This window comes from Triturus cristatus, chromosome 9 (assembly GCF_964204655.1).
Source record: "Triturus cristatus chromosome 9, aTriCri1.1, whole genome shotgun sequence".
NCBI classification, from domain to species: domain Eukaryota; kingdom Metazoa; phylum Chordata; class Amphibia; order Caudata; family Salamandridae; genus Triturus; species Triturus cristatus.
Window position 1 is genome coordinate 472,043,049 of NC_140592.1, and position 144,179 is coordinate 472,187,227.

Genomic DNA, 144,179 nt, shown 5'->3' on the forward strand with positions numbered 1-144,179 from the left:
AAGTGTTTCTCCTCCACGGGAAGTGAATAAAATACCATTTGGAGGCATTTATAGTTCAATCAAAAACGCCTGTTTTTTTGGTGAAAGAGATAACCACCCCCCCTTACGACATGCTTCAGAAATGAAAAAAATGGTCCATTTTCAAATGTTGCGTCTTTGAACGACAATTCACATTTGAGCGTGGAAAATCACGTTTAAAGATAAAATGAGATGTTTAAAGTGATTTTCATGCTTCCAGGGGCCTTAAACACGAGATTTGAGGAATGGGTAAAAGTGAATGAAAATGGCCAATTTACTCACTCTGCGGCCTTAAAAAGTGTTTCTCCTCCACGGGAAGTGAATAAAATACCATTTGGAGGCATTTATAGTTCAATCAAAAACGCCTGTTTTTTGGTGAAAGAGATAACCACCCCCCTTACAACATGCTTCAGAAACGAAAAAAATGGTCCATTTTCAAATGTTGCGTCTTTGAACGACAATTCACATTTGTACGTGGATAATCACTTTTAGAGATAAAATTAGATGTTTAAAGTGATTTTCAAGCTTCCAGGGGCCGTAAACACAAGATTTGAGGAATGGGTAAATGTGAATGAAAATGGCCAATTTATGCACTCTGAGGCCTTAAAAAGTTTTTCTCCACCCCAGCAAGTGAATTAAATAACATTTGTAGGCCTTTATTGTTCAATCAAAAACGTCCGAGTTTTTGATGAAAGAGATAACCACCAGAAACTAAAAAAATGGTCCGTTTTCAAATGTTGCCTCTTTGAACTACAATTCACATTTGTACGTGGAAAATCACTTTTAAAGATAAAATGAGATGTTTAAAGTGATTTTCATGCTTCCAGGGGCCTTAAACACAAGATTTGAGGAATGGGTAAAAGTGAATGAAAATGGCCAATTTACTCATTCTGAGGCCTTAAAAAGTGTTTCTCCTCCACGGGAAGTGAATTAAGTAATATTTGTAGGCCTTTATTGTTCAAGCGAAAACGCCCGATTTTTGACGAAAGAGATAACCACCCCTCCTTACGACATGCTTCAGAAACTAAAAAAATGGTCCGTTTTCAAATGTTGCCTCTTTGAACTACAATTCACATTTGTACGTGGAAAATCACTTTTAAAGATAAAATGAGATGTTTAAAGTGATTTTCATGCTTCCAGGGGCCTTAAACACAAGATTTGAGGAATGGGTAAAAGTGAATGAAAATGGCCAATTTACTCACTCTGCGGCCTTAAAAAGTGTTTCTCCTCCACGGGAAGTGAATAAAATACCATTTGGAGGCATTTATAGTTCAATCAAAAACGCCTGTTTTTTTGGTGAAAGAGATAACCACCCCCCCCCTTACGACATGCTTCAGAAATGAAAAAAATGGTCCATTTTCAAATGTTGCGTCTTTGAACGACAATTCACATTTGTACGTGGAAAATCACGTTTAAAGATAAAATGAGATGTTTAAAGTGATTTTCATGCTTCCAGGGGCCTTAAACACGAGATTTGAGGAATGGGTAAAAGTGAATGAAAATGGCCAATTTACTCACTCTGCGGCCTTAAAAAGTGTTTCTCCTCCACGGGAAGTGAATAAAATACCATTTGGAGGCATTTATAGTTCAATCAAAAACGCCTGTTTTTTGGTGAAAGAGATAACCACCCCTCCTTACGATATGCTTCAGAAACGAAAAAAATTGTCCATTTTCAAATGTTGCGTCTTTGAACGACAATTCACATTTGTACGTGGATAATCACTTTTAGAGATAAAATTAGATGTTTAAAGTGATTTTCAAGCTTCCAGGGGCCCTAAACACAAGATTTGAGAAATGGGTAAAAGTGAATGAAAATGGCCAATTTCCTCACTCTGAGGCCTTAAAAAGTGTTTCTCCTCCACTGGAAGTGAATAAAATAACATTTGGAGGCCTTTATTGTTCAATCAAAAACACCAGTTTTTTGGTGAAAGAGATAACCACCCCCCCTTACGACATGCTTCAGAAACTAAAAAAATGGTCCATTTTCAAATGCTGCCTCTTTGAACTACAATTCACATTTGTACGTGGAAAATCACTTTTAAAGATAAAATGAGATGTTTAAAGTGATTTTCATGCTTCCAGGGGCCTTAAACACAAGATTTGAGGAATGGGTAAAAGTGAATGAAAATGGCCAATTTACTCATTCTGAGGCCTTAAAAAGTGTGTCTCCTCCACGGGAAGTGAATTAAGTAATATTTGTAGGCCTTTATTGTTCAAGCGAAAACTCCTGATTTTTGGCGAAAGAGATAACCACCCCCCCTTACGACATGCTTCAGAAACTAAAAAAATGGTCCGTTTTCAAATGTTGCCTCTTTGAACTACAATTCACAATTGAACGTGGAAAATCACTTTTAAAGATAAAATTAGATGTTTAAAGTGATTTTCATGCTTCCAGGGGCCTTAAACACGAGATTTGAGGAATGGGTAAAAGTGACAGAAAATGGCCAATTTACTCACTCTGCGGCCTTAAAAAGTGTTTCTCCTCCACAGGAAGTGAATAAAATACCATTTGGAGGCATTTATAGTTCAATCAAAAACGCCTGTTTTTTAGTGAAAGAGATAACCACCCCCCCTTACGACATGCTTCAGAAATAAAAAAAATGTCCATTTTCAAATGTTGCGTCTTTGAACGACAATTCACATTTGTACGTGGAAAATCACGTTTAAAGATAAAATGAGATGTTTAAAGTGATTTTCATGCTTCCAGGGGCCTTAAACACGAGATTTGAGGAATGGGTAAAGGTGAATGAAAATGGCCAATTTACTCACTCTGCGGCCTTAAAAAGTGTTTCTCCTCCACGGGAAGTGAATTAAATAACATTTGTAGGCCTTTATTGTTAAAGCAAAAACGCCCGATTTTTGACGAAAGAGATAACCACCCCCCCCTTACGACATGCTTCAGAAACTAAAAAAATGGTCCGTTTTCAAATGTTGCCTCTTTGAACTACAATTCACATTTGTACGTGGAAAATCACTTTTAAAGATAAAATGAGATGTTTAAAGTGATTTTCATGCTTCCAGGGGCCTTAAACACGAGATTTGAGGAATGGGTAAAAGTGAATGAAAATGGCCAATTTACTCACTCTGCGGCCTTAAAAAGTGTTTCTCCTCCACGGGAAGTGAATAAAATACCATTTGGAGGCATTTATAGTTCAATCAAAAACGCCTGTTTTTTGGTGAAAGAGATAACCACCCCCCCTTACGACATGCTTCAGAAACGAAAAAAATGGTCCATTTTCAAATGTTGCGTCTTTGAACGACAATTCACATTTGTACGTGGATAATCACTTTTAGAGATAAAATTAGATGTTTAAAGTGATTTTCAAGCTTCCAGGGGCCCTAAACACAAGATTTGAGGAATGGGTAAAAGTGAATGAAAATGGCCAAGTTACTCACTCTGAGGCCTTAAAATGTGTTTCTCCTCCACGGGAAGTGAATAAAATAACATTTGGAGGCCTTTATTGTTCAATCAAAAACGCCAGTTTTTTGGTGAAAGAGTTAACCACCCCCCCTTACGACATGCTTCAGAAACGAAAAAAATGGTTCATTTTCAAATGTTGCGTCTTTGAACTACAATTCAGATTTGTACGTGGATAATCACTTTTAGAGATCAAATTAGATGTTTAAAGTGATTTTCAAGCTTCCAGGGGCCGTAAACACAAGATTTGAGGTATGGGTAGATGTGAATGAAAATGGCCAATTTATGCACTCTGAGGCCTTAAAAAGTTTTTCTCCACCCCAGCAAGTGAATTAAATAACATTTGTAGGCCTTATTGTTCAATCAAAAACGCCCGAGTTTTTGATGAAAGAGATAACCACCCCCCCTTACGACATGCTTCAGAAACTAAAAAAATGGTCCGTTTTCAAAAGTTGCCTCTTTGAACTACAATTCACATTTGTACGTGGAAAATCACTTTTAAAGATAAAATGAGATGTTTAAAGTGATTTTCATGATTCCAGGGGCCTTAAACACAAGATTTGAGGAATGGGTAAAAGTGAATGAAAATGGCCAATTTACTCATTCTGAGGCCTTAAAAAGTGTTTCTCCTCCACGGGAAGTGAATTAAGTAATATTTGTAGGCCTTTATTGTTCAAGCGAAAACGCCCGATTTTTGACGAAAGAGATAACCACCCCCCCTTACGACATGCTTCAGAAATTAAAAAAATGGTCCGTTTTCAAATGTTGCCTCTTTGAACTACAATTCACATTTGTACGTGGAAAATCACTTTTAAAGATAAAATGAGATGTTTAAAGTGATTTTCATGCTTCCAGGGGCCTTAAACACGAGATTTGAGGAATGGATAAAAGTGAATGAAAATGGCCAATTTACTCACTCTGCGGCCTTAAAAAGTGTGAATAAAATACCATTTGGAGGCATTTATAGTTCAATCAAAAACGCCTGTTTTTTTGGTGAAAGAGATAACCACCCCCCCCTTACGACATGCTTCAGAAATGAAAAAAATGGTCCATTTTCAAATGTTGCGTCTTTGAACGACAATTCACATTTGAGCGTGGAAAATCACGTTTAAAGATAAAATGAGATGTTTAAAGTGATTTTCATGCTTCCAGGGGCCTTAAACACGAGATTTGAGGAATGGGTAAAAGTGAATGAAAATGGCCAATTTACTCACTCTGCGGCCTTAAAAAGTGTTTCTCCTCCACGGGAAGTGAATAAAATACCATTTGGAGGCATTTATAGTTCAATCAAAAACGCCTGTTTTTTGGTGAAAGAGATAACCACCCCCCCTTACGACATGCTTCAGAAACGAAAAAAATGGTCCATTTTCAAATGTTGCGTCTTTGAACGACAATTCACATTTGTACGTGGATAATCACTTTTAGAGATAAAATTAGATGTTTAAAGTGATTTTCAAGCTTCCAGGGGCCGTAAACACAAGATTTGAGGAATGGGTAAATGTGAATGAAAATGGCCAATTTATGCACTCTGAGGCCTTAAAAAGTTTTTCTCCACCCCAGCAAGTGAATTAAATAACATTTGTAGGCCTTTATTGTTCAATCAAAAACGTCCGAGTTTTTGATGAAAGAGATAACCACCCCCCCTTACGACATGCTTCAGAAACTAAAAAAATGGTCCGTTTTCAAATGTTGCCTCTTTGAACTACAATTCACATTTGTACGTGGAAAATCACTTTTAAAGATAAAATGAGATGTTTAAAGTGATTTTCATGCTTCCAGGGGCCTTAAACACAAGATTTGAGGAATGGGTAAAAGTGAATGAAAATGGCCAATTTACTCATTCTGGGGCCTTAAAAAGTGTTTCTCCTCCACGGGAAGTGAATTAAGTAATATTTGTAGGCCTTTATTGTTCAAGCGAAAACGCCCGATTTTTGACGAAAGAGATAACCACCCCCCCTTACGACATGCTTCAGAAACTAAAAAAATGGTCCGTTTTCAAATGTTGCCTCTTTGAACTACAATTCACATTTGTACGTGGAAAATCACTTTTAAAGATAAAATGAGATGTTTAAAGTGATTTTCATGCTTCCAGGGGCCTTAAACACGAGATTTGAGGAATGGGTAAAAGTGAATGAAAATGGCCAATTTACTCACTCTGCGGCCTTAAAAAGTGTTTCTCCTCCACGGGAAGTGAATAAAATACCATTTGGAGGCATTTATAGTTCAATCAAAAACGCCTGTTTTTTTGGTGAAAGAGATAACCACCCCCCCCCTTACGACATGCTTCAGAAATGAAAAAAATGGTCCATTTTCAAATTTTGCGTCTTTGAACGACAATTCACATTTGAGCGTGGAAAATCACGTTTAAAGATAAAATGAGATGTTTAAAGTGATTTTCATGCTTCCAGGGGCCTTAAACACGAGATTTGAGCAATGGGTAAAAGTGAATGAAAATGGCCAATTTACTCACTCTGCGGCCTTAAAAAGTGTTTCTCCTCCACGGGAAGTGAATAAAATACCATTTGGAGGCATTTATAGTTCAATCAAAAACGCCTGTTTTTTGGTGAAAGAGATAACCACCCCCCTTACAACATGCTTCAGAAACGAAAAAAATGGTCCATTTTCAAATGTTGCGTCTTTGAACGACAATTCACATTTGTACGTGGATCATCACTTTTAGAGATAAAATTAGATGTTTAAAGTGATTTTCAAGCTTCCAGGGGCCGTAAACACAAGATTTGAGGAATGGGTAAATGTGAATGAAAATGGCCAATTTATGCACTCTGAGGCCTTAAAAAGTTTTTCTCCACCCCAGCAAGTGAATTAAATAACATTTGTAGGCCTTTATTGTTCAATCAAAAACGTCCGAGTTTTTGATGAAAGAGATAACCACCCCCCCTTACGACATGCTTCAGAAACTAAAAAAATGGTCCGTTTTCAAATGTTGCCTCTTTGAACTACAATTCACATTTGTACGTGGAAAATCACTTTTAAAGATAAAATGAGATGTTTAAAGTGATTTTCATGCTTCCAGGGGCCTTAAACACAAGATTTGAGGAATGGGTAAAAGTGAATGAAAATGGCCAATTTACTCATTCTGAGGCCTTAAAAAGTGTTTCTCCTCCACGGGAAGTGAATTAAGTAATATTTGTAGGCCTTTATTGTTCAAGCGAAAACGCCCGATTTTTGACGAAAGAGATAACCACCCCTCCTTACGACATGCTTCAGAAACTAAAAAAATGGTCCGTTTTCAAATGTTGCCTCTTTGAACTACAATTCACATTTGTAAGTGGAAAATCACTTTTAAAGATAAAATGAGATGTTTAAAGTGATTTTCATGCTTCCAGGGGCCTTAAACACAAGATTTGAGGAATGGGTAAAAGTGAATGAAAATGGCCAATTTACTCACTCTGCGGCCTTAAAAAGTGTTTCTCCTCCACGGGAAGTGAATAAAATACCATTTGGAGGCATTTATAGTTCAATCAAAAACGCCTGTTTTTTTGGTGAAAGAGATAACCACCCCTCCTTACGACATGCTTCAGAAACGAAAAAAATTGTCCATTTTCAAATGTTGCGTCTTTGAACGACAATTCACATTTGTACGTGGATAATCACTTTTAGAGATAAAATTAGATGTTTAAAGTGATTTTCAAGCTTCCAGGGGCCCTAAACACAAGATTTGAGAAATGGGTAAAAGTGAATGAAAATGGCCAATTTCCTCACTCTGAGGCCTTAAAAAGTGTTTCTCCTCCACGGGAAGTGAATAAAATAACATTTGGAGGCCTTTATTGTTCAATCAAAAACACCAGTTTTTTGGTGAAAGAGATAACCACCCCCCCTTACGACATGCTTCAGAAACTAAAAAAATGGTCCGTTTTCAAATGCTGCCTCTTTGAACTACAATTCACATTTGTACGTGGAAAATCACTTTTAAAGATAAAATGAGATGTTTAAAGTGATTTTCATGCTTCCAGGGGCCTTAAACACAAGATTTGAGGAATGGGTAAAAGTGAATGAAAATGGCCAATTTACGCATTCTGAGGCCTTAAAAAGTGTGTCTCCTCCACGGGAAGTGAATTAAGTAATATTTGTAGGCCTTTATTGTTCAAGCGAAAACTCCTGATTTTTGGCGAAAGAGATAACCACCCCCCCTTACGACATGCTTCAGAAACTAAAAAAATGGTCCGTTTTCAAATGTTGCCTCTTTGAACTACAATTCACAATTGTACGTGGAAAATCACTTTTAAAGATAAAATTAGATGTTTAAAGTGATTTTCATGCTTCCAGGGGCCTTAAACACGAGATTTGAGGAATGGGTAAAAGTGACAGAAAATGGCCAATTTACTCACTCTGCGGCCTTAAAAAGTGTTTCTCCTCCACAGGAAGTGGATAAAATACCATTTGGAGGCATTTATAGTTCAATCAAAAACGCCTGTTTTTTAGTGAAAGAGATAACCACCCCCCCTTACGACATGCTTCAGAAATGAAAAAAATGTCCATTTTCAAATGTTGCGTCTTTGAACGACAATTCACATTTGTACGTGGAAAATCACGTTTAAAGATAAAATGAGATGTTTAAAGTGATTTTCATGCTTCCAGGGGCCTTAAACACGAGATTTGAGGAATGGGTAAAGGTGAATGAAAATGGCCAATTTACTCACTCTGCGGCCTTAAAAAGTGTTTCTCCTCCACGGGAAGTGAATTAAATAACATTTGTAGGCCTTTATTGTTAAAGCAAAAACGCCCGATTTTTGACGAAAGAGATAACCACCCCCCCTTACGACATGCTTCAGAAACTAAAAAAATGGTCCGTTTTCAAATGTTGCCTCTTTGAACTACAATTCACATTTGTACGTGGAAAATCACTTTTAAAGATAAAATGAGATGTTTAAAGTGATTTTCATGCTTCCAGGGGCCTTAAACACGAGATTTGAGGAATGGGTAAAAGTGAATGAAAATGGCCAATTTACTCACTCTGCGGCCTTAAAAAGTGTTTCTCCTCCACGGGAAGTGAATAAAATACCATTTGGAGGCATTTATAGTTCAATCAAAAACGCCTGTTTTTTGGTGAAAGAGATAACCACCCCCCCTTACGACATGCTTCAGAAACGAAAAAAATGGTTCATTTTCAAATGTTGCGTCTTTGAACTACAATTCAGATTTGTACGTGGATAATCACTTTTAGAGATCAAATTAGATGTTTAAAGTGATTTTCAAGCTTCCAGGGGCCGTAAACACAAGATTTGAGGTATGGGTAGATGTGAAAGAAAATGGCCAATTTATGCACTCTGAGGCCTTAAAAAGTTTTTCTCCACCCCAGCAAGTGAATTAAATAACATTTGTAGGCCTTATTGTTCAATCAAAAACGCCCGAGTTTTTGATGAAAGAGATAACCACCCCCCCTTACGACATGCTTCAGAAACTAAAAAAATGGTCCGTTTTCAAAAGTTGCCTCTTTGAACTACAATTCACATTTGTACGTGGAAAATCACTTTTAAAGATAAAATGAGATGTTTAAATTGATTTTCATGATTCCAGGGGCCTTAAACACAAGATTTGAGGAATGGGTAAAAGTGAATGAAAATGGCCAATTTACTCATTCTGAGGCCTTAAAAAGTGTTTCTCCTCCACGGGAAGTGAATTAAGTAATATTTGTAGGCCTTTATTGTTCAAGCGAAAACGCCCGATTTTTGACGAAAGAGATAACCACCCCCCCTTACGACATGCTTCAGAAATTAAAAAAATGGTCCGTTTTCAAATGTTGCCTCTTTGAACTACAATTCACATTTGTACGTGGAAAATCACTTTTAAAGATAAAATGAGATGTTTAAAGTGATTTTCATGCTTCCAGGGGCCTTAAACACGAGATTTGAGGAATGGGTAAAAGTGAATGAAAATGGCCAATTTACTCACTCTGCGGCCTTAAAAAGTGTTTCTCCTCCACGGGAAGTGAATAAAATACCATTTGGAGGCATTTATAGTTCAAACAAAAACGCCTGTTTTTTTGGTGAAAGAGATAACCACCCCCCCCTTACGACATGCTTCAGAAATGAAAAAAATGGTCCATTTTCAAATGTTGCGTCTTTGAACGACAATTCACATTTGAGCGTGGAAAATCACGTTTAAAGATAAAATGAGATGTTTAAAGTGATTTTCATGCTTCCAGGGGCCTTAAACACGAGATTTGAGGAATGGGTAAAAGTGAATGAAAATGGCCAATTTACTCACTCTGCGGCCTTAAAAAGTGTTTCTCCTCCACGGGAAGTGAATAAAATACCATTTGGAGGCATTTATAGTTCAAACAAAAACGCCTGTTTTTTTGGTGAAAGAGATAACCACCCCCCCCTTACGACATGCTTCAGAAATGAAAAAAATGGTCCATTTTCAAATGTTGCGTCTTTGAACGACAATTCACATTTGAGCGTGGAAAATCACGTTTAAAGATAAAATGAGATGTTTAAAGTGATTTTCATGCTTCCAGGGGCCTTAAACACGAGATTTGAGGAATGGGTAAAGGTGAATGAAAATGGCCAATTTACTCACTCTGCGGCCTTAAAAAGTGTTTCTCCTCCACGGGAAGGGAATTAAATAACATTTGTAGGCCTTTATTGTTAAAGCAAAAACGCCCGATTTTTGACGAAAGAGATAACCACCCCCCCTTACGACATGCTTCAGAAACTAAAAAAATGGTCCGTTTTCAAATGTTGCCTCTTTGAACTACAATTCACATTTGTACGTGGAAAATCACTTTTAAAGATAAAATGAGATGTTTAAAGTGATTTTCATGCTTCCAGGGGCCTTAAACACGAGATTTGAGGAATGGGTAAAAGTGAATGAAAATGGCCAATTTACTCACTCTGCGGCCTTAAAAAGTGTTTCTCCTCCACGGGAAGTGAATAAAATACCATTTGGAGGCATTTATAGTTCAATCAAAAACGCCTGTTTTTTGGTGAAAGAGATAACCACCCCCCCTTACGACATGCTTCAGAAACGAAAAAAATGGTTCATTTTCAAATGTTGCGTCTTTGAACTACAATTCAGATTTGTACGTGGATAATCACTTTTAGAGATCAAATTAGATGTTTAAAGTGATTTTCAAGCTTCCAGGGGCCGTAAACACAAGATTTGAGGTATGGGTAGATGTGAAAGAAAATGGCCAATTTATGCACTCTGAGGCCTTAAAAAGTTTTTCTCCACCCCAGCAAGTGAATTAAATAACATTTGTAGGCCTTATTGTTCAATCGAAAACGCCCGAGTTTTTGATGAAAGAGATAACCACCCCCCCTTACGACATGCTTCAGAAACTAAAAAAATGGTCCGTTTTCAAAAGTTGCCTCTTTGAACTACAATTCACATTTGTACGTGGAAAATCACTTTTAAAGATAAAATGAGATGTTTAAATTGATTTTCATGATTCCAGGGGCCTTAAACACAAGATTTGAGGAATGGGTAAAAGTGAATGAAAATGGCCAATTTACTCATTCTGAGGCCTTAAAAAGTGTTTCTCCTCCACGGGAAGTGAATTAAGTAATATTTGTAGGCCTTTATTGTTCAAGCGAAAACGCCCGATTTTTGACGAAAGAGATAACCACCCCCCCTTACGACATGCTTCAGAAATTAAAAAAATGGTCCGTTTTCAAATGTTGCCTCTTTGAACTACAATTCACATTTGTACGTGGAAAATCACTTTTAAAGATAAAATGAGATGTTTAAAGTGATTTTCATGCTTCCAGGGGCCTTAAACACGAGATTTGAGGAATGGGTAAAAGTGAATGAAAATGGCCAATTTACTCACTCTGCGGCCTTAAAAAGTGTTTCTCCTCCACGGGAAGTGAATAAAATACCATTTGGAGGCATTTATAGTTCAAACAAAAACGCCTGTTTTTTTGGTGAAAGAGATAACCACCCCCCCCTTACGACATGCTTCAGAAATGAAAAAAATGGTCCATTTTCAAATGTTGCGTCTTTGAACGACAATTCACATTTGAGCGTGGAAAATCACGTTTAAAGATAAAATGAGATGTTTAAAGTGATTTTCATGCTTCCAGGGGCCTTAAACACGAGATTTGAGGAATGGGTAAAAGTGAATGAAAATGGCCAATTTACTCACTCTGCGGCCTTAAAAAGTGTTTCTCCTCCACGGGAAGTGAATAAAATACCATTTGGAGGCATTTATAGTTCAATCAAAAACGCCTGTTTTTTGGTGAAAGAGATAACCACCCCCCTTACAACATGCTTCAGAAACGAAAAAAATGGTCCATTTTCAAATGTTGCGTCTTTGAACGACAATTCACATTTGTACGTGGATAATCACTTTTAGAGATAAAATTAGATGTTTAAAGTGATTTTCAAGCTTCCAGGGGCCGTAAACACAAGATTTGAGGAATGGGTAAATGTGAATGAAAATGGCCAATTTATGCACTCTGAGGCCTTAAAAAGTTTTTCTCCACCCCAGCAAGTGAATTAAATAACATTTGTAGGCCTTTATTGTTCAATCAAAAACGTCCGAGTTTTTGATGAAAGAGATAACCACCCCCCCTTACGACATGCTTCAGAAACTAAAAAAATGGTCCGTTTTCAAATGTTGCCTCTTTGAACTACAATTCACATTTGTACGTGGAAAATCACTTTTAAAGATAAAATGAGATGTTTAAAGTGATTTTCATGCTTCCAGGGGCCTTAAACACAAGATTTGAGGAATGGGTAAAAGTGAATGAAAATGGCCAATTTACTCATTCTGAGGCCTTAAAAAGTGTTTCTTCTCCACGGGAAGTGAATTAAGTAATATTTGTAGGCCTTTATTGTTCAAGCGAAAACGCCCGATTTTTGACGAAAGAGATAACCACCCCTCCTTACGACATGCTTCAGAAACTAAAAAAATGGTCCGTTTTCAAATGTTGCCTCTTTGAACTACAATTCACATTTGTACGTGGAAAATCACTTTTAAAGATAAAATGAGATGTTTAAAGTGATTTTCATGCTTCCAGGGGCCTTAAACACGAGATTTGAGGAATGGGTAAAAGTGAATGAAAATGGCCAATTTACTCACTCTGCGGCCTTAAAAAGTGTTTCTCCTCCACGGGAAGTGAATAAAATACCATTTGGAGGCATTTATAGTTCAATCAAAAACGCCTGTTTTTTTGGTGAAAGAGATAACCACCCCCCCTTACGACATGCTTCAGAAATGAAAAAAATGGTCCATTTTCAAATGTTGCGTCTTTGAACGACAATTCACATTTGTACGTGGAAAATCACGTTTAAAGATAAAATTAGATGTTTAAAGTGATTTTCATGCTTCCAGGGGCCTTAAACACGAGATTTGAGGAATGGGTAAAAGTGAATGAAAATGGCCAATTTACTCACTCTGCGGCCTTAAAAAGTGTTTCTCCTCCACGGGAAGTGAATAAAATACCATTTGGAGGCATTTATAGTTCAATCAAAAACGCCTGTTTTTTGGTGAAAGAGATAACCACCCCCCCTTACGACATGCTTCAGAAACGAAAAAAATGGTCCATTTTCAAATGTTGCGTCTTTGAACGACAATTCACATTTGTACGTGGATAATCACTTTTAGAGATAAAATTAGATGTTTAAAGTGATTTTCAAGCTTCCAGGGGCCCTAAACACAAGATTTGAGAAATGGGTAAAAGTGAATGAAAATGGCCAATTTACTCACTCTGAGGCCTTAAAAAGTGTTTCTCCTCCACGGGAAGTGAATAAAATAACATTTGTAGGCCTTTATTGTTCAAGCGAAAACTCCTGATTTTTGGCGAAAGAGATAACCACCCCCCCTTACGACATGCTTCAGAAACTAAAAAAATGGTCCGTTTTCAAATGTTGCCTCTTTGAACTACAATTCACAATTGTACGTGGAAAATCACTTTTAAAGATAAAATTAGATGTTTAAAGTGATTTTCATGCTTCCAGGGGCCTTAAACACGAGATTTGAGGAATGGGTAAAAGTGAATGAAAATGGCCAATTTACTCACTCTGCGGCCTTAAAAAGTGTTTCTCCTCCACAGGAAGTGAATAAAATACCATTTGGAGGCATTTATAGTTCAATCAAAAACGCCTGTTTTTTAGTGAAAGAGATAACCACCCCCCCCTTACAACATGCTTCAGAAATGAAAAAAATGTCCATTTTCAAATGTTGCGTCTTTGAACGACAATTCACATTTGTACGTGGAAAATCACGTTTAAAGATAAAATGAGATGTTTAAAGTGATTTTCATGCTTCCAGGGGCCTTAAACACGAGATTTGAGGAATGGGTAAAGGTGAATGAAAATGGCCAATTTACTCACTCTGCGGCCTTAAAAAGTGTTTCTCCTCCACGGGAAGTGAATTAAATAACATTTGTAGGCCTTTATTGTTAAAGCTAAAACGCCCGATTTTTGAAGAAAGAGATAACCACCCCCCCTTACGACATGCTTCAGAAACTAAAAAAATGGTCAGTTTTCAAATGTTGCCTCTTTGAACTACAATTCACATTTGTACGTGGAAAATCACTTTTAAAGATAAAATGAGATGTTTAAAGTGATTTTCATGCTTCCAGGGGCCTTAAACACGAGATTTGAGGAATGGGTAAAAGTGAATGAAAATGGCCAATTTACTCACTCTGCGGCCTTAAAAAGTGTTTCTCCTCCACGGGAAGTGAATAAAATACCATTTGGAGGCATTTATAGTTCAATCAAAAACGCCTGTTTTTTGGTGAAAGAGATAACCACCCCCCCTTACGACATGCTTCAGAAACGAAAAAAATGGTCCATTTTCAAATGTTGCGTCTTTGAACGACAATTCACATTTGTACGTGGATAATCACTTTTAGAGATAAAATTAGATGTTTAAAGTGATTTTCAAGCTTCCAGGGGCCCTAAACACAAGATTTGAGGAATGGTTAAAAGTGAATGAAAATGGCCAAGTTACTCACTCTGCGGCCTTAAAAAGTGTTTCTCCTCCACGGGAAGTGAATAAAATACCATTTGGAGGCATTTATAGTTCAATCAAAAACGCCTGTTTTTTGGTGAAAGAGTTAACCACCCCCCCTTACGACATGCTTCAGAAACGAAAAAAATGGTTCATTTTCAAATGTTGCGTCTTTGAACTACAATTCAGATTTGTACGTGGATAATCACTTTTAGAGATCAAATTAGATGTTTAAAGTGATTTTCAAGCTTCCAGGGGCCGTAAACACAAGATTTGAGGTATGGGTAGATGTGAATGAAAATGGCCAATTTATGCACTCTGAGGCCTTAAAAAGTTTTTCTCCACCCCAGCAAGTGAATTAAATAACATTTGTAGGCCTTATTGTTCAATCAAAAATGCCCGAGTTTTTGATGAAAGAGATAACCACCCCCCCTTACGACATGCTTCAGAAACTAAAAAAATGGTCCGTTTTCAAATGTTGCCTCTTTGAACTACAATTCACATTTGTACGTGGAAAATCACTTTTAAAGATAAAATGAGATGTTTAAAGTGATTTTCATGCTTCCAGGGGCCTTAAACACGAGATTTGAGGAATGGGTAAAAGTGAATGAAAATGGCCAATTTACTCACTCTGCGGCCTTAAAAAGTGTTTCTCCTCCACGGGAAGTGAATAAAATACCATTTGGAGGCATTTATAGTTCAATCAAAAACGCCAGTTTTTTGGTGAAAGAGATAACCACCCCCCCTTACGACATGCTTCAGAAACGAAAAAAATGGTCCATTTTCAAATGTTGCGTCTTTGAACGACAATTCACATTTGTACGTGGATAATCACTTTTAGAGATAAAATTAGATGTTTAAAGTGATTTTCAAGCTTCCAGGGGCCCTAAACACAAGATTTGAGGAATGGTTAAAAGTGAATGAAAATGGCCAAGTTACTCACTCTGCGGCCTTAAAAAGTGTTTCTCCTCCACGGGAAGTGAATAAAATACCATTTGGAGGCATTTATAGTTCAATCAAAAACGCCTGTTTTTTGGTGAAAGAGTTAACCACCCCCCCTTACGACATGCTTCAGAAACGAAAAAAATGGTTCATTTTCAAATGTTGCGTCTTTGAACTACAATTCAGATTTGTACGTGGATAATCACTTTTAGAGATCAAATTAGATGTTTAAAGTGATTTTCAAGCTTCCAGGGGCCGTAAACACAAGATTTGAGGTATGGGTAGATGTGAATGAAAATGGCCAATTTATGCACTCTGAGGCCTTAAAAAGTTTTTCTCCACCCCAGCAAGTGAATTAAATAACATTTGTAGGCCTTATTGTTCAATCAAAAATGCCCGAGTTTTTGATGAAAGAGATAACCACCCCCCCTTACGACATGCTTCAGAAACTAAAAAAATGGTCCGTTTTCAAATGTTGCCTCTTTGAACTACAATTCACATTTGTACGTGGAAAATCACTTTTAAGGATAAAATGAGATGTTTAAAGTGATTTTCATGCTTCCAGGGGCCTTAAACACGAGATTTGAGGAATGGGTAAAAGTGAATGAAAATGGCCAATTTACTCACTCTGCGGCCTTAAAAAGTGTTTCTCCTCCACGGGAAGTGAATAAAATACCATTTGGAGGCATTTATAGTTCAATCAAAAACGCCTGTTTTTTTGGTGAAAGAGATAACCACCCCCCCCCTTACGACATGCTTCAGAAATGAAAAAAATGGTCCATTTTCAAATGTTGCGTCTTTGAACGACAATTCACATTTGAGCGTGGAAAATCACGTTTAAAGATAAAATGAGATGTTTAAAGTGATTTTCATGCTTCCAGGGGCCTTAAACACGAGATTTGAGGAATGGGTAAAAGTGAATGAAAATGGCCAATTTACTCACTCTGCGGCCTTAAAAAGTGTTTCTCCTCCACGGGAAGTGAATAAAATACCATTTGGAGGCATTTATAGTTCAATCAAAAACGCCTGTTTTTTGGTGAAAGAGATAACCACCCCCCTTACAACATGCTTCAGAAACGAAAAAAATGGTCCATTTTCAAATGTTGCGTCTTTGAACGACAATTCACATTTGTACGTGGATAATCACTTTTAGAGATAAAATTAGATGTTTAAAGTGATTTTCAAGCTTCCAGGGGCCGTAAACACAAGATTTGAGGAATGGGTAAATGTGAATGAAAATGGCCAATTTATGCACTCTGAGGCCTTAAAAAGTTTTTCTCCACCCCAGCAAGTGAATTAAATAACATTTGTAGGCCTTTATTGTTCAAGCGAAAACGCCCGATTTTTGACGAAAGAGATAACCACCCCTCCTTACGACATGCTTCAGAAACTAAAAAAATGGTCCGTTTTCAAATGTTGCCTCTTTGAACTACAATTCACATTTGTACGTGGAAAATCACTTTTAAAGATAAAATGAGATGTTTAAAGTGATTTTCATGCTTCCAGGGGCCTTAAACACAAGATTTGAGGAATGGGTAAAAGTGAATGAAAATGGCCAATTTACTCATTCTGAGGCCTTAAAAAGTGTTTCTCCTCCACGGGAAGTGAATTAAGTAATATTTGTAGGCCTTTATTGTTCAAGCGAAAACGCCCGATTTTTGACGAAAGAGATAACCACCCCTCCTTACGACATGCTTCAGAAACTAAAAAAATGGTCCGTTTTCAAATGTTGCCTCTTTGAACTACAATTCACATTTGTACGTGGAAAATCACTTTTAAAGATAAAATGAGATGTTTAAAGTGATTTTCATGCTTCCAGGGGCCTTAAACACGAGATTTGAGGAATGGGTAAAAGTGAATGAAAATGGCCAATTTACTCACTCTGCGGCCTTAAAAAGTGTTTCTCCTCCACGGGAAGTGAATAAAATACCATTTGGAGGCATTTATAGTTCAATCAAAAACGCCTGTTTTTTTGGTGAAAGAGATAACCACCCCCCCCCTTACGACATGCTTCAGAAATGAAAAAAATGGTCCATTTTCAAATGTTGCGTCTTTGAACGACAATTCACATTTGTACGTGGAAAATCACGTTTAAAGATAAAATGAGATGTTTAAAGTGATTTTCATGCTTCCAGGGGCCTTAAACACGAGATTTGAGGAATGGGTAAAAGTGAATGAAAATGGCCAATTTACTCACTCTGCGGCCTTAAAAAGTGTTTCTCCTCCACGGGAAGTGAATAAAATACCATTTGGAGGCATTTATAGTTCAATCAAAAACGCCTGTTTTTTGGTGAAAGAGATAACCACCCCCCCTTACGACATGCTTCAGAAACGAAAAAAATGGCCCATTTTCAAATGTTGCGTCTTTGAACGACAATTCACATTTGTACGTGGATAATCACTTTTAGAGATAAAATTAGATGTTTAAAGTGATTTTCAAGCTTCCAGGGGCCCTAAACACAAGATTTGAGAAATGGGTAAAAGTGAATGAAAATGGCCAATTTACTCACTCTGAGGCCTTAAAAAGTGTTTCTCCTCCACGGGAAGTGAATAAAATAACATTTGTAGGCCTTTATTGTTCAAGCGAAAACTCCTGATTTTTGGCGAAAGAGATAACCACCCCCCCTTACGACATGCTTCAGAAACTAAAAAAATGGTCCGTTTTCAAATGTTGCCTCTTTGAACTACAATTCACAATTGTACGTGGAAAATCACTTTTAAAGATAAAATTAGATGTTTAAAGTGATTTTCATGCTTCCAGGGGCCTTAAACACGAGATTTGAGGAATGGGTAAAAGTGAATGAAAATGGCCAATTTACTCACTCTGCGGCCTTAAAAAGTGTTTCTCCTCCACAGGAAGTGAATAAAATACCATTTGGAGGCATTTATAGTTCAATCAAAAACGCCTGTTTTTTAGTGAAAGAGATAACCACCCCCCCCTTACGACATGCTTCAGAAATGAAAAAAATGTCCATTTTCAAATGTTGCGTCTTTGAACGACAATTCACATTTGTACGTGGAAAATCACGTTTAAAGATAAAATGAGATGTTTAAAGTGATTTTCATGCTTCCAGGGGCCTTAAACACGAGATTTGAGGAATGGGTAAAGGTGAATGAAAATGGCCAATTTACTCACTCTGCGGCCTTAAAAAGTGTTTCTCCTCCACGGGAAGTGAATTAAATAACATTTGTAGGCCTTTATTGTTAAAGCAAAAACGCCCGATTTTTGACGAAAGAGATAACCACCCCCCCTTACGACATGCTTCAGAAACTAAAAAAATGGTCCGTTTTCAAATGTTGCCTCTTTGAACTACAATTCACATTTGTACGTGGAAAATCACTTTTAAAGATAAAATGAGATGTTTAAAGTGATTTTCATGCTTCCAGGGGCCTTAAACACGAGATTTGAGGAATGGGTAAAAGTGAATGAAAATGGCCAATTTACTCACTCTGCGGCCTTAAAAAGTGTTTCTCCTCCACGGGAAGTGAATAAAATACCATTTGGAGGCATTTATAGTTCAATCAAAAACGCCTGTTTTTTGGTGAAAGAGATAACCACCCCCCCTTACGACATGCTTCAGAAACGAAAAAAATGGTCCATTTTCAAATGTTGCGTCTTTGAACGACAATTCACATTTGTACGTGGATAATCACTTTTAGAGATAAAATTAGATGTTTAAAGTGATTTTCAAGCTTCCAGGGGCCCTAAACACAAGATTTGAGGAATGGTTAAAAGTGAATGAAAATGGCCAAGTTACTCACTCTGCGGCCTTAAAAAGTGTTTCTCCTCCACGGGAAGTGAATAAAATACCATTTGGAGGCATTTATAGTTCAATCAAAAACGCCTGTTTTTTGGTGAAAGAGTTAACCACCCCCCCTTACGACATGCTTCAGAAACGAAAAAAATGGTTCATTTTCAAATGTTGCGTCTTTGAACTACAATTCAGATTTGTACGTGGATAATCACTTTTAGAGATCAAATTAGATGTTTAAAGTGATTTTCAAGCTTCCAGGGGCCGTAAACACAAGATTTGAGGTATGGGTAGATGTGAATGAAAATGGCCAATTTATGCACTCTGAGGCCTTAAAAAGTTTTTCTCCACCCCAGCAAGTGAATTAAATAACATTTGTAGGCCTTATTGTTCAATCAAAAATGCCCGAGTTTTTGATGAAAGAGATAACCACCCCCCCTTACGACATGCTTCAGAAACTAAAAAAATGGTCCGTTTTCAAAAGTTGCCTCTTTGAACTACAATTCACATTTGTACGTGGAAAATCACTTTTAAAGATAAAATGAGATGTTTAAAGTGATTTTCATGATTCCAGGGGCCTTAAACACAAGATTTGAGGAATGGGTAAAAGTGAATGAAAATGGCCAATTTACTCATTCTGAGGCCTTAAAAAGTGTTTCTCCTCCACGGGAAGTGAATTAAGTAATATTTGTAGGCCTTTATTGTTCAAGCGAAAACGCCCGATTTTTGACGAAAGAGATAACCACCCCCCCTTACGACATGCTTCAGAAACTAAAAAAATGGTCCGTTTTCAAATGTTGCCTCTTTGAACTACAATTCACATTTGTACGTGGAAAATCACTTTTAAAGATAAAATGAGATGTTTAAAGTGATTTTCATGCTTCCAGGGGCCTTAAACACGAGATTTGAGGAATGGGTAAAAGTGAATGAAAATGGCCAATTTACTCACTCTGCGGCCTTAAAAAGTGTTTCTCCTCCACGGGAAGTGAATAAAATACCATTTGGAGGCATTTATAGTTCAATCAAAAACGCCTGTTTTTTTGGTGAAAGAGATAACCACCCCCCCCTTACGACATGCTTCAGAAATGAAAAAAATGGTCCATTTTCAAATGTTGCGTCTTTGAACGACAATTCACATTTGAGCGTGGAAAATCACGTTTAAAGATAAAATGAGATGTTTAAAGTGATTTTCATGCTTCCAGGGGCCTTAAACACGAGATTTGAGGAATGGGTAAAAGTGAATGAAAATGGCCAATTTACTCACTCTGCGGCCTTAAAAAGTGTTTCTCCTCCACGGGAAGTGAATAAAATACCATTTGGAGGCATTTATAGTTCAATCAAAAACGCCTGTTTTTTGGTGAAAGAGATTACCACCCCCCTTACAACATGCTTCAGAAACGAAAAAAATGGTCCATTTTCAAATGTTGCGTCTTTGAATGACAATTCACATTTGTACGTGGATAATCACTTTTAGAGATAAAATTAGATGTTTAAAGTGATTTTCAAGCTTCCAGGGGCCGTAAACACAAGATTTGAGGAATGGGTAAATGTGAATGAAAATGGCCATTTTATGCACTCTGAGGCCTTAAAAAGTTTTTCTCCACCCCAGCAAGTGAATTAAATAACATTTGTAGGCCTTTATTGTTAAAGCAAAAACGCCCGATTTTTGACGAAAGAGATAACCACCCCCCCTTACGACATGCTTCAGAAACTAAAAAAATGGTCCGTTTTCAAATGTTGCCTCTTTGAACTACAATTCACATTTGTACGTGGAAAATCACTTTTAAAGATAAAATGAGATGTTTAAAGTGATTTTCATGCTTCCAAGGGCCTTAAACACGAGATTTGAGGAATGGGTAAAAGTGAATGAAAATGGCCAATTTACTCACTCTGCGGCCTTAAAAAGTGTTTCTCCTCCACGGGAAGTGAATAAAATACCATTTGGAGGCATTTATAGTTCAATCAAAAACGCCTGTTTTTTGGTGAAAGAGATAACCACCCCCCCTTACGACATGCTTCAGAAACGAAAAAAATGGTCCATTTTCAAATGTTGCGTCTTTGAACGACAATTCACATTTGTACGTGGATAATCACTTTTAGAGATAAAATTAGATGTTTAAAGTGATTTTCAAGCTTCCAGGGGCCCTAAACACAAGATTTGAGAAATGGGTAAAAGTGAATGAAAATGGCCAATTTACTCACTCTGAGGCCTTAAAAAGTGTTTCTCCTCCACGGGAAGTGAATAAAATAACATTTGGAGGCCTTTATTGTTCAATCAAAAACACCAGTTTTTTGGTGAAAGAGATAACCACCCCCCCTTACGACATGCTTCAGAAACGAAAAAAATGGTTCATTTTCAAATGTTGCGTCTTTGAACTACAATTCACATTTGTACGTGGATAATCACTTTTAGAGATAAAATTAGATGTTTAAAGTGATTTTCAAGCTTCCAGGGGCCCTAAACACAAGATTTGAGAAATGGGTAAAAGTGAATGAAAATGGCCAATTTACTGACTCTGAGGCCTTAAAAAGTGTTTCTCCTCCACGGGAAGTGAATAAAATAACATTTGTAGGCCTTTATTGTTCAAGCGAAAACTCCTGATTTTTGGCGAAAGAGATAACCACCCCCCCTTACGACATGCTTCAGAAACTAAAAAAATGGTCCGTTTTCAAATGTTGCCTCTTTGAACTACAATTCACAATTGTACGTGGAAAATCACGTTTAAAGATAAAATGAGATGTTTAAAGTGATTTTCATGCTTCCAGGGGCCTTAAACACGAGATTTGAGGAATGGGTAAAAGTGAATGAAAATGGCCAATTTACTCACTCTGCGGCCTTAAAAAGTGTTTCTCCTCCACGGGAAGTGAATAAAATACCATTTGGAGGCATTTATAGTTCAATCAAAAACGCCTGTTTTTTAGTGAAAGAGATAACCACCCCCCCCTTACGACATGCTTCAGAAATGAAAAAAATGTCCATTTTCAAATGTTGCGTCTTTGAACGACAATTCACATTTGTACGTGGAAAATCACGTTTAAAGATAAAATGAGATGTTTAAAGTGATTTTCATGCTTCCAGGGGCCTTAAACACGAGATTTGAGGAATGGGTAAAGGTGAATGAAAATGGCCAAATTACTCACTCTGCTGCCTTAAAAAGTGTTTCTCCTCCACGGGAAGTGAATTAAATAACATTTGTAGGCCTTTATTGTTAAAGCAAAAACGCCCGATTTTTGACGAAAGAGATAACCACCCCCCCTTACGACATGCTTCAGAAACTAAAAAAATGGTCCGTTTTCAAATGTTGCCTCTTTGAACTACAATTCACATTTGTACGTGGAAAATCACTTTTAAAGATAAAATGAGATGTTTAAAGTGATTTTCATGCTTCCAGGGGCCTTAAACATGAGATTTGAGGAATGGGTAAAAGTGAATGAAAATGGCCAATTTACTCACTCTGCGGCCTTAAAAAGTGTTTCTCCTCCACGGGAAGTGAATAAAATACCATTTGGAGGCATTTATAGTTCAATCAAAAACGCCTGTTTTTTGGTGAAAGAGATAACCACCCCCCCTTACGACATGCTTCAGAAACGAAAAAAATGGTCCATTTTCAAATGTTGCGTCTTTGAACGACAATTCACATTTGTACGTGGATAATCACTTTTAGAGATGAAATTAGATGTTTAAAGTGATTTTCAAGCTTCCAGGGGCCCTAAACACAAGATTTGAGGAATGGTTAAAAGTGAATGAAAATGGCCAAGTTACTCACTCTGCGGCCTTAAAAAGTGTTTCTCCTCCACGGGAAGTGAATTAAGTAATATTTGTAGGCCTTTATTGTTCAAGCGAAAACTCCTGATTTTTGGCGAAAGAGATAACCACCCCCCCTTACGACATGCTTCAGAAACGAAAAAAATGGTTCATTTTCAAATGTTGCGTCTTTGAACTACAATTCAGATTTGTACGTGGATAATCACTTTTAGAGATCAAATTAGATGTTTAAAGTGATTTTCAAGCTTCCAGGGGCCGTAAACACAAGATTTGAGGTATGGGTAGATGTGAATGAAAATGGCCAATTTATGCACTCTGAGGCCTTAAAAAGTTTTTCTCCACCCCAGCAAGTGAATTAAATAACATTTGTAGGCCTTATTGTTCAATCAAAAATGCCCGAGTTTTTGATGAAAGAGATAACCACCCCCCCTTAGGACATGCTTCAGAAACTAAAAAAATGGTCCGTTTTCAAAAGTTGCCTCTTTGAACTACAATTCACATTTGTACGTGGAAAATCACTTTGAAAGATAAAATGAGATGTTTAAAGTGATTTTCATGATTCCAGGGGCCTTAAACACAAGATTTGAGGAATGGGTAAAAGTGAATGAAAATGGCCAATTTACTCATTCTGAGGCCTTAAAAAGTGTTTCTCCTCCACGGGAAGTGAATTAAGTAATATTTGTAGGCCTTTATTGTTCAAGCGAAAACGCCCGATTTTTGACGAAAGAGATAACCACCCCCCCTTACGACATGCTTCAGAAACTAAAAAAATGGTCCGTTTTCAAATGTTGCCTCTTTGAACTACAATTCACATTTGTACGTGGAAAATCACTTTTAAAGATAAAATGAGATGTTTAAAGTGATTTTCATGCTTCCAGGGGCCTTAAACACGAGGTTTGAGGAATGGGTAAAAGTGAATGAAAATGGCCAATTTACTCACTCTGCGGCCTTAAAAAGTGTTTCTCCTCCACGGGAAGTGAATAAAATACCATTTGGAGGCATTTGTAGTTCAATCAAAAACGCCTGTTTTTTTGGTGAAAGAGATAACCACCCCCCCCTTACGACATGCTTCAGAAATGAAAAAAATGGTCCATTTTCAAATGTTGCGTCTTTGAACGACAATTCACATTTGAGCGTGGAAAATCACGTTTAAAGATAAAATGAGATGTTTAAAGTGATTTTCATGCTTCCAGGGGCCTTAAACACGAGATTTGAGGAATGGGTAAAAGTGAATGAAAATGGCCAATTTACTCACTCTGCGGCCTTAAAAAGTGTTTCTCCTCCACGGGAAGTGAATAAAATACCATTTGGAGGCATTTATAGTTCAATCAAAAACGCCTGTTTTTTGGTGAAAGAGATAACCACCCCCCTTACAACATGCTTCAGAAACGAAAAAAATGGTCCATTTTCAAATGTTGCGTCTTTGAACGACAATTCACATTTGTACGTGGATAATCACTTTTAGAGATAAAATTAGATGTTTAAAGTGATTTTCAAGCTTCCAGGGGCCCTAAACACAAGATTTGAGAAATGGGTAAAAGTGAATGAAAATGGCCAATTTACTCACTCTGAGGCCTTAAAAAGTGTTTCTCCTCCACGGGAAGTGAATAAAATAACATTTGGAGGCCTTTATTGTTCAATCAAAAACACCAGTTTTTTGGTGAAAGAGATAACCACCCCCCCTTACGACATGCTTCAGAAACGAAAAAAATGGTTCATTTTCAAATGTTGCGTCTTTGAACTACAATTCACATTTGTACGTGGATAATCACTTTTAGAGATAAAATTAGATGTTTAACCCCTTCAGTGCCCGCCCCTTTCCCCGCCCAGTGCCGGCCGTTGCATTAGCGGGCGGGGTCTATGACGAGCTGGACTCGTCATGGGCACAGCGCCACCGCGGCCCATGACGAGTCCAGCTCGTCATGGGCACTGAAGGGGTTAAAGTGATTTTCAAGCTTCCAGGGGCCGTAAACACAAGATTTGAGGAATGGGTAAAAGTGAATGAAAATGGCCAATTTACTCATTCTGAGGCCTTAAAAAGTGTTTCTGCTCCACGGGAAGTGACTTAAGTAATATTTGTAGGCCTTTATTGTTCAAGCGAAAACGCCCGATTTTTGACGAAAGAGATAACCACCCCTCCTTACGACATGCTTCAGAAACTAAAAAAATGGTCCGTTTTCAAATGTTGCCTCTTTGAACTACAATTCACATTTGTACGTGGAAAATCACTTTTAAAGATAAAATGAGATGTTTAAAGTGATTTTCATGCTTCCAGGGGCCTTAAACACGAGATTTGAGGAATGGGTAAAAGTGAATGAAAATGGCCAATTTACTCACTCTGCGGCCTTAAAAAGTGTTTCTCCTCCACGGGAAGTGAATAAAATACCATTTGGAGGCATTTATAGTTCAATCAAAAACGCCTGTTTTTTTGGTGAAAGAGATAACCACCCCCCCCTTACGACATGCTTCAGAAATGAAAAAAATGGTCCATTTTCAAATGTTGCGTCTTTGAACGACAATTCACATTTGTACGTGGAAAATCACGTTTAAAGATAAAATGAGATGTTTAAAGTGATTTTCATGCTTCCAGGGGCCTTAAACACGAGATTTGAGGAATGGGTAAAAGTGAATGAAAATGGCCAATTTACTCACTCTGCGGCTTTAACCCCTTCAATGCCCATGACGAGCTGGACTCGTCATGGGCCGCGGTGGCGCTGTGCCCATGACGAGTCCAGCTCGTCATAGACCCCGCCCGCTAATGCAACGGCCGGCACTGGGCGGGGTAAGGGGCGGGCACTGAAGGGGTTAAAAAGTGTTTCTCCTCCACGGGAAGTGAATAAAATACCATTTGGAGGCATTTATAGTTCAATCAAAAACGCCTGTTTTTTTGGTGAAAGAGATAACCACCCCCCCTTACGACATGCTTCAGAAACGAAAAAAATGGTCCATTTTCAAATGTTGCGTCTTTGAACGACAATTCACATTTGTACGTGGATAATCACTTTTAGAGATAAAATTAGATGTTTAAAGTGATTTTCAAGCTTCCAGGGGCCCTAAACACAAGATTTGAGAAATGGGTAAAAGTGAATGAAAATGGCCAATTTACTCACTCTGAGGCCTTAAAAAGTGTTTCTCCTCCACGGGAAGTGAATAAAATAACATTTGTAGGCCTTTATTGTTCAAGCGAAAACTCCTGATTTTTGGCGAAAGAGATAACCACCCCCCCCTTACGACATGCTTCAGAAACTAAAAAAATGGTCCGTTTTCAAATGTTGCCTCTTTGAACTACAATTCACAATTGTACGTGGAAAATCACTTTTAAAGATAAAATTAGATGTTTAAAGTGATTTTCATGCTTCCAGGGGCCTTAAACACGAGATTTGAGGAATGGGTAAAAGTGAATGAAAATGGCCAATTTACTCACTCTGTGGCCTTAAAAAGTGTTTCTCCTCCACAGGAAGTGAATAAAATACCATTTGGAGGCATTTATAGTTCAATCAAAAACGCCTGTTTTTTAGTGAAAGAGATAACCACCCCCCCCTTACGACATGCTTCAGAAATGAAAAAAATGTCCATTTTCAAATGTTGCGTCTTTGAACGACAATTCACATTTGTACGTGGAAAATCACGTTTAAAGATAAAATGAGATGTTTAAAGTGATTTTCATGCTTCCAGGGGCCTTAAACACGAGATTTGAGGAATGGGTAAAGGTGAATGAAAATGGCCAATTTACTCACTCTGCGGCCTTAAAAAGTGTTTCTCCTCCACGGGAAGTGAATTAAATAACATTTGTAGGCCTTTATTGTTAAAGCAAAAACGCCCGATTTTTGACGAAAGAGATAACCACCCCCCCTTACGACATGCTTCAGAAACTAAAAAAATGGTCCGTTTTCAAATGTTGCCTCTTTGAACTACAATTCACATTTGTACGTGGAAAATCACTTTTAAAGATAAAATGAGATGTTTAAAGTGATTTTCATGCTTCCAGGGGCCTTAAACACGAGATTTGAGGAATGGGTAAAAGTGAATGAAAATGGCCAATTTACTCACTCTGCGGCCTTAAAAAGTGTTTCTCCTCCACGGGAAGTGAATAAAATACCATTTGGAGGCATTTATAGTTCAATCAAAAACGCCTGTTTTTTGGTGAAAGAGTTAACCACCCCCCCTTACGACATGCTTCAGAAACGAAAAAAATGGTTCATTTTCAAATGTTGCGTCTTTGAACTACAATTCAGATTTGTACGTGGATAATCACTTTTAGAGATCAAATTAGATGTTTAAAGTGATTTTCAAGCTTCCAGGGGCCGTAAACACAAGATTTGAGGTATGGGTAGATGTGAATGAAAATGGCCAATTTATGCACTCTGAGGCCTTAAAAAGTTTTTCTCCACCCCAGCAAGTGAATTAAATAACATTTGTAGGCCTTATTGTTCAATCAAAAATGCCCGAGTTTTTGATGAAAGAGATAACCACCCCCCCTTACGACATGCTTCAGAAACTAAAAAAATGGTCCGTTTTCAAAAGTTGCCTCTTTGAACTACAATTCACATTTGTACGTGGAAAATCACTTTTAAAGATAAAATGAGATGTTTAAAGTGATTTTCATGATTCCAGGGGCCTTAAACACAAGATTTGAGGAATGGGTAAAAGTGAATGAAAATGGGCAATTTACTCATTCTGAGGCCTTAAAAAGTGTTTCTCCTCCACGGGAAGTGAATTAAGTAATATTTGTAGGCCTTTATTGTTCAAGCGAAAACGCCCGATTTTTGACGAAAGAGATAACCACCCCCCCTTACGACATGCTTCAGAAACTAAAAAAATAGTCCGTTTTCAAATGTTGCCTCTTTGAACTACAATTCACATTTGTACGTGGAAAATCACTTTTAAAGATAAAATGAGATGTTTAAAGTGATTTTCATGCTTCCAGGGGCCTTAAACACGAGATTTGAGGAATGGGTAAAAGTGAATGAAAATGGCCAATTTACTCACTCTGCGGCCTTAAAAAGTGTTTCTCCTCCACGGGAAGTGAATAAAATACCATTTGGAGGCATTTATAGTTCAATCAAAAACACCTGTTTTTTTGGTGAAAGAGATAACCACCCCCCCCCTTACGACATGCTTCAGAAATGAAAAAAATGGTCCATTTCCAAATGTTGCGTCTTTGAACGACAATTCACATTTGAGCGTGGAAAATCACGTTTAAAGATAAAATGAGATGTTTAAAGTGATTTTCATGCTTCCAGGGGCCTTAAACACGAGATTTGAGGAATGGGTAAAAGTGAATGAAAATGGCCAATTTACTCACTCTGCGGCCTTAAAAAGTGTTTCTCCTCCACGGGAAGTGAATAAAATACCATTTGGAGGCATTTATAGTTCAATCAAAAACGCCTGTTTTTTGGTGAAAGAGATAACCACCCCCCTTACAACATGCTTCAGAAACGAAAAAAATGGTCCATTTTCAAATGTTGCGTCTTTGAACGACAATTCACATTTGAGCGTGGAAAATCACGTTTAAAGATAAAATGAGATGTTTAAAGTGATTTTCATGCTTCCAGGGGCCTTAAACACGAGATTTGAGGAATGGGTAAAAGTGAATGAAAATGGCCAATTTACTCACTCTGCGGCCTTAAAAAGTGTTTCTCCTCCACAGGAAGTGAATAAAATACCATTTGGAGGCATTTATAGTTCAATCAAAAACGCCTGTTTTTTAGTGAAAGAGATAACCACCCCCCCCTTACGACATGCTTCAGAAACGAAAAAAATGGTTCATTTTCAAATGTTGCGTCTTTGAACTACAATTCACATTTGTACGTGGATAATCACTTTTAGGAGATAAAATTAGATGTTTAACCCCTTCAGTGCCCGCCCCTTTCCCCGCCCAGTGCCGGCCGTTGCATTAGCGGGCGGGGTCTATGACGAGCTGGACTCGTCATGGGCACAGCGCCACCGCGGCCCATGACGAGTCCAGCTCGTCATGGGCACTGAAGGGGTTAAAGTGATTTTCAAGCTTCCAGGGGCCGTAAACACAAGATTTGAGGAATGGGTAAATGTGAATGAAAATGGCCAATTTATGCACTCTGAGGCCTTAAAAAGTGTTTCTCCTCCACGGGAAGTGAATTAAGTAATATTTGTAGGCCTTTATTGTTCAAGCGAAAACGCCCGATTTTTGACGAAAGAGATAACCACCCCCCCTTACGACATGCTTCAGAAACTAAAAAAATGGTCCGTTTTCAAATGTTGCCTCTTTGAACTACAATTCACATTTGTACGTGGAAAATCACTTTTAAAGATAAAATGAGATGTTTAAAGTGATTTTCATGCTTCCAGGGGCCTTAAACACGAGATTTGAGGAATGGGTAAAAGTGAATGAAAATGGCCAATTTACTCACTCTGCGGCCTTAAAAAGTGTTTCTCCTCCACAGGAAGTGAATAAAATACCATTTGGAGGCATTTATAGTTCAATCAAAAACGCCTGTTTTTTAGTGAAAGAGATAACCACCCCCCCTTACGACATGCTTCAGAAATGAAAAAAATGTCCATTTTCAAATGTTGCGTCTTTGAACGACAATTCACATTTGTACGTGGAAAATCACGTTTAAAGATAAAATGAGATGTTTAAAGTGATTTTCATGCTTCCAGGGGCCTTAAACACGAGATTTGAGGAATGGGTAAAGGTGAATGAAAATGGCCAATTTACTCACTCTGCGGCCTTAAACAGTGTTTCTCCTCCACGGGAAGTGAATTAAATAACATTTGTAGGCCTTTATTGTTAAAGCAAAAACGCCCGATTTTTGACGAAAGAGATAACCACCCCCCCTTACGACATGCTTCAGAAACGAAAAAAATGGTCCGTTTTCAAATGTTGCCTCTTTGAACTACAATTCACATTTGTACGTGGAAAATCACTTTTAAAGATAAAATGAGATGTTTAAATTGATTTTCATGCTTCCAGGGGCCTTAAACACGAGATTTGAGGAATGGGTAAAAGTGAATGAAAATGGCCAATTTACTCACTCTGCGGCCTTAAAAAGTGTTTCTCCTCCACGGGAAGTGAATAAAATACCATTTGGAGGCCTTTATTGTTCAATCAAAAACGCCAGTTTTTTGGTGAAAGAGTTAACCACCCCCCCTTACGACATGCTTCAGAAACGAAAAAAATGGTTCATTTTCAAATGTTGCGTCTTTGAACTACAATTCAGATTTGTACGTGGATAATCACTTTTAGAGATCAAATTAGATGTTTAAAGTGATTTTCAAGCTTCCAGGGGCCGTAAACACAAGATTTGAGGAATGGGTAAATGTGAATGAAAATGGCCAATTTATGCACTCTGAGGCCTTAAAAAGTTTTTCTCCACCCCAGCAAGTGAATTAAATAACATTTGTAGGCCTTATTGTTCAATCAAAAACGCCCGAGTTTTTGATGAAAGAGATAACCACCCCCCCTTACGACATGCTTCAGAAACTAAAAAAATGGTCCGTTTTCAAAAGTTGCCTCTTTGAACTACAATTCACATTTGTACGTGGAAAATCACTTTTAAAGATAAAATGAGATGTTTAAAGTGATTTTCATGCTTCCAGGGGCCTTAAACACAAGATTTGAGGAATGGGTAAAAGTGAATGAAAATGGCCAATTTACTCATTCTGAGGCCTTAAAAAGTGTTTCTCCTCCACGGGAAGTGAATAAAATAACATTTGGAGGCCTTTATTGTTCAATCAAAAACACCAGTTTTTTGGTGAAAGAGATAACCACCCCCCCTTACGACATGCTTCAGAAACTAAAAAAATGGTCCATTTTCAAATGTTGCCTCTTTGAACTATAATTCACATTTGTACGTGGAAAATCACTTTTAAAGATAAAATGAGATGTTTAAAGTGATTTTCATGCTTCCAGGGGCCTTAAACACAAGATTTGAGGAATGGGTAAAAGTGAATGAAAATGGCCAATTTACTCATTCTGAGGCCTTAAAAAGTGTTTCTCCTCCACGGGAAGTGAATTAAGTAATATTTGTAGGCCTTTATTGTTCAAGCGAAAACTCCTGATTTTTGGTGAAAGAGATAACCACCCCCCCTTACGACATGCTTCAGAAACTAAAAAAATGGTCCGTTTTCAAATGTTGCCTCTTTGACCTACAATTCACATTTGTACGTGGAAAATCACTTTTAAAGATAAAATGAGATGTTTAAAGTGATTTTCATGCTTCCAGGGGCCTTAAACACGAGATTTGAGGAATGGGTAAAAGTGAATGAAAATGGCCAATTTACTCACTCTGCGGCCTTAAAAAGTGTTTCTCCTCCACGGGAAGTGAATAAAATACCATTTGGAGGCATTTATAGTTCAATCAAAAATGCCTGTTTTTTTGGTGAAAGAGATAACCACCCCCCCCTTACGACATGCTTCAGAAATGAAAAAAATGGTCCATTTTCAAATGTTGGGTCTTTGAATGACAATTCACATTTGTACGTGGAAAATCACGTTTAAAGATAAAATGAGATGTTTAAAGTCATTTTCATGCTTCCAGGGGCCTTAAACACGAGATTTGAGGAATGGGTAAAAGTGAATGAAAATGGCCAATTTACTCACTCTGCGGCCTTAAAAAGTGTTTCTCCTCCACGGGAAGTGAATAAAATACCATTTGGAGGCATTTATAGTTCAATCAAAAACGCCTGTTTTTTGGTGAAAGAGATAACCACCAAAAAGAGATTACGACATGCTTCAGAAACGAAAAAAATGGTCCATTTTCAAATGTTGCGTCTTTGAACGACAATTCACATTTGTACGTGGATAATCACTTTTAGAGATAAAATTAGATGTTTAAAGTGATTTTCAAGCTTCCAGGGGCCCTAAACACAAGATTTGAGAAATGGGTAAAAGTGAATGAAAATGGCCAATTTACTCACTCTGAGGCCTTAAAAAGTGTTTCTCCTCCACGGGAAGTGAATAAAATAACATTTGGAGGCCTTTAGTGTTCAATCAAAAACACCAGTTTTTTGGTGAAAGAGATAACCACCCCCCCTCACGACATGCTTCAGAAACTAAAAAAATGGTCAGTTTTCAAATGCTGCCTCTTTGAACTACAATTCACATTTGTACGTGGAAAATCACTTTTAAAGATAAAATGAGATGTTTAAAGTGATTTTCATGCTTCCAGGGGCCTTAAACACAAGATTTGAGGAATGGGTAAAAGTGAATGAAAATGGCCAATTTACTCATTCTGAGGCCTTAAAAAGTGTTTCTCCTCCACGGGAAGTGAATTAAGTAATATTTGTAGGCCTTTATTGTTCAAGCGAAAACTCCTGATTTTTGGCGAAAGAGATAACCACCCCCCCTTACGACATGCTTCAGAAACTAAAAAAATGGTCCGTTTTCAAATGTTGCCTCTTTGAACTACAATTCACAATTGTACGTGAAAAATCACTTTTAAAGATAAAATGAGATGTTTAAAGTGATTTTCATGCTTCCAGGGGCCTTAAACACGAGATTTGAGGAATGGGTAAAAGTGAATGAAAATGGCCAATTTACTCACTCTGCGGCCTTAAAAAGTGTTTCTCCTCCACAGGAAGTGAATAAAATACCATTTGGAGGCATTTATAGTTCAATCAAAAACGCCTGTTTTTTAGTGAAAGAGATAACCACCCCCCCTTACGACATGCTTCAGAAATGAAAAAAATGTCCATTTTCAAATGTTGCGTCTTTGAACGACAATTCACATTTGTACGTGGAAAATCACGTTTAAAGATAAAATGAGATGTTTAAAGTGAATTTCATGCTTCCAGGGGCCTTAAACACGAGATTTGAGGAATGGGTAAAAGTGAATGAAAATGGCCAATTTACTCACTCTGCGGCCTTAAAAAGTGTTTCTCCTCCACGGGAAGTGAATAAAATACCATTTGGAGGCCTTTATTGTTCAATCAAAAACGCCAGTTTTTTGGTGAAAGAGTTAACCACCCCCCCTTACGACATGCTTCAGAAACGAAAAAAATGGTTCATTTTCAAATGTTGCGTCTTTGAACTACAATTCAGATTTGTACGTGGATAATCACTTTTAGAGATCAAATTAGATGTTTAAAGTGATTTTCAAGCTTCCAGGGGCCGTAAACACAAGATTTGAGGAATGGGTAAATGTGAATGAAAATGGCCAATTTATGCACTCTGAGGCCTTAAAAAGTTTTTCTCCACCCCAGCAAGTGAATTACATAACATTTGTAGGCCTTATTGTTCAATCAAAAACGCCCGAGTTTTTGATGAAAGAGATAACCACCCCCCCTTACGACATGCTTCAGAAACTAAAAATATGATCCGTTTTCAAAAGTTGCCTCTTTGAACTACAATTCACATTTGTACGTGGAAAATCACTTTTAAAGATAAAATGAGATGTTTAAAGTGATTTTCATGCTTCCAGGGGCCTTAAACACAAGATTTGAGGAATGGGTAAAAGTGAATGAAAATGGCCAATTTACTCATTCTGAGGCCTTAAAAAGTGTTTCTCCTCCACGGGAAGTGAATTAAGTAATATTTGTAGGCCTTTATTGTTCAAGCGAAAACTCCTGATTTTTGGCGAAAGAGATAACCACCCCCCTTACGACATCTTCAGAAACTAAAAAAATGGTCCGTTTTCAAATGTTGCCTCTTTGAACTACAATTCACAATTGTACGTGGAAAATCACTTTTAAAGATAAAATGAGATGTTTAAAGTGATTTTCATGCTTCCAGGGGCCTTAAACACGAGATTTGAGGAATGGGTAAAAGTGAATGAAAATGGCCAATTTACTCACTCTGCGGCCTTAAAAAGTGTTTCTCCTCCACAGGAAGTGAATAAAATACCATTTGGAGGCATTTATAGTTCAATCAAAAACGCCTGTTTTTTAGTGAAAGAGATAACCACCCCCCCTTACGACATGCTTCAGAAATGAAAAAAATGGTCCATTTTCAAATGTTGCGTCTTTGAACGACAATTCACATTTGTACATGGAAAATCACGTTTAAAGATAAAATGAGATGTTTAAAGTGATTTTCATGCTTCCAGGGGCCTTAAACACGAGATTTGAGGAATGGGTAAAAGTGAATGAAAATGGCCAATTTACTCACTCTGCGGCCTTAAAAAGTGTTTCTCCTCCACGGGAAGTGAATAAAATACCATTTGGAGGCATTTATAGTTCAATCAAAAACGCCTGTTTTTTGGTGAAAGAGATAACCACCCCCCCTTACAACATGCTTCAGAAACGAAAAAAATGGTCCATTTTCAAATGTTGCGTCTTTGAACGACAATTCACATTTGTACGTGGATAATCACTTTTAGAGATAAAATTAGATGTTTAAAGTGATTTTCAAGCTTCCAGGGGCCGTAAACACAAGATTTGAGGAATGGGTAAATGTGAATGAAAATGGACAATTTATGCACTCTGAGGCCTTAAAAAGTTTTTCTCCACCCCAGCAAGTGAATTAAATAACATTTGTAGGCCTTTATTGTTCAATCAAAAACGTCCGAGTTTTTGATGAAAGAGATAACCACCCCCCCTTACGACATGCTTCCGAAACTAAAAAAATGGTCCGTTTTCAAATGTTGCCTCTTTGAACTACAATTCACATTTGTACGTGGAAAATCACTTTTAAAGATAAAATGAGATGTTTAAAGTGATTTTCATGCTTCCAGGGGCCTTAAACACAAGATTTGAGGAATGGGTAAAAGTGAATGAAAATGGCCAATTTACTCATTCTGAGGCCTTAAAAAGTGTTTCTCCTCCACGGGAAGTGAATTAGGTAATATTTGTAGGCCTTTATTGTTCAAGCGAAAACTCCTGATTTTTGGCGAAAGAGATAACCACCCCCCCTTACGACATGCTTCAGAAACTAAAAAAATGGTCCGTTTTCAAATGTTGCCTCTTTGAACTACAATTCACATTTGTACGTGGAAAATCACTTTTAAAGATAAAATGAGATGTTTAAAGTGATTTTCATGCTTCCAGGGGCCTTAAACACGAGATTTGAGGAATGGGTAAAAGTGAATGAAAATGGCCAATTTACTCACTCTGCGGCCTTAAAAAGTGTTTCTCCTCCACAGGAAGTGAATAAAATACCATTTGGAGGCATTTATAGTTCAATCAAAAACGCCTGTTTTTTAGTGAAAGAGATAACCACCCCCCCTTACGACATGCTTCAGAAATGAAAAAAATGGTCCATTTTCAAATGTTGCGTCTTTGAACGACAATTCACATTTGTACGTGGAAAATCACGTTTAAAGATAAAATGAGATGTTTAAAGTGATTTTCATGCTTCCAGGGGCCTTAAACACAAGATTTGAGGAATGGGTAAAAGTGAATGAAAATGGCCAATTTACTCACTCTGCGGCCTTAAAAAGTGTTTCTCCTCCACGGGAAGTGAATTAAATAACATTTGTAGGCCTTTATTGTTAAAGCAAAAACGCCCGATTTTTGACGAAAGAGATAACCACCCCCCCTTACGACATGCTTCAGAAACTAAAAAAATGGTCCGTTTTCAAATGTTGCCTCTTTGAACTACAATTCACATTTGTACGTGGAAAATCACTTTTAAAGATAAAATTAGATGTTTAAAGTGATTTTCATGCTTCCAGGGGCCTTAAACACGAGATTTGAGGAATGGGTAAAAGTGAATGAAAATGGCCAATTTACTCACTCTGCGGCCTTAAAAAGTGTTTCTCCTCCACGGGAAGTGAATTAAGTAATATTTGTAGGCCTTTATTGTTCAAGCGAAAACGCCCGATTTTTGACGAAAGAGATAACCACCACCCCTTACGACATGCTTCAGAAACTAAAAAAATGGTCCGTTTTCAAATGTTGCCTCTTTGAACTACAATTCACATTTGTACGTGGAAAATCACTTTTAAAGATAAAATGAGATGTTTAAAGTGATTTTCATGCTTCCAGGGGCCTTAAACACGAGATTTGAGGAATGGGTAAAAGTGAATGAAAATGGCCAATTTACTCACTCTGCGGCCTTAAAAAGTGTTTCTCCTCCACGGGAAGTGAATAAAATACCATTTGGAGGCATTTATAGTTCAATCAAAAACGCCTGTTTTTTGGTGAAAGAGATAACCACCCCCCCTTACAACATGCTTCAGAAACGAAAAAAATGGTCCATTTTCAAATGTTGCGTCTTTGAACGACAATTCACATTTGTACGTGGATAATCACTTTTAGAGATAAAATTAGATGTTTAAAGTGATTTTCAAGCTTCCAGGGGCCGTAAACACAAGATTTGAGGAATGGGTAAATGTGAATGAAAATGGACAATTTATGCACTCTGAGGCCTTAAAAAGTTTTTCTCCACCCCAGCAAGTGAATTAAATAACATTTGTAGGCCTTTATTGTTCAATCAAAAACGTCCGAGTTTTTGATGAAAGAGATAACCACCCCCCCTTTCGACATGCTTCAGAAACTAAAAAAATGGTCCGTTTTCAAATGTTGCCTCTTTGAACTACAATTCACATTTGTACGTGGAAAATCACTTTTAAAGATAAAATGAGATGTTTAAAGTGATTTTCATGCTTCCAGGGGCCTTAAACACAAGATTTGAGGAATGGGTAAAAGTGAATGAAAATGGCCAATTTACTCATTCTGAGGCCTTAAAAAGTGTTTCTCCTCCACGGGAAGTGAATTAAGTAATATTTGTAGGCCTTTATTGTTCAAGCGAAAACTCCTGATTTTTGACGAAAGAGATAACCACCCCTCCTTACGACATGCTTCAGAAACTGAAAAAATGGTCCGTTTTCAAATGTTGCCTCTTTGAACTACAATTCACATTTGTACGTGGAAAATCACTTTTAAAGATAAAATGAGATGTTTGAAGAGATTTTCATGCTTCCAGGGGCCTTAAACACGAGATTTGAGGAATGGGTAAAAGTGAATGAAAATGGCCAATTTACTCACTCTGCGGCCTTAAAAAGTGTTTCTCCTCCACGGGAAGTGAATAAAATACCATTTGGAGGCATTTATAGTTCAATCAAAAACGCCTGTTTTTTTGGTGAAAGAGATAACCACCCCCCCCCTTACGACATGCTTCAGAAACGAAAAAAATGGTCCATTTTCAAATGTTGCGTCTTTGAACGACAATTCACATTTGTACGTGGATAATCACTTTTAGAGATAAAATTAGATGTTTAAAGTGATTTTCAAGCTTCCAGGGGCCCTAAACACAAGATTTGAGAAATGGGTAAAAGTGAATGAAAATGGCCAATTTACTCACTCTGAGGCCTTAAAAAGTGTTTCTCCTCCACGGGAAGTGAATAAAATAACATTTGGAGGCCTTTATTGTTCAATCAAAAACACCAGTTTTTTGGTGAAAGAGATAACCACCCCCCCTTATGACATGCTTCAGAAACGAAAAAAATGGTTCATTTTCAAATGTTGCGTCTTTGAACTACAATTCACATTTGTACGTGGATAATCACTTTTAGAGATAAAATTAGATGTTTAACCCCTTCAGTGCCCGCCCCTTTCCCCGCCCAGTGCCGGCCGTTGCATTAGCGGGCGGGGTCTATGACGAGCTGGACTCGTCATGGGCACAGCGCCACCACGGCCCATGACGAGTCCAGCTCGTCATGGGCACTGAAGGGGTTAAAGTGATTTTCAAGCTTCCAGTGGCCGTAAACACAAGATTTGAGGAATGGGTAAATGTGAATGAAAATGGCCAATTTATGCACTCTGAGGCCTTAAAAAGTTTTTCTCCACCCCAGCAAGTGAATTAAATAACATTTGTAGGCCTTTATTGTTCAATCAAAAACGCCCGAGTTTTTGATGAAAGAGATAACCACCCCCCCTTACGACATGCTTCAGAAACTAAAAAAATGGTCCGTTTTCAAAAGTTGCCTCTTTGAACTACAATTCACATTTGTACGTGGAAAATCACTTTTAAATATAAAATGAGATGTTTAAAGTGATTTTCATGCTTCCAGGGGCCTTAAACACAAGATTTGAGGAATGTGTAAAAGTGAATGAAAATGGCCAATTTACTCACTCTGAGGCCTTAAAAAGTGTTTCTCCTCCACGGGAAGTGAATAAAATAACATTTGGAGGCCTTTATTGTTCAATCAAAAACACCAGTTTTTTGGTGAAAGAGATAACCACCCCCCCTTACGTCATGCTTCAGAAACTAAAAAAATGGTCCGTTTTCAAATGTTGCCTCTTTGAACTACAATTCACAATTGTACGTGGAAAATCACTTTTAAAGATAAAATGAGATGTTTAAAGTGATTTTCATGCTTCCAGGGGCCTTAAACACGAGATTTGAGGAATGGGTAAAAGTGAATGAAAATGGCCAATTTACTCATTCTGAGGCCTTAAAAAGTGTTTCTCCTCCACGGGAAGTGAATTAAGTAATATTTGTAGGCCTTTATTGTTCAAGCGAAAACGCCCGATTTTTGACGAAAGAGATAACCACCCCCCCCTTACGACATGCTTCAGAAACTAAAAAAATGGTCCGTTTTCAAATGTTGCCTCTTTGAACTACAATTCACATTTGTACGTGGAAAATCACTTTTAAAGATAAAATGAGATGTTTAAAGTGATTTTCATGCTTCCAGGGGCCTTAAACACGAGATTTGAGGAATGGGTAAAAGTGAATGAAAATGGCCAATTTACTCACTCTGCGGCCTTAAAAAGTGTTTCTCCTCCACGGGAAGTGAATAAAATACCATTTGGAGGCATTTATAGTTCAATCAAAAACGCCTGTTTTTTGGTGAAAGAGATAACCACCCCCCCTTACGACATGCTTCAGAAACGAAAAAAATGGTCCATTTTCAAATGTTGCGATTTTGAACGACAATTCACATTTGTACGTGGATAATCACTTTTAGAGATAAAATTAGATGTTTAAAGTGATTTTCAAGCTTCCAGGGGCCCTAAACACAAGATTTGAGAAATGGGTAAAATTGAAAGAAAATGGCCAATTTACTCACTCGGAGGCCTTAAAATGTGTTTCTCCTCAACGGGAAGTGAATAAAATAACATTTGGAGGCCTTTATTGTTCAATCAAAAACGCCAGTTTTTTGGTGAAAGAGTTAACCACCCCCCCTTAGGACATGCTTCAGAAACGAAAAAAATGGTTCATTTTTAAATGTTGCGTCTTTGAACTACAATTCAGATTTGTACGTGGATAATCACTTTTAAAGATAAAATGAGATGTTTAAAGTGATTTTCATGCTTCCAGGGGCCTTAAACACAAGATTTGAGGAATGGGTAAAAGTGAATGAAAATGGCCAATTTACTCATCATGAGGCCTTAAAAAGTGTTTCTCCTCCACGGGAAGTGAATTAAGTAATATTTGTAGGCCTTTATTGTTCAAGCGAAAACGCCCGATTTTTGACGAAAGAGATAACCCCCCCTTACGACATGCTTCAGAAACTAAAAAAATGGTCCGTTTTCAAATGTTGCCTCTTTGAACTACAATTCACATTTGTACGTGGAAAATCACTTTTAAAGATAAAATGAGATGTTTAAAGTGATTTTCATGCTTCCAGGGGCCTTAACTCCTTCAGCGCTGCGCGGATTCCCGCGCAGTGCTGAAGGATCTGAGCGCGGACGGGGCCATGACGGAACGGTTCCGTCATAAGCACAGCCCAACCGACGTGCATGACGGAACCGTTCCGTCACAAGCGTCGAAGGGGTTAAACATGAGATTGGAGGAATGGGTAAAAGTGAATGAAAATGGCCAATTTACTCACTCTGCGGCCTTAAAAAGTGTTTCTCCTCCACGGGAAGTGAATAAAATACCATTTGGAGGCATTTATAGTTCAATCAAAAATGCCTGTTTTTTTGGTGAAAGAGATAACCACCCCCCCCTTACGACATGCTTCAGAAATGAAAAAAATGGTCCATTTTCAAATGTTGCGTCTTTGAACGACAATTCACATTTGTACGTGGAAAATCACGTTTAAAGATAAAATGAGATGTTTAAAGTGATTTTCATGCTTCCAGGGGCCTTAAACACGAGATTTGACGAATGGGTAAAAGTGAATGAAAATGGCCAATTTACTCACTCTGCGGCCTTAAAAAGTGTTTCTCCTCCACGGGAAGTGAATAAAATACCATTTGGAGGCATTTATAGTTCAATCAAAAACGCCTGTTTTTTGGTGAAAGAGATAACCACCCCTCCTTACGACATGCTTCAGAAACGAAAAAAATGGTCCATTTTCAAATGTTGCGTCTTTGAACGACAATTCACATTTGTACGTGGATAATCACTTTTAGAGATAAAATTAGATGTTTAAAGTGATTTTCAAGCTTCCAGGGGCCCTAAACACAAGATTTGAGAAATGGGTAAAAGTGAATGAAAATGGCCAATTTACTCACTCTGAGGCCTTAAAAAGTGTTTCTCCTCCACGGGAAGTGAATAAAATAACATTTGGAGGCCTTTATTGTTCAATCAAAAACACCAGTTTTTTGGTGAAAGAGATAACCACCCCCCCTTACGACATGCTTCAGAAACTAAAAAAATGGTCCGTTTTCAAATGCTGCCTCTTTGAACTACAATTCACATTTGTACGTGGAAAATCACTTTTAAAGATAAAATGAGATGTTTAAAGTGATTTTCATGCTTCCAGGGGCCTTAAACACAAGATTTGAGGAATGGGTAAAAGTGAATGAAAATGGCCAATTTACTCATTCTGAGGCCTTAAAAAGTGTTTCTCCTCCACGGGAAGTGAATTAAGTAATATTTGTAGGCCTTTATTGTTCAAGCGAAAACTCCTGATTTTTGGCGAAAGAGATAACCACCCCCCCTTACGACATGCTTCAGAAACTAAAAAAATGGTCCGTTTTCAAATGTTGCGTCTTTGACCGACAATTCACATTTGTACGTGGAAAATCACGTTTAAAGATAAAATGAGATGTTTAAAGTGATTTTCATGCTTCCAGGGGCCTTAAACACGAGATTTGAGGAATGGGTAAAAGTGAATGAAAATGGCCAATTTACTCACTCTGCGGCCTTAAAAAGTGTTTCTCCTCCACGGGAAGTGAATTAAATAACATTTGTAGGCCTTTATTGTTAAAGCAAAAACGCCCGATTTTTGACGAAAGAGACAACCACCCCCCCTTACGACATGCTTCAGAAACTAAAAAAATGGTCCGTTTTCAAATGTTGCCTCTTTGAACTACAATTCACATTTGTACGTGGAAAATCACTTTTAAAGATAAAATGAGATGTTTAAAGTGATTTTCATGCTTCCAGGGGCCTTAAACACGAGATTTGAGGAATGTGTAAAAGTGAATGAAAATGGCCAATTTACTCACTCTGAGGCCTTAAAATGTGTTTCTCCTCCACGGGAAGTGAATAAAATAACATTTGGAGGCCTTTATTGTTCAATCAAAAACGCCAGTTTTTTGGTGAAAGAGTTAACCACCCCCCCTTAGGACATGCTTCAGAAACGAAAAAAATGGTTCATTTTCAAATGTTGCGTCTTTGAACTACAATTCAGATTTGTACGTGGATAATCACTTTTAGAGATAAAATTAGATGTTTAAAGTGATTTTCAAGCTTCCAGGGGCCGTAAACACAAGATTTGAGGAATGGGTAAATGTGAATGAAAATGGCCAATTTATGCACTCTGAGGCCTTAAAAAGTTTTTCTCCACCCCAGCAAGTGAATTAAATAACATTTGTAGGCCTTTATTATTCAATCAAAAACGCCCGAGTTTTTGATGAAAGAGATAACCAGCCCCCCTTACGACATGCTTCAGAAACTAAAAAAATGGTCAGTTTTCAAAAGTTGCCTCTTTGAACTACAATTCACATTTGTACGTGGAAAATCACTTTTAAAGATAAAATGAGATGTTTAAAGTGATTTTCATGCTTCCAGGGGCCTTAAACACAAGATTTGAGGAATGGGTAAAAGTGAATGAAAATGGCCAATTTACTCATTCTGAGGCCTTAAAAAGTGTTTCTCCTCCACGGGAAGTGAATTAAGTAATATTTGTAGGCCTTTATTGTTCAAGCGAAAACGCCCGATTTTTGACGAAAGAGATAACCCCCCCTTACGACATGCTTCAGAAACTAAAAAAATGGTCCGTTTTCAAATATTGCCTCTTTGAACTACAATTCACATTTGTACGTGGAAAATCACTTTTAAAGATAAAATGAGATGTTTAAAGTGATTTTCATGCTTCCAGGGGCCTTAACCCCTTCAGCGCTGCGCGGATTCCCGCACAGTGCTGAAGGATCTGAGCGCGGGCGGGGCCATGACGGAACGGTTCCGTCATAAGCACAGCCCAACCGACGTGCATGACGGAACCGTTCCGTCACAAGCGTCGAAGGGGTTAAACACGAGATTGGAGGAATGGGTAAAAGTGAATGAAAATGGCCAATTTACTCACTCTGCGGCCCTAAAAAGTGTTTCTCCTCCACGGGAAGTGAATAAAATACCATTTGGAGGCATTTATAGTTCAATCAAAAACGCCTGTTTTTTGGTGAAAGAGTTAACCACCCCCCCTTACGACATGCTTCAGAAACGAAAAAAATGGTTCATTTTTAAATGTTGCGTCTTTGAACTACAATTCAGATTTGTACGTGGATAATCACTTTTAGAGATAAAATTAGATGTTTAAAGTGATTTTCAAGCTTCCAGGGGCCGTAAACACAAGATTTGAGGAATGGGTAAATGTGAATAAAAATGGCCAATTTATGCACTTTGAGGCATTAAAAAGTTTTTCTCCACCCCAGCAAGTGAATTAAATAACAGTTGTAGGCCTTTATTGTTCAATCAAAAACGCCCGAGTTTTTGATGAAAGAGATAACCACCCCCCTTACGACATGCTTCAGAAACTAAAAAAATGGTCCGTTTTCAAAAGTTGCCTCTTTGAACTACAATTCACATTTGTACGTGGAAAATCACTTTTAAAGATAAAATGAGATGTTTAAAGTGATTTTCATGCTTCCAGGGTCCTTAAACACAAGATTTGAGGAATGGGTAAAAGTGAATGAAAATGGCCAATTTACTCACTCTGCGGCCTTAAAAAGTGTTTCTCCTCCACGGGAAGTGAATAAAATACCATTTGGAGGCATTTATAGTTCAATCAAAAACGCCTGTTTTTTGGTGAAAGAGATAACCACCCCCCCTTACGACATGCTTCAGAAACGAAAAAAATGGTCCATTTTCAAATGTTGCGTCTTTGAACGACAATTCACATTTGTACGTGGATAATCACTTTTAGAGATAAAATTAGATGTTTAAAGTGATTTTCAAGCTTCCAGGGGCCCTAAACACAAGATTTGAGAAATGGGTAAAAGTGAATGAAAATGGCCAATTTACTCACTCTGAGGCCTTAAAAAGTGTTTCTCCTCCACGGGAAGTGAATAAAATAACATTTGGAGGCCTTTATTGTTCAATCAAAAACACCAGTTTTTTGGTGAAAGAGATAACCACCCCCCCTTACGACATGCTTCAGAAACGAAAAAAATGGTTCATTTTCAAATGTTGTGTCTTTGAACTACAATTCACATTTGTACGTGGATAATCACTTTTAGAGATAAAATTAGATGTTTAACCCCTTCAGTGCCCGCCCCTTTCCCCGCCCAGTGCCGGCCGTTGCATTAGCGGGCGGGGTCTATGACGAGCTGGACTCGTCATGGGCACAGCGCCACCGCGGCCCATGACGAGTCCAGCTCGTCATGGGCACTGAAGGGGTTAAAGTGATTTTCAAGCTTCCAGGGGCCGTAAACACAAGATTTGAGGAATGGGTAAATGTGAATGAAAATGGCCAATTTATGCACTCTGAGGCCTTAAAAAGTTTTTCTCCACCCCAGCAAGTGAATTAAATAACATTTGTAGGCCTTTATTGTTCAATCAAAAACGCCCGAGTTTTTGATGAAAGAGATAACCCCCCCTTACGACATGCTTCAGAAACTAAAAAAATGGTCCGTTTTCAAATATTGCCTCTTTGAACTACAATTCACATTTGTACGTGGAAAATCACTTTTAAAGATAAAATGAGATGTTTAAAGTGATTTTCATGCTTCCAGGGGCCTTAACCCCTTCAGCGCTGCGCGGATTCCCGCACAGTGCTGAAGGATCTGAGCGCGGGCGGGGCCATGACGGAACGGTTCCGTCATAAGCACAGCCCAACCGACGTGCATGACGGAACCGTTCCGTCACAAGCGTCGAAGGGGTTAAACACGAGATTGGAGGAATGGGTAAAAGTGAATGAAAATGGCCAATTTACTCACTCTGCGGCCTTAAAAAGTGTTTCTCCTCCACGGGAAGTGAATAAAATACCATTTGGAGGCATTTATAGTTCAATCAAAAACGCCTGTTTTTTGGTGAAAGAGTTAACCACCCCCCCTTACGACATGCTTCAGAAACGAAAAAAATGGTTCATTTTCAAATGTTGCGTCTTTGAACTACAATTCAGATTTGTACGTGGATAATCACTTTTAGAGATAAAATTAGATGTTTAAAGTGATTTTCAAGCTTCCAGGGGCCGTAAACACAAGATTTGAGGAATGGGTAAATGTGAATAAAAATGGCCAATTTATGCACTTTGAGGCATTAAAAAGTTTTTCTCCACCCCAGCAAGTGAATTAAATAACAGTTGTAGGCCTTTATTGTTCAATCAAAAACGCCCGAGTTTTTGATGAAAGAGATAACCACCCCCCTTACGACATGCTTCAGAAACTAAAAAAATGGTCCGTTTTCAAAAGTTGCCTCTTTGAACTACAATTCACATTTGTACGTGGAAAATCACTTTTAAAGATAAAATGAGATGTTTAAAGTGATTTTCATGCTTCCAGGGTCCTTAAACACAAGATTTGAGGAATGGGTAAAAGTGAATGAAAATGGCCAATTTACTCACTCTGCGGCCTTAAAAAGTGTTTCTCCTCCACGGGAAGTGAATAAAATACCATTTGGAGGCATTTATAGTTCAATCAAAAACGCCTGTTTTTTGGTGAAAGAGATAACCACCCCCCCTTACGACATGCTTCAGAAACGAAAAAAATGGTCCATTTTCAAATGTTGCGTCTTTGAACGACAATTCACATTTGTACGTGGATAATCACTTTTAGAGATAAAATTAGATGTTTAAAGTGATTTTCAAGCTTCCAGGGGCCCTAAACACAAGATTTGAGAAATGGGTAAAAGTGAATGAAAATGGCCAATTTACTCACTCTGAGGCCTTAAAAAGTGTTTCTCCTCCACGGGAAGTGAATAAAATAACATTTGGAGGCCTTTATTGTTCAATCAAAAACACCAGTTTTTTGGTGAAAGAGATAACCACCCCCCCTTACGACATGCTTCAGAAACGAAAAAAATGGTTCATTTTCAAATGTTGCGTCTTTGAACTACAATTCACATTTGTACGTGGATAATCACTTTTAGAGATAAAATTAGATGTTTAACCCCTTCAGTGCCCGCCCCTTTCCCCGCCCAGTGCCGGCCGTTGCATTAGCGGGCGGGGTCTATGACGAGCTGGACTCGTCATGGGCACAGCGCCACCGCGGCCCATGACGAGTCCAGCTCGTCATGGGCACTGAAGGGGTTAAAGTGATTTTCAAGCTTCCAGGGGCCGTAAACACAAGATTTGAGGAATGGGTAAATGTGAATGAAAATGGCCAATTTATGCACTCTGAGGCCTTAAAAAGTTTTTCTCCACCCCAGCAAGTGAATTAAATAACATTTGTAGGCCTTTATTGTTCAATCAAAAACGCCCGAGTTTTTGATGAAAGAGATAACCACCCCCCCTTACGACATGCTTCAGAAACTAAAAAAATGGTCCGTTTTCAAAAGTTGTCTCTTTGAACTACAATTCACATTTGTACGTGGAAAATCACTTTTAAATATAAAATGAGATGTTTAAAGTGATTTTCATGCTTCCAGGGGCCTTAAACACAAGATTTGAGGAATGGGTAAAAGTGAATGAAAATGGCCAATTTACTCACTCTGAGGCCTTAAAAAGTGTTTCTCCTCCACGGGAAGTGAATAAAATAACATTTGGAGGCCTTTATTGTTCAATCAAAAACACCAGTTTTTTGGTGAAAGAGATAACCACCCCCCCTTACGTCATGCTTCAGAAACTAAAAAAATGGTCCGTTTTCAAATGTTGCCTCTTTGAACTACAATTCACAATTGTATGTGGAAAATCACTTTTAAAGATAAAATGAGATGTTTAAAGTGATTTTCATGCTTCCAGGGGCCTTAAACACGAGATTTGAGGAATGGGTAAAAGTGAATGAAAATGGCCAATTTACTCATTCTGAGGCCTTAAAAAGTGTTTCTCCTCCACGGGAAGTGAATTAAGTAATATTTGTAGGCCTGTATTGTTCAAGCGTAAACGCCCGATTTTTGACGAAAGAGATAACCACCCCCCCTTACGACATGCTTCAGAAACTAAAAAAATGGTCCGTTTTCAAATGTTGCCTCTTTGAACTACAATTCACATTTGTACGTGGAAAATCACTTTTAAAGATAAAATGAGATGTTTAAAGTGATTTTCATGCTTCCAGGGGCCTTAAACACGAGATTTCAGGAATGGGTAAAAGTGAATGAAAATGGCCAATTTACTCACTCTGCGGCCTTAAAAAGTGTTTCTCCTCCACGGGAAGTGAATAAAATACCATTTGGAGGCATTTATAGTTCAATCAAAAACGCCTGTTTTTTGGTGAAAGAGATAACCACCCCCCCTTACGACATGCTTCAGAAACGAAAAAAATGGTCCATTTTCAAATGTTGCGATTTTGAACGACAATTCACATTTGTACGTGGATAATCACTTTTAGAGATAAAATTAGATGTTTAAAGTGATTTTCAAGCTTCCAGGGGCCCTAAACACAAGATTTGAGAAATGGGTAAAAGTGAATGAAAATGGCCAATTTACTCACTCTGAGGCCTTAAAATGTGTTTCTCCTCAACGGGAAGTGAATAAAATAACATTTGGAGGCCTTTATTGTTCAATCAAAAACGCCAGTTTTTTGGTGAAAGAGTTAACCACCCCCCCTTAGGACATGCTTCAGAAACGAAAAAAATGGTTCATTTTTAAATGTTGCGTCTTTGAACTACAATTCAGATTTGTACGTGGATAATCACTTTTAAAGATAAAATGAGATGTTTAAAGTGATTTTCATGCTTCCAGGGGCCTTAAACACAAGATTTGAGGAATGGGTAAAAGTGAATGAAAATGGCCAATTTACTCATCATGAGGCCTTAAAAAGTGTTTCTCCTCCACGGGAAGTGAATTAAGTAATATTTGTAGGCCTTTATTGTTCAAGCGAAAACGCCCGATTTTTGACGAAAGAGATAACCCCCCCTTACGACATGCTTCAGAAACTAAAAAAATGGTCCGTTTTCAAATGTTGCCTCTTTGAACTACAATTCACATTTGTACGTGGAAAATCACTTTTAAAGATAAAATGAGATGTTTAAAGTGATTTTCATGCTTCCAGGGGCCTTAACCCCTTCAGCGCTGCGCGGATTCCCGCGCAGTGCTGAAGGATCTGAGCGCGGACGGGGCCATGACGGAACGGTTCCGTCATAAGCACAGCCCAACCGACGTGCATGACGGAACCGTTCCGTCACAAGCGTTGAAGGGGTTAAACACGAGATTGGAGGAATGGGTAAAAGTGAATGAAAATGGCCAATTTACTCACTCTGCGGCCTTAAAAAGTGTTTCTCCTCCACGGGAAGTGAATAAAATACCATTTGGAGGCATTTATAGTTCAATCAAAAACGCCTGTTTTTTGGTCAAAGAGATAACCACCCCCCCTTACGACATGCTTCAGAAACGAAAAAAATGGTCCATTTTCAAATGTTTCGTCTTTGAACGACAATTCACATTTGTACGTGGATAATCACTTTTAGAGATAAAATTAGATGTTTAAAGTGATTTTCAAGCTTCCAGAGGCCCTAAACACAAGATTTGAGAAATGGGTAAAAGTGAATGAAAATGGCCAATTTACTCACTCTGAGGCCTTAAAAAGTGTTTCTCCTCCACGGGAAGTGAATAAAATAACATTTGGAGGCCTTTATTGTTCAATCAAAAACACCAGTTTTTTGGTGAAAGAGATAACCACCCCCCCCTTACGACATGCTTCAGAAATGAAAAAAATGGTCCGTTTTCAAAAGTTGCCTCTTTGAACTACAATTCACATTTGTACGTGGAAAATCACTTTTAAAGATAAAATGAGATGTTTAAAGTGATTTTCATGCTTCCAGGGGCCTTAAACACAAGATTTGAGGAATGGGTAAAAGTGAATGAAAATGGCCAATTTACTCATTCTGAGGCCTTAAAAAGTGTATCTCCTCCACGGGAAGTGAATTAAGTAATATTTGTAGGCCTTTATTGTTCAAGCGAAAACGCCCGATTTTTGACGAAAGAGATAACCACCCCCCCTTACGACATGCTTCAGAAACTAAAAAAATGGTCCGTTTCCAAATGTTGCCTCTTTGAACTACAATTCACATTCGTACGTGGAAAATCACTTTTAAAGATAAAATGAGATGTTTAAAGTGATTTTCATGCTTCCAGGGGCCTTAAACATGAGATTTGAGGAATGGGTAAAAGTGAATGAAAATGGCCAATTTACTCACTCTGCGGCCTTAAAAAGTGTTTCTCCTCCACGGGAAGTGAATAAAATACCATTTGGAGGCATTTATAGTTCAATCAAAAATGCCTGTTTTTTTGGTGAAAGAGATAACCACCCCCCCTTACGACATGCTTCAGAAATGAAAAAAATGGTCCATTTTCAAATGTTGCGTCTTTGAACGACAATTCACATTTGTACGTGGAAAATCACGTTTAAAGATAAAATGAGATGTTTAAAGTGATTTTCATGCTTCCAGGGGCCTTAAACACGAGATTTGAGGAATGGGTAAAAGTGAATGAAAATGGCCAATTTACTCACTCTGCGGCCTTAAAAAGTGTTTCTCCTCCACGGGAAGTGAATAAAATACCATTTGGAGGCATTTATAGTTCAATCAAAAACGCCTGTTTTTTGGTGAAAGAGATAACCACCCCCCCCTTACGACATGCTTCAGAAATGAAAAAAATGGTCCATTTTCAAATGTTGCGTCTTTGAACGACAATTCACATTTGTACGTGGAAAATCACGTTTAAAGATAAAATGAGATGTTTAAAGTGATTTTCATGCTTCCAGGGGCCTTAAACACGAGATTTGACGAATGGGTAAAAGTGAATGAAAATGGCCAATTTACTCACTCTGCGGCCTTAAAAAGTGTTTCTCCTCCACGGGAAGTGAATAAAATACCATTTGGAGGCATTTATAGTTCAATCAAAAACGCCTGTTTTTTGGTGAAAGAGATAACCACCCCTCCTTACGACATGCTTCAGAAACGAAAAAAATGGTCCATTTTCAAATGTTGCGTCTTTGAACGACAATTCACATTTGTACGTGGATAATCACTTTTAGAGATAAAATTAGATGTTTAAAGTGATTTTCAAGCTTCCAGGGGCCCTAAACACAAGATTTGAGAAATGGGTAAAAGTGAATGAAAATGGCTAATTTACTCACTCTGAGGCCTTAAAAAGTGTTTCTCCTCCACGGGAAGTGAATAAAATAACATTTGGAGGCCTTTATTGTTCAATCAAAAACACCAGTTTTTTGGTGAAAGAGATAACCACCCCCCCTTACGACATGCTTCAGAAACTAAAAAAATGGTCCGTTTTCAAATGCTGCCTCTTTGAACTACAATTCACATTTGTACGTGGAAAATCACTTTTAAAGATAAAATGAGATGTTTAAAGTGATTTTCATGCTTCCAGGGGCCTTAAACACAAGATTTGAGGAATGGGTAAAAGTGAATGAAAATGGCCAATTTACTCATTCTGAGGCCTTAAAAAGTGTGTCTCCTCCACGGGAAGTGAATTAAGTAATATTTGTAGGCCTTTATTGTTCAAGCGAAAACTCCTGATTTTTGGCGAAAGAGATAACCACCCTCCCTTACGACATGCTTCAGAAACTAAAAAAATGGTCCGTTTTCAAATGTTGCCTCTTTGAACTACAATTCACAATTGTACGTGGAAAATCACTTTTAAAGATAAAATTAGATGTTTAAAGTGATTTTCATGCTTCCAGGGGCCTTAAACACGAGATTTGAGGAATGGGTAAAAGTGACAGAAAATGGCCAATTTACTCACTCTGCGGCCTTAAAAAGTGTTTCTCCTCCACAGGAAGTGGATAAAATACCATTTGGAGGCATTTATAGTTCAATCAAAAACGCCTGTTTTTTAGTGAAAGAGATAACCACCCCCCCTTACGACATGCTTCAGAAATGAAAAAAATGTCCATTTTCAAATGTTGCGTCTTTGAACGACAATTCACATTTGTACGTGGAAAATCACGTTTAAAGATAAAATGAGATGTTTAAAGTGATTTTCATGCTTCCAGGGGCCTTAAACACGAGATTTGAGGAATGGGTAAAGGTGAATGAAAATGGCCAATTTACTCACTCTGCGGCCTTAAAAAGTGTTTCTCCTCCACGGGAAGTGAATTAAATAACATTTGTAGGCCTTTATTGTTAAAGCAAAAACGCCCGATTTTTGACGAAAGAGATAACCACCCCCCCTTACGACATGCTTCAGAAACTAAAAAAATGGTCCGTTTTCAAATGTTGCCTCTTTGAACTACAATTCACATTTGTACGTGGAAAATCACTTTTAAAGATAAAATGAGATGTTTAAAGTGATTTTCATGCTTCCAGGGGCCTTAAACACGAGATTTGAGGAATGGGTAAAAGTGAATGAAAATGGCCAATTTACTCACTCTGCGGCCTTAAAAAGTATTTCTCCTCCACGGGAAGTGAATAAAATACCATTTGGAGGCATTTATAGTTCAATCAAAAACGCCTGTTTTTTGGTGAAAGAGATAACCACCCCCCCTTACGACATGCTTCAGAAACGAAAAAAATGGTTCATTTTCAAATGTTGCGTCTTTGAACTACAATTCAGATTTGTACGTGGATAATCACTTTTAGAGATCAAATTAGATGTTTAAAGTGATTTTCAAGCCTCCAGGGGCCGTAAACACAAGATTTGAGGTATGGGTAGATGTGAATGAAAATGGCCAATTTATGCACTCTGAGGCCTTAAAAAGTTTTTCTCCACCCCAGCAAGTGAATTAAATAACATTTGTAGGCCTTATTGTTCAATCAAAAACGCCCGAGTTTTTGATGAAAGAGATAACCACCCCCCCTTACGACATGCTTCAGAAACTAAAAAAATTGTCCGTTTTCAAAAGTTGCCTCTTTGAACTACAATTCACATTTGTACGTGGAAAATCACTTTTAAAGATAAAATGAGATGTTTAAAGTGATTTTCATGATTCCAGGGGCCTTAAACACAAGATTTGAGGAATGGGTAAAAGTGAATGAAAATGGCCAATTTACTCATTCTGAGGCCTTAAAAAGTGTTTCTCCTCCACGGGTAGTGAATTAAGTAATATTTGTAGGCCTTTATTGTTCAAGCGAAAACGCCCGATTTTTGACGAAAGAGATAACCACCCCCCCTTACGACATGCTTCAGAAACTAAAAAAATGGTCCGTTTTCAAATGTTGCCTCTTTGAACTACAATTCACATTTGTACGTGGAAAATCACTTTTAAAGATAAAATGAGATGTTTAAAGTGATTTTCATGCTTCCAGGGGCCTTAAACACGAGGTTTGAGGAATGGGTAAAAGTGAATGAAAATGGCCAATTTACTCACTCTGCGGCCTTAAAAAGTGTTTCTCCTCCACGGGAAGTGAATAAAATACCATTTGGAGGCATTTATAGTTCAATCAAAAACGCCTGTTTTTTTGGTGAAAGAGATAACCACCCCCCCCTTACGACATGCTTCAGAAATGAAAAAAATGGTCCAATTTCAAATGTTGCGTCTTTGAACGACAATTCACATTTGAGCGTGGAAAATCACGTTTAAAGATAAAATGAGATGTTTAAAGTGATTTTCATGCTTCCAGGGGCCTTAAACACGAGATTTGAGGAATGGGTAAAAGTGAATGAAAATGGCCAATTTACTCACTCTGCGGCCTTAAAAAGTGTTTCTCCTCCACGGGAAGTGAATAAAATACCATTTGGAGGCATTTATAGTTCAATCAAAAATGCCTGTTTTTTGGTGAAAGAGATAACCACCCCCCTTACAACATGCTTCAGAAACGAAAAAAATGGTCCATTTTCAAATGTTGCGTCTTTGAACGACAATTCACATTTGTACGTGGATAATCACTTTTAAAGATAAAATGAGATGTTTAAAGTGATTTTCATGCTTCCAGGGGCCTTAAACACGAGATTTGAGGAATGGGTAAAAGTGAATGAAAATGGCCAATTTACTCACTCTGCGGCTTTAAAAAGTGTTTCTCCTCCACGGGAAGTGAATAAAATACCATTTGTAGGCCTTTATTGTTCAAGCGAAAACGCCCGATTTTTGACGAAAGAGATAACCACCCCCCCTTACGACATGCTTCAGAAACTAAAAAAATGGTCCGTTTTCAAATGTTGCCTCTTTGAACGACAATTCACATTTGTACGTGGATAATCACTTTTAGAGATAAAATTAGATGTTTAAAGTGATTTTCAAGCTTCCAGGGGCCCTAAACACAAGATTTGAGAAATGGGTAAAAGTGAATGAAAATGGCCAATTTACTCACTCTGAGGCCTTAAAAAGTGTTTCTCCTCCACGGGAAGTGAATAAAATAACATTTGTAGGCCTTTATTGTTCAAGCGAAAACTCCTGATTTTTGGCGAAAGAGATAACCACCCCCCCCTTACGACATGCTTCAGAAACTAAAAAAATGGTCCGTTTTCAAATGTTGCCTCTTTGAACTACAATTCACAATTGTACGTGGAAAATCACTTTTAAAGATAAAATTAGATGTTTAAAGTGATTTTCATGCTTCCAGGGGCCTTAAACACGAGATTTGAGGAATGGGTAAAAGTGAATGAAAATGGCCAATTTACTCACTCTGTGGCCTTAAAAAGTGTTTCTCCTCCACAGGAAGTGAATAAAATACCATTTGGAGGCATTTATAGTTCAATCAAAAACGCCTGTTTTTTAGTGAAAGAGATAACCACCCCCCCCTTACGACATGCTTCAGAAATGAAAAAAATGTCCATTTTCAAATGTTGCGTCTTTGAACGACAATTCACATTTGTACGTGGAAAATCACGTTTAAAGATAAAATGAGATGTTTAAAGTGATTTTCATGCTTCCAGGGGCCTTAAACACGAGATTTGAGGAATGGGTAAAGGTGAATGAAAATGGCCAATTTACTCACTCTGCGGCCTTAAAAAGTGTTTCTCCTCCACGGGAAGTGAATTAAATAACATTTGTAGGCCTTTATTGTTAAAGCAAAAACGCCCGATTTTTGACGAAAGAGATAACCACCCCCCCTTACGACATGCTTCAGAAACTAAAAAAATGGTCCGTTTTCAAATGTTGCCTCTTTGAACTACAATTCACATTTGTACGTGGAAAATCACTTTTAAAGATAAAATGAGATGTTTAAAGTGATTTTCATGCTTCCAGGGGCCTTAAACACGAGATTTGAGGAATGGGTAAAAGTGAATGAAAATGGCCAATTTACTCACTCTGCGGCCTTAAAAAGTGTTTCTCCTCCACGGGAAGTGAATAAAATACCATTTGGAGGCATTTATAGTTCAATCAAAAACGCCTGTTTTTTGGTGAAAGAGATAACCACCCCCCCTTACGACATGCTTCAGAAACGAAAAAAATGGTCCATTTTCAAATGTTGCGTCTTTGAACGACAATTCACATTTGTACGTGGATAATCACTTTTAGAGATAAAATTAGATGTTTAAAGTGATTTTCAAGCTTCCAGGGGCCCTAAACACAAGATTTGAGGAATGGTTAAAAGTGAATGAAAATGGCCAAGTTACTCACTCTGCGGCCTTAAAAAGTGTTTCTCCTCCACGGGAAGTGAATAAAATACCATTTGGAGGCATTTATAGTTCAATCAAAAACGCCTGTTTTTTGGTGAAAGAGTTAACCACCCCCCCTTACGACATGCTTCAGAAACGAAAAAAATGGTTCATTTTCAAATGTTGCGTCTTTGAACTACAATTCAGATTTGTACGTGGATAATCACTTTTAGAGATCAAATTAGATGTTTAAAGTGATTTTCAAGCTTCCAGGGGCCGTAAACACAAGATTTGAGGTATGGGTAGATGTGAATGAAAATGGCCAATTTATGCACTCTGAGGCCTTAAAAAGTTTTTCTCCACCCCAGCAAGTTAATTAAATAACATTTGTAGGCCTTATTGTTCAATCAAAAATGCCCGAGTTTTTGATGAAAGAGATAACCACCCCCCCTTACGACATGCTTCAGAAACTAAAAAAATGGTCCGTTTTCAAAAGTTGCCTCTTTGAACTACAATTCACATTTGTACGTGGAAAATCACTTTTAAAGATAAAATGAGATGTTTAAAGTGATTTTCATGATTCCAGGGGCCTTAAACACAAGATTTGAGGAATGGGTAAAAGTGAATGAAAATGGCCAATTTACTCATTCTGAGGCCTTAAAAAGTGTTTCTCCTCCACGGGAAGTGAATTAAGTAATATTTGTAGGCCTTTATTGTTCAAGCGAAAACGCCCGATTTTTGACGAAAGAGATAACCACCCCCCCTTACGACATGCTTCAGAAACTAAAAAAATGGTCCGTTTTCAAATGTTGCCTCTTTGAACTACAATTCACATTTGTACGTGGAAAATCACTTTTAAAGATAAAATGAGATGTTTAAAGTGATTTTCATGCTTCCAGGGGCCTTAAACACGAGATTTGAGGAATGGGTAAAAGTGAATGAAAATGGCCAATTTACTCACTCTGTGGCCTTAAAAAGTGTTTCTCCTCCACAGGAAGTGAATAAAATACCATTTGGAGGCATTTATAGTTCAATCAAAAACGCCTGTTTTTTAGTGAAAGAGATAACCACCCCCCCTTACGACATGCTTCAGAAATGAAAAAAATGGTCCATTTCCAAATGTTGCGTCTTTGAACGACAATTCACATTTGAGCGTGGAAAATCACGTTTAAAGATAAAATGAGATGTTTAAAGTGATTTTCATGCTTCCAGGGGCCTTAAACACGAGATTTGAGGAATGGGTAAAAGTGAATGAAAATGGCCAATTTACTCACTCTGCGGCCTTAAAAAGTGTTTCTCCTCCACGGGAAGTGAATAAAATACCATTTGGAGGCATTTATAGTTCAATCAAAAACGCCTGTTTTTTGGTGAAAGAGATAACCACCCCCCTTACAACATGCTTCAGAAACGAAAAAAATGGTCCATTTTCAAATGTTGCGTCTTTGAACGACAATTCACATTTGAGCGTGGAAAATCACGTTTAAAGATAAAATGAGATGTTTAAAGTGATTTTCATGCTTCCAGGGGCCTTAAACACGAGATTTGAGGAATGGGTAAAAGTGAATGAAAATGGCCAATTTACTCACTCTGCGGCCTTAAAAAGTGTTTCTCCTCCACAGGAAGTGAATAAAATACCATTTGGAGGCATTTATAGTTCAATCAAAAACGCCTGTTTTTTAGTGAAAGAGATAACCACCCCCCCCTTACGACATGCTTCAGAAACGAAAAAAATGGTTCATTTTCAAATGTTGCGTCTTTGAACTACAATTCACATTTGTACGTGGATAATCACTTTTAGGAGATAAAATTAGATGTTTAACCCCTTCAGTGCCCGCCCCTTTCCCCGCCCAGTGCCGGCCGTTGCATTAGCGGGCGGGGTCTATGACGAGCTGGACTCGTCATGGGCACAGCGCCACCGCGGCCCATGACGAGTCCAGCTCGTCATGGGCACTGAAGGGGTTAAAGTGATTTTCAAGCTTCCAGGGGCCGTAAACACAAGATTTGAGGAATGGGTAAATGTGAATGAAAATGGCCAATTTATGCACTCTGAGGCCTTAAAAAGTGTTTCTCCTCCACGGGAAGTGAATTAAGTAATATTTGTAGGCCTTTATTGTTCAAGCGAAAACGCCCGATTTTTGACGAAAGAGATAACCACCCCCCCTTACGACATGCTTCAGAAACTAAAAAAATGGTCCGTTTTCAAATGTTGCCTCTTTGAACTACAATTCACATTTGTACGTGGAAAATCACTTTTAAAGATAAAATGAGATGTTTAAAGTGATTTTCATGCTTCCAGGGGCCTTAAACACGAGATTTGAGGAATGGGTAAAAGTGAATGAAAATGGCCAATTTACTCACTCTGCGGCCTTAAAAAGTGTTTCTCCTCCACAGGAAGTGAATAAAATACCATTTGGAGGCATTTATAGTTCAATCAAAAACGCCTGTTTTTTAGTGAAAGAGATAACCACCCCCCCTTACGACATGCTTCAGAAATGAAAAAAATGTCCATTTTCAAATGTTGCGTCTTTGAACGACAATTCACATTTGTACGTGGAAAATCACGTTTAAAGATAAAATGAGATGTTTAAAGTGATTTTCATGCTTCCAGGGGCCTTAAACACGAGATTTGAGGAATGGGTAAAGGTGAATGAAAATGGCCAATTTACTCACTCTGCGGCCTTAAACAGTGTTTCTCCTCCACGGGAAGTGAATTAAATAACATTTGTAGGCCTTTATTGTTAAAGCAAAAACGCCCGATTTTTGACGAAAGAGATAACCACCCCCCCTTACGACATGCTTCAGAAACGAAAAAAATGGTCCGTTTTCAAATGTTGCCTCTTTGAACTACAATTCACATTTGTACGTGGAAAATCACTTTTAAAGATAAAATGAGATGTTTAAATTGATTTTCATGCTTCCAGGGGCCTTAAACACGAGATTTGAGGAATGGGTAAAAGTGAATGAAAATGGCCAATTTACTCACTCTGCGGCCTTAAAAAGTGTTTCTCCTCCACGGGAAGTGAATAAAATACCATTTGGAGGCCTTTATTGTTCAATCAAAAACGCCAGTTTTTTGGTGAAAGAGTTAACCACCCCCCCTTACGACATGCTTCAGAAACGAAAAAAATGGTTCATTTTCAAATGTTGCGTCTTTGAACTACAATTCAGATTTGTACGTGGATAATCACTTTTAGAGATCAAATTAGATGTTTAAAGTGATTTTCAAGCTTCCAGGGGCCGTAAACACAAGATTTGAGGAATGGGTAAATGTGAATGAAAATGGCCAATTTATGCACTCTGAGGCCTTAAAAAGTTTTTCTCCACCCCAGCAAGTGAATTAAATAACATTTGTAGGCCTTATTGTTCAATCAAAAACGCCCGAGTTTTTGATGAAAGAGATAACCACCCCCCCTTACGACATGCTTCAGAAACTAAAAAAATGGTCCGTTTTCAAAAGTTGCCTCTTTGAACTACAATTCACATTTGTACGTGGAAAATCACTTTTAAAGATAAAATGAGATGTTTAAAGTGATTTTCATGCTTCCAGGGGCCTTAAACACAAGATTTGAGGAATGGGTAAAAGTGAATGAAAATGGCCAATTTACTCATTCTGAGGCCTTAAAAAGTGTTTCTCCTCCACGGGAAGTGAATAAAATAACATTTGGAGGCCTTTATTGTTCAATCAAAAACACCAGTTTTTTGGTGAAAGAGATAACCACCCCCCCTTACGACATGCTTCAGAAACTAAAAAAATGGTCCATTTTCAAATGTTGCCTCTTTGAACTATAATTCACATTTGTACGTGGAAAATCACTTTTAAAGATAAAATGAGATGTTTAAAGTGATTTTCATGCTTCCAGGGGCCTTAAACACAAGATTTGAGGAATGGGTAAAAGTGAATGAAAATGGCCAATTTACTCATTCTGAGGCCTTAAAAAGTGTTTCTCCTCCACGGGAAGTGAATTAAGTAATATTTGTAGGCCTTTATTGTTCAAGCGAAAACTCCTGATTTTTGGCGAAAGAGATAACCACCCCCCCTTACGACATGCTTCAGAAACTAAAAAAATGGTCCGTTTTCAAATGTTGCCTCTTTGACCTACAATTCACATTTGTACGTGGAAAATCACTTTTAAAGATAAAATGAGATGTTTAAAGTGATTTTCATGCTTCCAGGGGCCTTAAACACGAGATTTGAGGAATGGGTAAAAGTGAATGAAAATGGCCAATTTACTCACTCTGCGGCCTTAAAAAGTGTTTCTCCTCCACGGGAAGTGAATAAAATACCATTTGGAGGCATTTATAGTTCAATCAAAAATGCCTGTTTTTTTGGTGAAAGAGATAACCACCCCCCCCTTACGACATGCTTCAGAAATGAAAAAAATGGTCCATTTTCAAATGTTGGGTCTTTGAATGACAATTCACATTTGTACGTGGAAAATCACGTTTAAAGATAAAATGAGATGTTTAAAGTCATTTTCATGCTTCCAGGGGCCTTAAACACGAGATTTGAGGAATGGGTAAAAGTGAATGAAAATGGCCAATTTACTCACTCTGCGGCCTTAAAAAGTGTTTCTCCTCCACGGGAAGTGAATAAAATACCATTTGGAGGCATTTATAGTTCAATCAAAAACGCCTGTTTTTTGGTGAAAGAGATAACCACCCCTCCTTACGACATGCTTCAGAAACGAAAAAAATGGTCCATTTTCAAATGTTGCGTCTTTGAACGACAATTCACATTTGTACGTGGATAATCACTTTTAGAGATAAAATTAGATGTTTAAAGTGATTTTCAAGCTTCCAGGGGCCCTAAACACAAGATTTGAGAAATGGGTAAAAGTGAATGAAAATGGCCAATTTACTCACTCTGAGGCCTTAAAAAGTGTTTCTCCTCCACGGGAAGTGAATAAAATAACATTTGGAGGCCTTTAGTGTTCAATCAAAAACACCAGTTTTTTGGTGAAAGAGATAACCACCCCCCCTCACGACATGCTTCAGAAACTAAAAAAATGGTCAGTTTTCAAATGCTGCCTCTTTGAACTACAATTCACATTTGTACGTGGAAAATCACTTTTAAAGATAAAATGAGATGTTTAAAGTGATTTTCATGCTTCCAGGGGCCTTAAACACAAGATTTGAGGAATGGGTAAAAGTGAATGAAAATGGCCAATTTACTCATTCTGAGGCCTTAAAAAGTGTTTCTCCTCCACGGGAAGTGAATTAAGTAATATTTGTAGGCCTTTATTGTTCAAGCGAAAACTCCTGATTTTTGGCGAAAGAGATAACCACCCCCCCTTACGACATGCTTCAGAAACTAAAAAAATGGTCCGTTTTCAAATGTTGCCTCTTTGAACTACAATTCACAATTGTACGTGAAAAATCACTTTTAAAGATAAAATGAGATGTTTAAAGTGATTTTCATGCTTCCAGGGGCCTTAAACACGAGATTTGAGGAATGGGTAAAAGTGAATGAAAATGGCCAATTTACTCACTCTGCGGCCTTAAAAAGTGTTTCTCCTCCACAGGAAGTGAATAAAATACCATTTGGAGGCATTTATAGTTCAATCAAAAACGCCTGTTTTTTAGTGAAAGAGATAACCACCCCCCCTTACGACATGCTTCAGAAATGAAAAAAATGTCCATTTTCAAATGTTGCGTCTTTGAACGACAATTCACATTTGTACGTGGAAAATCACGTTTAAAGATAAAATGAGATGTTTAAAGTGAATTTCATGCTTCCAGGGGCCTTAAACACGAGATTTGAGGAATGGGTAAAGGTGAATGAAAATGGCCAATTTACTCACTCTGCGGCCTTAAAAAGTGTTTCTCCTCCACGGGAAGTGAATTAAATAACATTGTAGGCCTTTATTGTTAAAGCAAAAACGCCCGATTTTTGACGAAAGAGATAACCACCCCCCCTTACGACATGCTTCAGAAACAAAAAAAATGGTCCGTTTTCAAATGTTGCCTCTTTGAACTACAATTCACATTTGTACGTGGAAAATCACTTTTAAAGATAAAATGAGATGTTTAAATTGATTTTCATGCTTCCAGGGGCCTTAAACACGAGATTTGAAGAATGGGTAAAAGTTAATGAAAATGGCCAATTTACTCACTCTGCGGCCTTAAAAAGTGTTTCTCCTCCACGGGAAGTGAATAAAATACCATTTGGAGGCCTTTATTGTTCAATCAAAAACGCCAGTTTTTTGGTGAAAGAGTTAACCACCCCCCCTTACGACATGCTTCAGAAACGAAAAAAATGGTTCATTTTCAAATGTTGCGTCTTTGAACTACAATTCAGATTTGTACGTGGATAATCACTTTTAGAGATCAAATTAGATGTTTAAAGTGATTTTCAAGCTTCCAGGGGCCGTAAACACAAGATTTGAGGAATGGGTAAATGTGAATGAAAATGGCCAATTTATGCACTCTGAGGCCTTAAAAAGTTTTTCTCCACCCCAGCAAGTGAATTACATAACATTTGTAGGCCTTATTGTTCAATCAAAAACGCCCGAGTTTTTGATGAAAGAGATAACCACCCCCCCTTACGACATGCTTCAGAAACTAAAAATATGGTCCGTTTTCAAAAGTTGCCTCTTTGAACTACAATTCACATTTGTACGTGGAAAATCACTTTTAAAGATAAAATGAGATGTTTAAAGTGATTTTCATGCTTCCAGGGGCCTTAAACACGAGATTTGAGGAATGGGTAAAAGTGAATGAAAATGGCCAATTTACTCACTCTGTGGCCTTAAAAAGTGTTTCTCCTCCACAGGAAGTGAATAAAATACCATTTGGAGGCATTTATAGTTCAATCAAAAACGCCTGTTTTTTAGTGAAAGAGATAACCACCCCCCCTTACGACATGCTTCAGAAATGAAAAAAATGGTCCATTTCCAAATGTTGCGTCTTTGAACGACAATTCACATTTGAGCGTGGAAAATCACGTTTAAAGATAAAATGAGATGTTTAAAGTGATTTTCATGCTTCCAGGGGCCTTAAACACGAGATTTGAGGAATGGGTAAAAGTGAATGAAAATGGCCAATTTACTCACTCTGCGGCCTTAAAAAGTGTTTCTCCTCCACGGGAAGTGAATAAAATACCATTTGGAGGCATTTATAGTTCAATCAAAAACGCCTGTTTTTTGGTGAAAGAGATAACCACCCCCCTTACAACATGCTTCAGAAACGAAAAAAATGGTCCATTTTCAAATGTTGCGTCTTTGAACGACAATTCACATTTGAGCGTGGAAAATCACGTTTAAAGATAAAATGAGATGTTTAAAGTGATTTTCATGCTTCCAGGGGCCTTAAACACGAGATTTGAGGAATGGGTAAAAGTGAATGAAAATGGCCAATTTACTCACTCTGCGGCCTTAAAAAGTGTTTCTCCTCCACAGGAAGTGAATAAAATACCATTTGGAGGCATTTATAGTTCAATCAAAAACGCCTGTTTTTTAGTGAAAGAGATAACCACCCCCCCCTTACGACATGCTTCAGAAACGAAAAAAATGGTTCATTTTCAAATGTTGCGTCTTTGAACTACAATTCACATTTGTACGTGGATAATCACTTTTAGGAGATAAAATTAGATGTTTAACCCCTTCAGTGCCCGCCCCTTTCCCCGCCCAGTGCCGGCCGTTGCATTAGCGGGCGGGGTCTATGACGAGCTGGACTCGTCATGGGCACAGCGCCACCGCGGCCCATGACGAGTCCAGCTCGTCATGGGCACTGAAGGGGTTAAAGTGATTTTCAAGCTTCCAGGGGCCGTAAACACAAGATTTGAGGAATGGGTAAATGTGAATGAAAATGGCCAATTTATGCACTCTGAGGCCTTAAAAAGTGTTTCTCCTCCACGGGAAGTGAATTAAGTAATATTTGTAGGCCTTTATTGTTCAAGCGAAAACGCCCGATTTTTGACGAAAGAGATAACCACCCCACCTTACGACATGCTTCAGAAACTAAAAAAATGGTCCGTTTTCAAATGTTGCCTCTTTGAACTACAATTCACATTTGTACGTGGAAAATCACTTTTAAAGATAAAATGAGATGTTTAAAGTGATTTTCATGCTTCCAGGGGCCTTAAACACGAGATTTGAGGAATGGGTAAAAGTGAATGAAAATGGCCAATTTACTCACTCTGCGGCCTTAAAAAGTGTTTCTCCTCCACAGGAAGTGAATAAAATACCATTTGGAGGCATTTATAGTTCAATCAAAAACGCCTGTTTTTTAGTGAAAGAGATAACCACCCCCCCTTACGACATGCTTCAGAAATGAAAAAAATGTCCATTTTCAAATGTTGCGTCTTTGAACGACAATTCACATTTGTACGTGGAAAATCACGTTTAAAGATAAAATGAGATGTTTAAAGTGATTTTCATGCTTCCAGGGGCCTTAAACACGAGATTTGAGGAATGGGTAAAGGTGAATGAAAATGGCCAATTTACTCACTCTGCGGCCTTAAACAGTGTTTCTCCTCCACGGGAAGTGAATTAAATAACATTTGTAGGCCTTTATTGTTAAAGCAAAAACGCCCGATTTTTGACGAAAGAGATAACCACCCCCCCTTACGACATGCTTCAGAAACGAAAAAAATGGTCCGTTTTCAAATGTTGCCTCTTTGAACTACAATTCACATTTGTACGTGGAAAATCACTTTTAAAGATAAAATGAGATGTTTAAATTGATTTTCATGCTTCCAGGGGCCTTAAACACGAGATTTGAGGAATGGGTAAAAGTGAATGAAAATGGCCAATTTACTCACTCTGCGGCCTTAAAAAGTGTTTCTCCTCCACAGGAAGTGAATAAAATACCATTTGGAGGCATTTATAGTTCAATCAAAAACGCCTGTTTTTTAGTGAAAGAGATAACCACCCCCCCTTACGACATGCTTCAGAAACGAAAAAAATGGTTCATTTTCAAATGTTGCGTCTTTGAACTACAATTCAGATTTGTACGTGGATAATCACTTTTAGAGATCAAATTAGATGTTTAAAGTGATTTTCAAGCTTCCAGGGGCCGTAAACACAAGATTTGAGGAATGGGTAAATGTGAATGAAAATGGCCAATTTATGCACTCTGAGGCCTTAAAAAGTTTTTCTCCACCCCAGCAAGTGAATTAAATAACATTTGTAGGCCTTATTGTTCAATCAAAAACGCCCGAGTTTTTGATGAAAGAGATAACCACCCCCCCTTACGACATGCTTCAGAAACTAAAAAAATGGTCCGTTTTCAAAAGTTGCCTCTTTGAACTACAATTCACATTTGTACGTGGAAAATCACTTTTAAAGATAAAATGAGATGTTTAAAGTGATTTTCATGCTTCCAGGGGCCTTAAACACAAGATTTGAGGAATGGGTAAAAGTGAATGAAAATGGCCAATTTACTCATTCTGAGGCCTTAAAAAGTGTTTCTCCTCCACGGGAAGTGAATAAAATAACATTTGGAGGCCTTTATTGTTCAATCAAAAACACCAGTTTTTTGGTGAAAGAGATAACCACCCCCCCTTACGACATGCTTCAGAAACTAAAAAAATGGTCCATTTTCAAATGTTGCCTCTTTGAACTATAATTCACATTTGTACGTGGAAATCACTTTTAAAGATAAAATGAGATGTTTAAAGTGATTTTCATGCTTCCAGGGGCCTTAAACACAAGATTTGAGGAATGGGTAAAAGTGAATGAAAATGGCCAATTTACTCATTCTGAGGCCTTAAAAAGTGTTTCTCCTCCACGGGAAGTGAATTAAGTAATATTTGTAGGCCTTTATTGTTCAAGCGAAAACTCCTGATTTTTGGCGAAAGAGATAACCACCCCCCCTTACGACATGCTTCAGAAACTAAAAAAATGGTCCGTTTTCAAATGTTGCCTCTTTGACCTACAATTCACATTTGTACGTGGAAAATCACTTTTAAAGATAAAATGAGATGTTTAAAGTGATTTTCATGCTTCCAGGGGCCTTAAACACGAGATTTGAGGAATGGGTAAAAGTGAATGAAAATGGCCAATTTACTCACTCTGCGGCCTTAAAAAGTGTTTCTCCTCCACGGGAAGTGAATAAAATACCATTTGGAGGCATTTATAGTTCAATCAAAAATGCCTGTTTTTTTGGTGAAAGAGATAACCACCCCCCCCTTACGACATGCTTCAGAAATGAAAAAAATGGTCCATTTTCAAATGTTGGGTCTTTGAATGACAATTCACATTTGTACGTGGAAAATCACGTTTAAAGATAAAATGAGATGTTTAAAGTCATTTTCATGCTTCCAGGGGCCTTAAACACGAGATTTGAGGAATGGGTAAAAGTGAATGAAAATGGCCAATTTACTCACTCTGCGGCCTTAAAAAGTGTTTCTCCTCCACGGGAAGTGAATAAAATACCATTTGGAGGCATTTATAGTTCAATCAAAAACGCCTGTTTTTTGGTGAAAGAGATAACCACCCCTCCTTACGACATGCTTCAGAAACGAAAAAAATGGTCCATTTTCAAATGTTGCGTCTTTGAACGACAATTCACATTTGTACGTGGATAATCACTTTTAGAGATAAAATTAGATGTTTAAAGTGATTTTCAAGCTTCCAGGGGCCCTAAACACAAGATTTGAGAAATGGGTAAAAGTGAATGAAAATGGCCAATTTACTCACTCTGAGGCCTTAAAAAGTGTTTCTCCTCCACGGGAAGTGAATTAAGTAATATTTGTAGGCCTTTATTGTTCAAGCGAAAACTCCTGATTTTTGGCGAAAGAGATAACCACCCCCCCTTACGACATGCTTCAGAAACTAAAAAAATGGTCCGTTTTCAAATGTTGCCTCTTTGAACTACAATTCACAATTGTACGTGAAAAATCACTTTTAAAGATAAAATGAGATGTTTAAAGTGATTTTCATGCTTCCAGGGGCCTTAAACACGAGATTTGAGGAATGGGTAAAAGTGAATGAAAATGGCCAATTTACTCACTCTGCGGCCTTAAAAAGTGTTTCTCCTCCACAGGAAGTGAATAAAATACCATTTGGAGGCATTTATAGTTCAATCAAAAACGCCTGTTTTTTAGTGAAAGAGATAACCACCCCCCCTTACGACATGCTTCAGAAATGAAAAAAATGTCCATTTTCAAATGTTGCGTCTTTGAACGACAATTCACATTTGTACGTGGAAAATCACGTTTAAAGATAAAATGAGATGTTTAAAGTGAATTTCATGCTTCCAGGGGCCTTAAACACGAGATTTGAGGAATGGGTAAAGGTGAATGAAAATGGCCAATTTACTCACTCTGCGGCCTTAAAAAGTGTTTCTCCTCCACGGGAAGTGAATTAAATAACATTGTAGGCCTTTATTGTTAAAGCAAAAACGCCCGATTTTTGACGAAAGAGATAACCACCCCCCCTTACGACATGCTTCAGAAACAAAAAAAATGGTCCGTTTTCAAATGTTGCCTCTTTGAACTACAATTCACATTTGTACGTGGAAAATCACTTTTAAAGATAAAATGAGATGTTTAAATTGATTTTCATGCTTCCAGGGGCCTTAAACACGAGATTTGAAGAATGGGTAAAAGTTAATGAAAATGGCCAATTTACTCACTCTGCGGCCTTAAAAAGTGTTTCTCCTCCACGGGAAGTGAATAAAATACCATTTGGAGGCCTTTATTGTTCAATCAAAAACGCCAGTTTTTTGGTGAAAGAGTTAACCACCCCCCCTTACGACATGCTTCAGAAACGAAAAAAATGGTTCATTTTCAAATGTTGCGTCTTTGAACTACAATTCAGATTTGTACGTGGATAATCACTTTTAGAGATCAAATTAGATGTTTAAAGTGATTTTCAAGCTTCCAGGGGCCGTAAACACAAGATTTGAGGAATGGGTAAATGTGAATGAAAATGGCCAATTTATGCACTCTGAGGCCTTAAAAAGTTTTTCTCCACCCCAGCAAGTGAATTACATAACATTTGTAGGCCTTATTGTTCAATCAAAAACGCCCGAGTTTTTGATGAAAGAGATAACCACCCCCCCTTACGACATGCTTCAGAAACTAAAAATATGGTCCGTTTTCAAAAGTTGCCTCTTTGAACTACAATTCACATTTGTACGTGGAAAATCACTTTTAAAGATAAAATGAGATGTTTAAAGTGATTTTCATGCTTCCAGGGGCCTTAAACACAAGATTTGAGGAATGGGTAAAAGTGAATGAAAATGGCCAATTTACTCATTCTGAGGCCTTAAAAAGTGTTTCTCCTCCACGGGAAGTGAATTAAGTAATATTTGTAGGCCTTTATTGTTCAAGCGAAAACTCCTGATTTTTGGCGAAAGAGATAACCACCCCCCTTACGACATCTTCAGAAACTAAAAAAATGGTCCGTTTTCAAATGTTGCCTCTTTGAACTACAATTCACAATTGTACGTGGAAAATCACTTTTAAAGATAAAATGAGATGTTTAAAGTGATTTTCATGCTTCCAGGGGCCTTAAACACGAGATTTGAGGAATGGGTAAAAGTGAATGAAAATGGCCAATTTACTCACTCTGCGGCCTTAAAAAGTGTTTCTCCTCCACAGGAAGTGAATAAAATACCATTTGGAGGCATTTATAGTTCAATCAAAAACGCCTGTATTTTAGTGAAAGAGATAACCACCCCCCCTTACGACATGCTTCAGAAATGAAAAAAATTTCCATTTTCAAATGTTGCGTCTTTGAACGACAATTCACATTTGTACGTGGAAAATCACGTTTAAAGATAAAATGAGATGTTTAAAGTGATTTTCATGCTTCCAGGGGCCTTAAACACGAGATTTGAGGAATGGGTAAAAGTGAATGAAAATGGCCAATTTACTCACTCTGCGGCCTTAAAAAGTGTTTCTCCTCCACGGGAAGTGAATTAAATAACATTTGTAGGCCTTTATTGTTAAAGCAAAAACGCCCGATTTTTGACGAAAGAGATAACCACCCCCCCCCTTACGACATGCTTCAGAAACTAAAAAAATGGTCCGTTTTCAAATGTTGCCTCTTTGAACTACAATTCACATTTGTACGTGGAAAATCACTTTTAAAGATAAAATGAGATGTTTAAAGTGATTTTCATGCTTCCAGGGGCCTTAAACACGAGATTTGAGGAATGGGTAAAAGTGAATGAAAATGGCCAATTTACTCACTCTGCGGCCTTAAAAAGTGTTTCTCCTCCACGGGAAGTGAATTAAGTAATATTTGTAGGCCTTTATTGTTCAAGCGAAAACGCCCGATTTTTGACGAAAGAGATAACCACCCCCCTTACGACATGCTTCAGAAACTAAAAAAATGGTCCGTTTTCAAATGTTGCCTCTTTGATCTACAATTCACATTTGTACGTGGAAAATCACTTTTAAAGATAAAATGAGATGTTTAAAGTGATTTTCTTGCTTCCAGGGGCCTTAAACACGTGATTTGAGGAATGGGTAAAAGTGAATGAAAATGGCCAATTTACTCACTCTGCGGCCTTAAAAAGTGTTTCTCCTCCACGGGAAGTGAATAAAATACCATTTGGAGGCATTTATAGTTCAATCAAAAACGCCTGTTTTTTGGTGAAAGAGATAACCACCCCCCCTTACAACATGCTTCAGAAACGAAAAAAATGGTCCATTTTCAAATGTTGCGTCTTTGAACGACAATTCACATTTGTACGTGGATAATCACTTTTAGAGATAAAATTAGATGTTTAAAGTGATTTTCAAGCTTCCAGGGGCCGTAAACACAAGATTTGAGGAATGGGTAAATGTGAATGAAAATGGACAATTTATGCACTCTGAGGCCTTAAAAAGTTTTTCTCCACCCCAGCAAGTGAATTAAATAACATTTGTAGGCCTTTATTGTTCAATCAAAAACGTCCGAGTTTTTGATGAAAGAGATAACCACCCCCCCTTACGACATGCTTCCGAAACTAAAAAAATGGTCCGTTTTCAAATGTTGCCTCTTTGAACTACAATTCACATTTGTACGTGGAAAATCACTTTTAAAGATAAAATGAGATGTTTAAAGTGATTTTCATGCTTCCAGGGGCCTTAAACACAAGATTTGAGGAATGGGTAAAAGTGAATGAAAATGGCCAATTTACTCATTCTGAGGCCTTAAAAAGTGTTTCTCCTCCACGGGAAGTGAATTAAGTAATATTTGTAGGCCTTTATTGTTCAAGCGAAAACTCCTGATTTTTGGCGAAAGAGATAACCACCCCCCCTTACGACATGCTTCAGAAACTAAAAAAATGGTCCGTTTTCAAATGTTGCCTCTTTGAACTACAATTCACATTTGTACGTGGAAAATCACTTTTAAAGATAAAATGAGATGTTTAAAGTGATTTTCATGCTTCCAGGGGCCTTAAACACGAGATTTGAGGAATGGGTAAAAGTGAATGAAAATGGCCAATTTACTCACTCTGCGGCCTTAAAAAGTGTTTCTCCTCCACAGGAAGTGAATAAAATACCATTTGGAGGCATTTATAGTTCAATCAAAAACGCCTGTTTTTTAGTGAAAGAGATAACCACCCCCCCTTACGACATGCTTCAGAAATGAAAAAAATGGTCCATTTTCAAATGTTGCGTCTTTGAACGACAATTCACATTTGTACGTGGAAAATCACGTTTAAAGATAAAATGAGATGTTTAAAGTGATTTTCATGCTTCCAGGGGCCTTAAACACAAGATTTGAGGAATGGGTAAAAGTGAATGAAAATGGCCAATTTACTCACTCTGCGGCCTTAAAAAGTGTTTCTCCTCCACGGGAAGTGAATTAAATAACATTTGTAGGCCTTTATTGTTAAAGCAAAAACGCCCGATTTTTGACGAAAGAGATAACCACCCCCCCTTACGACATGCTTCAGAAACTAAAAAAATGGTCCGTTTTCAAATGTTGCCTCTTTGAACTACAATTCACATTTGTACGTGGAAAATCACTTTTAAAGATAAAATTAGATGTTTAAAGTGATTTTCATGCTTCCAGGGGCCTTAAACACGAGATTTGAGGAATGGGTAAAAGTGAATGAAAATGGCCAATTTACTCACTCTGCGGCCTTAAAAAGTGTTTCTCCTCCACGGGAAGTGAATTAAGTAATATTTGTAGGCCTTTATTGTTCAAGCGAAAACGCCAGATTTTTGACGAAAGAGATAACCACCACCCCTTACGACATGCTTCAGAAACTAAAAAAATGGTCCGTTTTCAAATGTTGCCTCTTTGAACTACAATTCACATTTGTACGTGGAAAATCACTTTTAAAGATAAAATGAGATGTTTAAAGTGATTTTCATGCTTCCAGGGGCCTTAAACACAAGATTTGAGGAATGGGTAAAAGTGAATGAAAATGGCCAATTTACTCACTCTGCGGCCTTAAAAAGTGTTTCTCCTCCACGGGAAGTGAATAAAATACCATTTGGAGGCATTTATAGTTCAATCAAAAACGCCTGTTTTTTGGTGAAAGAGATAACCACCCCCCCTTACAACATGCTTCAGAAACGAAAAAAATGGTCCATTTTCAAATGTTGCGTCTTTGAACGACAATTCACATTTGTACGTGGATAATCACTTTTAGAGATAAAATTAGATGTTTAAAGTGATTTTCAAGCTTCCAGGGGCCGTAAACACAAGATTTGAGGAATGGGTAAATGTGAATGAAAATGGACAATTTATGCACTCTGAGGCCTTAAAAAGTTTTTCTCCACCCCAGCAAGTGAATTAAATAACATTTGTAGGCCTTTATTGTTCAATCAAAAACGTCCGAGTTTTTGATGAAAGAGATAACCACCCCCCCTTACGACATGCTTCAGAAACTAAAAAAATGGTCCGTTTTCAAATGTTTCCTCTTTGAACTACAATTCACATTTGTACGTGGAAAATCACTTTTAAAGATAAAATGAGATGTTTAAAGTGATTTTCATGCTTCCAGGGGCCTTAAACACAAGATTTGAGGAATGGGTAAAAGTGAATGAAAATGGCCAATTTACTCATTCTGAGGCCTTAAAAAGTGTTTCTCCTCCACGGGAAGTGAATTAAGTAATATTTGTAGGCCTTTATTGTTCAAGCGAAAACTCCTGATTTTTGACGAAAGAGATAACCACCCCTCCTTACGACATGCTTCAGAAACTGAAAAAATGGTCCGTTTTCAAATGTTGCCTCTTTGAACTACAATTCACATTTGTACGTGGAAAATCACTTTTAAAGATAAAATGAGATGTTTAAAGAGATTTTCATGCTTCCAGGGGCCTTAAACACGAGATTTGAGGAATGGGTAAAAGTGAATGAAAATGGCCAATTTACTCACTCTGCGGCCTTAAAAAGTGTTTCTCCTCCACGGGAAGTGAATAAAATACCATTTGGAGGCATTTATAGTTCAATCAAAAACGCCTGTTTTTTTGGTGAAAGAGATAACCACCCCCCCCTTACGACATGCTTCAGAAACGAAAAAAATGGTCCATTTTCAAATGTTGCGTCTTTGAACGACAATTCACATTTGTACGTGGATAATCACTTTTAGAGATAAAATGAGATGTTTAAAGTGATTTTCATGCTTCCAGGGGCCTTAAACACGAGATTTGAGGAATGGGTAAAAGTGAATGAAAATGGCCAATTTACTCACTCTGCGGCCTTAAAAAGTGTTTCTCCTCCACGGGAAGTGAATAAAATACCATTTGGAGGCATTTATAGTTCAATCAAAAACGCCTGTTTTTTGGTGAAAGAGATAACCACCCCCCCTTACGACATGCTTCAGAAACGAAAAAAATGGTCCATTTTCAAATGTTGCGTCTTTGAACGACAATTCACATTTGTACGTGGATAATCACTTTTAGAGATAAAATTAGATGTTTAAAGTGATTTTCAAGCTTCCAGGGGCCCTAAACACAAGATTTGAGAAATGGGTAAAAGTGAATGAAAATGGCCAATTTACTCACTCTGAGGCCTTAAAAAGTGTTTCTCCTCCACGGGAAGTGAATAAAATAACATTTGGAGGCCTTTATTGTTCAATCAAAAACACCAGTTTTTTGGTGAAAGAGATAACCACCCCCCCTTATGACATGCTTCAGAAACGAAAAAAATGGTTCATTTTCAAATGTTGCGTCTTTGAACTACAATTCACATTTGTACGTGGATAATCACTTTTAGAGATAAAATTAGATGTTTAACCCCTTCAGTGCCCGCCCCTTTCCCCGCCCAGTGCCGGCCGTTGCATTAGCGGGCGGGGTCTATGACGAGCTGGACTCGTCATGGGCACAGCGCCACCACGGCCCATGACGAGTCCAGCTCGTCATGGGCACTGAAGGGGTTAAAGTGATTTTCAAGCTTCCAGGGGCCGTAAACACAAGATTTGAGGAATGGGTAAATGTGAATGAAAATGGCCAATTTATGCACTCTGAGGCCTTAAAAAGTTTTTCTCCACCCCAGCAAGTGAATTAAATAACATTTGTAGGCCTTTATTGTTCAATCAAAAACGCCCGAGTTTTTGATGAAAGAGATAACCACCCCCCCTTACGACATGCTTCAGAAACTAAAAAAATGGTCCGTTTTCAAAAGTTGCCTCTTTGAACTACAATTCACATTTGTACGTGGAAAATCACTTTTAAATATAAAATGAGATGTTTAAAGTGATTTTCATGCTTCCAGGGGCCTTAAACACGAGATTTGAGGAATGGGTAAAAGTGAATGAAAATGGCCAATTTACTCATTCTGAGGCCTTAAAAAGTGTTTCTCCTCCACGGGAAGTGAATTAAGTAATATTTGTAGGCCTTTATTGTTCAAGCGAAAACGCCCGATTTTTGACGAAAGAGATAACCACCCCCCCCTTACGACATGCTTCAGAAACTAAAAAAATGGTCCGTTTTCAAATGTTGCCTCTTTGAACTACAATTCACATTTGTACGTGGAAAATCACTTTTAAAGATAAAATGAGATGTTTAAAGTGATTTTCATGCTTCCAGGGGCCTTAAACACGAGATTTGAGGAATGGGTAAAAGTGAATGAAAATGGCCAATTTACTCACTCTGCGGCCTTAAAAAGTGTTTCTCCTCCACGGGAAGTGAATAAAATACCATTTGGAGGCATTTATAGTTCAATCAAAAACGCCTGTTTTTTGGTGAAAGAGATAACCACCCCCCCTTACGACATGCTTCAGAAACGAAAAAAATGGTCCATTTTCAAATGTTGCGATTTTGAACGACAATTCACATTTGTACGTGGATAATCACTTTTAGAGATAAAATTAGATGTTTAAAGTGATTTTCAAGCTTCCAGGGGCCCTAAACACAAGATTTGAGAAATGGGTAAAAGTGAATGAAAATGGCCAATTTACTCACTCTGAGGCCTTAAAATGTGTTTCTCCTCAACGGGAAGTGAATAAAATAACATTTGGAGGCCTTTATTGTTCAATCAAAAACGCCAGTTTTTTGGTGAAAGAGTTAACCACCCCCCCTTAGGACATGCTTCAGAAACGAAAAAAATGGTTCATTTTTAAATGTTGCGTCTTTGAACTACAATTCAGATTTGTACGTGGATAATCACTTTTAAAGATAAAATGAGATGTTTAAAGTGATTTTCATGCTTCCAGGGGCCTTAAACACAAGATTTGAGGAATGGGTAAAAGTGAATGAAAATGGCCAATTTACTCATCATGAGGCCTTAAAAAGTGTTTCTCCTCCACGGGAAGTGAATTAAGTAATATTTGTAGGCCTTTATTGTTCAAGCGAAAACGCCCGATTTTTGACGAAAGAGATAACCCCCCCTTACGACATGCTTCAGAAACTAAAAAAATGGTCCGTTTTCAAATGTTGCCTCTTTGAACTACAATTCACATTTGTACGTGGAAAATCACTTTTAAAGATAAAATGAGATGTTTAAAGTGATTTTCATGCTTCCAGGGGCCTTAACCCCTTCAGCGCTGCGCGGATTCCCGCGCAGTGCTGAAGGATCTGAGCGCGGACGGGGCCATGACGGAACGGTTCCGTCATAAGCACAGCCCAACCGACGTGCATGACGGAACCGTTCCGTCACAAGCGTCGAAGGGGTTAAACATGAGATTGGAGGAATGGGTAAAAGTGAATGAAAATGGCCAATTTACTCACTCTGCGGCCTTAAAAAGTGTTTCTCCTCCACGGGAAGTGAATAAAATACCATTTGGAGGCATTTATAGTTCAATCAAAAATGCCTGTTTTTTTGGTGAAAGAGATAACCACCCCCCCCTTACGACATGCTTCAGAAATGAAAAAAATGGTCCATTTTCAAATGTTGCGTCTTTGAACGACAATTCACATTTGTACGTGGAAAATCACGTTTAAAGATAAAATGAGATGTTTAAAGTGATTTTCATGCTTCCAGGGGCCTTAAACACGAGATTTGACGAATGGGTAAAAGTGAATGAAAATGGCCAATTTACTCACTCTGCGGCCTTAAAAAGTGTTTCTCCTCCACGGGAAGTGAATAAAATACCATTTGGAGGCATTTATAGTTCAATCAAAAACGCCTGTTTTTTGGTGAAAGAGATAACCACCCCTCCTTACGACATGCTTCAGAAACGAAAAAAATGGTCCATTTTCAAATGTTGCGTCTTTGAACGACAATTCACATTTGTACGTGGATAATCACTTTTAGAGATAAAATTAGATGTTTAAAGTGATTTTCAAGCTTCCAGGGGCCCTAAACACAAGATTTGAGAAATGGGTAAAAGTGAATGAAAATGGCCAATTTACTCACTCTGAGGCCTTAAAAAGTGTTTCTCCTCCACGGGAAGTGAATAAAATAACATTTGGAGGCCTTTATTGTTCAATCAAAAACACCAGTTTTTTGGTGAAAGAGATAACCACCCCCCCTTACGACATGCTTCAGAAACTAAAAAAATGGTCCGTTTTCAAATGCTGCCTCTTTGAACTACAATTCACATTTGTACGTGGAAAATCACTTTTAAAGATAAAATGAGATGTTTAAAGTGATTTTCATGCTTCCAGGGGCCTTAAACACAAGATTTGAGGAATGGGTAAAAGTGAATGAAAATGGCCAATTTACTCATTCTGAGGCCTTAAAAAGTGTTTCTCCTCCACGGGAAGTGAATTAAGTAATATTTGTAGGCCTTTATTGTTCAAGCGAAAACTCCTGATTTTTGGCGAAAGAGATAACCACCCCCCCTTACGACATGCTTCAGAAACTAAAAAAATGGTCCGTTTTCAAATGTTGCCTCTTTGAACTACAATTCACATTTGTACGTGGAAAATCACTTTTAAAGATAAAATGAGATGTTTAAAGTGATTTTCATGCTTCCAGGGGCCTTAAACACGAGATTTGAGGAATGGGTAAAAGTGAATGAAAATGGCCAATTTACTCACTCTGAGGCCTTAAAATGTGTTTCTCCTCCACGGGAAGTGAATAAAATAACATTTGGAGGCCTTTATTGTTCAATCAAAAACGCCAGTTTTTTGGTGAAAGAGTTAACCACCCCCCCTTAGGACATGCTTCAGAAACGAAAAAAATGGTTCATTTTCAAATGTTGCGTCTTTGAACTACAATTCAGATTTGTACGTGGATAATCACTTTTAGAGATAAAATTAGATGTTTAAAGTGATTTTCAAGCTTCCAGGGGCCGTAAACACAAGATTTGAGGAATGGGTAAATGTGAATGAAAATGGCCAATTTATGCACTCTGAGGCCTTAAAAAGTTTTTCTCCACCCCAGCAAGTGAATTAAATAACATTTGTAGGCCTTTATTGTTCAATCAAAAACGCCCGAGTTTTTGATGAAAGAGATAACCAGCCCCCCTTACGACATGCTTCAGAAACTAAAAAAATGGTCAGTTTTCAAAAGTTGCCTCTTTGAATTACAATTCACATTTGTACGTGGAAAATCACTTTTAAAGATAAAATGAGATGTTTAAAGTGATTTTCATGCTTCCAGGGGCCTTAAACACAAGATTTGAGGAATGGGTAAAAGTGAATGAAAATGGCCAATTTACTCATTCTGAGGCCTTAAAAAGTGTTTCTCCTCCACGGGAAGTGAATTAAGTAATATTTGTAGGCCTTTATTGTTCAAGCGAAAACGCCCGATTTTTGACGAAAGAGATAACCCCCCCTTACGACATGCTTCAGAAACTAAAAAAATGGTCCGTTTTCAAATGTTGCCTCTTTGAACTACAATTCACATTTGTACGTGGAAAATCACTTTTAAAGATAAAATGAGATGTTTAAAGTGATTTTCATGCTTCCAGGGGCCTTAACCCCTTCAGCGCTGCGCGGATTCCCGCACAGTGCTGAAGGATCTGAGCGCGGGCGGGGCCATGACGGAACGGTTCCGTCATAAGCACAGCCCAACCGACGTGCATGACGGAACCGTTCCGTCACAAGCGTCGAAGGGGTTAAACACGAGATTGGAGGAATGGGTAAAAGTGAATGAAAATGGCCAATTTACTCACTCTGCGGCCTTAAAAAGTGTTTCTCCTCCACGGGAAGTGAATAAAATACCATTTGGAGGCATTTATAGTTCAATCAAAAACGCCTGTTTTTTGGTGAAAGAGATAACCACCCCCCCTTACGACATGCTTCAGAAATGAAAAAAATGTCCATTTTCAAATGTTGCGTCTTTGAACGACAATTCACATTTGTACGTGGAAAATCACGTTTAAAGATAAAATGAGATGTTTAAAGTGATTTTCATGCTTCCAGGGGCCCTAAACACAAGATTTGAGAAATGGGTAAAAGTGAATGAAAATGGCCAATTTACTCACTCTGAGGCCTTAAAATGTGTTTCTCCTCCACGGGAAGTGAATAAAATAACATTTGGAGGCCTTTAATGTTCAATCAAAAACGCCAGTTTTTTGGTGAAAGAGTTAACCACCCCCCCTTACGACATGCTTCAGAAACGAAAAAAATGGTTCATTTTCAAATGTTGCGTCTTTGAACTACAATTCAGATTTGTACGTGGATAATCACTTTTAGAGATAAAATTAGATGTTTAAAGTGATTTTCAAGCTTCCAGGGGCCGTAAACACAAGATTTGAGGAATGGGTAAATGTGAATGAAAATGGCCAATTTATGCACTCTGAGGCCTTAAAAAGTTTTTCTCCACCCCAGCAAGTGAATTAAATAACATTTGTAGGCCTTTATTGTTCAATCAAAAACGTCCGAGTTTTTGATGAAAGAGATAACCACCCCCCCTTACGACATGCTTCAGAAACTAAAAAAATGGTCCGTTTTCAAATGTTGCCTCTTTGAACTACAATTCACATTTGTACGTGGAAAATCACTTTTAAAGATAAAATGAGATGTTTAAAGTGATTTTCATGCTTCCAGGGGCCTTAAACACGAGATTTGAGGAATGGGTAAAAGTGAATGAAAATGGCCAATTTACTCACTCTGCGGCCTTAAAAAGTGTTTCTCCTCCACGGGAAGTGAATAAAATACCATTTGGAGGCATTTATAGTTCAATCAAAAACGCCTGTTTTTTGGTGAAAGAGATAACCACCCCCCCTTACGACATGCTTCAGAAACTAAAAAAATGGTCCGTTTTCAAATGTTGCCTCTTTGAACTACAATTCACATTTGTACGTGGAAACTCACTTTTAAAGATAAAATGAGATGTTTAAAGTGATTTTCATGCTTCCAGGGGCCTTAAACACGAGATTTGAGGAATGGGTAAAAGTGAATGAAAATGGCCAATTTACTCACTCTGCGGCCTTAAAAAGTGTTTCTCCTCCACGGGAAGTGAATAAAATACCATTTGGAGGCATTTATAGTTCAATCAAAAACGCCTGTTTTTTGGTGAAAGAGATAACCACCCCCCCTTACGACATGCTTCAGAAACGAAAAAAATGGTCCATTTTCAAATGTTGCGTCTTTGAACGACAATTCACATTTGTACGTGGATAATCACTTTTAGAGATAAAATTAGATGTTTAAAGTGATTTTCAAGCTTCCAGGGGCCCTAAACACAAGATTTGAGAAATGGGTAAAAGTGAATGAAAATGGCCAATTTACTCACTCTGAGGCCTTAAAACGTGTTTCTCCTCCACGGGAAGTGAATAAAATAACATTTGGAGGCCTTTAATGTTCAATCAAAAACGCCAGTTTTTTGGTGAAAGAGTTAACCACCCCCCCTTACGACATGCTTCAGAAACGAAAAAAATGGTTCATTTTCAAATGTTGCGTCTTTGAACTACAATTCAGATTTGTACGTGGATAATCACTTTTAGAGATAAAATTAGATGTTTAAAGTGATTTTCAAGCTTCCAGGGGCCGTAAACACAAGATTTGAGGAATGGGTAAATGTGAATAAAAATGGCCAATTTATGCACTTTGAGGCATTAAAAAGTTTTTCTCCACCCCAGCAAGTGAATTAAATAACAGTTGTAGGCCTTTATTGTTCAATCAAAAACGCCCGAGTTTTTGATGAAAGAGATAACCACCCCCCTTACGACATGCTTCAGAAACTAAAAAAATGGTCCGTTTTCAAAAGTTGCCTCTTTGAACTACAATTCACATTTGTACGTGGAAAATCACTTTTAAAGATAAAATGAGATGTTTAAAGTGATTTTCATGCTTCCAGGGTCCTTAAACACAAGATTTGAGGAATGGGTAAAAGTGAATGAAAATGGCCAATTTACTCACTCTGCGGCCTTAAAAAGTGTTTCTCCTCCACGGGAAGTGAATAAAATACCATTTGGAGGCATTTATAGTTCAATCAAAAACGCCTGTTTTTTGGTGAAAGAGATAACCACCCCCCCTTACGACATGCTTCAGAAACGAAAAAAATGGTCCATTTTCAAATGTTGCGTCTTTGAACGACAATTCACATTTGTACGTGGATAATCACTTTTAGAGATAAAATTAGATGTTTAAAGTGATTTTCAAGCTTCCAGGGGCCCTAAACACAAGATTTGAGAAATGGGTAAAAGTGAATGAAAATGGCCAATTTACTCACTCTGAGGCCTTAAAAAGTGTTTCTCCTCCACGGGAAGTGAATAAAATAACATTTGGAGGCCTTTATTGTTCAATCAAAAACACCAGTTTTTTGGTGAAAGAGATAACCACCCCCCCTTACGACATGCTTCAGAAACGAAAAAAATGGTTCATTTTCAAATGTTGCGTCTTTGAACTACAATTCACATTTGTACGTGGATAATCACTTTTAGAGATAAAATTAGATGTTTAACCCCTTCAGTGCCCGCCCCTTTCCCCGCCCAGTGCCGGCCGTTGCATTAGCGGGCGGGGTCTATGACGAGCTGGACTCGTCATGGGCACAGCGCCACCGCGGCCCATGACGAGTCCAGCTCGTCATGGGCACTGAAGGGGTTAAAGTGATTTTCAAGCTTCCAGGGGCCGTAAACACAAGATTTGAGGAATGGGTAAAAGTGAATGAAAATGGCCAATTTACTCATTCTGAGGCCTTAAAAAGTGTTTCTGCTCCACGGGAAGTGACTTAAGTAATATTTGTAGGCCTTTATTGTTCAAGCGAAAACGCCCGATTTTTGACGAAAGAGATAACCACCCCTCCTTACGACATGCTTCAGAAACTAAAAAAATGGTCCGTTTTCAAATGTTGCCTCTTTGAACTACAATTCACATTTGTACGTGGAAAATCACTTTTAAAGATAAAATGAGATGTTTAAAGTGATTTTCATGCTTCCAGGGGCCTTAAACACGAGATTTGAGGAATGGGTAAAAGTGAATGAAAATGGCCAATTTACTCACTCTGCGGCCTTAAAAAGTGTTTCTCCTCCACGGGAAGTGAATAAAATACCATTTGGAGGCATTTATAGTTCAATCAAAAACGCCTGTTTTTTTGGTGAAAGAGATAACCACCCCCCCCTTACGACATGCTTCAGAAATGAAAAAAATGGTCCATTTTCAAATGTTGCGTCTTTGAACGACAATTCACATTTGTACGTGGAAAATCACGTTTAAAGATAAAATGAGATGTTTAAAGTGATTTTCATGCTTCCAGGGGCCTTAAACACGAGATTTGAGGAATGGGTAAAAGTGAATGAAAATGGCCAATTTACTCACTCTGCGGCTTTAAAAAGTGTTTCTCCTCCACGGGAAGTGAATAAAATACCATTTGGAGGCATTTATAGTTCAATCAAAAACGCCTGTTTTTTGGTGAAAGAGATAACCACCCCCCCTTACGACATGCTTCAGAAACGAAAAAAATGGTCCATTTTCAAATGTTGCGTCTTTGAACGACAATTCACATTTGTACGTGGATAATCACTTTTAGAGATAAAATTAGATGTTTAAAGTGATTTTCAAGCTTCCAGGGGCCCTAAACACAAGATTTGAGAAATGGGTAAAAGTGAATGAAAATGGCCAATTTACTCACTCTGAGGCCTTAAAACGTGTTTCTCCTCCACGGGAAGTGAATAAAATAACATTTGGAGGCCTTTAATGTTCAATCAAAAACGCCAGTTTTTTGGTGAAAGAGTTAACCACCCCCCCTTACGACATGCTTCAGAAACGAAAAAAATGGTTCATTTTCAAATGTTGCGTCTTTGAACTACAATTCAGATTTGTACGTGGATAATCACTTTTAGAGATAAAATTAGATGTTTAAAGTGATTTTCAAGCTTCCAGGGGCCGTAAACACAAGATTTGAGGAATGGGTAAATGTGAATAAAAATGGCCAATTTATGCACTTTGAGGCATTAAAAAGTTTTTCTCCACCCCAGCAAGTGAATTAAATAACAGTTGTAGGCCTTTATTGTTCAATCAAAAACGCCCGAGTTTTTGATGAAAGAGATAACCACCCCCCTTACGACATGCTTCAGAAACTAAAAAAATGGTCCGTTTTCAAAAGTTGCCTCTTTGAACTACAATTCACATTTGTACGTGGAAAATCACTTTTAAAGATAAAATGAGATGTTTAAAGTGATTTTCATGCTTCCAGGGTCCTTAAACACAAGATTTGAGGAATGGGTAAAAGTGAATGAAAATGGCCAATTTACTCACTCTGCGGCCTTAAAAAGTGTTTCTCCTCCACGGGAAGTGAATAAAATACCATTTGGAGGCATTTATAGTTCAATCAAAAACGCCTGTTTTTTGGTGAAAGAGATAACCACCCCCCCTTACGACATGCTTCAGAAACGAAAAAAATGGTCCATTTTCAAATGTTGCGTCTTTGAACGACAATTCACATTTGTACGTGGATAATCACTTTTAGAGATAAAATTAGATGTTTAAAGTGATTTTCAAGCTTCCAGGGGCCCTAAACACAAGATTTGAGAAATGGGTAAAAGTGAATGAAAATGGCCAATTTACTCACTCTGAGGCCTTAAAAAGTGTTTCTCCTCCACGGGAAGTGAATAAAATAACATTTGGAGGCCTTTATTGTTCAATCAAAAACACCAGTTTTTTGGTGAAAGAGATAACCACCCCCCCTTACGACATGCTTCAGAAACGAAAAAAATGGTTCATTTTCAAATGTTGCGTCTTTGAACTACAATTCACATTTGTACGTGGATAATCACTTTTAGAGATAAAATTAGATGTTTAACCCCTTCAGTGCCCGCCCCTTTCCCCGCCCAGTGCCGGCCGTTGCATTAGCGGGCGGGGTCTATGACGAGCTGGACTCGTCATGGGCACAGCGCCACCGCGGCCCATGACGAGTCCAGCTCGTCATGGGCACTGAAGGGGTTAAAGTGATTTTCAAGCTTCCAGGGGCCGTAAACACAAGATTTGAGGAATGGGTAAATGTGAATGAAAATGGCCAATTTATGCACTCTGAGGCCTTAAAAAGTTTTTCTCCACCCCAGCAAGTGAATTAAATAACATTTGTAGGCCTTTATTGTTCAATCAAAAACGCCCGAGTTTTTGATGAAAGAGATAACCACCCCCCCTTACGACATGCTTCAGAAACTAAAAAAATGGTCCGTTTTCAAAAGTTGTCTCTTTGAACTACAATTCACATTTGTACGTGGAAAATCACTTTTAAATATAAAATGAGATGTTTAAAGTGATTTTCATGCTTCCAGGGGCCTTAAACACAAGATTTGAGGAATGGGTAAAAGTGAATGAAAATGGCCAATTTACTCACTCTGAGGCCTTAAAAAGTGTTTCTCCTCCACGGGAAGTGAATAAAATAACATTTGGAGGCCTTTATTGTTCAATCAAAAACACCAGTTTTTTGGTGAAAGAGATAACCACCCCCCCTTACGTCATGCTTCAGAAACTAAAAAAATGGTCCGTTTTCAAATGTTGCCTCTTTGAACTACAATTCACAATTGTATGTGGAAAATCACTTTTAAAGATAAAATGAGATGTTTAAAGTGATTTTCATGCTTCCAGGGGCCTTAAACACGAGATTTGAGGAATGGGTAAAAGTGAATGAAAATGGCCAATTTACTCATTCTGAGGCCTTAAAAAGTGTTTCTCCTCCACGGGAAGTGAATTAAGTAATATTTGTAGGCCTGTATTGTTCAAGCGTAAACGCCCGATTTTTGACGAAAGAGATAACCACCCCCCCTTACGACATGCTTCAGAAACGAAAAAAATGGTCCATTTTCAAATGTTGCGATTTTGAACGACAATTCACATTTGTACGTGGATAATCACTTTTAGAGATAAAATTAGATGTTTAAAGTGATTTTCAAGCTTCCAGGGGCCCTAAACACAAGATTTGAGAAATGGGTAAAAGTGAATGAAAATGGCCAATTTACTCACTCTGAGGCCTTAAAAAGTGTTTCTCCTCCACGGGAAGTGAATAAAATAACATTTGGAGGCCTTTATTGTTCAATCAAAAACACCAGTTTTTTGGTGAAAGAGATAACCACCCCCCCCTTACGACATGCTTCAGAAATGAAAAAAATGGTCCGTTTTCAAAAGTTGCCTCTTTGAACTACAATTCACATTTGTACGTGGAAAATCACTTTTAAAGATAAAATGAGATGTTTAAAGTGATTTTCATGCTTCCAGGGGCCTTAAACACAAGATTTGAGGAATGGGTAAAAGTGAATGAAAATGGCCAATTTACTCATTCTGAGGCCTTAAAAAGTGTATCTCCTCCACGGGAAGTGAATTAAGTAATATTTGTAGGCCTTTATTGTTCAAGCGAAAACGCCCGATTTTTGACGAAAGAGATAACCACCCCCCCCTTACGACATGCTTCAGAAACTAAAAAAATGGTCCGTTTTCAAATGTTGCCTCTTTGAACTACAATTCACATTCGTACGTGGAAAATCACTTTTAAAGATAAAATGAGATATTTAAAGTGATTTTCATGCTTCCAGGGGCCTTAAACATGAGATTTGAGGAATGGGTAAAAGTGAATGAAAATGGCCAATTTACTCACTCTGCGGCCTTAAAAAGTGTTTCTCCTCCACGGGAAGTGAATAAAATACCATTTGGAGGCATTTATAGTTCAATCAAAAATGCCTGTTTTTTTGGTGAAAGAGATAACCACCCCCCCCTTACGACATGCTTCAGAAATGAAAAAAATGGTCCATTTTCAAATGTTGCGTCTTTGAACGACAATTCACATTTGTACGTGGAAAATCACGTTTAAAGATAAAATGAGATGTTTAAAGTGATTTTCATGCTTCCAGGGGCCTTAAACACGAGATTTGAGGAATGGGTAAAAGTGAATGAAAATGGCCAATTTACTCACTCTGCGGCCTTAAAAAGTGTTTCTCCTCCACGGGAAGTGAATAAAATACCATTTGGAGGCATTTATAGTTCAATCAAAAACGCCTGTTTTTTGGTGAAAGAGATAACCACCCCTCCTTACGACATGCTTCAGAAACGAAAAAAATGGTCCATTTTCAAATGTTGCGTCTTTGAACGACAATTCACATTTGTACGTGGATAATCACTTTTAGAGATAAAATTAGATGTTTAAAGTGATTTTCAAGCTTCCAGGGGCCCTAAACACAAGATTTGAGAAATGGGTAAAAGTGAATGAAAATGGCCAATTTACTCACTCTCAGGCCTTAAAAAGTGTTTCTCCTCCACGGGAAGTGAATAAAATAACATTTGGAGGCCTTTATTGTTCAATCAAAAACACCAGTTTTTTGGTGAAAGAGATAACCACCCCCCCTTACGACATGCTTCAGAAACTAAAAAAATGGTCCGTTTTCAAATGCTGCCTCTTTGAACTACAATTCACATTTGTACGTGGAAAATCACTTTTAAAGATAAAATGAGATGTTTAAAGTGATTTTCATGCTTCCAGGGGCCTTAAACACAAGATTTGAGGAATGGGTAAAAGTGAATGAAAATGGCCAATTTACTCATTCTGAGGCCTTAAAAAGTGTTTCTCCTCCACGGGAAGTGAATTAAGTAATATTTGTAGGCCTTTATTGTTCAAGCGAAAACTCCTGATTTTTGGCGAAAGAGATAACCACCCCCCCTTACGACATGCTTCAGAAACTAAAAAAATGGTCCGTTTTCAAATGTTGGGTCTTTGACCGACAATTCACATTTGTACGTGGAAAACCACGTTTAAAGATAAAATGAGATGTTTAAAGTGATTTTCATGCTTCCAGGGGCCTTAAACACGAGATTTGAGGAATGGGTAAAAGTGAATGAAAATGGCCAATTTACTCACTCTGCGGCCTTAAAAAGTGTTTCTCCTCCACGGGAAGTGAATTAAATAACATTTGTAGGCCTTTATTGTTAAAGCAAAAACGCCCGATTTTTGACGAAAGAGATAACCACCCCCCCTTACGACATGCTTCAGAAACTAAAAAAATGGTCCGTTTTCAAATGTTGCCTCTTTGAACTACAATTCACATTTGTACGTGGAAAATCACTTTTAAAGATAAAATGAGATGTTTAAAGTGATTTTCATGCTTCCAGGGGCCTTAAACACGAGATTTGAGGAATGGGTAAAAGTGAATGAAAATGGCCAATTTACTCACTCTGCGGCCTTAAAAAGTGTTTCTCTTCCACGGGAAGTGAATTAAATAACATTTGTAGGCATTTATAGTTCAATCAAAAACGCCTGTTTTTTGGTGAAAGAGATAACCACCCCCCCTTACGACATGCTTCAGAAACGAAAAAAATGGTCCATTTTCAAATGTTGCGTCTTTGAATTACAATTCACATTTGTACGTGGATAATCACTTTTAGAGATAAAATTAGATGTTTAAAGTGATTTTCAAGCTTCCAGGGGCCGTAAACACAAGATTTGAGGAATGGGTAAATGTGAATGAAAATGGCCAATTTATGCACTCTGAGGCCTTAAAAAGTTTTTCTCCACCCCAGCAAGTGAATTAAATAACATTTGTAGGCCTTTATTGTTCAATCAAAAACGCCCGAGTTTTTGATGAAAGAGATAACCACCCCCCCTTACGACATGCTTCAGAAACTAAAAAAATGGTCCGTTTTCAAAAGTTGCCTCTTTGAACTACAATTCACATTTGTACGTGGAAAATCACTTTTAAAGATAAAATGAGATGTTTAAAGTGATTTTCATGCTTCCAGGGGCCTTAAACACAAGATTTGAGGAATGGGTAAAAGTGAATGAAAATGGCCAATTTACTCATTCTGAGGCCTTAAAAAGTGTTTCTCCTCCACGGGAAGTGAATTAAGTAATATTTGTAGGCCTTTATTGTTCAAGCGAAAACGCCCGATTTTTGACGAAAGAGATAACCCCCCCTTACGACATGCTTCAGAAACTAAAAAAATGGTCCGTTTTCAAATGTTGCCTCTTTGAACTACAATTCACATTTGTACGTGGAAAATCACTTTTAAAGATAAAATGAGATGTTTAAAGTGATTTTCATGCTTCCAGGGGCCTTAACCCCTTCAGCGCTGCGCGGATTCCCGCACAGTGCTGAAGGATCTGAGCACGGGCGGGGCCATGACGGAACGGTTCCGTCATAAGCACAGCCCAACCGACGTGCATGACGGAACCGTTCCGTCACAAGCGTCGAAGGGGTTAAACACGAGATTGGAGGAATGGGTAAAAGTGAATGAAAATGGCCAATTTACTCACTCTGCGGCCTTAAAAAGTGTTTCTCCTCCACGGGAAGTGAATAAAATACCATTTGGAGGCATTTATAGTTCAATCAAAAACGCCTGTTTTTTGATGAAAGAGATAACCACCCCCCCTTACGACATGCTTCAGAAACTAAAAAAATGGTCCGTTCTCAAAAGTTGCCTCTTTGAACTACAATTCACATTTGTACGTGGAAAATCACTTTGAAAGATAAAATGAGATGTTTAAAGTGATTTTCATGCTTCCAGGGGCCTTAAACACAAGATTTGAGGAATGGGTAAAAGTGAATGAAAATGGCCAATTTACTTATTCTGAGGCCTTAAAAAGTGTTTCTCCTCCACGGGAAGTGAATTAAGTAATATTTGTAGGCCTTTATTGTTCAAGCGAAAACGCCCGATTTTTGACGAAAGAGATAACCACCCCCCCTTACGACATGCTTCAGAAACTAAAAAAATGGTCCGTTTTCAAATGTTGCCTCTTTGAACTACAATTCACATTTGTACGTGGAAAATCACTTTTAAAGATAAAATGAGATGTTTAAAGTGATTTTCATGCTTCCAGGGGCCTTAAACACGAGAATTGAGGAATGGGTAAAAGTGAATGAAAATGGCCAATTTACTCACTCTGCGGCCTTAAAAAGTGTTTCTCCTCCACGGGAAGTGAATAAAATACCATTTGGAGGCATTTATAGTTCAATCAAAAACGCCTGTTTTTTTGGTGAAAGAGATAACCACCCCCCCCTTACGACATGCTTCAGAAATGAAAAAAATGGTCCATTTTCAAATGTTGCGTCTTTGAACGACAATTCACATTTGTACGTGGAAAATCACGTTTAAAGATAAAATGAGATGTTTAAAGTGATTTTCATGCTTCCAGGGGCCTTAAACACGAGATTTGAGGAATGGGTAAAAGTGAATGAAAATGGCCAATTTACTCACTCTGAGGCCTTAAAAAGTGTTTCTCCTCCACGGGAAGTGAATAAAATAACATTTGGAGGCCTTTATTGTTCAATCAAAAACACCAGTTTTTTGGTGAAAGAGATAACCACCCCCCCTTACGACATGCTTCAGAAACGAAAAAAATGGTTCATTTTCAAATGTTGCGTCTTTGAACTACAATTCACATTTGTACGTGGATAATCACTTTTAGAGATAAAATTAGATGTTTAAAGTGATTTTCAAGCTTCCAGGGGCCGTAAACACAAGATTTGAGGAATGGGTAAATGTGAATGAAAATGGCCAATTTATGCACTCTGAGGCCTTAAAAAGTTTTTCTCCACCCCAGCAAGTGAATTAAATAACATTTGTAGGCCTTTATTGTTCAATCAAAAACGTCCGAGTTTTTGATGAAAGAGATAACCACCCCCCCTTACAACATGCTTCAGAAACTAAAAAAATGGTCCATTTTCAAATGTTGCCTCTTTGAACTACAATTCACATTTGTACGTGGAAAATCACTTTTAAAGATAAAATGAGATGTTTAAAGTGATTTTCATGCTTCCAGGGGCCTTAAACACAAGATTTGAGGAATGGGTAAAAGTGAATGAAAATGGCCAATTTACTCACTCTGCGGCCTTAAAAACTGTTTCTCCTCCACAGGAAGTGAATAAAATACCATTTGGAGGCATTTATAGTTCAATCAAAAACGCCTGTTTTTTAGTGAAAGAGATAACCACCCCCCCTTACGACATGCTTCAGAAATGAAAAAAATGTCCATTTTTAAATGTTGCGTCTTTGAACGACAATTCACATTTGTACGTGGAAAATCACGTTTAAAGATAAAATGAGATGTTTAAAGTGATTTTCATGCTTCCAGGGGCCTTAAACACGAGATTTGAGAAATGGGTAAAAGTGAATGAAAATGGCCAATTTACTCACTCTGCGGCCTTAAAAAGTGTTTCTCCTCCACAGGAAGTGAATAAAATACCATTTGGAGGCATTTATAGTTCAATCAAAAACGCCTGTTTTTTAGTGAAAGAGATTACCACCCCCCCTTACGACATGCTTCAGAAATGAAAAAAATGTCCATTTTCAAATGTTGCGTCTTTGAACGACAATTCACATTTGTACGTGGAAAATCACTTTTAGAGATAAAATTAGATGTTTAAAGTGATTTTCAAGCTTCCAGGGGCCCTAAACACAAGATTTGAGAAATGGGTAAAAGTGAATGAAAATGGCCAATTTACTCACTCTGAGGCCTTAAAATGTGTTTCTCCTCCACGGGAAGTGAATAAAATAACATTTGGAGGCCTTTATTGTTCAATCAAAAACGCCAGTTTTTTGGTGAAAGAGTTAACCACCCCCCCTTACGACATGCTTCAGAAACAAAAAAAATGGTTCATTTTCAAATGTTGCGTCTTTGAACTACAATTCAGATTTGTACGTGGATAATCACTTTTAGAGATAAAATTAGATGTTTAAAGTGATTTTCAAGCTTCCAGGGGCCGTAAACACAAGATTTGAGGAATGGGTAAATGTGAATGAAAATGGCCAATTTATGCACTCTGAGGCCTTAAAAAGTTTTTCTCCACCGCAGCAAGTGAATTAAATAACATTTGTAGGCCTTTATTGTTCAATCAAAAACGTTCGAGTTTTTGATGAAAGAGATAACCACCCCCCCTTAGGACATGCTTCAGAAACTAAAAAAATGGTCCGTTTTCAAAAGTTGCCTCTTTGAACTACAATTCACATTTGTACGTGGAAAATCACTTTGAAAGATAAAATGAGATGTTTAAAGTGATTTTCATGCTTCCAGGGGCCTTAAACACAAGATTTGAGGAATGGGTAAAAGTGAATGAAAATGGCCAATTTACTCATTCTGAGGCCTTAAAAAGTGTTTCTCCTCCACGGGAAGTGAATTAAGTAATATTTGTAGGCCTTCATTGTTCAAGCGAAAACGCCCAATTTTTGACGAAAGAGATAACCACCCCCCCTTACGACATGCTTCAGAAACTAAAAAAATGGTCCGTTTTCAAATGTTGCCTCTTTGAACTACAATTCACATTTGTACGTGGAAAATCACTTTTAAAGATAAAATGAGATGTTTAAAGTGATTTTCATGCTTCCAGGGGCCTTAAACACGAGATTTGAGGAATGGGTAAAAGTGAATGAAAATGGCCAATTTACTCACTCTGCGGCCTTAAAAAGTGTTTCTCCTCCACGGGAAGTGAATAAAATACCATTTGGAGGCATTTATACTTCAATCAAAAACGCCTTGTTTTTTTGGTGAAAGAGATAACCACCCCCCCCTTACGACATGCTTCAGAAATGAAAAAAATGGTCCATTTTCAAATGTTGCGTCTTTGAATGACAATTCACATTTGTACGTGGAAAATCACGTTTAAAGATAAAATGAGATGTTTAAAGTGATTTTCATGCTTCCAGGGGCCTTAAACACGAGATTTGAGGAATGGGTAAAAGTGAATGAAAATGGCCAATTTACTCACTCTGCGGCCTTAAAAAGTGTTTCTCCTCAACGGGAAGTGAATAAAATACCATTTGGAGGCATTTATAGTTCAATCAAAAACGCCTGTTTTTTGGTGAAAGAGATAACCACCCCCCCTTACGACATGCTTCAGAAACGAAAAAAATGGTCCATTTTCAAATGTTGCGTCTTTGAACGACAATTCAGATTTGTACGTGGATAATCACTTTTAGAGATAAAATTAGATGTTTAAAGTGATTTTCAAGCTTCCAGGGGCCCTAAACACAAGATTTGAGAAATGGGTAAAAGTGAATGAAAATGGCCAATTTACTCACTCTGAGGCTTTAAAAGGTGTTTCTCCTCCACGGGAAGTGAATAAAATAACATTTGGAGGCCTTTATTGTTCAATCAAAAACACCAGTTTTTTGGTGAAAGAGATAACCACCCCCCCTTACGACATGCTTCAGAAACGAAAAAAATGGTTCATTTTCAAATGTTGCGTCTTTGAACTACAATTCACATTTGTACGTGGATAATCACTTTTAGAGATAAAATTAGATGTTTAAAGTGATTTTCAAGCTTCCAGGGGCCGTAAACACAAGATTTGAGGAATGGGTAAATGTGAATGAAAATGGCCAATTTATGCACTCTGAGGCCTTAAAAAGTTTTTCTCCACCCCAGCAAGTGAATTAAATAACATTTGTAGGCCTTTATTGTTCAATCAAAAACGTCCGAGTTTTTGATGAAAGAGATAACCACCCCCCCTTACGACATGCTTCAGAAACTAAAAAAATGGTCCGTTTTCAAATGTTGCCTCTTTGAACTACAATTCACATTTGTACGTGGAAAATCACTTTTAAAGATAAAATGAGATGTTTAAAGTGATTTTCATGCTTCCAGGGGCCTTAAACACAAGATTTGAGGAATGGGTAAAAGTGAATGAAAATGGCCAATTTACTCATTCTGAGGCCTTGAAAAGTGTTTCTCCTCCACGGGAAGTGAATTAAGTAATATTTGTAGGCCTTTATTGTTCAAGCGAAAACTCCTGATTTTTGGCGAAAGAGATAACCACCCCCCCTTACGACATGCTTCAGAAACTAAAAAAATGGTCAGTTTTCAAAGGTTGCCTCTTTGAACTACAATTCACAATTGTACGTGGAAAATCACTTTTAAAGATAAAATGAGAAGTTTAAATGGATTTTCATGCTTCCAGGGGCCTTAAACACGAGATTTGAGGAATGGGTAAAAGTGAATGAAAATGGCCAATTTACTCACTCTGCGGCCTTAAAAAGTGTTTCTCCTCCACAGGAAGTGAATAAAATACCATTTGGAGGCATTTATAGTTCAATCAAAAACGCCTGTTTTTTAGTGAAAGAGATAACCACCCCCCCCTTACGACATGCTTCAGAAATGAAAAAAATGTCCATTTTCAAATGTTGCGTCTTTGAACGACAATTCACATTTGTACGTGGAAAATCACGTTTAAAGATAAAATGAGATGTTTAAAGTGATTTTCATGCTTCCAGGGGCCTTAAACACGAGATTTGAGGAATGGGTAAAAGTGAATGAAAATGGCCAATTTACTCACTCTGCGGCCTTAAAAAGTGTTTCTCCTCCACGGGAAGTGAATTAAATAACATTTGTAGGCCTTTATTGTTAAAGCAAAAACGCCCGATTTTTGACGAAAGAGATAACCACCCCCCTTACGACATGCTTCAGAAACTAAAAAAAGGTCCATTTTCAAATGTTGCCTCTTTGAACCTCAATTCACAGTTGTATGTGGAAAATCACTTTTAAAGATAAAATGAGATGTTTAAAGTGATTTTCATGCTTCCAGGGGCCTTAAACACGAGATTTGAGGAATGGGTAAAAGTGAATGAAAATGGCCAATTTACTCACTCTGAGGCCTTAAAATGTGTTTCTCCTCCACGGGAAGTGAATAAAATAACATTTGGAGGCCTTTATTGTTCAATCAAAAACGCCAGTTTTTTGGTGAAAGAGTTAACCACCCCCCCTTACGACATGCTTCAGAAACTAAAAAAATGGTCCGTTTTCAAAAGTTGCCTCTTTGAACTACAATTCACATTTGTACGTGGAAAATCACTTTTAAAGATAAAATGAGATGTTTAAAGTGATTTTCATGCTTCCAGGGGCCTTAAACACAAGATTTGAGGAATGGGTAAAAGTGAATGAAAATGGCCAATTTACTCATTCTGAGGCCTTAAAAAGTGTTTCTCCTCCACGGGAAGTGAATTAACTAATATTTGTAGGCCTTTATTGTTCAAGCGAAAACGCCCGATTTTTGACGAAAGAGATAACCACCCCCCCTTACGACATGCTTCAAAAACTAAAAAAATGGTCCGTTTTCAAATGTTGCCTCTTTGAACTACAATTCACATTTGTACGTGGAAAATCACTTTTAAAGATAAAATGAGATGTTTAAAGTGATTTTCATGCTTCCAGGGGCCTTAAACACGAGATTTGAGGAATGGGTAAAAGTGAATGAAAATGGCCAATTTACTCACTCTGCGGCCTTAAAAAGTGTTTCTCCTCCACGGGAAGTGAATAAAATACCATTTGGAGGCATTTATAGTTCAATCAAAAACGCCTGTTTTTTGGTGAAAGAGATAACCACCCCCCTTACGACATGCTTCAGAAATGAAAAAATTGGTCCATTTTCAAATGTTGCGTCTTTGAACGACAATTCAAATTTGTACCTGGAAAATCACGTTTAAAGATAAAATGAGATGTTTAAAGTGATTTTCATGCTTCAAGGGGCCTTAAACACGAGATTTGAGGAATGGGTAAAAGTGAATGAAAATGGCCAATTTACTCACTCTGCGGCCTTAAAAAGTGTTTCTCCTCCACAGGAAGTGAATAAAATACCATTTGGAGGCATTTATAGTTCATTCAAAAACGCCTGTTTTTTAGTGAAAGAGATAACCAACCCCCCTTACGACATACTTCAGAAATGAAAAAAATGGTCCATTTTCAAATTTTGCGTCTTTGAACGACAATTCACATTTGTACGTGGAAAATCACGTTTAAAGATAAAATGAGATGTTTAAAGTGATTTTCATGCTTCCAGGGGCCTTAAACACGAGATTTGAGGAATGGGTAAAAGTGAATGAAAATGGCCAATTTACTCACTCTGCGGCCTTAAAAAGTGTTTCTCCTCCACGGGAAGTGAATAAAATACCATTTGGAGGCATTTATAGTTCAATCAAAAACGCCTGTTTTTTGGTGAAAGAGATAACCACCCCCCCTTACGACATGCTTCAGAAATGAAAAAAATGGTCCATTTTCAAATGTTGCGTCTTTGAACGACAATTCACATTTGTACCTGGAAAATCACGTTTAAAGATAAAATGAGATGTTTAAAGTGATTTTCATGCTTCAAGGGGCCTTAAACACGAGATTTGAGGAATGGGTAAAAGTGAATGAAAATGGCCAATTTACTCACTCTGCGGCCTTAAAAAGTGTTTCTCCTCCACAGGAAGTGAATAAAATACCATTTGGAGGCATTTATAGTTCATTCAAAAACGCCTGTTTTTTAGTGAAAGAGATAACCAACCCCCCTTACGACATACTTCAGAAATGAAAAAAATGTCCATTTTCAAATGTTGCGTCTTTGAACGACAATTCACATTTGTACGTGGAAAATCCCGTTTAAAGATAAAATGAGATGTTTAAAGTGATTTTCATGCTTCCAGGGGCCTTAAACACGAGATTTGAGGAATGGGTAAAAGTGAATGAAAATGGCCAATTTACTCACTCTGCGGCCTTAAAAAGTGTTTCTCCTCCACGGGAAGTGAATTAAATAACATTTGTAGGCCTTTATTGTTAAAGCAAAAACGCCCGATTTTTGACGAAAGAGATAACCACCCCCCCTTACGACATGCTTCAGAAACTAAAAAAATGGTCCGTTTTCAAATGTTGCCTCTTTGAACTACAATTCACATTTGTACGTGGAAAATCACTTTTAAAGGTAAAATGAGATGTTTAAAGTGATTTTCATGCTTCCAGGGGCCTTAAACACGAGATTTGGGGAATGGGTAAAAGTGAATGAAAATGGCCAATTTACTGACTCTGCGGCCTTAAAAAGTGTTTCTCCTCCACGGGAAGTGAATAAAATACCATTTGGAGGCATTTATAGTTCAATCAAAAACGCCTGTTTTTTGGTGAAAGAGCTAACCACCCCCCCTTACGACATGCTTCAGAAACGAAAAAAATGGTCCATTTTCAAATGTTGCGTCTTTGAACGACAATTCACATTTGTACGTGGATAATCACTTTTAGAGATAAAATTAGATGTTTAAAGTGATTTTCAAGCTTCCAGGGGCCCTAAACACAAGATTTGAGAAATGGGTAAAAGTGAATGAAAATGGCCAATTTACTCACTCTGAGGCCTTAAAATGTGTTTCTCCTCCACGGGAAGTGAATAAAATAACATTTGGAGGCCTTTATTGTTCAATCAAAAATGCCCGAGTTTTTGATGAAAGAGATAACCACCCCCCCTTACGACATGCTTCAGAAACTAAAAAAATGGTCCGTTTTCAAAAGTTGCCTCTTTGAACTACAATTCACATTTGTACGTGGAAAATCACTTTTAAAGATAAAATGAGATGTTTAAAGTGATTTTCATGCTTCCAGGGGCCTTAAACACGAGATTTGAGGAATGGGTAAAAGTGAATGAAAATGGCCAATTTACTCACTCTGCGGCCTTAAAAAGTGTTTCTCCTCCACGGTAAGTGAATAAAATACCATTTGGAGGCATTTATAGTTCAATCAAAAACGCCTGTTTTTTGGTGAAAGAGATAACCACCCCCCCTTACGACATGCTTCAGAAATGAAAAAAATGGTCCATTTTCAAATGTTGCGTCTTTGAACGACAATTCACATTTGTACGTGGAAAATCACGTTTAAAGATAAAATGAGATGTTTAAAGTGATTTTCATGCTTCCAGGGGCCTTAAACACGAGATTTGAGGAATGGGTAAAAGTGAATGAAAATGGCCAATTTACTCACTCTGCGGCCTTAAAAAGTGTTTCTCCTCCACGGGAAGTGAATAAAATAACATTTGGAGGCCTTTATTGTTCAATCAAAAACACCAGTTTTATGGTGAAAGAGATAACCACCCCCCCTTACGACATGCTTCAGAAACGAAAAAAATGGTTCATTTTCAAATGTTGCGTCTTTGAACTAGAATTCAGATTTGTACGTGGATAATCACTTTTAGAGATAAAATTAGATGTTTAAAGTGATTTTCAAGCTTCCAGGGGCCGTAAACACAAGATTTGAGGAATGGGTAAATGTGAATGAAAATGGCCAATTTATGCACTCTGAGGCCTTAAAAAGTTTTTCTCCACCCCAGCAAGTGAATTAAATACCATTTGTAGGCCTTTATTGTTCAATCAAAAACGCCCGAGTTTTTGATGAAAGAGATAACCACCCCCCCTTACGACATGCTTCAGAAACGAAAAAAATGGTCCGTTTTCAAAAGTTGCCTCTTTGAACTACAATTCACATTTGTACGTGGAAAATCACTTTTAAAGATAAAATGAGATGTTTAAAGTGATTTTCATGCTTCCAGGGGCCTTAAACACAAGATTTGAGGAATGGGTAAAAGTGAATGAAAATGGCCAATTTACTTATTCTGAGGCTTTAAAAAGTGTTTCTCCTCCACGGGAAGTGAATTAAGTAATATTTGTAGGCCTTTATTGTTCAAGCGAAAACGCCCGATTTTTGACGAAAGAGATAACCACCCCCCCTTACGACATGCTTCAGAAACTAAAAAAATGGTCCGTTTTCAAATGTTGCCTCTTTGAACTACAATTCACATTTGTACGTGGAAAATCACTTTTAAAGATAAAATGAGATGTTTAAAGTGATTTTCATGCTTCCAGGGGCCTTAAACACGAGAATTGAGGAATGGGTAAAAGTGAATGAAAATGGCCAATTTACTCACTCTGCGGCCTTAAAAAGTGTTTCTCCTCCACGGGAAGTGAATAAAATACCATTTGGAGGCATTTATAGTTCAATCAAAAACGCCTGTTTTTTTGGTGAAAGAGATAACCAACCCCCCCTTACGACATGCTTCAGAAATGAAAAAAATGGTCCATTTTCAAATGTTGCGTCTTTGAACGACAATTCACATTTGTACGTGGAAAATCACGTTTAAAGATAAAATTAGATGTTTAAAGTGATTTTCATGCTTCCAGGGGCCTTAAACACGAGATTTGAGGAATGGGTAAAAGTGAATGAAAATGGCCAATTTACTCACTCTGAGGCCTTAAAAAGTGTTTCTCCTCCACGGGAAGTGAATAAAATAACATTTGGAGGCCTTTATTGTTCAATCAAAAACACCAGTTTTTTGGTGAAAGAGATAACCACCCCCCCTTACGACATGCTTCAGAAACGAAAAAAATGGTTCATATTCAAATGTTGCGTCTTTGAACTACAATTCACATTTGTACGTGGATAATAACTTTTAGAGATAAAATTAGATGTTTAAAGTGATTTTCAAGCTTCCAGGGGCCGTAAACACAAGATTTGAGGAATGGGTAAATGTGAATGAAAATGGCCAATTTATGCACTCTGAGGCCTTAAAAAGTTTTTCTCCACCCCAGCAAGTGAATTAAATACATTTGTAGGCCTTTATTGTTCAATCAAAAACGTCCGAGTTTTTGATGAAAGAGATAACCACCCCCCCTTACGACATGCTTCAGAAACTAAAAAAATGGTCCATTTTCAAATGTTGCCTCTTTGAACTACAATTCACATTTGTACGTGGAAAATCACTTTTAAAGATAAAATGAGATGTTTAAAGTGATTTTCATGCTTCCAGGGGCCTTAAACACAAGATTTGAGGAATGGGTAAAAGTGAATGAAAATGGCCAATTTACTCACTCTGCGGCCTTAAAAAGTGTTTCTCCTCCACAGGAAGTAAATAAAATACCATTTGGAGGCATTTATAGTTCAATCAAAAACGCCTGTTTTTTAGTGAAAGAGATAACCACCCCCCCTTACGACATGCTTCAGAAATGAAAAAAATGTCCATTTTTAAATGTTGCGTCTTTGAACGACAATTCACATTTGTACGTGGAAAATCACGTTTAAAGATAAAATGAGATGTTTAAAGTGATTTTCATGCTTCCAGGGGCCTTAAACACGAGATTTGAGGAATGGGTAAAAGTGAATGAAAATGGCCAATTTACTCACTCTGCGGCCTTAAAAAGTGTTTCTCCTCCACGGGAAGTGAATTAAATAACATTTGTAGGCCTTTATTGTTAAAGCAAAAACGCCCGATTTTTGACGAAAGAGATAACCACCCCCCCCTTACGACATGCTTCAGAAACTAAAAAAATGGTCAGTTTTCAAATGTTGCCTCTTTGAACTACAATTCACATTTGTACGTGGAAAATCACTTTTAGAGATAAAATTAGATGTTTAAAGTGATTTTCAAGCTTCCAGGGGCCCTAAACACAAGATTTGAGAAATGGGTAAAAGTGAATGAAAATGGCCAATTTACTCACTCTGCGGCCTTAAAAAGTGTTTCTCCTCCACAGGAAGTGAATAAAATACCATTTGGAGGCATTTATAGTTCAATCAAAAACGCCTGTTTTTTAGTGAAAGAGATAACCACCCCCCCTTACGACATGCTTCAGAAATGAAAAAAATGTCCATTTTCAAATGTTGCGTCTTTGAACGACAATTCACATTTGTACGTGGAAAATCACGTTTAAAGATAAAATGAGATGTTTATAGTGATTTTCATGCTTCCAGGGGCCTTAAACACGAGATTTGAGGAATGGGTAAAAGTGAATGAAAATGGCCAATTTACTCACTCTGCGGCCTTAAAAAGTGTTTCTCCTCCACGGGAAGTGAATAAAATACCATTTGGAGGCATTTATAGTTCAATCAAAAAAGCCTGTTTTTTGGTGAAAGAGATAACCACCCCCCCTTACGACATGCTTCAGAAACGAAAAAAATGGTCCATTTTCAAATGTTGCGTCTTTGAACGACAATTCACATTTGTACGTGGATAATCACTTTTAGAGATAAAATTAGATGTTTAAAGTGATTTTCAAGCTTCCAGGGGCCCTAAACACAAGATTTGAGAAATGGGTAAAAGTGAATGAAAATGGCCAATTTACTCACTCTGCGGCCTTAAAAAGTGTTTCTCCTCCACGGGAAGTGAATAAAATAACATTTGGAGGCCTTTATTGTTCAATCAAAAACACCAGTTTTTTGGTGAAAGAGATAACCACCCCTTACGACATGCTTCAGAAACGAAAAAAATGGTTCATTTTCAAATGTTGCGTCTTTGAACTACAATTCACATTTGTACGTGGATAATCACTTCTAGAGATAAAATTAGATGTTTAAAGTGATTTTCAAGCTTCCAGGGGCCGTAAACACAAGATTTGAGGAATGGGTAAATGTGAATGAAAATGGCCAATTTATGCACTCTGAGGCCTTAAAAAGTTTTTCTCCACCCCAGCAAGTGAATTAAATACATTTGTAGGCCTTTATTGTTCAATCAAAAACGTCCGAGTTTTTGATGAAAGAGATAACCACCCCCCCTTACGACATGCTTCAGAAACTAAAAAAATGGTCCATTTTCAAATGTTGCCTCTTTGAACTACAATTCACATTTGTACGTGGAAAATCACTTTTAAAGATAAAATGAGATGTTTAAAGTGATTTTCATGCTTCCAGGGGCCTTAAACACAAGATTTGAGGAATGGGTAAAAGTGAATGAAAATGGCCAATTTACTCACTCTGCGGCCTTAAAAAGTGTTTCTCCTCCACAGGAAGTGCATAAAATACCATTTGGAGGCATTTATAGTTCAATCAAAAACGCCTGTTTTTTAGTGAAAGAGATAACCACCCCCCCTTACGACATGCTTCAGAAATGAAAAAAATGTCCATTTTTAAATGTTGCGTCTTTGAACGACAATTCACATTTGTACGTGGAAAATCACGTTTAAAGATAAAATGAAATGTTTAAAGTGATTTTCATGCTTCCAGGGGCCTTAAACACGAGATTTGAGGAATGGGTAAAAGTGAATGAAAATGGCCAATTTAATCACTCTGCGGCCTTAAAAAGTGTTTCTCCTCCACGGGAAGTGAATTAAATAACATTTGTAGGCCTTTATTGTTAAAGCAAAAACGCCCGATTTTTGACGAAAGAGATAACCACCCCCCCCTTACGACATGCTTCAGAAACTAAAAAAATGGTCAGTTTTCAAATGTTGCCTCTTTGAACTACAATTCACATTTGTACGTGGAAAATCACTTTTAGAGATAAAATTAGATGTTTAAAGTGATTTTCAAGCTTCCAGGGGCCCTAAACACAAGATTTGAGAAATGGGTAAAAGTGAATGAAAATGGCCAATTTACTCACTCTGCGGCCTTAAAAAGTGTTTCTCCTCCACGGGAAGTGAATTAAGTAATATTTGTAGGCCTTTATTGTTCAAGCGAAAACGCCCGATTTTTGACGAAAGAGATAACCACCCCCCCTTACGACATGCTTCAGAAATGAAAAAAATGTCCATTTGTAAATGTTGCGTCTTTGAACGACAATTCACATTTGTACGTGGAAAATCACGTTTAAAGATAAAATGAGATGTTTAAAGTGATTTTCATGCTTCCAGGGGCCTTAAACACGAGATTTGAGGAATGGGTAAAAGTGAATGAAAATGGCCAATTTACTCACTCTGCGGCCTTAAAAAGTGTTTCTCCTCCACGGGAAGTGAATTAAATAACATTTGTAGGCCTTTATTGTTAAAGCAAAAACGCCCGATTTTTGACGAAAGAGATAACCACCCCCCCTTACGACATGCTTCAGAAACAAAAAAATGGTCCGTTTTCAAATGTTGCCTCTTTGAACTACAATTCACATTTGTACGTGGAAAATCAATTTTAGAGATAAAATTAGATGTTTAAAGTGATTTTCAAGCTTCCAGGGGCCCTAAACACAAGATTTGAGAAATGGGTAAAAGTGAATGAAAATGGCCAATTTACTCACTCTGCGGCCTTAAAAAGTGTTTCTCCTCCACAGGAAGTGAATAAAATACCATTTGGAGGCATTTATAGTTCAATCAAAAACGCCTGTTTTTTAGTGAAAGAGATAACGACCCCCCTTACGACATGCTTCAGAAATGAAAAAAATGTCCATTTTCAAATGTTGCGTCTTTGAACGACAATTCACATTTGTACGTGGAAAATCACGTTTAAAGATAAAATGAGATGTTTAAAGTGATTTTCATGCTTCCAGGGGCCTTAAACACGAGATTTGAGGAATGGGTAAAAGTGAATGAAAATGGCCAATTTACTCACTCTGCGGCCTTAAAAAGTGTTTCTCCTCCACGGGAAGTGAATAAAATACCATTTGGAGGCATTTATAGTTCAATCAAAAACGCCTGTTTTTTGGTGAAAGAGATAACCACCCCCCCTTACGACATGCTTCAGAAACGAAAAAAATGGTCCATTTTCAAATGTTGCGTCTTTGAACGACAATTCACATTTGTACGTGGATAATCACTTTTAGAGATAAAATTAGATGTTTAAAGTGATTTTCAAGCTTCCAGGGGCCCTAAACACAAGATTTGAGAAATGGGTAAAAGTGAATGAAAATGGCCAATTTACTCACTCTGCGGCCTTAAAAAGTGTTTCTCCTCCACGGGAAGTGAATAAAATAACATTTGGAGGCCTTTATTGTTCAATCAAAAACACCAGTTTTTTGGTGAAAGAGATAACCACCCCCCCTTACGACATGCTTCAGAAACGAAAAAAATGGTTCATTTTCAAATGTTGCGTCTTTGAACTACAATTCACATTTGTACGTGGATAATCACTTTTAGAGATAAAATTAGATGTTTAAAGTGATTTTCAAGCTTCCAGGGGCCGTAAACACAAGATTTGAGGAATGGGTAAATGTGAATGAAAATGGCCAATTTATGCACTCTGGGGCCTTAAAAAGTTTTTCTCCACCCCAGCAAGTGAATTAAATACATTTGTAGGCCTTTATTGTTCAATCAAAAACGTCCAAGTTTTTGATGAAAGAGATAACCACCCCCCCTTAGGACATGCTTCAGAAACTAAAAAAATGGTCCGTTTTCAAAAGTTGCCTCTTTGAACTACAATTCACATTTGTACGTGGAAAATCACTTTTAAAGATAAAATGAGATGTTTAAAGTGATTTTCATGCTTCCAGGGGCCTTAAACACAAGATTTGAGGAATGGGTAAAAGTGAATGAAAATGGCCAATTTACTCACTTTGCGGCCTTAAAAAGTGTTTCTCCTCCACGGGAAGTGAATTAAGTAATATTTGTAGGCCTTTATTGTTCAAGCGAAAACGCCCGATTTTTGACGAAAGAGATAACCACCCCCCCTTACGACATGCTTCAGAAATGAAAAAAATGTCCATTTGTAAATGTTGCGTCTTTGAACGACAATTCACATTTGTACGTGGAAAATCACGTTTAAAGATAAAATGAGATGTTTAAAGTGATTTTCATGCTTCCAGGGGCCTTAAACACGAGATTTGAGGAATGGGTAAAAGTGAATGAAAATGGCCAATTTACTCACTCTGCGGCCTTAAAAAGTGTTTCTCCTCCACGGGAAGTGAATTAAATAACATTTGTAGGCCTTTATTGTTAAAGCAAAAACGCCCGATTTTTGACGAAAGAGATAACCACCCCCCCTTACGACATGCTTCAGAAACAAAAAAATGGTCCGTTTTCAAATGTTGCCTCTTTGAACTACAATTCACATTTGTACGTGGAAAATCAATTTTAGAGATAAAATTAGATGTTTAAAGTGATTTTCAAGCTTCCAGGGGCCCTAAACACAAGATTTGAGAAATGGGTAAAAGTGAATGAAAATGGCCAATTTACTCACTCTGCGGCCTTAAAAAGTGTTTCTCCTCCACAGGAAGTGAATAAAATACCATTTGGAGGCATTTATAGTTCAATCAAAAACGCCTGTTTTTTAGTGAAAGAGATAACGACCCCCCTTACGACATGCTTCAGAAATGAAAAAAATGTCCATTTTCAAATGTTGCGTCTTTGAACGACAATTCACATTTGTACGTGGAAAATCACGTTTAAAGATAAAATGAGATGTTTAAAGTGATTTTCATGCTTCCAGGGGCCTTAAACACGAGATTTGAGGAATGGGTAAAAGTGAATGAAAATGGCCAATTTACTCACTCTGCGGCCTTAAAAAGTGTTTCTCCTCCACGGGAAGTGAATAAAATACCATTTGGAGGCATTTATAGTTCAATCAAAAACGCCTGTGTTTTGGTGAAAGAGATAACCACCCCCCCTTACGACATGCTTCAGAAACGAAAAAAATGGTCCATTTTCAAATGTTGCGTCTTTGAACGACAATTCACATTTGTACGTGGATAATCACTTTTAGAGATAAAATTAGATGTTTAAAGTGATTTTCAAGCTTCCAGGGGCCCTAAACACAAGATTTGAGAAATGGGTAAAAGTGAATGAAAATGGCCAATTTACTCACTCTGCGGCCTTAAAAAGTGTTTCTCCTCCACGGGAAGTGAATAAAATAACATTTGGAGGCCTTTATTGTTCAATCAAAAACACCAGTTTTTTGGTGAAAGAGATAACCACCCCCCCTTACGACATGCTTCAGAAACGAAAAAAATGGTTCATTTTCAAATGTTGCGTCTTTGAACTACAATTCACATTTGTACGTGGAAAATCAATTTTAGAGATAAAATTAGATGTTTAAAGTGATTTTCAAGCTTCCAGGGGCCCTAAACACAAGATTTGAGAAATGGGTAAAAGTGAATGAAAATGGCCAATTTACTCACTCTGCGGCCTTAAAAAGTGTTTCTCCTCCACAGGAAGTGAATAAAATACCATTTGGAGGCATTTATAGTTCAATCAAAAACGCCTGTTTTTTAGTGAAAGAGATAACCACCCCCCTTACGACATGCTTCAGAAATGAAAAAAATGTCCATTTTCAAATGTTGCGTCTTTGAACGACAATTCACATTTGTACGTGGAAAATCACGTTTAAAGATAAAATGAGATGTTTAAAGTGATTTTCATGCTTCCAGGGGCCTTAAACACGAGATTTGAGGAATGGGTAAAAGTGAATGAAAATGGCCAATTTACTCACTCTGCGGCCTTAAAAAGTGTTTCTCCTCCACGGGAAGTGAATAAAATACCATTTGGAGGCATTTATAGTTCAATCAAAAACGCCTGTGTTTTGGTGAAAGAGATAACCACCCCCCCTTACGACATGCTTCAGAAACGAAAAAAATGGTCCATTTTCAAATGTTGCGTCTTTGAACGACAATTCACATTTGTACGTGGATAATCACTTTTAGAGATAAAATTAGATGTTTAAAGTGATTTTCAAGCTTCCAGGGGCCCTAAACACAGGATTTGAGAAATGGGTAAAAGTGAATGAAAATGGCCAATTTACTCACTCTGCGGCCTTAAAAAGTGTTTCTCCTCCACGGGAAGTGAATAAAATAACATTTGGAGGCCTTTATTGTTCAATCAAAAACACCAGTTTTTTGGTGAAAGAGATAACTACCCCCCCCCTTACGACATGCTTCAGAAACGAAAAAAATGGTTCATTTTCAAATGTTGCGTCTTTGAACTACAATTCACATTTGTACGTGGATAATCACTTTTAGAGCTAAAATTAGATGTTTAAAGTGATTTTCAAGCTTCCAGGGGCCGTAAACACAAGATTTGAGGAATGGGTAAATGTGAATGAAAATGGCCAATTTATGCACTCTGAGGCCTTAAAAAGTTTTTCTCCACCCCAGCAAGTGAATTAAATACATTTGTAGGCCTTTATTGTTCAATCAAAAACGTCCAAGTTTTTGATGAAAGAGATAACCACCCCCCCTTACGACATGCTTCAGAAACTAAAAAAATGGTCCATTTTCAAATGTTGCCTCTTTGAACTACAATTCACATTTGTACGTGGAAAATCACTTTAAAAGATAAAATGAGATGTTTAAAGTGATTTTCATGCTTCCAGGGGCCTTAAACACAAGATTTGAGGAATGGGTAAAAGTGAATGAAAATGGCCAATTTACTCACTCTGCGGCCTTAAAAAGTGTTTCTCCTCCACAGGAAGTGAATAAAATACCATTTGGAGGCATTTATAGTTCAATCAAAAACGCCTGTTTTTTAGTGAAAGAGATAACCACCCCCCCTTACGACATGCTTCAGAAATGAAAAAAATGTCCATTTTTAAATGTTGCGTCTTTGAACGACAATTCACATTTGTACGTGGAAAATCACGTTTAAAGATAAAATGAGATGTTTAAAGTGATTTTCATGCTTCCAGGGGCCTTAAACACGAGATTTGAGGAATGGGTAAAAGTGAATGAAAATGGCCAATTTACTCACTCTGCGGCCTTAAAAAGTGTTTCTCCTCCACGGGAAGTGAATTAAATAACATTTGTAGGCCTTTATTGTTAAAGCAAAAACGCCCGATTTTTGACGAAAGAGATAACCACCCCCCCCTTACGACATGCTTCAGAAACTAAAAAATGGTCCGTTTTCAAATGTTGCCTCTTTGAACTACAATTCACATTTGTACGTGGAAAATCAATTTTAGAGATAAAATTAGATGTTTAAAGTGATTTTCAAGCTTCCAGGGGCCCTAAACACAAGATTTGAGAAATGGGTAAAAGTGAATGAAAATGGCCAATTTACTCACTCTGCGGCCTTAAAAAGTGTTTCTCCTCCACAGGAAGTGAATAAAATACCATTTGGAGGCATTTATAGTTCAATCAAAAACGCCTGTTTTTTAGTGAAAGAGATAACCACCCCCCTTACGACATGCTTCAGAAATGAAAAAAATGTCCATTTTCAAATGTTGCGTCTTTGAACGACAATTCACATTTGTACGTGGAAAATCACGTTTAAAGATAAAATGAGATGTTTAAAGTGATTTTCATGCTTCCAGGGGCCTTAAACACGAGATTTGAGGAATGGGTAAAAGTGAATGAAAATGGCCAATTTACTCACTCTGCGGCCTTAAAAAGTGTTTCTCCTCCACGGGAAGTGAATAAAATACCATTTGGAGGCATTTATAGTTCAATCAAAAACGCCTGTGTTTTGGTGAAAGAGATAACCACCCCCCCTTACGACATGCTTCAGAAACGAAAAAAATGGTCCATTTTCAAATGTTGCGTCTTTGAACGACAATTCACATTTGTACGTGGATAATCACTTTTAGAGATAAAATTAGATGTTTAAAGTGATTTTCAAGCTTCCAGGGGCCCTAAACACAAGATTTGAGAAATGGGTAAAAGTGAATGAAAATGGCCAATTTACTCACTCTGCGGCCTTAAAAAGTGTTTCTCCTCCACGGGAAGTGAATAAAATACCATTTGGAGGCCTTTATTGTTCAATCAAAAACACCAGTTTTTTGGTGAAAGAGATAACCACCCCCCCTTACGACATGCTTCAGAAACGAAAAAAATGGTTCATTTTCAAATGTTGCGTCTTTGAACTACAATTCACATTTGTACGTGGATAATCACTTTTAGAGATAAAATTAGATGTTTAAAGTGATTTTCAAGCTTCCAGGGGCCGTAAACACAAGATTTGAGGAATGGGTAAATGTGAATGAAAATGGCCAATTTATGCACTCTGAGGCCTTAAAAAGTTTTTCTCCACCCCAGCAAGTGAATTAAATACATTTGTAGGCCTTTATTGTTCAATCAAAAACGTCCAAGTTTTTGATGAAAGAGATAACCACCCCCCCTTACGACATGCTTCAGAAACTAAAAAAATGGTCCATTTTCAAATGTTGCCTCTTTGAACTACAATTCACAATTGTACGTGGAAAATCACTTTTAAAGATAAAATGAGATGTTTAAAGTGATTTTCATGCTTCCAGGGGCCTTAAACACGAGATTTGAGGAATGGGTAAAAGTGAATGAAAATGGCCAATTTACTCACTCTGCGGCCTTAAAAAGTGTTTCTCCTCCACAGGAAGTGAATAAAATACCATTTGGAGGCATTTATAGTTCAATCAAAAACGCCTGTTTTTTAGTGAAAGAGATAACCACCCCCCCTTACGACATGCTTCAGAAATGAAAAAAATGTCCATTTTTAAATGTTGCGTCTTTGAACGACAATTCACATTTGTACGTGGAAAATCACGTTTAAAGATAAAATGAGATGTTTAAAGTGATTTTCATGCTTCCAGGGGCCTTAAACACGAGATTTGAGGAATGGGTAAAAGTGAATGAAAATGGCCAATTTACTCACTCTGCGGCCTTAAAAAGTGTTTCTCCTCCACGGGAAGTGAATTAAATAACATTTGTAGGCCTTTATTGTTAAAGCAAAAACGCCCGATTTTTGACGAAAGAGATAACCACCCCCCCCTTACGACATGCTTCAGAAACTAAAAAAATGGTCCGTTTTCAAATGTTGCCTCTTTGAACTACAATTCACATTTGTACGTGGAAAATCACTTTTAGAGATAAAATTAGATGTTTAAAGTGATTTTCAAGCTTCCAGGGGCCCTAAACACAAGATTTGAGAAATGGGTAAAAGTGAATGAAAATGGCCAATTTACTCACTCTGAGGCCTTAAAATGTGTTTCTCCTCCACGGGAAGTGAATAAAATAACATTTGGAGGCCTTTATTGTTCAATCAAAAACGCCAGTTTTTTGGTGAAAGAGTTAACCACCCCCCCTTACGACATGCTTCAGAAACGAAAAAAATTGTTCATTTTCAAATGTTGCGTCTTTGAACTACAATTCAGATTTGTACGTGGATAATCACTTTTAGAGATAAAATTAGATGTTTAAAGTGATTTTCAAGCTTCCAGGGGCCGTAAACACAAGATTTGAGGAATGGGTAAATGTGAATGAAAATGGCCAATTTATGCACTCTGAGGCCTTAAAAAGTTTTTCTCCACCCCAGCAAGTGAATTAAATAACATTTGTAGGCCTTTATTGTTCAATCAAAAACGTCCGAGTTTTTGATGAAAGAGATAACCACCCACCCTTAGGACATGCTTCAGAAACTAAAAAAATGGTCCGTTTTCAAAAGTTGCCTCTTTGAACTACAATTCACATTTGTACGTGGAAAATCACTTTGAAAGATAAAATGAGATGTTTAAAGGGATTTTCATGCTTCCAGGGGCCTTAAACACAAGATTTGAGGAATGGGTAAAAGTGAATGAAAATGGCCAATTTACTCATTCTGAGGCCTTAAAAAGTGTTTCTCCTCCACGGGAAATGAATTAAATAACATTTGTAGGCCTTTATTGTTAAAGCAAAAACGCCCGATTTTTGACGAAAGAGATAACCATCCCCCCTTACGACATGCTTCAGAAACTAAAAAAATGGTCCGTTTTCAAATGTTGCCTCTTTGAACTACAATTCACATTTGTACGTGGAAAATCACTTTGAAAGATAAAATGAGATGTTTAAAGTGATTTTCATGCTTCCAGGGGCCTTAAACACGAGATTTGAGGAATGGGTAAAAGTGAATGAAAATGGCCAATTTACTCACTCTGCGGCCTTAAAAAGTGTTTCTCCTCCATGGGAAGTGAATAAAATACCATTTGGATGCATTTATAGTTCAATCAAAAACGCCTGTTTTTTGGTGAAAGAGATAACCACCCCCCCTTACGACATGCTTCAGAAACGAAAAAAAATGGTCCATTTTCAAATGTTGCGTCTTTGAACTACAATTCAGATTTGTACGTGGATAATCACTTTTAGAGATAAAATTAGATGTTTAAAGTGATTTTCAAGCTTCCAGGGGCCGTAAACACAAGATTTGAGGAATGGGTAAATGTGAATGAAAATGGCCAATTTATGCACTCTGAGGCCTTAAAAAGTTTTTCTCCACCCCAGCAAGTGAATTAAATAACATTTGTAGGCCTTTATTGTTCAATCAAAAACGTCCGAGTTTTTGATGAAAGAGATAACCACCCCCCCTTACGACATGCTTCAGAAACTAAAAAAATGGTCCGTTTTCAAATGTTGCCACTTTGAACTACAATTCACATTTGTACGTGGAATATCACTTTTAAAGATAAAATGAGATGTTTAAAGTGATTTTCATGCTTCCAGGGGCCTTAACACAAGATTTGAGGAATGGGTAAAAGTGAATGAAAATGGCCAATTTACTCACTCTGCGGCCTTAAAAAGTGTTTCTCCTCCACGGGAAGTGAATAAAATACCATTTGGAGGCATTTATAGTTCAATCAAAAATGCCTGTTTTTTGGTGAAAGAGATAACCACCCCCCCTTACGACATGCTTCAGAAACGAAAAAAATGGTCCATTTTCAAATGTTGCGTCTTTGAACGACAATTCACATTTGTACGTGGATAATCACTTTTAGAGATAAAATTAGATGTTTAAAGTGATTTTCAAGCTTCCAGGGGCCCTAAACACAAGATTTGAGAAATGGGTAAAAGTGAATGAAAATGGCCAATTTACTCACTCTGAGGCCTTAAAATGTGTTTCTCCTCCACGGGAAGTGAATAAAATAACATTTGGAGGCCTTTATTGTTCAATCAAAAACGCCAGTTTTTTGGTGAAAGAGTTAACCACCCCCCCTTACGACATGCTTCAGAAATGAAAAAAATGGTTCATTTTCAAATGTTGCGTCTTTGAACTACAATTCAGATTTGTACGTGGATAATCACTTTTAGAGATAAAATTAGATGTTTAAAGTGATTTTCAAGCTTCCAGGGGCCGTAAACACAAGATTTGAGGAATGGGTAAATGTGAATGAAAATGGCCAATTTATGCACTCTGAGGCCTTAAAAAGTTTTTCTCCACCCCAGCAAGTGAATTAAATAACATTTGTAGGCCTTTATTGTTCAATCAAAAACGTCCGAGTTTTTGATGAAAGAGATAACCACCCCCCCTTACGACATGCTTCAGAAACTAAAAAAATGGTCCGTTTTCAAATGTTGCCTCTTTGAACTACAATTCACATTTGTACGTGGAAAATCACTTTTAAAGATAAAATGAGATGTTTAAAGTGATTTTCATGCTTCCAGGGGCCTTAAACACAAGATTTGAGGAATGGGTAAAAGTGAATGAAAATGGCCAATTTACTCATTCTGAGGCCTTGAAAAGTGTTTCTCCTCCACGGGAAGTGAATTAGGTAATATTTGTAGGCCTTTATTGTTCAAGCGAAAACGCCAGATTTTTGACGAAAGAGATAACCACCCCCCCTTACGACATGCTTCAAAAACTAAAAAAATGGTCCGTTTTCAAATGTTGCCTCTTTGAACTACAATTCACATTTGTACGTGGAAAATCACTTTTAAAGATAAAATGAGATGTTTAAAGTGCTTTTCATGCTTCCAGGGGCCTTAAACACGAGATTTGAGGAATGGGTAAAAGTGAATGAAAATGGCCAATTTACTCACTCTGCGGCCTTAAAAAGTGTTTCTCCTCCACGGGAAGTGAATAAAATACCATTTGGAGGCATTTATAGTTCAATCAAAAACGCCTGTTTTTTGGTGAAAGAGATAACCACCCCCCCTTACGACATGCTTCAGAAATGAAAAAAATGGTCCATTTTCAAATGTTGCGTCTTTGAACGACAATTCACATTTGTACCTGGAAAATCACGTTTAAAGATAAAATGAGATGTTTAAAGTGATTTTCATGCTTCCAGGGGCCTTAAACACGAGATTTGAGGAATGGGTAAAAGTGAATGAAAATGGCCAATTTACTCACTCTGCGGCCTTAAAAAGTGTTTCTCCTCCACAGGAAGTGAATAAAATACCATTTGGAGGCATTTATAGTTCATTCAAAAACGCCTGTTTTTTAGTGAAAGAGATAACCAACCCCCCTTAAGACATGCTTCAGAAATGAAAAAAATGTCCATTTTCAAATGTTGCGTCTTTGAACGACAATTCACATTTGTACGTGGAAAATCACGTTTAAAGATAAAATGAGATGTTTAAAGTGATTTTCATGCTTCCAGGGGCCCTAAACACAAGATTTGAGAAATGGGTAAAAGTGAATGAAAATGGCCAATTTACTCACTCTGAGGCCTTAAAATGTGTTTCTCCTCCACAGGAAGTGAATAAAATAACATTTGGAGGCCTTTATTGTTCAATCAAAAACGCCTGTTTTTTGGTGAAAGAGTTAACCACCCCCCCTTACGACATGCTTCAGAAACGAAAAAAATGGTTCATTTTCAAATGTTGCGTCTTTGAACTACAATTCAGATTTGTACGTGGAAAATCACGTTTAAAGATAAAATGAGATGTTTAAAGTGATTTTCATGCTTCCAGGGGCCTTAAACACGAGATTTGAGGAATGGGTAAAAGTGAATGAAAATGGCCAATTTACTCACTCTGCGGCCTTAAAAAGTGTTTCTCCTCCACGGGAAGTGAATTAAATAACATTTGTAGGCCTTTATTGTTAAAGCAAAAACGCCCGATTTTTGACGAAAGAGATAACCACCCCCCCTTACGACATGCTTCAGAAACTAAAAAAATGGTCCGTTTTCAAATGTTGCCTATTTGAACTAAAATTCACATTTGTACGTGGAAAATCACTTTTAAAGATAAAATGAGATGTTTAAAGTGATTTTCATGCTTCCAGGGGCCTTAAACACGAGAATTGAGGAATGGGTAAAAGTGAATGAAAATGGCCAATTTACTCACTCTGCGGCCTTAAAAAGTGTTTCTCCTCCACGGGAAGTGAATAAAATACCATTTGGAGGCATTTATAGTTCAATCAAAAACGCCTGTTTTTTTGGTGAAAGAGATAACCACCCCCCCTTACGACATGCTTCAGAAATGAAAAAAATGGTCCATTTTCAAATGTTGCGTCTTTGAACGACAATTCACATTTGTACGTGGAAAATCACGTTTAAAGATAAAATGAGATGTTTAAAGTGATTTTCATGCTTCCAGGGGCCTTAAACACGAGATTTGAGGAATGGGTAAAAGTGAATGAAAATGGCCAATTTACTCACTCTGAGGCCTTAAAAAGTGTTTCTCCTCCACGGGAAGTGAATAAAATAACATTTGGAGGCCTTTATTGTTCAATCAAAAACACCAGTTTTTTGGTGAAAGAGATAACCACCCCCCCTTACGACATGCTTCAGAAACAAAAAAAATGGTTCATTTTCAAATGTTGCGTCTTTGAACTACAATTCACATTTGTACGTGGATAATCACTTTTAGAGATAAAATTAGATGTTTAAAGTGATTTTCAAGCTTCCAGGGGCCGTAAACACAAGATTTGAGGAATGGGTAAATGTGAATGAAAATGGCCAATTTATGCACTCTGAGGCCTTAAAAAGTTTTTCTCCACCCCAGCAAGTGAATTAAATAACATTTGTAGGCCTTTATTTTTCAATCAAAAACGCCCGAGTTTTTGATGAAAGAGATAACCACCCCCCCTTAGGACATGCTTCAGAAACTAAAAAAATGGTCCGTTTTCAAAAGTTGCCTCTTTGAACTACAATTCACATTTGTACGTGGAAAATCACTTTGAAAGATAAAATGAGATGTTTAAAGTGATTTTCATGCTTCCAGGGGCCTTAAACACGAGACTTGAGGAATGGGTAAAAGTGAATGAAAATGGCCAATTTACTCATTCTGAGGCCTTAAAAAGTGTTTCTCCTCCACGGGAAGTGAATTAAGTAATATTTGTAGGCCTTTATTGTTCAAGCGAAAACTCCTGATTTTTGGCGAAAGAGATAACCACCCCCCCTTACGACATGCTTCAGAAACTAAAAAAATGGTCAGTTTTCAAATGTGGCCTCTTTGAACTACAATTCACAATTGTACGTGGAAAATCACTTTTAAAGATAAAATGAGATGTTTAAAGTGATTTTCATGCTTCCAGGGGCCTTAAACACGAGATTTGAGGAATGGGTAAAAGTGAATGAAAATGGCCAATTTACTCACTCTGCGGCCTTAAAAAGTGTTTCTCCTCCACAGGAAGTGAATAAAATACCATTTGGAGGCATTTATAGTTCAATCAAAAACGCCTGTTTTTTAGTGAAAGAGATAACCACCCCCCCTTACGACATGCTTCAGAAATGAAAAAAATGTCCATTTTTAAATGTTGCGTCTTTGAACGACAATTCACATTTGTACGTGGAAAATCACGTTTAAAGATAAAATGAGATGTTTAAAGTGATTTTCATGCTTCCAGGGGCCTTAAACACCAGATTTGAGGAATGGGTAAAAGTGAATGAAAATGGCCAATTTACTCACTCTGTGGCCTTAAAAAGTGTTTCTTCTCCACGGGAAGTGAATTAAATAACATTTGTAGGCCTTTATTGTTAAAGCAAAAACGCCCGATTTTTGATGAAAGAGATAACCACCCCCCCTTACGACATGCTTCAGAAACTAAAAAAATGGTCCGTTTTCAAATGTTGCCTCTTTGAACTACAATTCACATTTGTACGTGGAAAATCACTTTTAGAGATGAAATTAGATGTTTAAAGTGATTTTCAAGCTTCCAGGGGCCCTAAACACAAGATTTGAGAAATGGGTAAAAGTGAATGAAAATGGCCAATTTACTCACTCTGAGGCCTTAAAATGTGTTTCTCCTCCACGGGAAGTGAATAAAATAACATTTGGAGGCCTTTATTGTTCAATCAAAAACGCCAGTTTTTTGGTGAAAGAGTTAATAACCCCCCCTTACGACATGCTTCAGAAACGAAAAAAATTGTTCATTTTCAAATGTTGCGTCTTTGAACTACAATTCACATTTGTACGTGGATAATCACTTTTAGAGATAAAATTAGATGTTTAAAGTGATTTTCAAGCTTCCAGGGGCCGTAAACACAAGATTTGAGGAATGGGTAAATGTGAATGAAAATGGCCAATTTATGCACTCTGAGGCCTTAAAAAGTTTTCTCCACCCCAGCAAGTGAATTAAATAACATTTGTAGGCCTTTATTGTTCAATCAAAAACGTCCGAGTTTTTGATGAAAGAGATAACCACCCCCCCTTAGGACATGCTTCAGAAACTAAAAAAATGGTCCGTTTTCAAAAGTTGCCTCTTTGAACTACAATTCACATTTGTACGTGGAAAATCACTTTGAAAGATAAAATGAGATGTTTAAAGTGATTTTCATGCTTCCAGGGGCCTTAAACACAAGATTTGAGGAATGGGTAAAAGTGAATGAAAATGGCCAATTTACTCATTCTGAGGCCTTAAAAAGTGTTTCTCCTCCACGGGAAGTGAATTAAGTAATATTTGTAGGCCTTTATTGTTCAAGCGAAAACGCCCAATTGTTGACGAAAGAGATAACCACCCCCCCTTACGACATGCTTCAGAAACTAAAAAAATGGTCCGTTTTCAAATGTTGCCTCTTTGAACTACAATTCACATTTGTACGTGGAAAATCACTTTTAAAGATAAAATGAGATGTTTAAAGTGATTTTCATGCTTCCAGGGGCCTTAAACACGAGATTTGAGGAATGGGTAAAAGTGAATGAAAATGGCCAATTTACTCACTCTGCGGCCTTAAAAAGTGTTTCTCCTCCACAGGAAGTGAATAAAATACCATTTGGAGGCATTTATAGTTCAATCAAAAACGCCTGTTTTTTAGTGAAAGAGATAACCACCCCCCCTTACGACATGCTTCAGAAATGAAAAAAATGTCCATTTTCAAATGTTGCGTCTTTGAACGACAATTCACATTTGTACGTGGAAAATCACGTTTAAAGATAAAATGAGATGTTTAAAGTGATTTTCATGCTTCCAGGGGCCTTAAACACGAGATTTGAGGAATGGGTAAAAGTGAATGAAAATGGCCAATTTACTCACTCTGCGGCCTTAAAAAGTGTTTCTCCTCCACGGGAAGTGAATTAAATAACATTTGTAGGCCTTTATTGTTAAAGCAAAAACGCCCGATTTTTGGCGAAAGAGATAACCACCCCCCCTTACGACATGCTTCAGAAACTAAAAAAAGGTCCATTTTCCAAGGTTGCCTCTTTGAACTACAATTCACAGTTGTACGTGGAAAATCACTTTTAAAGATAAAATGAGATGTTTAAAGTGATTTTCATGCTTCCAGGGGCCTTAAACACGAGATTTGAGGAATGGGTAAAAGTGAATGAAAATGGCCAATTTACTCACTCTGCGGCCTTAAAAAGTGTTTCTCCTCCACAGGAAGTGAATAAAATACCATTTGGAGGCATTTATAGTTCAACCAAAAACGCCTGTTTTTTAGTGAAAGAGATAACCACCCCCCCTTACGACATGCTTCAGAAATGAAAAAAATGTCCATTTTCAAATGTTGCGTCTTTGAACGACAATTCGCATTTGTACGTGGAAAATCACGTTTAAAGATAAAATGAGATGTTTAAAGTGATTTTCATGCTTCCAGGGGCCTTAAACACGAGATTTGAGGAATGGGTAAAAGTGAATGAAAATGGCCAATTTACTCACTCTGCGGCCTTAAAAAGTGTTTCTCCTCCACGGGAAGTGAATTAAATAACATTTGTAGGCCTTTATTGTTAAAGCAAAAATGCCCGATTTTTGACTAAAGAGATAACCACCCCCCCTTACGACATGCTTCAGAAACTAAAAAAATGGTCCGTTTTCAAATGTTGCCTCTTTGAACTACAATTCACATTTGTACGTGGAAAATCACTTTTAAAGATAAAATGAGATGTTTAAAGTGATTTTCATGCTTCCAGGGGCCTTAAACACGAGATTTGAGGAATGGGTAAAAGTGAATGAAAATGGCCAATTTACTCACTCTGCGGCCTTAAAAAGTGTTTCTCCTCCACGGGAAGTGAATAAAATACCATTTGGAGGCATTTATAGTTCAATCAAAAACGCCTGTTTTTTGGTGAAAGAGATAACCACCCCCCCTTACGACATGCTTCAGAAACGAAAAAAATGGTTCATTTTCAAATGTTGCGTCTTTGAACGACAATTCACATTTGTACGTGGATAATCACTTTTAGAGATAAAATTAGATGTTTAAAGTGATTTTCAAGCTTCCAGGGGCCCTAAACACAAGATTTGAGAAATGGGTAAAAGTGAATGAAAATGGCCAATTTACTCACTCTGAGGCCTTAAAATGTGTTTCTCCTCCACGGGAAGTGAATAAAATAACATTTGGAGGCCTTTATTGTTCAATCAAAAACGCCAGTTTTTTGGTGAAAGAGTTAACCACCCCCCCTTACGACATGCTTCAGAAACGAAAAAAATGGTTCATTTTCAAATGTTGCGTCTTTGAACTACAATTCAGATTTGTACGTGGATAATCACTTTTAGAGATAAAATTAGATGTTTAAAGTGATTTTCAAGCTTCCAGGGGCCGTAAACACAAGATTTGAGGAATGGGTAAATGTGAATGAAAATGGCCAATTTATGCACTCTGAGGCCTTAAAAAGTTTTTCTCCACCCCAGCAAGTGAATTAAATAACATTTGTAGGCCTTTATTGTTCAATCAAAAACGCCCGAGTTTTTGATGAAAGAGATAACCACCCCCCCTTACAACATGCTTCAGAAACTAAAAAAATGGTCCGTTTTCAAAAGTTGCCTCTTTGAACTACAATTCACATTTGTACGTGGAAAATCACTTTTAAAGATAAAATGAGATGTTTAAAGTGATTTTCATGCTTCCAGGGGCCTTAAACACAAGATTTGAGGAATGGGTAAAAGTGAATGAAAATGGCCAATTTACTCATTCTGAGGCCTTAAAACGTGTTTCTCCTCCACGGGAAGTGAATAAAATACCATTTGGAGGCATTTATAGTTCAATCAAAAACGCCTGTTTTTTTGGTGAAAGAGATAACCACCCCCCCCTTACGACATGCTTCAGAAATGAAAAAAATGGTCCATTTTCAAATGTTGCGTCTTTGAACGACAATTCACATTTGTACGTGGAATATCACGTTTAAAGATAAAATGAGATGTTTAAAGTGATTTTCAAGCTTCCAGGGGCCCTAAACACAAGATTTGAGGAATGGGTAAAAGTGAATGAAAATGGCCAATTTACTCACTCTGCGGCCTTAAAAAGTGTTTCTCCTCCACGGGAAGTGAATTAAATAACATTTGTAGGCCTTTATTGTTAAAGCAAAAATGCCCGATTTTTGACGAAAGAGATAACCACCCCCCCTTACGACATGCTTCAGAAACTAAAAAAATGGTCCGTTTTCAAATGTTGCCTCTTTGAACTACAATTCACATTTGTACGTGGAAAATCACTTTTAAAGATAAAATGAGATGTTTAAAGTGATTTTCATGCTTCCAGGGGCCTTAAACACGAGATTTGAGGAATGGGTAAAAGTGAATGAAAATGGCCAATTTACTCACTCTGCAGCCTTAAAAAGTGTTTCTCCTCCACGGGAAGTGAATAAAATACCATTTGGAGGCATTTATAGTTCAATCAAAAACGCCTGTTTTTTGGTGAAAGAGATAACCACCCCCCCTTACGACATGCTTCAGAAACGAAAAAAATGGTCCATTTTCAAATGTTGCGTCTTTGAACGACAATTCACATTTGTACGTGGATAATCACTTTTAGAGATAAAATTAGATGTTTAAAGTGATTTTCAAGCTTCCAGGGGCCCTAAACACAAGATTTGAGAAATGGGTAAAAGTGAATGAAAATGGCCAATTTACTCACTCTGAGGCCTTAAAATGTGTTTCTCCTCCACGGGAAGTGAATAAAATAACATTTGGAGGCCTTTATTGTTCAATCAAAAACGCCAGTTTTTTGGTGAAAGAGTTAACCACCCCCCCTTACGACATGCTTCAGAAACGAAAAAAATGGTTCATTTTCAAATGTTGCGTCTTTGAACTACAATTCAGATTTGTACGTGGATAATCACTTTTAGAGATAAAATTAGATGTTTAAAGTGATTTTCAAGCTTCCAGGGGCCGTAAACACAAGATTTGAGGAATGGGTAAATGTGAATGAAAATGGCCAATTTATGCACTCTGAGGCCTTAAAAAGTTTTTCTCCACCCCAGCATGTGAATTAAATAACATTTGTAGGCCTTTATTGTTCAATCAAAAACGCCCGAGTTTTTGATGAAAGAGATAACCACCCCCCCTTACAACATGCTTCAGAAACTAAAAAAATGGTCCGTTTTCAAAAGTTGCCTCTTTGAACTACAATTCACATTTGTACGTGGAAAATCACTTTTAAAGATAAAATGAGATGTTTAAAGTGATTTTCATGCTTCCAGGGGCCTTAAACACAAGATTTGAGGAATGGGTAAAAGTGAATGAAAATGGCCAATTTACTCATTCTGAGGCCTTAAAAAGTGTTTCTCCTCCACGGGAAGTGAATAAAATACCATTTGGAGGCATTTATAGTTCAATCAAAAACGCCAGTTTTTTTGGTGAAAGAGATAACCACCCCCCCCTTACGACATGCTTCAGAAATGAAAAAAATGGTCCATTTTCAAATGTTGCGTCTTTGAACGACAATTCACATTTGTACGTGGAAAATCACGTTTAAAGATAAAATGAGATGTTTAAAGTGATTTTCATGCTTCCAGGGGCCTTAAACACGAGATTTGAGGAATGGGTAAAAGTGAATGAAAATGGCCAATTTACTCACTCTGATGCCTTAAAAAGTGTTTCTCCTCCACGGGAAGTGAATAAAATAACATTTGGAGGCCTTTATTGTTCAATCAAAAACACCAGTTTTTTGGTGAAAGAGATAACCACCCCCCCTTACGACATGCTTCAGAAACTAAAAAAATGGTCCGTTTTCAAATGTTGCCTCTTTGAACTACAATTCACAATTGTACGTGGAAAATCACTTTTAAAGATAAAATGAGATGTTTAAAGTGATTTTCATGCTTCCAGGGGCCTTAAACACGAGATTTGAGGAATGGGTAAAAGTGAATGAAAATGGCCAATTTACTCACTCTGCGGCCTTAAAAAGTGTTTCTCCTCCACAGGAAGTGAATAAAATACCATTTGGAGGCATTTATAGTTCAATCAAAAACACCTGTTTTTTAGTGAAAGAGATAACCACCCACCCTTACGACATGCTTCAGAAATGAAAAAAATGTCCATTTTCAAATGTTGCGTCTTTGAACGACAATTCACATTTGTACGTGGAAAATCACGTTTAAAGATAAAATGAGATGTTTAAAGTGATTTTCATGCTTCCAGGGGCCTTAAACACGAGATTTGAGGAATGGGTAAAAGTGAATGAAAATGGCCAATTTACTCACTCTGCGGCCTTAAAAAGTGTTTCTCCTCCACGGGAAGTGAATTAAATAACATTTGTAGGCCTTTATTCTTAAAGCAAAAACGCCCGATTTTTGACAAAAGAGATAACCACCCCCCCTTACGACATGCTTCAGAAACTAAAAAAATGGTCCGTTTTCAAATGTTGCCTCTTTGCACTACAATTCACATTTGTACGTGGAAAATCACTTTTAAATATAAAATGAGATGTTTAAAGTGATTTTCATGCTTCCAGGGGCCTTAAACACGAGATTTGAGGAATGGGTAAAAGTGAATGAAAATGGCCAATTTACTCACTCTGTGGCCTTAAAAAGTGTTTCTCCTCCACGGGAAGTGAATAAAATACAATTTGGAGGCATTTATAGTTCAATCAAAAACGCCTGTTTTTTGGTGAAAGAGATAACCACCCCCCCTTACGACATGCTTCAGAAACGAAAAAAATGGTCCATTTTCAAATGTTGCGTCTTTGAACGACAATTCACATTTGTACGTGGATAATCACTTTTAGAGATAAAATTAGATGTTTAAAGTGATTTTCAAGCTTCCAGGGGCCGTAAACACAAGATTTGAGGAATGGGTAAATGTGAATGAAAATGGCCAATTTATGCACTCTGAGGCCTTAAAAAGTTTTTCTCCACCCCAGCAAGTGAATTAAATAACATTTGTAGGCCTTTATTGTTCAATCAAAAACGCCCGAGTTTTTGATGAAAGAGATAACCACCCCCCCTTACGACATGCTTCAGAAACTAAAAAAATGGTCCGTTTTCAAAAGTTGCCTCTTTGAACTACAATTCACATTTGTACGTGGAAAATCACTTTTAAAGATAAAATGAGATGTTTAAAGTGATTTTCATGCTTCCAGGGGCCTTAAACACAAGATTTGAGGAATGGGTAAAAGTGAATGAAAATGGCCAATTTACTCACTCTGCGGCCTTAAAAAGTGTTTCTCCTCCACGGGAAGTGAATAAAATACCATTTGGAGGCATTTATAGTTCAATCAAAAATGCCTGTTTTTTTGGTGAAAGAGATAACCACCCCCCCTTACGACATGCTTCAGAAACGAAAAAAATGGTCCATTTTCAAATGTTGCGTCTTTGAACGACAATTCACATTTGTACGTGGATAATCACTTTTAGAGATAAAATTAGATGTTTAAAGTGATTTTCAAGCTTCCAGGGGCCCTAAACACAAGATTTGAGAAATGGGTAAAAGTGAATGAAAATGGCCAATTTGCTCACTCTGAGGCCTTAAAAAGTGTTTCTCCTCCACGGGAAGTGAATAAAATAACATTTGGAGGCCTTTATTGTTCAATCAAAAACACCAGTTTTTTGGTGAAAGAGATAACCACCCCCCCTTACGACATGCTTCAGAAACGAAAAAAATGGTTCATTTTCAAATGATGCGTCTTTGAACTACAATTCACATTTGTACGTGGATAATCACTTTTAGAGATAAAATTAGATGTTTAAAGTGATTTTCAAGCTTCCAGGGGCCGTAAACACAAGATTTGAGGAATGGGTAAATGTGAATGAAAATGGCCAATTTATGCACTCTGAGGCCTTAAAAAGTTTTTCTCCACCCCAGCAAGTGAATTAAATAACATTTGTAGGCCTTTATTGTTCAATCAAAAACGTCCGAGTTTTTGATGAAAGAGATAACCACCCCCCCTTACGACATGCTTCAGAAACTAAAAAAATGGTCCGTTTTCAAATGTTGCCTCTTTGAACTACAATTCACAATTGTACGTGGAAAATCACTTTTAAAGATAAAATGAGATGTTTAAAGTGATTTTCATGCTTCCAGGGGCCTTAAACACGAGATTTGAGGAATGGGTAAAAGTGAATGAAAATGGCCAATTTACTCACTCTGCGGCCTTAAAAAGTGTTTCTCCTCCACGGGAAGTGAATAAAATACCATTTGGAGGCATTTATAGTTCAATCAAAAACGCCTGTTTTTTGGTGAAAGAGATAACCACCCCCCCTTACGACATGCTTCAGAAACGAAAAAAATGGTCCATTTTCAAATGTTGCGTCTTTGAACGACAATTCACATTTGTACGTGGATAATCACTTTTAGAGATAAAATGAGATATTTAAAGTGATTTTCATGCTTCCAGGGGCCTTAAACACAAGATTTGAGGAATGGGTAAAAGTGAATGAAAATGGCCAATTTACTCATTCTGAGGCCTTAAAAAGTGTTTCTCCTCCACGGGAAGTGAATTAAGTAATATTTGTAGGCCTTTATTGTTCAAGCGAAAGCTCCTGATTTTTGGCGAAAGAGATAACCACCCCCCCTTACGACATGCTTCAGAAACTAAAAAAATGGTCAGTTTTCAAATGTTGCCTCTTTGAACTACAATTCACAATTGTACGTGGAAAATCACGTTTAAAGATAAAATGAGATGTTTAAAGTGATTTTCATGCTTCCAGGGGCCTTAAACACGAGATTTGAGGAATGGGTAAAAGTGAATGAAAATGGCCAATTTACTCACTCTGCGGCCTTAAAAAGTGTTTCTCCTCCACAGGAAGTGAATAAAATACCATTTGGAGGCATTTATAGTTCAATCAAAAACGCCTGTTTTTTATTGAAAGAGATAACCACCCCCCCTTACGACATGCTTCAGAAATGAAAAAAATGTCCATTTTCAAATGTTGCGTCTTTGAACGACAATTCACATTTGTACGTGGAAAATCACGTTTAAAGATAAAATGAGATGTTTAAAGTGATTTTCATGCTTCCAGGGGCCTTAAACACGAGATTTGAGGAATGGGTAAAAGTGAATGAAAATGGCCAATTTACTCACTCTGCGGCCTTAAAAAGTGTTTCTCCTCCACGGGAAGTGAATTAAATAACATTTGTAGGCCTTTATTCTTAAAGCAAAAACGCCCGATTTTTGACGAAAGAGATAACCACCCCCCCTTACGACATGCTTCAGAAACTAAAAAAAGGTCCGTTTTCAAATGTTGCCTCTTTGCACTACAATTCACATTTGTACGTGGAAAATCACTTTTAAAGATAAAATGAGATGTTTAAAGTGATTTTCATGCTTCCAGGGGCCTTAAACACGAGATTTGAGGAATGGGTAAAAGTGAATGAAAATGGCCAATTTACTCACTCTGTGGCCTTAAAAAGTGTTTCTCCTCCACGGGAAGTGAATAAAATACAATTTGGAGGCATTTATATTTCAATCAAAAACGCCTGTTTTTTGGTGAAAGAGATAACCACCCCCCTTACGACATGCTTCAGAAACGAAAAAAATGGTCCATTTTCAAATGTTGCGTCTTTGAACGACAATTCACATTTGTACGTGGATAATCACTTTTAGAGATAAAATTAGATGTTTAAAGTGATTTTCAAGCTTCCAGGGGCCGTAAACACAAGATTTGAGGAATGGGAAATGTGAATGAAAATGGCCAATTTATGCACTCTGAGGCCTTAAAAAGTTTTTCTCCACCCCAGCAAGTGAATTAAATAACATTTGTAGGCCTTTATTGTTCAATCAAAAACGCCTGAGTTTTTGATGAAAGAGATAACCACCCCCCCTTACGACATGCTTCAGAAACTAAAAAAATGGTCCGTTTTCAAAAGTTGCCTCTTTGAACTACAATTCACATTTGTACGTGGAAAATCACTTTTAAAGATAAAATGAGATGTTTAAAGTGATTTTCATGCTTCCAGGGGCCTTAAACACAAGATTTGAGGAATGGGTAAAAGTGAATGAAAATGGCCAATTTACTCACTCTGCGGCCTTAAAAAGTGTTTCTCCTCCACGGGAAGTGAATAAAATACCATTTGGAGGCATTTATAGTTCAATCAAAAACGCCTGTTTTTTTGGTGAAAGAGATAACCCCCCTACGACATGCTTCAGAAATGAAAAAAATGGTCCATTTTCAAATGTTGCGTCTTTGAACGACAATTCACATTTGTACGTGGATAATCACTTTTAGAGATAAAATTAGACGTTTAAAGTGATTTTCAAGCTTCCAGGGGCCCTAAACACAAGATTTGAGAAATGGGTAAAAGTGAATGAAAATGGCCAATTTGCTCACTCTGAGGCCTTAAAAAGTGTTTCTCCTCCACGGGAAGTGAATAAAATAACATTTGGAGGCCTTTATTGTTCAATCAAAAACACCAGTTTTTTGGTGAAAGAGATAACCACCCCCCCTTACGACATGCTTCAGAAACGAAAAAAATGGTTCATTTTTAAATGATGCGTCTTTGAACTACAATTCACATTTGTACGTGGATAATCACTTTTAGAGATAAAATTAGATGTTTAAAGTGATTTTCAAGCTTCCAGGGGCCGTAAACACAAGATTTGAGGAATGGGTAAATGTGAATGAAAATGGCCAATTTATGCACTCTGAGGCCTTAAAAAGTTTTTCTCCACCCCAGCAAGTGAATTAAATAACATTTGTAGGCCTTTATTGTTCAATCAAAAACGTCCGAGTTTTTGATGAAAGAGATAACCACCCCCCCTTACGACATGCTTCAGAAACTAAAAAAATGGTCCGTTTTCAAATGTTGCCTCTTTGAACTACAATTCACATTTGTACGTGGAAAATCACTTTTAAAGATAAAATGAGATGTTTAAAGTGATTTTCATGCTTCCAGGGGCCTTAAACACAAGATTTGAGGAATGGGTAAAAGTGAATGAAAATGGCCAATTTACTCATTCTGAGGCCTTAAAAAGTGTTTCTCCTCCACGGGAAGTGAATTAAGTAATATTTGTAGGCCTTTATTGTTCAAGCAAAAACTCCTGATTTTTGGCGAAAGAGATAACCACCCCCCCTTACAACATGCTTCAGAAACTAAAAAAATGGTCCGTTTTCAAATGTTGCCTCTTTGAACTACAATTCACAATTGTACGTGGAAAATCTTTTTTAAAGATAAAATGAGATGTTTAAAGTGATTTTCATGCTTCCAGGGGCCTTAAACACGAGATTTGAGGAATGGGTAAAAGTGAATGAAAATGGCCAATTTACTCACTCTGCGGCCTTAAAAAGTGTTTCTCCTCCACGGGAAGTGAATAAAATACCATTTGGAGGCATTTATAGTTCAATCAAAAACGCCTGTTTTTTGGTGAAAGAGATAACCACCCCCCCCTTACGACATGCTTCAGAAACGAAAAAAATGGTCCATTTTCAAATGTTGCGTCTTTGAACGACAATTCACATTTGTACGTGGATAATCACTTTTGGAGATAAAATTAGATGTTTAAAGTGATTTTCAAGCTTCCAGGGGCCCTAAACACAAGATTTAGGAAATGGGTAAAAGAGAATGAAAATGGCCAATTTACTCACTCTGAGACCTTAAAATGTGTTTCTCCTCCACGGGAAGTGAATAAAATAACATTTGGAGGCCTTTATTGTTCAATCAAAAACGCCAGTTTTTTGGTGAAAGAGTTAACCACCCCCCCTTACGACATGCTTCAGAAACGAAAAAAATGGTTCATTTTCAAATGTTGCGTCTTTGAACTACAATTCACATTTGTACGTGGATAATCACTTTTAGAGATAAAATTAGATGTTTAAAGTGATTTTCAAGCTTCCAGGGGCCGTAAACACAAGATTTGAGGAATGGGTAAATGTGAATGAAAATGGCCAATTTATGCACTCTGAGGCCTTAAAAAGTTTTTCTCCACCCCAGCAAGTGAATTAAATAACATTTGTAGGCCTTTATTGTTCAATCAAAAACGTCCGAGTTTTTGATGAAAGAGATAACCACCCCCCCTTACGACATGCTTCAGAAACTAAAAAAATGGTCCGTTTTCAAATGTTGCCTCTTTGAACTACAATTCACATTTGTACGTGGAAAATCACTTTTAAAGATAAAATGAGATGTTTAAAGTGATTTTCATGCTTCCAGGGGCCTTAAACACAAGATTTGAGGAATGGGTAAAAGTGAATAAAAATGGCCAATTTACTCATTCTGAGGCCTTAAAAAGTGTTTCTCCTCCACGGGAAGTGAATTAAGTAATATTTGTAGGCCTTTATTGTTCAAGCGAAAACTCCTGATTTTTGGCGAAAGAGATAACCACCCCCCCTTACGACATACTTCAGAAACTAAAAAAATGGTCCATTTTCAAATGTTGCCTCTTTGAACTACAATTCACAATTGTACGTGGAAAATCACTTTTAAAGATAAAATGAGATGTTTAAAGTGATTTTCATGCTTCCAGGGGCCTTAAACACGAGATTTGAGGAATGGGTAAAAGTGAATGAAAATGGCCAATTTACTCACTCTGCGGCCTTAAAAAGTGTTTCTCCTCCACAGGAAGTGAATAAAATACCATTTGGAGGCATTTATAGTTCAATCAAAAACGCCTGTTTTTTAGTGAAAGAGATAACCACCCCCCCTTACGACATGCTTCAGAAATGAAAAAAATGTCCATTTTCAAATGTTGCGTCTTTGAACGACAATTCACATTTGTACGTGGAAAATCACGTTTAAAGATAAAATGAGATGTTTAAAGTGATTTTCATGCTTCCAGGGGCCTTAAACACGAGATTTGAGGAATGGGTAAAAGTGAATGAAAATGGCCAATTTACTCACTCTGAGGCCTCAAAATGTGTTTCTCCTCCACGGGAAGTGAATAAAATAACATTTGGAGGCCTTTATTGTTCAATCAAAAACGCCAGTTTTTTGGTGAAAGAGTTAACCACCCCCCCTTACAACATGCTTCAGAAACGAAAAAAATGGTTCATTTTCAAATGTTGCGTCTTTGAACTACAATTCAGATTTGTACGTGGATAATCAATTTTAGAGATAAAATTAGATGTTTATAGTGATTTTCAAGCTTCCAGGGGCCGTAAACACAAGATTTGAGGAATGGGTAAATGTGAATGAAAATGGCCAATTTATGCACTCTGAGGCCTTAAAAAGTTTTTCTCCACCCCAGCAAGTGAATTAAATAACATTTGTAGGCCTTTATTGTTCAATCAAAAACGCCCGAGTTTTTGATGAAAGAGATAACCACCCCCCCTTACGACATGCTTCAGAAACTAAAAAAATGGTTCGTTTTCAAAAGTTGCCTCTTTGAACTACAATTCACATTTGTACGTGGAAAATCACTTTTAAAGATAAAATGAGATGTTTAAAGTGATTTTCATGCTTCCAGGGGCCTTAAACACAAGATTTGAGGAATGGGTAAAAGTGAATGAAAATGGCCAATTTACTCATTCTGAGGCCTTAAAAAGTGTTTCTCCTCCACGGGAAGTGAATTAAGTAATATTTGTAGGCCTTTATTGTTCAAGCGAAAACGCCCGATTTTTGACGAAAGAGATAACCACCCCCCCTTACGACATGCTTCAGAAACTAAAAAAATGGTCCGTTTTCAAATGTTGCCTCTTTGAACTACAATTCACATTTGTACGTGGAAAATCACTTTTAAAGATAAAATGAGATGTTTAAAGTGATTTTCATGCTTCCAGGGGCCTTAAACACGAGATTTGAGGAATGGGTAAAAGTGAATGAAAATGGCCAATTTACTCACTCTGCGGCCTTAAAAAGTGTTTCTCCTCCACGGAAAGTGAATAAAATACCATTTGGAGGCATTTATAGTTCAATCAAAAACGCCTGTTTTTTTGGTGAAAGAGATAACCACCCCCCCCTTACGACATGCTTCAGAAATGAAAAAAATGGTCCATTTTCAAATGTTGCGTCTTTGAACGACAATTCACATTTGTACGTGGAAAATCACGTTTAAAGATAAAATGAGATGTTTAAAGTGATTTTCATGCTTCCAGGGGCCTTAAACACGAGATTTGAGGAATGGGTAAAAGTGAATGAAAATGGCCAATTTACTCACTCTGAGGCCTTAAAAAGTGTTTCTCCTCCACGGGAAGTGAATAAAATAACATTTGGAGGCCTTTATTGTTCAATCAAAAACACCAGTTTTTTGGTGAAAGAGATAACCACCCCCCCTTACGACATTCTTCAGAAACGAAAAAAATGGTTCATTTTCAAATGTTGCGTCTTTGAACTACAATTCACATTTGTACGTGGATAATCACTTTTAGAGATAAAATTAGATGTTTAAAGTGATTTTCAAGCTTCCAGGGGCCGTAAACACAAGATTTGAGGAATGGGTAAATGTGAATGAAAATGGCCAATTTATGCACTCTGAGGCCTTAAAAAGTTTTTCTCCACCCCAGCAAGTGAATTAAATAACATTTGTAGGCCTTTATTGTTCAATCAAAAACGTCCGAGTTTTTGATGAAAGAGATAACCACCCCCCCTTACGACATGCTTCAGAAACTAAAAAAATGGTCCGTTTTCAAATGTTGCCTCTTTGAACTACAATTCACATTTGTACGTGGAAAATCACTTTTAAAGATAAAATGAGATGTTTAAAGTGATTTTCATGCTTCCAGGGGCCTTAAACACAAGATTTGAGGAATGGGTAAAAGTGAATGAAAATGGCCAATTTACTCATTCTGAGGCCTTAAAAAGTGTTTCTCCTCCACGGGAAGTGAATTAAGTAATATTTGTAGGCCTTTGTTGTTCAAGCGAAAACTCCTGATTTTTGGCGAAAGAGATAACCACCCCCCCTTACGACATGCTTCAGAAACTAAAAAAATGGTCCGTTTTCAAATGTTGCCTCTTTGAACTACAATTCACAATTGTACGTGGAAAATCACTTTTAAAGATAAAATGAGATGTTTAAAGTGATTTTCATGCTTCCAGGGGCCTTAAACACGAGATTTGAGGAATGGGTAAAAGTGAATGAAAATGGCCAATTTACTCACTCTGCGGCCTTAAAAAGTGTTTCTCCTCCACAGGAAGTGAATAAAATACCATTTGGAGGCATTTATAGTTCAATCAAAAACGCCTGTTTTTTAGTGAAAGAGATAACCACCCCCCCTTACGACATGCTTCAGAAATGAAAAAAATGTCCATTTTCAAATGTTGCGTCTTTGAACGACAATTCACATTTGTACGTGGAAAATCACGTTTAAAGATAAAATGAGATGTTTAAAGTGATTTTCATGCTCGAGGGGCCTTAAACACGAGATTTGAGGAATGGGTAAAAGTGAATGAAAATGGCCAATTTACTCACTCTGCGGCCTTAAAAAGTGTTTCTCCTCCACGGGAAGTGAATTAAATAACATTTGTAGGCCTTTATTCTTAAAGCAAAAACGCCCGATTTTTGACGAAAGAGATAACCACCCCCCCTTACGACATGCTTCAGAAACTAAAAAAATGGTCCGTTTTCAAATGTTGCCTCTTTGCACTACAATTCACATTTGTACGTGGAAAATCACTTTTAAAGATAAAATGAGATGTTTAAAGTGATTTTCATGCTTCCAGGGGCCTTAAACACGAGATTTGAGGAATGGGTAAAAGTGAATGAAAACGGCCAATTTACTCACTCTGTGGCCTTAAAAAGTGTTTCTCCTCCACGGGAAGTGAATAAAATACAATTTGGAGGCATTTATAGTTCAATCAAAAACGCCTGTTTTTTGGTGAAAGAGATAACCACCCCCCCCTTACGACATGCTTCAGAAACGAAAAAAATGGTCCATTTTCATATGTTGCGTCTTTGAACGACAATTCACATTTGTACGTGGATAATCACTTTTAGAGATAAAATTAGATGTTTAAAGTGATTTTCAAGCTTCCAGGGGCCGTAAACACAAGATTTGAGGAATGGGGAAATGTGAATGAAAATGGCCAATTTATGCACTCTGAGGCCTTAAAAAGTTTTTCTCCACCCCAGCAAGTGAATTAAATAACATTTGTAGGCCTTTATTGTTCAATCAAAAACGCCCGAGTTTTTGATGAAAGAGATAACCACCCCCCCTTACGACATGCTTCAGAAACTAAAAAAATGGTCCGTTTTCAAAAGTTGCCTCTTTGAACTACAATTCACATTTGTACGTGGAAAATCACTTTTAAAGATAAAATGAGATGTTTAAAGTGATTTTCATGCTTCCAGGGGCCTTAAACACAAGATTTGAGGAATGGGTAAAAGTGAATGAAAATGGCCAATTTACTCATTCTGAGGCCTTAAAAAGTGTTTCTCCTCCACGGGAAGTGAATTAAGTAATATTTGTAGGCCTTTATTGTTCAAGCGAAAACTCCTGATTTTTGGTGAAAGAGATAACCACCCCCCCTTACGACATGCTTCAGAAATGAAAAAAATGGTCCATTTTCAAATGTTGCGTCTTTGAACGACAATTCACATTTGTACGTGGATAATCACTTTTAGAGATAAAATTAGATGTTTAAAGTGATTTTCAAGCTTCCAGGGGCCCTAAACACAAGATTTAGGAAATGGGTAAAAGTGAATGAAAATGGCCAATTTACTCACTCTGAGACCTTAAAATGTGTTTCTCCTCCACGGGAAGTGAATAAAATAACATTTGGAGGCCGTTATTGTTCAATCAAAAACGCCAGTTTTTTGGTGAAAGAGTTAACCACCCCCCCTTACGACATGCTTCAGAAATGAAAAAAATGTCCATTTTCAAATGTTGCGTCTTTGAACGACAATTCACATTTGTACGTGGAAAATCACGTTTAAAGATAAAATGAGATGTGTAAAGTGATTTTCATGCTCGAGGGGCCTTAAACACGAGATTTGAGGAATGGGTAAAAGTGAATGAAAATGGCCAATTTACTCACTCTGCGGCCTTAAAAAGTGTTTCTCCTCCACGGGAAGTGAATTAAATAACATTTGTAGGCCTTTATTCTTAAAGCAAAAACGCCCGATTTTTGACGAAAGAGATAACCACCCCCCCTTACGACATGCTTCAGAAACTAAAAAAATGGTCCGTTTTCAAATGTTGCCTCTTTGCACTACAATTCACATTTGTACGTGGAAAATCACTTTTAAAGATAAAATGAGATGTTTAAAGTGATTTTCATGCTTCCAGGGGCCTTAAACACGAGATTTGAGGAATGGGTAAAAGTGAATGAAAACGGCCAATTTACTCACTCTGTGGCCTTAAAAAGTGTTTCTCCTCCACGGGAAGTGAATAAAATACAATTTGGAGGCATTTATAGTTCAATCAAAAACGCCTGTTTTTTGGTGAAAGAGATAACCACCCCCCCTTACGACATGCTTCAGAAACGAAAAAAATGGTCCATTTTCATATGTTGCGTCTTTGAACGACAATTCACATTTGTACGTGGATAATCACTTTTAGAGATAAAATTAGATGTTTAAAGTGATTTTCAAGCTTCCAGGGGCCGTAAACACAAGATTTGAGGAATGGGGAAATGTGAATGAAAATGGCCAATTTATGCACTCTGAGGCCTTAAAAAGTTTTTCTCCACCCCAGCAAGTGAATTAAATAACATTTGTAGGCCTTTATTGTTCAATCAAAAACGCCCGAGTTTTTGATGAAAGAGATAACCACCCCCCCTTACGACATGCTTCAGAAACTAAAAAAATGGTCCGTTTTCAAAAGTTGCCTCTTTGAACTACAATTCACATTTGTACGTGGAAAATCACTTTTAAAGATAAAATGAGATGTTTAAAGTGATTTTCATGCTTCCAGGGGCCTTAAACACAAGATTTGAGGAATGGGTAAAAGTGAATGAAAATGGCCAATTTACTCATTCTGAGGCCTTAAAAAGTGTTTCTCCTCCACGGGAAGTGAATTAAGTAATATTTGTAGGCCTTTATTGTTCAAGCGAAACTCCTGATTTTTGGTGAAAGAGATAACCACCCCCCCTTACGACATGCTTCAGAAATGAAAAAAATGGTCCATTTTCAAATGTTGCGTCTTTGAACGACAATTCACATTTGTACGTGGATAATCACTTTTAGAGATAAAATTAGATGTTTAAAGTGATTTTCAAGCTTCCAGGGGCCCTAAACACAAGATTTAGGAAATGGGTAAAAGTGAATGAAAATGGCCAATTTACTCACTCTGAGACCTTAAAATGTGTTTCTCCTCCACGGGAAGTGAATAAAATAACATTTGGAGGCCGTTATTGTTCAATCAAAAACGCCAGTTTTTTGGTGAAAGAGTTAACCACCCCCCCTTACGACATGCTTCAGAAACGAAAAAAATGGTTCATTTTCAAATGTTGCGTCTTTGAACTACAATTCACATTTGTACGTGGATAATCACTTTTAGAGATAAAATTAGATGTTTAAAGTGATTTTCAAGCTTCCAGGGGCCGTAAACACAAGATTTGAGGAATGGGTAAATGTGAATGAAAATGGCCAATTTATGCACTCTGAGGCCTTAAAAAGTTTTTCTCCACCCCAGCAAGTGAATTAAATAACATTTGTAGGCCTTTATTGTTCAATCAAAAACGTCTGAGTTTTTGATGAAAGAGATAACCACCCCCCCTTAAGACATGCTTCAGAAACTAAAAAAATGGTCCGTTTTCAAATGTTGCCTCTTTGAACTACAATTCACATTTGTACGTGGAAAATCACTTTTAAAGATAAAATGAGATGTTTAAAGTGATTTTCATGCTTCCAGGGGCCTTAAACACGAGATTTGAGGAATGGGTAAAAGTGAATGAAAATGGCCAATTTACTCACTCTGCGGCCTTAAAAAGTGTTTCTCCTCCACGGGAAGTGAATTAAATAACATTTGTAGGCCTTTATTCTTAAAGCAAAAACGCCCGATTTTTGACGAAAGAGATAACCACCCCCCCTTACGACATGCTTCAGAAACTAAAAAAATGGTCCATTTTCAAATGTTGCGTCTTTGAACGACAATTCACATTTGTACGTGGATAATCACTTTTAGAGATAAAATTAGATGTTTAAAGTGATTTTCAAGCTTCCAGGGGCCGTAAACACAAGATTTGAGGAATGGGTAAATGTGAATGAAAATGGCCAATTTATGCACTCTGAGGCCTTAAAAAGTTTTTCTCCACCCCAGCAAGTGAATTAAATACCATTTGTAGGCCTTTATTGTTCAATCAAAAACGCCCGAGTTTTTGATGAAAGAGATAACCACCCCCCCCTTACGACATGCTTCAGAAACTAAAAAAATGGTCCGTTTTCAAAAGTTGCCTCTTTGAACTACAATTCACATTTGTACGTGGAAAATCACTTTTAAAGATAAAATGAGATGTTTAAAGTGATTTTCATGCTTCCAGGGGCCTTAAACACAAGATTTGAGGAATGGGTAAAAGTGATTGAAAATGGCCAATTTACTCATTCTGAGGCCTTAAACAGTGTTTCTCCTCCACGGGAAGTGAATTAAGTAATATTTGTAGGCCTTTATTGTTCAAGCGAAAACGCCAGATTTTTGACGAAAGAGATAACCTCCCCCCCTTACGACATGCTTCAGAAACTAACAAAATGGTCCGTTTTCAAATGTTGCGTCTTTGAACGACAATTCACATTTGTACGTGGATAATCACTTTTAGAGATAAAATTAGATGTTTAAAGTGATTTTCAAGCTTCCAGGGGCCCTAAACACAAGATTTGAGAAATGGGTAAAAGTGAATGAAAATGGCCAATTTGCTCACTCTGAGGCCTTAAAAAGTGTTTCTCCTCCACGGGAAGTGAATAAAATAACATTTGGAGGCCTTTATTGTTCAATCAAAAACACCAGTTTTTTGGTGAAAGAGATAACCACCCCCCCTTACGACATGCTTCAGAAACGAAAAAAATGGTTCATTTTCAAATGATGCGTCTTTGAACTACAATTCACATTTGTACGTGGATAATCACTTTTAGAGATAAAATTAGATGTTTAAAGTGATTTTCAAGCTTCCAGGGGCCGTAAACACAAGATTTGAGGAATGGGTAAATGTGAATGAAAATGGCCAATTTATGCACTCTGAGGCCTTAAAAAGTTTTTCTCCACCCCAGCAAGTGAATTAAATAACATTTGTAGGCCTTTATTGTTCAATCAAAAACGCCTGTTTTTTGGTGAAAGAGATAACCACCCCCCCTTACGACATGCTTCAGAAACGAAAAAAATGGTCCATTTTCAAATGTTGCGTCTTTGAACGACAATTCACATTTGTACGTGGATAATCACTTTTAGAGATAAAATTAGATGTTTAAAGTGATTTTCATGCTTCCAGGGGCCTTAAACACGAGATTTGAGGAATGGGTAAAAGTGAATGAAAATGGCCAATTTACTCACTCTGCGGCCTTAAAAAGTGTTTCTCCTCCACGGGAAGTGAATTAAATAACATTTGTAGGCCTTTATTGTTAAAGCAAAAACGCCCGATTTTTGACGAAAGAGATAACCACCCCCCCTTATGACATGCTTCAGAAACTAAAAAAATGGTCCGTATTCAAATGTTGCCTCTTTGAACTACAATTCACATTTGTACGTGGAAAATCACTTTTAAAGATAAAATGAGATGTTTAAAGTGATTTTCATGCTTCCAGGGGCCTTAAACATGAGATTTGAGGAATGGGTAAAAGTGAATGAAAATGGCCAATTTACTCACTCTGCGGCATTAAAAAGTGTTTCTCCTCCACGGGAAGTGAATAAAATACCATTTGGAGGCATTTATAGTTCAATCAAAAACGCCTGTTTTTTGGTGAAAGAGATAACCACCCCCCCTTACGACATGCTTCAGAAACAAAAAAAATGGTCCATTTTCAAATGTTGCGTCTTTGAACGACAATTCACATTTGTACGTGGATAATCACTTTTAGAGATAAAATTAGATGTTTAAAGTGATTTTCATGCTTCCAGGGGCCTTAAACACGAGATTTGAGGAATGGGTAAAAGTGAATGAAAATGGCCAATTTACTCACTCTGCGGCCTTAAAAAGTGTTTCTCCTCCACGGGAAGTGAATTAAATAACATTTGTAGGCCTTTATTGTTAAAGCAAAACGCCTGATTTTTGACGAAGGAGATAACCACCCCCCCTTACGACATGCTTCAGAAACTAAAAAAATGGTCCGAATTCAAATGTTGCCTCTTTGAACTACAATTCACATTTGTACGTGGAAAATCACTTTTAAAGATAAAATGAGATGTTTAAAGTGATTTTCATGCTTCCAGGGGCCTTAAACACGAGATTTGAGGAATGGGTAAAAGTGAATGAAAATGGCCAATTTACTCACTCTGCGGCCTTAAAAAGTGTTTCTCCTCCACGGGAAGTGAATAAAATACAATTTGGAGGCATTTATAGTTCAATCAAAAACGCCTGTTTTTTGGTGAAAGAGATAACCACCCCCCCTTACGACATGCTTCAGAAACGAAAAAAATGGTCCATTTTCAAATGTTGCGTCTTTGAACGACAATTCACATTTGTACGTGGATAATCACTTTTAGAGATAAAATTAGATGTTTAAAGTGATTTTCAAGCTTCCAGGGGCCGTAAACACAAGATTTGAGGAATGGGTAAATGTGAATGAAAATGGCCAATTTATGCACTCTGAGGCCTTAAAAAGTTTTTCTCCACCCCAGCAAGTGAATTAAATAACATTTGTAGGCCTTTATTGTTCAATCAAAAACGCCTGAGTTTTTGATGAAAGAGATAACCACCCCCCCTTACGACATGCTTCAGAAACTAAAAAAATGGTCCGTTTTCAAAAGTTGCCTCTTTGAACTACAATTCACATTTGTACGTGGAAAATCACTTTTAAAGATAAAATGAGATGTTTAAAGTGATTTTCATGCTTCCAGGAGCCTTAAACACAAGATTTGAGGAATGGGTAAAAGTGAATGAAAATGGCCAATTTACTCATTCTGAGGCCTTAAACAGTGTTTCTCCTCCACGGGAAATGAATTAAGTAATATTTGTAGGCCTTTATTGTTCAAGCGAAAACGCCAGATTTTTGACGAAAGAGATAACCTCCCCCCCTTACGACATGCTTCAGAAACTAAAAAAATGGTCCATTTTCAAATGTTGCCTCTTTGAACTACAATTCACATTTGTACGTGGAAAATCACTTTTAAAGATAAAATGAGATGTTTAAAGTGATTTTCATGCTTCCAGGGGCCTTAAACACGAGATTTGAGGAATGGGTAAAAGTGAATGAAAATGGCCAATTTACTCACTCTGCGGCCTTAAAAAGTGTTTCTCCTCCACGGGAAGTGAATAAAATACCATTTGGAGGCATTTATAGTTCAATCAAAAACGCCTGTTTTATTGGGGAAAGAGATAACCACCCCCCCTTACGACATGCTTCAAAAACGAAAAAAATGGTCCATTTTCAAATGTTGCGTCTTTGAACGACAATTCACATTTGTACGTGGATAATCACTTTTAGAGATAAAATTAGATGTTTAAAGTGATTTTCAAGCTTCCAGGGGCCCTAAACACAAGATTTGAGAAATGGGTAAAAGTGAATGAAAATGGCCAATTTGCTCACTCTGAGGCCTTAAAAAGTGTTTCTTCTCCACGGGAAGTGAATAAAATAACATTTGGAGGCCTTTATTGTTCAATCAAAAATGCCAGTTTTTTGGTGAAAGAGTTAACCACTCCCCCTTACGACATGCTTCAGAAACTAAAAAAATGGTCCGTTTTCAAATGTTGCCTCTTTGAACTACAATTCACAATTGTACCTGGAAAATCACTTTTAAAGATAAAATGAGATGTTTAAAGTGATTTTCATGCTTCCAGGGGCCTTAAACACGAGATTTGAGGAATGGGTAAAAGTGAATGAAAATGGCCAATTTACTCACTCTGCGGCCTTAAAAAGTGTTTCTCCTCCACAGGAAGTGAATAAAATACCATTTGGAGGCATTTATAGTTCAGTCAAAAACGCCTGTTTTTTAGTGAAAGAGATAACCACCCCCCCCTTACGACATGCTTCAGAAATGAAAAAAATGTCCATTTTCAAATGTTGCGTCTTTGAACGACAATTCACATTTGTACGTGGAAAATCACGTTTAAAGATAAAATGAGATGTTTAAAGTGATTTTCATGCTTCCAGGGGCCTTAAACACGAGATTTGAGGAATGGGTAAAAGTGAATGAAAATGGCGAATTTACTCACTCTGCTGCCTTAAAAAGTGTTTCTCCTCCACGGGAAGTGAATTAAATAACATTTGTAGGCCTTTATTCTTAAAGCAAAAACGCCCGATTTTTGACGAAAGAGATAACCACCCCCCCTTACGACATGCTTCAGAAACTAAAAAACTGGTCCGTTTTCAAATGTTGCCTCTTTGCACTACAATTCACATTTGTACGTGGAAAATCACTTTTAAAGATAAAATGAGATGTTTAAAGTGATTTTCATGCTTCCAGGGGCCTTAAACACGAGATTTGAGGAATGGGTAAAAGTGAATGAAAATGGCCAATTTACTCACTCTGTGGCCTTAAAAAGTGTTTCTCCTCCACGGGAAGTGAATAAAATACAATTTGGAGGCATTTATAGTTCAATCAAAAACGCCTGTTTTTTGGTGAAAGAGATAACCACCCCCCCTTACGACATGCTTCAGAAACGAAAAAAATGGTCCATTTTCAAATGTTGCGTCTTTGAACGACAATTCACATTTGTACGTGGATAATCACTTTTAGAGATAAAATTAGATGTTTAAAGTGATTTTCAAGCTTCCAGGGGCCGTAAACACAAGATTTGAGGAATGGGTAAATGTGAATGAAAATGGCCAATTTATGCACTCTGAGGCCTTAAAAAGTTTTTCTCCACCCCAGCAAGTGAATTAAATACCATTTGTAGGCCTTTATTGTTCAATCAAAAACGCCCGAGTTTTTGATGAAAGAGATAACCACCCCCCCTTACGACATGCTTCAGAAACTAAAAAAATGGTCCGTTTTCAAAAGTTGCCTCTTTGAACTACAATTCACATTTGTACGTGGAAAATCACTTTTAAAGATAAAATGAGATGTTTAAAGTGATTTTCATGCTTCCAGGGGCCTTAAACACAAGATTTGAGGAATGGGTAAAAGTGAATGAAAATGGCCAATTTACTCACTCTGCGGCCTTAAAAAGTGTTTCTCCTCCACGGGAAGTGAATTAAATAACATTTGTAGGCCTTTATTGTTAAAGCAAAAACGCCCGATTTTTGACGAAAGAGATAACCACCCCCCCTTATGACATGCTTCAGAAACTAAAAAAATGGTCCGTATTCAAATGTTGCCTCTTTGAACTACAATTCACATTTGTACGTGGAAAATCACTTTTAAAGATAAAATGAGATGTTTAAAGTGATTTTCATGCTTCCAGGGGCCTTAAACATGAGATTTGAGGAATGGGTAAAAGTGAATGAAAATGGCCAATTTACTCACTCTGCGGCATTAAAAAGTGTTTCTCCTCCACGGGAAGTGAATAAAATACCATTTGGAGGCATTTATAGTTCAATCAAAAACGCCTGTTTTTTGGTGAAAGAGATAACCACCCCCCCTTACGACATGCTTCAGAAACAAAAAAAATGGTCCATTTTCAAATGTTGCGTCTTTGAACGACAATTCACATTTGTACGTGGATAATCACTTTTAGAGATAAAATTAGATGTTTAAAGTGATTTTCATGCTTCCAGGGGCCTTAAACACGAGATTTGAGGAATGGGTAAAAGTGAATGAAAATGGCCAATTTACTCACTCTGCGGCCTTAAAAAGTGTTTCTCCTCCACGGGAAGTGAATTAAATAACATTTGTAGGCCTTTATTGTTAAAGCAAAACGCCTGATTTTTGACGAAGGAGATAACCACCCCCCCTTACGACATGCTTCAGAAACTAAAAAAATGGTCCGAATTCAAATGTTGCCTCTTTGAACTACAATTCACATTTGTACGTGGAAAATCACTTTTAAAGATAAAATGAGATGTTTAAAGTGATTTTCATGCTTCCAGGGGCCTTAAACACGAGATTTGAGGAATGGGTAAAAGTGAATGAAAATGGCCAATTTACTCACTCTGCGGCCTTAAAAAGTGTTTCTCCTCCACGGGAAGTGAATAAAATACAATTTGGAGGCATTTATAGTTCAATCAAAAACGCCTGTTTTTTGGTGAAAGAGATAACCACCCCCCCTTACGACATGCTTCAGAAACGAAAAAAATGGTCCATTTTCAAATGTTGCGTCTTTGAACGACAATTCACATTTGTACGTGGATAATCACTTTTAGAGATAAAATTAGATGTTTAAAGTGATTTTCAAGCTTCCAGGGGCCGTAAACACAAGATTTGAGGAATGGGTAAATGTGAATGAAAATGGCCAATTTATGCACTCTGAGGCCTTAAAAAGTTTTTCTCCACCCCAGCAAGTGAATTAAATAACATTTGTAGGCCTTTATTGTTCAATCAAAAACGCCTGAGTTTTTGATGAAAGAGATAACCACCCCCCCTTACGACATGCTTCAGAAACTAAAAAAATGGTCCGTTTTCAAAAGTTGCCTCTTTGAACTACAATTCACATTTGTACGTGGAAAATCACTTTTAAAGATAAAATGAGATGTTTAAAGTGATTTTCATGCTTCCAGGAGCCTTAAACACAAGATTTGAGGAATGGGTAAAAGTGAATGAAAATGGCCAATTTACTCATTCTGAGGCCTTAAACAGTGTTTCTCCTCCACGGGAAATGAATTAAGTAATATTTGTAGGCCTTTATTGTTCAAGCGAAAACGCCAGATTTTTGACGAAAGAGATAACCTCCCCCCCTTACGACATGCTTCAGAAACTAAAAAAATGGTCCATTTTCAAATGTTGCCTCTTTGAACTACAATTCACATTTGTACGTGGAAAATCACTTTTAAAGATAAAATGAGATGTTTAAAGTGATTTTCATGCTTCCAGGGGCCTTAAACACGAGATTTGAGGAATGGGTAAAAGTGAATGAAAATGGCCAATTTACTCACTCTGCGGCCTTAAAAAGTGTTTCTCCTCCACGGGAAGTGAATAAAATACCATTTGGAGGCATTTATAGTTCAATCAAAAACGCCTGTTTTATTGGGGAAAGAGATAACCACCCCCCCTTACGACATGCTTCAAAAACGAAAAAAATGGTCCATTTTCAAATGTTGCGTCTTTGAACGACAATTCACATTTGTACGTGGATAATCACTTTTAGAGATAAAATTAGATGTTTAAAGTGATTTTCAAGCTTCCAGGGGCCCTAAACACAAGATTTGAGAAATGGGTAAAAGTGAATGAAAATGGCCAATTTGCTCACTCTGAGGCCTTAAAAAGTGTTTCTTCTCCACGGGAAGTGAATAAAATAACATTTGGAGGCCTTTATTGTTCAATCAAAAATGCCAGTTTTTTGGTGAAAGAGTTAACCACTCCCCCTTACGACATGCTTCAGAAACTAAAAAAATGGTCCGTTTTCAAATGTTGCCTCTTTGAACTACAATTCACAATTGTACCTGGAAAATCACTTTTAAAGATAAAATGAGATGTTTAAAGTGATTTTCATGCTTCCAGGGGCCTTAAACACGAGATTTGAGGAATGGGTAAAAGTGAATGAAAATGGCCAATTTACTCACTCTGCGGCCTTAAAAAGTGTTTCTCCTCCACAGGAAGTGAATAAAATACCATTTGGAGGCATTTATAGTTCAGTCAAAAACGCCTGTTTTTTAGTGAAAGAGATAACCACCCCCCCCTTACGACATGCTTCAGAAATGAAAAAAATGTCCATTTTCAAATGTTGCGTCTTTGAACGACAATTCACATTTGTACGTGGAAAATCACGTTTAAAGATAAAATGAGATGTTTAAAGTGATTTTCATGCTTCCAGGGGCCTTAAACACGAGATTTGAGGAATGGGTAAAAGTGAATGAAAATGGCGAATTTACTCACTCTGCTGCCTTAAAAAGTGTTTCTCCTCCACGGGAAGTGAATTAAATAACATTTGTAGGCCTTTATTCTTAAAGCAAAAACGCCCGATTTTTGACGAAAGAGATAACCACCCCCCCTTACGACATGCTTCAGAAACTAAAAAACTGGTCCGTTTTCAAATGTTGCCTCTTTGCACTACAATTCACATTTGTACGTGGAAAATCACTTTTAAAGATAAAATGAGATGTTTAAAGTGATTTTCATGCTTCCAGGGGCCTTAAACACGAGATTTGAGGAATGGGTAAAAGTGAATGAAAATGGCCAATTTACTCACTCTGTGGCCTTAAAAAGTGTTTCTCCTCCACGGGAAGTGAATAAAATACAATTTGGAGGCATTTATAGTTCAATCAAAAACGCCTGTTTTTTGGTGAAAGAGATAACCACCCCCCCTTACGACATGCTTCAGAAACGAAAAAAATGGTCCATTTTCAAATGTTGCGTCTTTGAACGACAATTCACATTTGTACGTGGATAATCACTTTTAGAGATAAAATTAGATGTTTAAAGTGATTTTCAAGCTTCCAGGGGCCGTAAACACAAGATTTGAGGAATGGGTAAATGTGAATGAAAATGGCCAATTTATGCACTCTGAGGCCTTAAAAAGTTTTTCTCCACCCCAGCAAGTGAATTAAATACCATTTGTAGGCCTTTATTGTTCAATCAAAAACGCCCGAGTTTTTGATGAAAGAGATAACCACCCCCCCTTACGACATGCTTCAGAAACTAAAAAAATGGTCCGTTTTCAAAAGTTGCCTCTTTGAACTACAATTCACATTTGTACGTGGAAAATCACTTTTAAAGATAAAATGAGATGTTTAAAGTGATTTTCATGCTTCCAGGGGCCTTAAACACAAGATTTGAGGAATGGGTAAAAGTGAATGAAAATGGCCAATTTACTCATTCTGAGGCCTTAAAAAGTGTTTCTCCTCCACGGGAAGTGAATTAAGTAATATTTGTAGGCCTTTATTGTTCAAGCAAAAACGCCAGATTTTTGACGAAAGAGATAACCACCCCCCCTTACGACATGCTTCAGAAACGAAAAAAATGGTCCATTTTCAAATGTTGCGTCTTTGAACGACAATTCACATTTGTACGTGGATAATCACTTTTAGAGATAAAATTAGATGTTTAAAGTGATTTTCAAGCTTCCAGGAGCCCTAAACACAAGATTTAGGAAATGGGTAAAAGTGAATGAAAATGACCAATTTACTCACTCTGAGACCTTAAAATGTGTTTCTCCTCCACGGGAAGTGAATAAAATAACATTTGGAGGCCGTTATTGTTCAATCAAAAACGCCAGTTTTTTGGTGAAAGAGTTAACCACCCCCTCTTACGACATGCTTCAGAAACGAAAAAAATGGTTCATTTTCAAATGTTGCGTCTTTGAACTACAATTCAGATTTGTACGTGGATAATCACTTTTAGAGATCAAATTAGATGTTTAAAGTGATTTTCAAGCTTCCAGGGGCCGTAAACACAAGGTTTGAGGAATGGGTAAATGTGAATGAAAATGGCCAATTTATGCACTCTGAGGCCTTAAAAAGTTTTTCTCCACCCCAGCAAGTGAATTAAATAACATTTGTAGGCCTTTATTGTTCAATCAAAAACCCCTGAGTTTTTGATGAAAGAGATAACCACCCCCCCTTACGACATGCTTCAGAAACTAAAAAAATGGTCCATTTTCAAATGTTGCGTCTTTGAACGACAATTCACATTTGTACGTGGATAATCACTTTTAGAGATAAAATTAGATGTTTAAAGTGATTTTCAAGCTTCCAGGGGCCCTAAACACAAGATTTGAGAAATGGGTAAAAGTGAATGAAAATGGCCAATTTGCTCACTCTGAGGCCTTAAAAAGTGTTTCTCCTCCACGGGAAGTGAATTAAGTAATATTTGTAGGCCTTTATTGTTCAAGCGAAAACTCCTGATTTTTGGCGAAAGAGATAACCACCCCCCCTTACGACATGCTTCAGAAACTAAAAAAATGGTCCGTTTTCAAATGTTGCCTCTTTGAACTACAATTCACAATTGTACGTGGAAAATCACTTTTAAAGATAAAATGAGATGTTTAAAGTGATTTTCATGCTTCCAGGGGCCTTAAACACGAGATTTGAGGAATGGGTAAAAGTGAATGAAAATGGCCAATTTACTCACTCTGCGGCCTTAAAAAGTGTTTCTCCTCCACCGGAAGTGAATAAAATACCATTTGGAGGCATTTATAGTTCAATCAAAAACGCCTGTTTTTTGGTGAAAGAGATAACCACCCCCCCTTACGACATGCTTCAGAAACGAAAAAAATGGTCCATTTTCAAATGTTGCGTCTTTGAACGACAATTCACATTTGTACGTGGATAATCACTTTTAGAGATAAAATTAGATGTTTAAAGTGATTTTCATGCTTCCAGGGGCCTTAAACACGAGATTTGAGGAATGGGTAAAAGTGAATGAAAATGGCCAATTTACTCACTCTGCGGCCTTAAAAAGTGTTTCTCCTCCACGGGAAGTGAATTAAATACCATTTGTAGGCCTTTATTGTTAAAGCAAAAACGCCCGATTTTTGACGAAAGAGATAACCACCCCCCCTTACGACATGCTTCAGAAACTAAAAAAATGGTCTGTATTCAAATGTTGCCTCTTTGAACTACAATTCACATTTGTACGTGGAAAATCACTTTTAAAGATAAAATGAGATGTTTAAAGTGATTTTCATGCTTCCAGGGGCCTTAAACACGAGATTTGAGGAATGGGTAAAAGTGAATGAAAATGGCCAATTTACTCACTCTGCGGCCTTAAAAAGTGTTTCTCCTCCACGGGAAGTGAATAAAATACCATTTGGAGGCATTTATAGTTCAATCAAAAACGCCTGTTTTTTGGTGAAAGAGATAACCACCCCCCCTTACGACATGCTTCAGAAACGAAAAAAATGGTCCATTTTCAAATGTTGCGTCTTTGAACGACAATTCACATTTGTACGTGGATAATCACTTTTAGAGATAAAATTAGATGTTTAAAGTGATTTTCAAGCTTCCAGGGGCCGTAAACACAAGATTTGAGGAATGGGTAAATGTGAATGAAAATGGCCAATTTATGCACTCTGGGGCCTTAAAAAGTTTTTCTCCACCCCAGCAAGTGAATTAAATAACATTTGTAGGCCTTTATTGTTCAATCAAAAACGTCCGAGTTTTTGATGAAAGAGATAACCACCCCCCCTTACGACATGCTTCAGAAACGAAAAAAATGGTCCGTTTTCAAATGTTGCCTCTTTGAACCACAATTCACATTTGTACGTGGAAAATCACTTTTAAAGATAAAATGAGATGTTTAAAGTGATTTTCATGCTTCCAGGGGCCTTAAACACAAGATTTGATGACTGGGTAAAAGTGAATGAAAATGGCCAATTTACTCATTCTGAGGCCTTAAAAAGTGTTTCTCCCCCACGGGAAGTGAATTAAGTAATATTTGTAGGCCTTTATTGTTCAAGCGAAAACTCCTGATTTTTGGCGAAAGAGATAACCACCCCCCCTTACGACATGCTTCAGAAACTAAAAAAATGGTCCGTTTTCAAATGTTGCCTCTTTGAACTACAATTCACAATTGTACGTGGAAAATCACTTTTAAAGATAAAATGAGATGTTTAAAGTGATTTTCATGCTTCCAGGGGCCTTAAACACGAGATTTGAGGAATGGGTAAAAGTGAATGAAAATGGCCAATTTACTCACTCTGCGGCCTTAAAAAGTGTTTCTCCTCCACAGGAAGTGAATAAAATACCATTTGGAGGCATTTATAGTTCAATCAAAAACGCCTGTTTTTTAGTGAAAGAGATAACCACCCCCCCTTACGACATGCTTCAGAAATGAAAAAAATTTCCATTTTCAAATGTTGCGTCTTTGAACGACAATTCACATTTGTACGTGGAAAATCACGTTTAAAGATAAAATGAGATGTTTAAAGTGATTTTCATGCTTCCAGGGGCCTTAAACACGAGATTTGAGGAATGATTAAAAGTGAATGAAAATGGCCAATTTACTCACTCTGCGGCCTTAAAAAGTGTTTCTCCTCCACGGGAAGTGAATTAAATAACATTAGTAGGCCTTTATTGTTAAAGCAAAAACGCCCGATTTTTGACGAAAGAGATAACCATCCCCCTTACGACATGCTTCAGAAACTAAAAAAATGGTCCGTATTCAAATGTTGCCTCTTTGAACTACAATTCACATTTGTACGTGGAAAATCACTTTTAAAGATAAAATGAGATGTTTAAAGTGATTTTCATGCTTCCAGGGGCCTTAAACACGAGATTTGAGGAATGGGTAAAAGTGAATGAAAATGGCCAATTTACTCACTCTGCGGCCTTAAAAAGTGTTTCTCCTCTACGGGAAGTGAATAAAATACCATTTGGAGGCATTTATAGTTCAATCAAAAACGCCTGTTTTTTTGGTGAAAGAGATAACCACCCCCCCTTACGACATGCTTCAGAAACAAAAAAAATGGTCCATTTTCAAATGTTGCGTCTTTGAACGACAATTCACATTTGTACGTGGATAATCACTTTTAGAGATAAAATTAGATGTTTAAAGTGATTTTCAAGCTTCCAGGGGCCCTAAACACAAGATTTGAGAAATGGGTAAAAGTGAATGAAAATGGCCAATTTGCTCACTCTGAGGCCTTAAAAAGTTTTTCTCCACCCCAGCAAGTGAATTAAATAACATTTGTAGGCCTTTATTGTTCAATCAAAAACGTCCGAGTTTTTGATGAAAGAGATAACCACCCCCCCTTACGACATGCTTCAGAAACTAAAAAAATGGTCCGTTTTCAAATGTTGCCTCTTTGAACTACAATTCACATTTGTACGTGGAAAATCACTTTTAAAGATAAAATGAGATGTTTAAAGTGATTTTCATGCTTCCAGGGGCCTTAAACACAAGATTTGAGGAATGGGTAAAAGTGAATGAAAATGGCCAATTTACTCATTCTGAGGCCTTAAAAAGTGTTTCTCCTCCACGGGAAGTGAATTAAGTAATATTTGTAGGCCTTTATTGTTCAAGCGAAAACTCCTGATTTTTGGCGAAAGAGATAACCACCCCCCCTTACGACATGCTTCAGAAACTAAAAAAATGGTCTGTTTTCAAATGTTGCCTCTTTGAACTACAATTCACAATTGTACGTGGAAAATCACTTTTAAAGATAAAATGAGATGTTTAAAGTGATTTTCATGCTTCCAGGGGCCTTAAACACGAGATTTGAGGAATGGGTAAAAGTGAATGAAAATGGCCAATTTACTCACTCTGCAGCCTTAAAAAGTGTTTCTCCTCCACAGGAAGTGAATAAAATACCATTTGGAGGCATTTATAGTTCAATCAAAAACGCCTGTTTTTTAGTGAAAGAGATAACCACCCCCCCTTACGACATGCTTCAGAAATGAAAAAAATGTCCATTTTCAAATGTTGCGTCTTTGAACGACAATTCACATTTGTACGTGGAAAATCACGTTTAAAGATAAAATGAGATGTTTAAAGTGATTTTCATGCTTCCAGGGGCCTTAAACACGAGATTTGAGGAATGATTAAAAGTGAATGAAAATGGCCAATTTACTCACTCTGCGGCCTTAAAAAGTGTTTCTCCTCCACGGGAAGTGAATTAAATAACATTTGTAGGCCTTTATTGTTAAAGCAAAAACGCCCGATTTTTGACGAAAGAGATAACCACCCCCCCTTACGACATGCTTCAGAAACTAAAAAAATGGTCCGTTTTCAAATGTTGCCTCTTTGAACTACAATTCACATTTGTACGTGGATAATCACTTTTAGAGATAAAATTATATGTTTAAAGTGATTTTCAAGCTTCCAGGGGCCATAAACACAAGATTTGAGGAATGGGTAAATGTGAATGAAAATGGCCAATTTATGCACTCTGAGGCCTTAAAAAGTTTTTCTCCACCCCAGCAAGTGAATTAAATAACATTTGTAGGCCTTTATTGTTCAATCAAAAACGTCCGAGTTTTTGATGAAAGAGATAACCACCCCCCCTTACGACATGCTTCAGAAACTAAAAAAATGGTCCGTTTTCAAATGTTGCCTCTTTGAACTACAATTCACATTTGTACGTGGAAAATCACTTTTAAAGATAAAATGAGATGTTTAAAGTGATTTTCATGCTTCCAGGGGCCTTAAACACAAGATTTGAGGAATGGGTAAAAGTGAATGAAAATGGCCAATTTACTCATTCTGAGGCCTTAAAAAGTGTTTCTCCTCCACGGGAAGTGAATTAAGTAATATTTGTAGGCCTTTATTGTTCAAGCGAAAACGCCTGTTTTTTGGTGAACGAGATAACCACCCCCCCTTACGACATGCTTCAGAAACTAAAAAAATGGTCCATTTTCAAATGTTACGTCTTTGAACGACAATTCACATTTGTACGTGGATAATCACTTTTAGAGATAAAATTAGATGTTTAAAGTGATTTTCAAGCTTCCAGGGGCCCTAAACACAAGATTTAGGAAATGGGTAAAAGTGAATGAAAATGGCCAATTTACTCACTCTGAGACCTTAAAATGTGTTTCTCCTCCACGGGAAGTGAATAAAATAACATTTGGAGGCCGTTATTGTTCAATCAAAAACGCCAGTTTTTTGGTGAAAGAGTTAACCACCCCCCCTTACGACATGCTTCAGAAACGAAAAAAATGGTTCATTTTCAAATGTTGCGTCTTTGAACTACAATTCAGATTTGTACGTGGATAATCACTTTTAGAGATAAAATTAGATGTTTAAAGTGATTTTCAAGCTTCCAGGGGCCGTAAACACAAGGTTTGAGGAATGGGTAAATGTGAATGAAAATGGCCAATTTATGCACTCTGAGGCCTTAAAAAGTTTTTCTCCACCCCAGCAAGTGAATTAAATAACATTTGTAGGCCTTTATTGTTCAATCAAAAACGCCCGAGTTTTTGATGAAAGAGATAACCACCCCCCCCTTACGACATGCTTCAGAAACTAAAAAAATGGTCCGTTTTCAAATGTTGCCTCTTTGAACTACAATTCACAATTGTACGTGGAAAATCACTTTTAAAGATAAAATGAGATGTTTAAAGTGATTTTCATGCTTCCAGGGGCCTTAAACACGAGATTTGAGGAATGGGTAAAAGTGAATGAAAATGGCCAATTTACTCACTCTGCGGCCTTAAAAAGTGTTTCTCCTCCACAGGAAGTGAATAAAATACCATTTGGAGGCATTTATAGTTCAATCAAAAACGCCTGTTTTTTGGTGAAAGAGATAACCACCCCCCCTTACGACATG